The sequence below is a fragment of the Aquarana catesbeiana genome, linkage group LG11 (genome assembly GCF_042186555.1).
Source record: "Aquarana catesbeiana isolate 2022-GZ linkage group LG11, ASM4218655v1, whole genome shotgun sequence".
Taxonomy (NCBI): domain Eukaryota; kingdom Metazoa; phylum Chordata; class Amphibia; order Anura; family Ranidae; genus Aquarana; species Aquarana catesbeiana.
Genome location: NC_133334.1, coordinates 60,667,453 through 60,811,631, shown reverse-complemented (window position 1 = coordinate 60,811,631; position 144,179 = coordinate 60,667,453). Strand labels below are relative to the sequence as shown.

The 144,179-nt window shown below is 46.0% G+C and overlaps 1 protein-coding gene across 1 annotated transcript; it reads right to left on the bottom strand.

Moving 5' to 3' along the window:
- Window positions 1-46,909: 46,909 nt before the first annotated feature.
- Window positions 46,910-121,729, bottom strand: LOC141112067 (solute carrier family 13 member 1-like). The gene is made up of 16 exons (XM_073604478.1): window positions 121,352-121,729; window positions 101,672-101,800; window positions 98,633-98,769; window positions 91,149-91,324; window positions 82,877-82,913; window positions 81,258-81,303; window positions 79,208-79,246; window positions 75,267-75,415; window positions 72,250-72,369; window positions 65,966-66,064; window positions 63,173-63,274; window positions 59,749-59,849; window positions 59,016-59,143; window positions 57,167-57,328; window positions 53,404-53,541; window positions 46,910-51,670 (listed from the first exon to the last, which is right to left on the bottom strand). Exons 1-16 carry the CDS (start codon window positions 121,526-121,528, stop codon window positions 51,530-51,532), a joined length of 1,881 nt encoding a protein of 626 aa, XP_073460579.1. The 5' UTR covers window positions 121,529-121,729; the 3' UTR covers window positions 46,910-51,529.
- Between the last annotated feature and the right edge of the window lie 22,450 nt (window positions 121,730-144,179).

Genomic DNA, 144,179 nt, shown 5'->3' with positions numbered 1-144,179 from the left:
AATCACTTGGGACAAAAAAAATAAATATTCAGTGGGCTCAACATGCCTCTCAGCAATTTCCTTGGGGTGTCTACTTTCCAAAATGGGGTAATTTGTGGGGGTTTTGTACTGCCCTGCCATTTTAGCACCTCAAGAAATGACATAGGCAGTCATAAACTAAAAGCTGTGTAAATTCCAGAAAATGTACCCTAGTTTGTAGACGCTATAACTTTTGCGCAATCCAATAAATATACGCTTATTGACATTTTTTTTACCAAAGACATGTGGCCGAATACATTTTGGCCTAAATGTATGACTAAAATTGAGTTTAATGGATTTTTTTTCATCCTTTGCCGGGCGCGCTGACATCTTGTACGCGGCGCTGCCGGCTATATGTTTTCCATCTGCTGACCTACTGGGGGAGGGGCATGGTTGGCGCTTCAAGCTGTGGGGCCATGGTGGTCTGGCTCCGTGTTTGGTGGCGCCTCCCTCTCTTTCTCCCCTTATTGGACCAGCGCATGACGTTGGGGGCGGTCTTTGCTGCGGCGTTGCCTATATGGGCTCCTTCCTCATTTGGGTCTCACATTCAGGCCAGTACACACCTACCCCACCCGGGATAGACGAGGCATATAGGTATTTTTTCACCCCTCTCCCAGACACTGACAATCAGGTAATTTCACTCACATATTTCATTTCACTTTACACTTTACTTTTGATTACACCCTTTTTGTTTCTTTTCTTACCTCACTGCTTTAATATTTTTCTCTTTGTCACATTTATCACAGAGGTCTTCCACAAAGGTGGTTACCCCCTACAACACCATCACTACACACACCCTTACCCATGTGAGGCGTTGTTCATGTTTGGCTATGCCGGCGGCAGGGCGTCCCCTCAGCTCCCGTTTGGGGCCCTGTATGGCTGGTCTTGGAGGTTCCATGCCCGCACCACCTCTGCAAGGTTACACATGTAAGTGTGTGGGATAATTCAGGCCATGGGGGTTACTTCCATGTCCTGGGTTCACCCTCCCACCCTCTGATTTAGTTCAGAATACCTTCATTTTTCATTTTTTCACATTTTTACAATTTTATTTTGTTTTTTCTATCCATAGACAATTACCAAGGTTTTGCTCCTGATGATAGGCTATAAGGCCTTGAAACGCGTAGAACTAACCTCAACCGATATGTATACATTTCTCTAATACTGTGTATGGCCGTTCCTTGTCTATACTTATTTTTAATTTCATTTTTAATTTGTCTTCCATACCAGTTTTACTCCATTGTTATAATCGATACAGTTATTTTTGTCCAAATAATTATGTCTTATTCTATAATCTGCACCAACCTATTGTTGGAATGTCTATGTATGTACAATACTTGGTTCTGTTGAATTGTAATAAAATATACAGATATTTATATAAAGCAAAATGCATTAAATATTTTGATATGAAAAATTTATGATAATTTGAACCAATTAATAATAGTTATATTCAACCATTTTTTTTGTTGCTCCCGTGTGCCTCGACAAAGTCCCGCCATCTTTCTCTCCTTTTTTATAACAATTAACTGGGATGGAGGTGGGGATATGAACGGCCCCATCTAACCTCATTTAACGTCCCAAAATCCCTGTTTCTAAATCTTTTTCCCATATATATATTTTAGGCACAGGTTGCGTTAAATTATTTATTTTTTTACTATTTTTGTTTGTATTTGCTTTGCAGGTATGGTAAGTCTTACTGTTATACTGTAATGTTACTTTGTTTTATTGTTAACCATCATTTGCTTAGCAGGTACGCCATTCAGTTGCAGCGCGGATTTATTTATCTTGACAGCAACAGCGTTTGCTCCCACGATACATAAAGCCGTGACTCCAGCGCTGTCGGAGGTGATTTCACCACCACAGTTACATACTTCAGCATATATGCCGAAGCATGGGGGCAGCAGAGGGCGGAGGAGCGATTTGCTCCTAACTTTTGCGGGAGGATGCCCCCATCCTTCGGCATATATATATATATATATATATATATATATATATATATACGGTGCATGTATGCCCATCATTAGAAGTGGGTGGATGAAGGGAGGTATTCTAATGGTGGGCATACCCACCGATCAATCTCTTTTTTCGTTCAGCCCACAGGCTGCATGAAAAAAAAAGTTTACAATATATGCCCAACAAGGATCAGCAACGTACTGGTATGTTGCTGGACTTTGAGTGGTTATACCAGAATGATGCCTGCAGGTTTAGGTATCATTCTTTTCAGCCAGTGGTCGGCTTTCATGTAAAAGCAATCCTAACGGCTAATTAGCCTCTAGACTGCTTTTACAAGCAGTGGGAGGGAATGACCCCCCCCACCGTCTTCCATGTTTTTCTCTGGTTCTCCTGTCCCAACAGGGAACCTGAGAATGCAGCCGGTGATTCAGACAGCTGACCATAGAGCTGATCAGAGACCAGAATGGCTCCAAACATCTCTATGGCCTAAGAAACCGGAAGCTACGAGCATTTCATGACTTAGATTTTGCCGGATGTAAACAGCGCCATTGGGAAATTGGGAAAGCATTTTATCACACCGATCTTTGTGTGGTCAGATGCTTTGAAGGCAGAGGAGAGATCTAGGGTCTAATAGACCCCAATTTTTTCAAAAAAGAGTACCTGTCACTACCTATTGCTATCATAGGGGATATTTACATTCCCTGAGATAACAATAAAAATGATTAAAAAAAAAAATGAAAGGAACAGTTTAAACATAATATAAAAAAGAAAAAAAAAAAAAGAAAAAAAAAAAAAAAAAAGCACCCCCGTACCCCCCTGTTCTCGCGCAAATGCGAACGCAAGCGTCGGTCTGGCGTTAAATGTAAACAGCAATTGCACCATGCATGTGAGGTATCACCGCGAAGGTCAGATCGAGGGCAGTAATTTTACAAGTAGACCTCCTCTGTAAATCTAAAGTGGTAACCTGTAAAGGCTTTTAAAGGCTTTTAAAAATGTATTTAGTTTGTCGCCACTGCACGTTTGTGCGCAGTTTTAAAGTATGTCATGTTTGGTATCCATGTACTCGGCCTAAGATCATCTTTTTTATTCTATCTAACATTTGGGCAATATAGTGTGTTTTAGTGCATTAAAATTTTAAAAAGTGTGTTTTTTCCCAAAAAATGCGTTTGAAAAATCGCTGCAAAATACTGTGTGAAAAAAAAAAATGAAACACCCACCATTTTAATCTGTAGGACATTTGCTTTAAAAAAATATATAATGTTTGGGGGTTCAAAGTAATTTTCTTGCAAAAAAAAAATGTTTTCATGTAAACAAAAAGTGTCAGAAAGGGCTTTGTCTTCAAGTGGTTAGAAGAGTGGGTGATGTGTGACATAAGCTTCTAAATGTTGTACATAAAATGCCAGGACAGTTCAAAACCCCCCCAAATGACCCCATTTTGAAAAGTGAACACCCCAAGCTATTTGCTGAGAGGCATGTCGAGTCCATGGAATATTTTATATTGTGACACAAGTTGCGGGAAAAAGACACTTTTTTTTTTTGCATAAAGTTGTCACTAAATGATATATTACTCAAACATGCCATGGGAATATGTGAAATTACACCCCAAAATACATTCTGTTGCTTCTCCTGAGAACGGGGATACCACACGTGTGGGACTTTTTGGGAGCCTAGCCGCGTATGGGACCCCGAAAACCAATCACCGCCTTCAGGCTTTCTAAGGGCGTAAATTTTTGATTTCACTCTTCACTGCCTATCACAGTTTCGGAGGCCATGGAATGCCCAGGTGGCACAACCCCCCCCCCCCCCCCCCAATGACGCTATTTTGGAAAGTAGACACCCCAAGCTATTTGCTGAGAGGTATAGTGAGTATTTTGCAGTCCTCACTTTTTGTCACAAAGTTTTGAAAATTGAAAAAGGAAAACAAAAATGTTTTTCTTGTCTTTCTTCATTTTCAAAAACAAATAAGAGCTGCAAAATACTCACCATGCCTCTCAGCAAATAGCTGGGACATCTGGATGTCATTAGATGTTAGCTCCTTATACACATCCATCCCACATATTTTTGGACTTGCAGCTCTTCGTCATTTTCTGTTCCAGGACCATTATATGAATGACAGACAAGCTGCATTCATTTTGGATTGTACCGAATTTTGTCTTGAACACAATTATTTTGCCTTTGATGATCAATTTTATGTGCACGTTCAAGGCACTGCGATGGGCGCTAATTTTGCTGGGTCTTTGGGAACACAAGTACATATGGAACAATAATCCTTATCTAAGGCATCTTGTGTACTATGGCAGGTATGTAGATGACATTGTTATCATCTGGAATGGTTCCCCTCAGGATACACTAGATTTTGTCAACCACTGCAACAACAATCTCCATGGCCTAAGATTCACTTATGTTTCCGATGCGGAGAAATTGGCATTCTTGGACTTAGAGCTATATCATGACGGTGACATCATACACGCCAGAAATTACTCCAAACCAACTAAACATAGCGTCCCTCGCCATTTTTCCAAATGCCAAAAAGGATCTACTCATGGCCTAAAGGTATGGGTCCTAGAACAAATGCTGAAAAATCTATCTGAAGCAGAGAGGTTTTTCAGGCTGTGTGAACGCGAAACCTTTTGGATATATTCCCTTGATACTTTGTCATCTGGGGGAATTAACAAGACTACGATCTACGATCCTATAATGATTTATTTTGTTTTATTCCCTTCCCCTCTCCCCCTCCCTAATCCTGAGTTTTTCTACCATTGAATAAAATATATCACAGTTACTTAATATCTATGAATAGGATAGTGTTACCAAATATACCCAAGTATATATATACATATGTACGTAACTAAGTCCTTCATAGATTTACATATATCTTCTTTCTTCTTTTCCCTCCCTTTTTACTCCTATCCAATACCAGTTGTTTTTAATGTTCATTGCTCAGTGCTTATATATCTCTCCAAACATGTTTTTACTGAAGACTATGTTATGGTGTGTTTCCGCATACTGATCACACCAGTTTTTGAATCCATCTATCCCTTAATATACCCCATATAGTTTTTATATATTGTCCATCTGTCTCTACAATTTATATGCTTTTAACATAATTCACATATAGTTATTTTTTATCTTCATCAAATTGTCCTATATATAAAAATATATTTCCCCTAGTAGACCCCCATCCTATTTTATTTCTAGAATCCCTTTGCATTTGTCACATGCTATTTATTTACTGTTGGAGTCCTTCTATTTAGACTGTGTTGTTGTACACAATCTCCACTAGATGGCTCTAAGTGTTAGCACATATAAGGCCCCTATGAGCCTTTGTCCTCTATGCTTGAGGAAGGCGCGCGCCTGTATAACACAGTGCGCATGTGCCGAAATGTCGTCGCACTGCCAGTGACGTCACCGCGCCAGAGGCCTGCGTTCCACAGCTCATCCGAGCCAAGCCTTGTTCTCAATCCCTGGGATAGAGCCTACACATCCTGCTGGATGGGACTGTTTTTTCTCTCCTATGGACAGATCCTTCACAAACAGGCTACTAACACTGGGACATCACTACCTGAGGATAATCTGTGCTCTACTTGCCTTTTAGTACATGTAAGTGGACATATTCGTTTTGTATATTAAAGATATCTAACTGATCCTGATCTGGAGGTGTTTTTTTTCTGCTTATTTTTTTTCTGCTTATCTCTTTCATGTCCCTGGAGCCTGCTTCATGCTTCCCTAAAGGCTTGCCCTGGATCACAGACTGCTAGCCTATATACAACGTTTTTTTTGTCCATTTGTTTTTTATACCACACTTTGTCATTTACCCATTACTTTTCCCAGTGGGCTTGTATATTATATCTATTCCCAACCAGCAACAGCGCTACCTACCATTGTTTTTGCTCCAAAAAAATTGCAACACCCACCAGTGGGTGATGTGTGGCATAAGCTTCTAATGTTGGGCATAAATTGCTATGAAAGTACAAACACCCCCCAAATGACCCCTTTTTGGAAAGTAGACACCCCAAGCTAATTGCTGAGAGGCATGTTGAGTCCATGGAATATTTTATTTTTTGCCACGTTTTTGGAAAATGCAATTTTTTTTTTTACACAAAGTTGACAATTAAATTATATATTGCTCCCACACATGCGTGTGACCTTTTGGCAGTCTAGCCGCATACAGGACCCAGAAAACCAATCACTGCCTTCAGGATTTCAAAGGGCGTAAATTGCTAATTTCACTTCTTCAGTACCTATTACTAAGATAGCACAACCCCCCCCCCCCCCCATTACCCTTTTTCAGAAAGTAGACACCCCACGGTATTTACTAAGAGGCATGGTGAGTATTTTGCAGATCTCATTTATTTTGGAAAATTAAGAAAGAAAAGGAGTTTTTTTTTCTTTTTTAAATGTTCAAACCCTTGTGACAAAAAGTGAGATCTGCAAAATACTCAACATGCCCCTTATTAAATTCCTTGGGGTGTCTACTTTCCAAAAAGGGGTCATTTGGGGTTTAGTGCTATCTTGGCATTTCAGGGACTTCGAAACAGTGCTAGGTAGTGAGTAAGTGAAATGAGCAATTTACACCCTTAGAAAGCCTGAAGGTGGCGATTGGTTTTCGGGGTCCTGTACGTGGATAGACTGCAAAAAAGTCTCACATGTGGTATCCCCATACTTAGGAGAAGCAGCATAATGTATTTTGGGGTGTAATTCCGCATATACCCTTGGCACGTGTGAACAATTTAAGTGACAACTTAAAAAAATCAAATATTCAATGGGCTCAACGTGCCTCTCAGCAAATTCCTTGGGGTGTCTATTTTCCAAAAAGGGGTAATTTGTACTGCCCTGCCATTTTAGCACCTCAAGAAATGAGATAGGCAGTGAGAAAGTAAAAGCTGCGTAAATTATATACCAGTATATACCATAGTTTTATAGACGCTATAACTTTTGCACAAACCAATCAATATACGCTTATTTGGATTTTTTTACCAAAGATATGTAGCTGAATACATTTTGGCCTAAATGTATGACAAAATTTGAGTTTATTGGATATTTTTTATAACAAAAAGTAGAAAATATTGTTTTTTTTTCCCAAATTTGCAGTCTTTTTTGTTTATATCGCAAAAAATAAAACTCGCAGTGGTGATCAAATACCACCAAAAGAAAGCTCTGTTTGTGGGAAAAAAGGACATCAACTTTGTTTAGGTACAGCGTTTAGTGACCATGCAATTACCAGTTAAAGTATCGCAGTGCCCAATTGCAAAAAAAATGCTTTAAACAGGAAGGGGGGGGGGGGGGGGTAAAAGCTTCCAGGGGTCAGGTGGTTAAAAACGCTTTAACAAGAAAAGGAGATAAGCAAACAGACGTTCGCTAATCTTCTTCCCCTCTACCCAGTGGCACCCACCATACAGGTTCTGAGTTCACCGATGGGCACAAAGGGCCCAAAACAAATTGTGACAGTGCATGTGAAAGGGGGACAGGCATCTTCTGGGATATGTGGAAGCGATCCGGCAGAAGCAAGTAACAGAGTGCAGATCGCACTCCATTCATGTTTTCTCTAGTCATGGGAAAATGAAACCAGGACCTGAAAGTGACATTTATATGTCGCATCTGAGTCATCAACAGAAGGGGAAGATCAGCAAACAGAAGTTCACTGATCTCCCTCCCAGCTACCCAACGGCACCCACCATTCTGCTCCCAGGCCTGGAATTTTGGAGGAGGAGGAGCCAAGATCACTGACGGGGAACACCAGAAGAGGAGGTTCAGGGCTGCCGTTTGGTTTGCAGAAATGCCAATCAGGAGGCTCCTCTCCCAGTCGATGCCTGTTTAGGAGAAACGTACGTTGGGTGGAGCCAGAGGACCCGACGTCACCACACTCTCAGCTGATCGGCTTCGGCTGTGTTTTTTAATTGCTACGGTGTTTTACCCTGCCAATGCTTTGATGTCAGTTGTCCATTCATGGATTAAAGCATTTTAAACTACTGCACAATAAAGCGCCTCTTTTTCTTTTAAAATATACTATTTCCTGCTACAAGTGGTCTTACTGGAGCAGCTAATGGAGGAGAGCGTTCCTGATTGCTGCCTCTGAAATTTCAACTACCAGGCGTGGAGGGAAGTCTGTCTCTACTCAAAGACCAGCTGTTCCTGACCCCGAGAGGAGTTTGTTCAGGCTCGTATGATCTTTGTGGTGGGGATCCATCAAATCTGGTAAACAGCCCCCTTTTCCTATTTCTGCACTGTCTTAGAAGATCCATAGACGATTTATTGAAGATTTAAAGAGGAATCACACCTCCGGTTTATGGTACCATCATTTTCCATATGAACTATAATTTTTTAATTTCTTTATATTCACATTATTATTTGAGTAGCGCACTGAACTTTTTTCTTTATGGTGTCAGATTAGTGCCAGTAGCGCTAACACCCACGCACGCACCATATACCTCCCTTAGTAGTATAGTGTCTGAACGGATCGATATCTGATCAGATCTATACTAGCGTACACAGTTTAGGGTTCCCAAAAACGCAGTGTTAGCGGGATCAGCCCAGATACCTGCTAGCACCTGCTAGCAGTCAGGCCTCATCCCTGCGAACGCTAACAGTTTTTTTTGCAGTGTTTGAAGCAGTCGCTGACAGTCAGGAGCTTTTTTTTCCTGAGTCTCACTACTGTACCAGTAAATTTAGAGACCAAAATGTCAAATCGAAGGTACAGTAGTGAAGAGGCCTACACGTTTCTGAGCATGACAGATAGTGAAGAGGAAGTCACTCATCTGTCAGATTCAGGCTCAGAATACAAACCTGTAGACAGCAGCGACACCCTGACAGATGGAGTTGTGGTCCCTGCCAAGGTCAGCTGTACCCGACCCCGTTCCTCTGCTGTCATTGAAGTGCAAGAACCGCAGGGCTCTCGTGTGGAGCAGAGAGCCAGTACTAGTGCCGCTCATCCTTCTGGTGAACTGGCAAGCACCAGCGGCCGAGTACATCCTGGTCGTACATCCAGCACTGCAGTAACACTTGGTGACGTGGTGAGTCTCATAAGTGCAGTTTAAGCTGGTGAGGTGGCTAGCATGAGTAGTGTCCCACTGCCACCAAGAAGACAAACACAGGCTGTCGAGCCCATAGTGCCCTTCCTGCTGCATTCGCCAATCCTAATTGGGAGCCCACCACTTCTGCTGCACCCGTACTTCCCCCATTTACTGGCTGTCGCAGACACTGGCTGCAAGGACCTTTTTCTGTCCACATTCACCCTGTTATTTGTTGTTGCTATATTAATCTTTTTTTTGTTACATTTTTGAGAGACTGTTTTCTTGGACTTGTCCAAAGACTATTCTTGGTTGTTAATTCTGAACAATACATGAATACAAAAGAGCTGATCAGATTGACCTGCGGAGATGAACTGTCTGGTCACCTAGGCTGCCTTAAAGCAGAGGTTCACACAAAAATTGAACCTCCACTTTTCGGAACCCTCCCCCCCTCCGGTGTCACATTTGGCACCTTTCAGGGGGGTGCAGATACCTGTCTAAGACAGGTATTTGCACCCACTTCCGGCATAGACTCCCACGGGAGTCTATGCCTCTTCCCGTCCCCACCGTGCTGTCTGCTGGGACACACACGGGTCCCAGAGACAGCGGGGACCAGTTAGGAAGCGCAGCGCGACTCGCGCATGCGCAGTAGGGAACCGGGAAGTGAAGCCGCAGCGATTCGGTCTTGGGTGCCGACATCGCTGGACCCTGGGACAGGTGAGTGTCCTTATTTTAAAAGTCAGCAGCTGCTGTATTTGTAGCTGCTGACTTTTAAAAAAAAAATTTTCGCGGGACTCCCTCTTTAAGTGCTGTGTTAATTAACATGTTAATTATATAATTGTCTTTTAAGTTTTTGCTAGAGGGGAGGCGGGGAGTATCTGAGTCAGCCCTACCTTGTGTTAAAAGTGTATAAAAAGGCTGTATTCTGTCCAATAAAGCATTCAAGATTCAAGAAGCTATTTTCGGCTAGACTTGTATTCAATGCAGCTATAATAATATACGGTATCTCTCTGATGGTCAGACTGGAGGAAGCGGTGTTACTGACGGAAGCACTAAGTGGAGTGTGGGATAGGATCCGTCACACTGGCCAACCCAGAATTCAGGTGGAAAACAGTTGATTTTATGTCACTTGATTTTTATTTGCTGTTTTTTATGGAAGATCCCTATAGATCTGTTGTGGACCAAAGCAATTTGTATGCTGGTCAATTCATCGCCGCTAATCCCCAGTTAACCCTTGACAGAGATTGGAGACCTATTGCGGTCTCCAAATTTAAGACCTTCCTGGGCCTATCCCTCCTCATGGGCATAACTAAAAAGAGTGAGTTGCGGTCATATTGGTCCACTGACCCAATTCACCATATGCCCGTGTTCTCTGCCTCCATGACCAGGACACGATACGAGCAGATCTTGCGGTTCATGCACTTCAATGATAATGAACTCTGTTGTCCTTGGGGTGACCCTGGATTTGATCGGCACTACAAGATTCGGCCCCTTGTAAACCACTTCAACCAATAGTTTGCAGCCTTGTTTACTCCCGATCAAGTTGTCTGCATTGATGAGTGCCTGATTAAGTTTTCTGGCCGCTTGTCTATCAAACAGTATCTTCCCAGCAAGCGTGCCAGATATGGGGTCAAGATGTATAAGCTCTGTGACAGGGCAACAGGCTATACATATAGTTTTATTGTTTACGAGGGAAAAGATAGTCACGTAGAGCCGGAGAACTGCCCAGACTACATAGGGAGCACTGATAAGATTGTGTGGGATTTGGTGTCACCCTTATTTGGAAAGGGGTACCACTTGTACGTGGACAAATATTACACGAGCGTGCCACTTTTTAGTCACCTTTTTGATTATGGAATTGGCGCATGTGGTACCGTGCAATCTAATCGCCGGGGCTTCCCCCAACGGCTTTAAGAATCCCGACTTAGACGGGGGAGAGAGCCTGCTTGAAGTGTAATAATTTGTTAGCAGTGAAGTGGAGGGATTTACGGAATGTTTTTGTTCTGTCCTCCCTTCACGCAGATACGACAGTCCAAATTTCTACGGCAAATGGTGTTGTGGAGAAACCCCTCTGTGTCCATGATTACAACCTTAATATGGGAGGGGTGGACCTCAACGACCCGTTGTTGGCGCCGTACCTAATTGCCCGTAAGGCCAGACACTGGTACAAAAAAGTGTCTGTATATTTATTTCAATTGGCTCTGCTGAACGCTTTTGTGCTATACAGAGCTTTAGGACGGACTGGATCCTTCCTTAAATTCCAGGAAGGGATCGTCGCAGCCCTTCTGTTTCCAGATGGTGCTATGGCCCACCTTCCCAACACACATGCAGTGAGCCGGCTGCATGAGAGGCATTTTCCGTATGTCCTTCCTGGTACCCCTACCCAAAGAACACCCCAAAAGAAGATGTTGTGTCTGCCGAAAACACGGATTTAGGCATGACACCTGCTTTTATTGTCCCTCCTGTCCTGACCAACCTGGTCTCTGCATCGGTGACTGTTTCAAACGCTACCACACACTAGTTGAGTATTAGTGTAGGGTACAGCACTACACAGTCCTAGGCACACGTACACTGGGTCTCGAAAGATGTGATGGCCATCACATTTTGAGAGACCCTAATCTGCAACGTTCAGTTTACAGTTTTTTTTACAGTTTTTATAAAAGTGAAAAAATAAATAAAAATAAAACACACACAAAAACACAAAAAATATAAAATAAAAAAAGTTTTATTTTTCTTCTCTCTATTGTTCTCTCTCTTATGTTCACTCTCTACTATCCGCTTTACTGTTTGCTCACAATTGTTCTATATCTATTGTTCTCTGTTTTATTTTTACTACATTTTATTGTATTTGCTTTGCAGGTATGGTATGTTATACTGTAATGTTTGTTTTATTGTTAACCATCATTTGCTTAGCAGGTACGCCATTCATCTTCATTATGAGTTTATTTATTCTGACAGCAACAGTGTTTGCTCCCACGATACATAAAGCCGTGACTCCAGCGCTGTCGGAGATGATTTCACCACCACAGTTAAAAAAAAGAGCATATATGCCGAAGCATGAGGGCAAGGGTGGAGGAGTGATTTGCTCCTAACATCATTTGCTTTGCAGGTATGGTAAGTCTTACTGTTTTACTGTAATGGTACTTTGTTTTATTGTTTGGTTAGCAGGTACGCCATTCAGCTGCAGCACAGGTTTATTTATCTTGACAGCATCAGTGTTTGCTCCCACGATACGTAAATCAGCGACTCCAGCGCTGTCAAGGGTGATTTTACCACCACAGTTAAAAAAAAAAATGGTGCATGTATGCCCATCAATAGAAGTGGGTGGATGAAGGGCGGTATTCTAATGGTGGGCATACCCACCAATCAATCTCTTTTTTTCGTTCAGCCCACAGGCTGCATGAAAAAAGAACATTACAATGTATGCACAACAAGGACCAGCGACGTTTAGGTTTAGGTATCATCTTGGTATCATTCTTTTCAGCCAGCGGTCGGCTTTCATGTAAAAGCAATCCTAGTGGCTAATTAGCCTCTAGACTGCTTTTACAAGCAGTGGGAGGGAATGTCCCCCCTCCCACAGTCTTCCATGGTTTTCTCTGGTTCTCCTGTCCCAACAGGGAACCCGAGAATGCAGCCGGTGGTTCCGCCAGCTGACCATGGAGCTGATCAGAGACCAGAATGGCTCCAATCATCTCTATGGTCTAAGAAACCGGAAGCTACAAGCATTTCATGACTTAGGTTTCGCCGGATAAAAACAGCGCCATTGGGAAATTGGCAAAGCATTTTATCACACCGATCTTGGTGTGGTCAGATGCTTTGAGGGCAAAGGAGAGATCTAGGGTCTAATAGACCCCAATGTTTTCAAAAAAGAGTACCTGTCACTAACTATTGCTATCATTGGGGATATTCACATTCCCTGAGATAACAATAAAAATGATTTAAAAAAATGAAAGGAACAGTTTAAAAATAAAATAAAAAAGTACAAATAATTAAAAAAAAAAAAAAAGCACACCTGTCCCCCCGTGCTTACGCTCAAAGGTGAACGCAAGCGTCGGTCTGGTGTCATATGTAAACAGCAATTGCACCATGCATGTGAGGTATCACCGCAAAGGTCAGATTGAGAGCAGTAATTTTAGCAGTAGACCTCCTCTGTAAATCTAAAGTGGGTAACCTGTAAAGGCTTTTAAAAATGTATGTAGTTTGTCGCCACTACATGTTTGTGCGCAATTTAAAAGCATGTCGTGTTTGGTACCCATGTACTCGGCATAAGATCATCTTTTTTATTTCATCAAACATTTGGGCAATATAGTTCATTAAAATTTAAAAAAGTGTTTTTTCCCAAAATATTGCGCTTGAAAAATCGCTGCGCAAATACTGTGTGAAAAAAAAAATGCAACACCCACCATTTTAATCTGTAGGGCCTTTGCTTTGAAAAGATATATAATGTTTGTTGTTTCAAAGTAATTTTCTTGCAAAATGTAAACAAGTGTCAGAAAGGTCTTTGTCTTCAAGTGGTTAGAAGAGGGGGTGATGTGTGACATAAGCTTCTAAATGTTGTGCATAAAATGGCAGGACAGTTCAAAACCCCCCCAAATGACCCCTTTTTGGAAAGTATACACCCCAAGCTATTTGCTGATAGGCATGTTGAGTCCATGGAATATTTTATATTTTACCACAAGTTGCACAATTTTTTTTTTGCACTAAGTCTTCACTAAATGATATATTGCTCAACTATGCCATGGGCATATGTGAAATTACACCCCAAAATATATTCTGCTGCTTCTGCTGAGTACGGGGATACCACACATCATTTAGTGACAACTTTCTGTAAAAAAATACATTTTCCCGAAACTTGTGGCAAAATATAAAATATTCCATGGACTCGACATGCCTCTCAGCAAATAGCTTGAAGTGTCTTCTTTCCAAAATGGGGTCATTTGGGGGGGTTTTGTGCTATCTTGACATTTCATGGCCTCCGAAACTGTGATAGGTAGTGAGGAAGTGAAATCACCATTTTACGCCCTTAGAAATCCTGAAGGCGGTGATTGGTTTGGGGGGTCCTGTACATGGCTAGGCTCCCAAAAAAGTCTCTCAAGTTTAGGGAAAATTAATTTTTTTACTGAAAGTTGTCACTAAATGATATATTGCTCAAATATGCCATGGGCATATGTGAAATTGCACCCCAAAATACATTCTGTTGCTTATCCTGAGTACAGGAATACCACGTGTGAGACTTTTTGGCAGTCTAACCGCGTACAGCAGGGGTCGTCAACCCCCGGTCCCCGGCCCACTACCGGGCCATGGCCCTTCTGCAGCCGGGCCGCGGGTGCGGGCAGCCGGCACAATACATGCTGGGCTGTCGGCATGAGAGCGCTGGGTGGATGAAAGAAACGAGCGGGCGGGCAAGCAGAGATGATATCATCTCTCTCCGCCCCCGCATCACCACTCTTCCGCCCTCAAAGCCAGTGCTCTGTCTCAGTGTCGGAGGTGCGGGGGGGAGCAGAGAGATGACATCATGTCATACTGCCCGTCCCGCATCACCGCTCTCCTGCGGCTCCTCACTGTGTGAAAACTCCTCCCTGCTTGTTCAGCGGCGCAGATTGCCTGCCCCCCACCCCCGGACAGCTAATCAGGAATGGCAGAAGGGTGGAGCCACTGACTGACAGCCGAAGGAGTCCCAGGTCCTCCCTCTGCCAGGTGAGACCGGCTGCAGCATGAGGAGGGAGACACCCTGCAACATCCAAAGGGGATCCGACAGAGATGTGACAGGTGAGGTGTGCTGGGACCCCCCATCTGTCTGCCTGACATACCACAAGGGGCGCTCCACTCACTCCGCATCTGGTGACAGGCAACATGGCAGGTGGCAATCCACATCTTGTGGCAGGCAGTGTGGCAGGTGATGTGGCAAGTGACAGTCTGCATCTGGTGACAGGCAACGTGGCAAGTGACAATCCACATTGTGTGGCAGGTGATGTGGCAAGTGACAGTCCGCATCTGGTGACAGTGGCAAGTGACACACTCGGGGCTCCCACTGATTCTACATTATTGTGAGTTGAACTATTTCATTTATTACCACAGTGTAATAATAGAAATAATGTGCTTCAATCACCCTGACACCATATCAAGCATGGTGCCATGATGATTGAAGCGCTAACACCAACCATTGCCCGCGAATCGTGCCCCCCCCCCCCACCCGGTCCTTGGCACAACTTTCTTCCACACAGCCAGTCCCCGGTGCCAAAAAGGTTGGGGACCACTGGCGTACAGGAACCGAAAACCAATCACCACCTTCAGGCTTTCTAAGGGCGTAAATATTTGATTTCACTCCTCACTGCCTATCACAGTTTCGGAGGCCATGAAATGCCCAGATAGCACAAACCCCCCCCCCCCCCCGCAAATGACCCCATTTTGGAAAGTAGACACCCCAAGCTATTTGCTGAGAGGCATGTTGAGTATTTTGCAGATCTCACTTTTTGTCTCAAAGTTTTGAAAATTGAAAAAATAAAACATTTTTGTTTGTTTTTTTGTGACAAAAAAAAATTCAATGGGCTCAACATGCCTCTCAGCAATTTCCTTGGGGTGTCTACTTTCCAAAATGGGGTCATTTGGGGGGGGGGGGGGGAGTTGTACTGCCCTGCTATTTTAGCACCTCAAGGCAGTCATAAACTAAAAGCTGCGTAAATTCCAGAAAATGTACCCTAATTTGTTGACGCTACAAATTTTGCGCAAACCAATAAATATATGCTTATTGACATTTTTTTTTACCAAAGACATGTGGCTGAATACATTTTGGCCTAAATGTATGACTAAAATTGACTTTATTGGATTTTTCTTCTAACAAAGAGTAGAATATATAATTTTTTTTCAAAATTATAGGTCTTTTACCGTTTATATCACAAAAAATAAAAATCGCAGAGGCAATCAAATACCATCAAAAGAAAGCTCTATTTGTGGGAAAAAAAGGACACAAATTTTGTTTGGGTACAACATTGCATGACCGCGCAATTACCAGTTAAAGCAGCGCAGTACCAAATTGTAAAAAGTGATCTGGTCATTAAGCAGCCTAATCTTCCGTGGCTGAAGTGGTTAAAGAGGTCGCCAATTAAACAGAAGATTCTCCTGTATGTAATCTGTTGGCGCTCGTCCCACCCCCCTCCCTGTCCCCTCCAAGGCTGCAGATGGGCATCGATCAGGCTGCACTGATGGCAATGGTAAGGCTGCATTAATGGGCACTGACCCTTATTTTGCTTCACAGTTCTTTATTTATTTATTTTTTTCTTGAAACTTCCCTCTTAAAGTGGGGCACGTGTTATACGCCGACAGGGCTTTTTTTCAGCAGGAACGTGGGGGAACGCAGTTCCAGCACCTCCAACACTGTATGTAATGGTAAGGGGTGCTGGGGTGCGCTGGGAAGTCTATTGATGCTGGCTGCGGGGGGATCAATTGTCATTGGAGGTGATATATTTATCAAGATGGTCTATTGTTGCTGGTGGGGGTATCTATTGTTGCTGAAGTTGGGGCTTATGTTGCTGGGGGGTCAATTGTTACTGGGAGGATTCTACTGTTGGGAAGGGGGTTCATTGTTGCTGACTGCTGGAGGGTCTATTGATGCTGGCTGCAGAGAGATCTGTTGTTGCTGCAGGGGGTCTATTGTTGCTGAGTAGATATTTTGTCGTGGGTGGTCCATTGTTGTTGGGGGGGTCTATTGTTGCTAGCTGCAGGGGATCTATTTTACTGCTTTTCTTGTCATCATTAACAAATTCCACAACCACAAAATTATACTTGGTTCTGTATTCACTAAAAGGGCGGTACTGGGAGGTGGGTGGGGGAATGGAACCAAGCAACAGTGCTCGGAGGTGGGTATGGGCGGAGACAAGGGGTGAGATCCAGCACCTATTCTCTGAGAAAAAAAGCCCTGTACGCCGATAAATACAGTATATCCAAATAACACGCCCGAGCTCATCCTTAGTCCTGAGCAGCGCTCAGGGATTCGTTGGGGGCCACAAAAGATATATATATAGAGAGAGAGAGAGAGATACGGTATATATATATACACATATATATATATATATATATATATATATATATATATATATATATATATATATATATATATATATATATATATGAGAGAGAGAGAGAGAGAGGTCTTGTTGGGCGGTGTATTAGCGCTCGGACGAACACACTTAGACCAAATTTTAATGGTTCAAAGAATGTCAGGCAAAATGGTCAGCCCTCACAATACATGTTCACTTCATTAAATCTAGCCCTCTTTGAAAAAAGTTTGAACACCCCTGTACTACAGTTTACTCCTACACGCAAATAAATGCTGATTGGTAAATTGGATCCTTTCTACTTATACATACATTTCTCCTTTCTCTCAGTATACTGTACATATGTCAAGGGCTGCAGCGCTGCAGAGCATACTTACCAACTGTCACGAATTTCCCGGGACATTCCCGGGATTTAGACCCTTTTCCCGGATTTAGCCATTCCCGGGAAATGTCCCGGGAAATTCTTATTTTACCGATTTTTTTTTTTCGCCTACGCCACCGCCGCTAGAGGTCTGTGGCCGACGGAGACAATGTCTCCACCGGCTGCTATTTTCCTGAAGACCAAATTGCTGTTTAGCAATGGCCGTCATTAGAATTTTAGCTGTGGCATTGCCCACCTCCCGCCCCGCTGCCGTCTGTCTGTAATCTGATGTGGGAAGGGGCAGGGGTGGGCGGCGCCGCAGCTCAATTGCTATTGGCAGCCACCCAGCTATTTTGTCCCATTATCTTTAGTAAGGGCGGCGGAGAGAGGCTCCACTGCAATGCCTGATGTAAGGGGGGGCTCTGCTGCAATGTCTGATGTAAGGGGGGACGCCGCTGGCAATGTCTGATGTAAGGGGGGACGCCGCTGGCAATGTCTGATGTAAGGGGGGACTCTGCTGCAATGCCTGATGTAAGGGGGGACTCCGCTGGCAATGTCTGATGTAAGGGGGGACTCCGCTGGCAATGTCTGATGTAAGGGGGGACTCCGCTGCAATGCCTGATGTAAGGGGGGGCTCCGCTGGCAATGTCTGATGTAAGGGGGGACTCCGCTGGCAATGCCTGATGTAAGGGGGGACTCCGCTGGCAATGTCTGATGTAAGGGAGGACTCCGCTGGGGACACCTGATGACATCTGGTGGCAGGCAACACGCTCAGGGCTTCCACTGATTAAGCATTATGGTGAGTTAAATAATTTCATTCTATATTACAATGTAATAATAGAAATAATGCACTTCAATCATCCAGACGCCATAACAACCATGGTGTCGGGATGATTGAAGCGCTAACACCAAGTGTTTGAGTATCTTTATCTGCTGATTGTTAACCTCCCTGGCGGTTTTCCCGAGTGTGGCTCGGGGTTAAAATTCAGTACCATTAGCGGTAACCCCGAGCCACACTCGGGATCGCATTGCAGGATCCTGGGGCGGCGTTACTTACCTTGTCCCCGGGATCCTGCGATGTCCCCCGCAGTGTCCGAGGGCTCCGTCCTCCTCCGAAGCCTCTCTGTGTGCCAGGCTCTGTTCCCTGCGAGCGGCGTGACGCACGGGGGCGGAGCCTGGCGGCAAATTCAAAAAAATGTCAAAAGCATAACACATACAGTACTGTAATCTTACAGATTACAGTACTGTATGAAATGATTTCACATCCCTTTTGTCCCCAGTGCTTTGTCCCATGCCCTGCATGCAATTTTACATGATATACACTGTTCTTTCTGCCTGGAAACTGGAGATTGTCCATAGCAACCAAAAAGTGTCCCTTTACGTCAAAAGTGGCTTTAGACAAGCTAGAAAACAGCGATAATAAATTAGAACACTTGCAGAATTGAGCGATAGTGAATTGTGGGGAAATTTATTTTATTACTATTTTTTTTTTTTTTTTTAATTATTTATTTTTATTTATTATATTATAATTTATGTTTTTGTGTTTCAAACTTTATCATACCCGGGATATCTACTAGACTCTGGTTTGGACAGATTTAAGTGTGTTATTGTTAAGATTTACAGACCTACAATATAAAACGCCAAATTTCCATGCAAAATAATGGTACCGCTTTCAGCACCTAAAATCCGAAATAATCATACCGCCAGGGAGGTTAAACTTTCTGGAATACACATATTTCTATTGTTGTGTAGGATCTGGGGCTGCTGTCACTCCATCCCTCTTTCTTTCTCTTTCTTTTTCTTTCTCCCTCCATCCCTCATTCATCTCATACCACACCGCTTCCGAGCCATGCCCATTTAAGACACGCCCACTATTCTGCTCAAACCACGCCCATTGTTCGCTTCTTGCGCCACATTTTCTGTTACGGTATGCCCCGCCTACAAAAGAATGCCACGCTCCCAATTATAGCAAGGCTCCGCCTACATACAAAAAAGTGTCCCAAATTTTTTTTTTGCAATGTTGGCAACTATGGCAGAGGGAGATTTCTATATCGGCAGTTTAAAGAAAAAACAAATGAGTATGCCCAGCATGAAAAAAGTGATCTTTTTGATACATTTTTGGTGACAAGCTTAGGGTAAAGGGCCAATCACAGCAGCCCTTTACCACATGATCAGCACAAGTTATCAGGTTTTTTCTTTCCTCACGCTGATAGCGTGAGAAGAGATAAAGTGAGATGATATCTGACTTGTTTTAAGGGGACATTGGCACTGATAATCAGGGCACTGATTATCAGTGTCCTGATTATCAGTGCAGTTCCAACGGTGCCCACCAGTGCTACCAATCAGTGCCCACCAGTTACGCCTCATCAGTGCCCACTAGTGCTGCCAATCAGTGCCCAGCATTGCTGCCAATCAGTACTCATCAGTGCTGCCCATCAGTACTCATCAGTGCCCATCAGTGACGCCTATTAGTGCTGCCTATCAGTGCCACCTATCAGTGCCCTTCAGTGCCACTTATCAGTGCCCATCAGTGCCACTCATCAGTGCCCATCAGTACCACTCATCAGAGCCCATCAGTGCCACTCATCAGTGCCACTCATCAGTGCCACTCATCAGTGCCACTTATCAGTGCCCATCAGTGCCGCCTATCAGTGCAGCTTCATCAGCACACATCAGTGAAGGAGAAAAATTACCTGTTTGCAAAATTTTTTAATTTTTTTCGATTGTTTAGCAAAGAATAAAAAAACCAGGGTCGATTAAATACCACCAAAAGAAAGCTCTATTTCATTGAAAAAAATTATAAAAATTTCAAATGGGTACAGTGTTGCCTGACTGCGCAATTGTAATCCAAAGTGTAACAGCGCTGAAAGCTTAAAATTGGCCTGGGCAGGAAGGGGGTGAAAGTGTCCAGTAGGCAAGTGGTTAAAATGGTTCTGGAGGCAGAAGCCTTCTGTGTTCTGCTCAAGTCCCCCTAATTACTTACCTGAGCCTGATCTTAATCCAGTGTTGTGTCCGAGAGTAGGCACAAGTAAGTAATTAGGGGGGCTGGAGCAGAACACAGAAGGTTTTTGCCATTAGAATCATTTTCCAGCTGGGCATTTTCACCCCCTTCTTGCCCAGGCCAATCACAGCCTGTAGGGAGGGAATGGGGGTGGGGTCACGCTGGGCTTTCTGTGTTAATAGACACAAAGCGGACTCCGTGCCATAAGTGCCCCCATAGAAAGCGGCTTGCTATTGGGGCACACAAAAGGGGAGGAGCCAACTGGCAGGGAACCCGAGAAAAGGAGGATTTGGGCTGCTCTGTGCAAAACCACTGCACAGATCAGGTAAGTATAACATGTTTGCTATTTAAACCACTTGAAGACCAGGGACCCCAAACATATATACCATATATTTTTTTTTTAAGATGATAATGTAGTTATGCCGAGTAAATAAATACACATGTCACACATTAAAATTGCGCATGCTTGTTGAATGGCAACAAACTAAGGTAGAGGCAAAAAAAAAAAAAATCGACATAGGCAACGCTTTAACCGCTTGCCGACCGCCTCACGCCGATATACGTCGGCAGAAGGGCTCGTACAGGTAGAATCACGTACCTGTACGTTGCCCTTCAAGAGGCGGCCTGCGGGCGTGCCCGCGGCAAGCTCCGTGAGTCGGGTCGTGGGTCCCGCAGACTTGATCGCTGCAGGGATACCCGCGATTGTCTCACGGAGAGGAAGAATGGGGAGATGGTAATGGTAACAAGCATCTCCCCGTTCTGCATAGTGACAGTGTCACTGATCTCTGCCCCCTGTGATCGGGAGCAGAGATCAGCGACATGCCACACACAGCCCATCCCCCCCACAGTTAGAAACATTCCCCAGGACACACTTAACCCCTACACTAGTGGTTAACCCCTTCACTGCCAGTGTCATTTACACTGGAATCGATGCATTTGTATAGCACTGATTGCTGTATAAATGACAATGGTCCCAAAAATGTGTCAGAAATGTCCGATGTGTCTGCCACAATGTCGCAGTCACAATAAAAATCACTGATCGCCGCCATTACTAGTAAAAAAAAAATTATTAATAAAAATGCCATAAAACTATTGCGCAAACCAATCAATAAACGCTCATTGCGATTTTTTCTTTTTTATCCAAAATATGTAGAAGAATACGTATCGGCCTAAACTGAGGAAAAAAACATTTTTTATATATTTTTGGGGGATATTTATTATAGCAAAATGTAAAAAATAATGTGTTTTTTTTTTCAAAATTGTCTCTCTTTTTTTGTTTATAGCGCAAAAAATAAAAACCGCAGGGGTAATCAAATACCACCAAAAGAAAGCTCTATTTGTGGGAAAAAAAGGACGTCAATTTTGTTTGGGAGCCATGTCTCACTACCGTGCAATTGTCAGTTAAAGCGACGCAGTGCCGAATCGCAAAAAGTACTCTGGTCAGGAAGGGGTAAATGGGGTAAAAGGGGAAGGGGTAAATTCTTCCGGGGCTGAAGTGGTTAAAAAGGTTTATAAGTTACCAGTTTATAGTTACAAAGGAGGTCTAGCACTAAAATTATTGCTCTCGCTATAATGTTTGCGACGATACCTTGCGCGTGGTGCGAAAACCATTTACATATGCGTGCACAACCTACATATGCGTTCGCCTCTGCGCGTGAGCATAGGGGGGGAGGGGGGCGTTTTAAAACAGTTTATTATAATTTAATTTTAATAAATTATTAATTTTTACACTGTCCCTTTTAATTTTTTTTTAATAACTTTTATTCCTATTACAAGAAATGTAAACATCCCTTGTGACTGAAAAAAAGCATGACAGGTCCTCTTTATGGAGACATCTGGTGTCTTTAAGACCCCAGATCTCTCCTCTACCCTTGACAGCATGGGGTCAAAAAAACAAACAAACATTGATCTCATGCTTTCCAGAAAAAAACGGCAGCATTTACATCTTCCCTAACTGGAAGTGATGAAAATGGTCATCGCTTCCGGTCTCCTAGACCATAGAGGTGATCAGAGATGATTTAGTCTCCGAATACCCCTATTGTAAGCCGGCACAACCGCCGGTCCAGATCCTGGGCTCTCCGCCGGGATGGGAGAGCTCGGAGAGGCACCGGAGGGAGGCGGGAGGACCCCCTTCCGCCACCTGTAGAAGAAATCCAGCGGCTAATTAGCCGCTAGGATTGCTTCTACTTTGTAGAGCATTGGAGGCTCTTAAAAACAATACTGGGGTTATGGCTTACAGTTACAGCCATAACCCCATCATAGGTAAAGGACAGATGTACAGGCCACTAAGTGATCACACCTGGCAATAACAATACAAGGTTAAATGATCAATAAAATGAAAAGCTAAAAGTCCATTATTAGTCCATAGGTGATCTTGAGGACAGGAGTCCAAACACTGGGGCAAGCTTTTACTTCCCAGTGACATCATCATGTAGACATTGCGGACTACACCGCGCTCCAGCGCCATCTTGGAACTACCCCTGATGGCTTACGCATGTCTCCATCCCCGCGGCAGTGGACCCTGGTGGCTCCAAAGCCAAGGCGGCTCCATTGGTCATGACATCCCGGTGACTGATTCTGTATGAGCCTGTTATTCACCTACTAAATGTGAGTGGCAATCTTTGGCTTGTTATCTTTTAAATACATTTTACACAGTCTGCACTTAGAGGCGCTCTTTTTCTCCTCTTTTTTGCTACATAACCCTGTTATAACTACTTGAAGTCAATCACGTACATATACAGTATCTCAAAATTGAGTACACCCCTCACATTTTTGTAAATATTTTATTATATCTTTTCATGTGACAACACTGAAGAAATGACCCTTTGCTACAATGTAAAGTAGTGAGTGTACAGCTTGTATAACAGTGAAAATTTGCTGTCCCCTCAAAATAACTCAACACACAGCCATTAATGTCTAAACCGCTGGCAACAAAAGTGAGTACACCCCTAAGTGAAAATGTCCAAATTGGGCCCAAAGTGTCAATATTTTGTGTGGCCACCATTATTTTCCAGCACTGCCTTAACCCCTTTGGGCATGGAGTTCACCAGAGCTTTACAGGTTGCCACTGGAGTCCTCTTCCACTCCTCCATGACGACATCACAGAGCTGGTGGATGTTAAAGACCTTGCGCTCCTCCACCTTCTGTTTGAGGATGCCCCACAGATGCTCAATAGGGTTTAGGTCTGGAGGCACGCTTGGCCAGTCCATCACCTTTACCATCAACAGGACTGCGAGAGGAGCTGAAACTAGCCGATTACACTCGGCTATGTGTTTGTCGGCGCCGCTCGTTCCTCTCCTCTCGCAATTAGTGGAGATGGGCGGGACTGCAAGGAGAGCCGAAACTAGCCGAGTACACTCGGCTTTGTGTATCTTGCCAGTGCTCGCTTCTCTCCGCTCACAGTCAGCGGAGATCGGCGCCAATTTTAAATAATAAGCGGCTGGGCAATGCTGCAAAGAGACTGGCAAGGCTGCAGAGGCACTGGGCAAGGCTGCAGAGGCACTGGGCAAGGCTACAGAGGCACTGGGCAAGGCTACAGAGGCACTGGGCAAGGCTGCAGAGGCACTGGGCAAGGCTGCAGAGGCACTGGGCAAGGCTGCAAAGGCACTGGGCAAGGCTGCAGAGGCACTGGGCAAGGCTGCAAAGGCACTGGGCAAGGCTGCAGAGGCACTGGGCAAGGCTGCAGAGGCACTGGGCAAGGCTGCAGAGGCACTGGGCAAGGCTGCAGAGGCACTGGGCAAGGCTGCAAAGGCACTGGGCAAGGCTGCAGAGGCACTGGGCAAGGCTGCAGATGGACACTGGGCAAGGCTGCAGATGGACACTGATAACGCTGCATTGATGGGCATTTAAATGTAAGTTTTTTCCTTAAACTTCCCTCCTAAAAGTTTTTTTCTTAAAATTCGCTCCTAAACTTGGGGTGCGTGTTATACGCCGATAAATACGGTATTTACAAAAATGTGAGGGGTATATTCACTTTTGTGAGATAATGTACATGATTGGGCTGCAAGTGGTTAAAAAAAATTAAATTTTCCATTTACAAGCACATTACATCTGAGAGAGGGACCATAGTATGTGTAAGTTGCTGCCCGACGTCCAGATTTAAAAGTCAGCAATAGTGCAATACTTTGTAATGGTGTTTACCGCACAGTTTTTTCTCATGTTTCTCTTTTTTAATAAAGAGTTTGTTTGATAAAAAAAAAAAAAAAAAGTCAGCAACAGTGGTTTTAATATTTTACCCTCACAGGTTCAGAAGTAACAGGCTAGCGTATCCTGATATTAGCTACATGCATATGGGTGCATTTGCTCGTGTAGCATAAAGATACTGTGTATTTCTGGTGTCCTGGATTTCCTAGAGCTGCATACAGTCCCTTTTGGACATGAATGGGTGAAGACAGCTGTATGCTATTTGCATATAGTAGCCCATATGCACAGACGTAATGCACCGAATACAGCGCATGCATTTGATGCATTACATCTATGTGCATGCACTATTTTAGGCAAATAGCTGCGTACAGCCCCCTTCACCCATTCATGTTTATATGGGTCTGTACACAGCTCTAGGATATCCAGGACACCAGAATTATGCAGTGTCTTTATGCTGCATGGGCAAAGGCACCCATTGGGGTGGATTTACTAAAGGTAAACAGATTGTGCACTGGAACAGTAGTTGCATTCATTTTCCCTAGAGCTTAGTGAATGTACTGAAGCTCTGATGATTTCCATCATCCAATCATGTGCAATTTTTTTTTCCTTGCACCTGATTGGGGAAAATGGGTGCAGAGTCCATTTGTCTTATTATGTCTTTACTGATGTTTTGTTTGGATCAACTTAGCAGGGCCATGGTATAGGGTGTGGCATGATGATGGGCAGCGCTTGAAGCCTACAAAGCTCTTAGCTGCAAGCCTGGCCCTCATTCCCCGTATTTAGTGACTTAAGCCAGGCCGAATGTCAGGCAACATTGCCAGTTAAAAAACGTCCGACATTCAGGCCGTGTTTCAGCTGGTCCGACAGAAGCCAGCTGTTTGGCCGGCTTCTGTCGGACTAGCATACTGGAAAATCAGCTACCAAAAGGCTCCCAATCAGCGCTCTCAGCCAATGGCAGAGAGCGCTGACCAGAGTGTTCTGGTTGGGGGGCCCTCCCCCTGTCAGAATACAACAGCTCAACGGGGGGAGATCGATGTACTAAGTAAGGTTGAAGGAAAAAAATTATTAGTGTGTACCAGGCTTAAGGTAAAACAAATGTTATTGCCTAAGCACAATTTTGCAACGCTGACATGTATTAGTAAAATGTCTATTGACGTCCTCCCAAAACCCCGCCTCCCCCTGTGTGCCTCAGAGGCCCGTTTTGTGATCACTGTGTTCTTTGGACACAGCTGATCACAAAGCGAGGTAAAGGGCCAATCACAACGGCCCTTTATCATATGATCAGCTTTGTCCAATCACATATCGCTTATCGGCATTTCCTTTCCTCAGCGCTATCACTGTGTGAGAAAAGAAATCCAATAACCGGCAATCCTAGGACAGTACACATTTACACTGATAATCAGTGCCTCCACATCACTGCAGCCACATCAACCCCCATCACTGCAGCCACATCAGCGCCAATTACTGCAGCCACATCAGCCCCCATCACTGCAGCCACATCAGCCCCCATCACTGCAGCCACATCAGCGCCAATTACTGCAGCCACATCAGCCCCCATCACTGCAGCCACATCAGCGCCAATTACTGCAGCCACATCAGCCCCCATCACTGCAGCCACATCAGCCCCCATCACTGCAGCCACATCAGCGCCAATTACTGCAGCCACATCAACCCCCATCATTGCAGCCACATCAACCCCCATCATTGCAGCCACATCAGCCCCCATCATTGCAGCCACATCAGCCCCCATCACTGCAGCCACATCAGCCCCCATCACTGCAGCCACATCAGCCCTCATCACTGCAGCCACATCAGCCCCCATCACTGCAGCCACATTAGCGCCAATTACTGCAGCCACATCAACCCCCATCACTGCAGCCACATCAGCGCCAATTACTGCAGCCACATCAGCCCCCATCACTGCAGCCACATCAGCGCCAATTACTGCAGCCACATCAGCCCCCATCACTGCAGCCACATCAGCGCCAATTACTGCAGCCACATCAGCCCCCATCACTGCAGCCACATCAGCCCCCATCACTGCAGCCACATCAGCCCCCATCACTGCAGCCACATCAGCGCCAATTACTGCAGCCACATCAACCCCCATCATTGCAGCCACATCAGCCCCCATCATTGCAGCCACATCAGCCCCCATCACTGCAGCCACATCAGCCCCCATCACTGCAGCCACATCAGCCCTCATCACTGCAGCCACATCAGCCCCCATCACTGCAGCCACATTAGCGCCAATTACTGCAGCCACATCAACCCCCATCATTGCAGCCACATTAGCCCCCATCATTGCAGCCACATCAGCCCCCATCACTGCAGCCACATCAGCGCCAATTACTGCAGCCACATTAGCCCCCATCATTGCAGCCACATCAGCCCCCATCACTGCAGCCACATCAGCGCCCATCACTGCAGCCACATCAGCGCCCATCACTGCAGCCACATCAGCGCCCATCACTGCAGCCACATCAGCGCCCATCACTGCAGCCACATCAGCGCCCATCACTGCAGCCACATCAGCCCCCATCACTGCAGCCACATCAGCGCCCATCACTGCAGCCACATCAGCGCCCATCACTGCAGCCACATCAGCGCCCATCACTGCAGCCACATCAGCGCCCATCACTGCAGCCACATCAGCCCCCATCACTGCAGCCACATCAGCGCCCATCACTGCAGCCACATCAGCGCCCATCACTGCAGCCACATCAGCGCCCATCACTGCAGCCACATCAGCCCCCATCACTGCAGGCACATCAGCCCTCATCACTGCAGCCACATCAGCCCCCATCACTGCAGCCACATCAGCCCCCATCACTGCAGGCACATCAGCCCCCATCACTGCAGCCACATCAGCCCTCATCACTGCAGCCACATCAGCGCCCATCACTGCAGCCACATCAGCCCCCTCACTGCAGCCACATCAGCGCCCATCACTGCAGCCACATCAGCCCCCATCGGGGAAGAAAAATTTATTTGCTAAATTGTATAACAAACTAAAAAACAAAGAAAAATGTTTTTATTTTTAAAATGTCAGTATTTTTTTGTTTGTTTAGCAAAAAATAAAAAACCCAGTGGTGATTAAATACCACCAAAAGAAAGCTCTCTTTGTATGAAAAAAAAATCTGTAAATTCCGTATGGGTACAGTGCTGCATTACCAAGCAATTGGCAAAGTGTGACAGCGCTGAAAGCTGAAAATTCTCTGTTGCCATGACTGTGTGATAATGGCAGGAATACAGCTGTATGGTACGTGAGCTCTCTGAGGTGACAGTACAGCACCTTTACACATCACATTACATTACCCGCCACCTCATTGCTCAACACTCCCCCCCCCCCCCCCCCACCCTAAACTACACAACATACCTGGTGGGTGAGTGGGAGGAGCCTGATTTTCCGGTCCAATGTCTTCACTTGATAGCCAATCAGGAAACGGCAGCAAGGCATAATCCCCATGTTCTGTTTTCGGTTTCCAGAGGTGGTGGGCGGGGCTTGTCAGCTGCAGTAAAGAATAGAGGAAGAAGTTAGGCGCTAATGGGGCGCAGGGCGGGTGCTAATAGGATGCAATGTGTAGACAAGTTAGGCGCTAGTGAAACCCAATTTAGGAGTTAATAAGGCGCAGGGCGGGCACAGCATGAGTGCTAATGGGGCACACTGTTAGCTCAGTACAGTCATGCTTTCGCCTCTTGTTCCCCATCCAGGGGGTAAACATAGGTGGCTGAGCCTAGGTTTTACCGCCCCCTGAGTGCACAGCCATAAATGAATATAGCTGGCAGTTTGTGGCACCGCAAGAATTGTACAACCTGCCGCGTTTAGCAGGTGACCCATTCAAGCGCATGGGGCAGTACTGAAACCACTGTGTAAGGGTTCATTCACACATGCTTTGATCTCTGAAGATCCGCATTTGGATTACTCTTCAGAGAGCATTTGACAGATGGTGAGGAGGTATTGCATCCCCTCCTTACCGCCTGTTTTAGCCCCCTGAACCCCTACACCAGCACACTGCAACCACATGCACACGGTTTCGGGGGGGGGGGGGGGGGGTGCTTGCAAAGCGGCCATATTCACTTGAATGGGTTGAACTCAGCAGTCCCTACAACCGCCAAAAGCGTCAGGGGGTAAAATTACTGCTGCGGCCTGAGTATACACCCTCCCGCTGCCTTTAGCGCTAATGGGGGAGCGGTTTGGGGTGGTAAAAAACGCAGCTCAACTATGAGGTTTTACCACCCCTGAACCACTGTGTGAATAAGCCCTAATGCAGGGGGTCGTGGCGTGGTGCTCCGCACTTTTATTGGTTAACACATGTGGTGACGAGGAAATATGGTGCCCCTGAGGCACTCGTCAAATGCCTCTGAAAAGTGATTCACTGTGGATCCCTTCTCAGAGGACGGACACATGTGTAAACAAGGTTTTAAAGCAGGGGTCTCCACACTTTTTAAGCAAAGTGCTAGTTTACTGTCCTTAAAACTCTAGGGGGCCAGACTGTGGCCAGTGGGAGTATAAAAATGTCTTGCTGTCAATAGAAGAAGACAGTGTCCCCAATTTGGTATTAGGGAGAGGAATAGTGTCCTATCATTGGTGTCAGTGGGAATAATAGTGTCCTATCACTGGTGTCAGTGGGTGGAATAATGTCCCATCATCGGTATCAGTGGGGGGAATAGTGTCCCATTGTTGGTGTCAGTGGGGGGAATAGTGTCCCATTGTTGGTGTCAGTGGGGGACAGGGGCGGACTGATAACTCATGGGGCCCCCGGGCAAAAGGAGATTATGGGGCCCCCAGGCAATCAGAGATTATGGGGCCACACAGTATACACACACACAGTATACAATCACACAGTATACACATACATGTACAAACAGTATACACAGACAGATTTATACATACTGTCCCTGGTTTTACTGAGGCTGGCAACCCTGATGGGGCCCCCTAGTGGCCCAGGGCCCTCGGGCAGTGCCCGAGTGGCTCAATGGTCAGTCCGCCCCTGGTGGGGGGGGGAATAGTGTCCCATCACTGGTTTCAGTGGGGGGAATAGTGTCCCATCATCGGTATCAGTCGGGGGAATAGTGACCCATCATCTGTGTCAGTGGGGGGAATAGTGTCCCATCATCGGTATCAGTCGGGGGAATGGTGACCCATCATCGGTGTCAGTAGGGGGGAATAGTGACCCATCATCGGTATCAGTCGGGGGAATAGTGACCCATCATCTGTGTCAGTGGGGGGAATAGTGTCCCATCATCGGTATCAGTCGTGGGAATAGTGACCCATCATCGGTGTCAGTAGGGGGGAATAATGACCCATCACTGGTGTCAGTAGGAGAGAAAGTTCCCCTATCATTGGTGTCAGTGGGAGAAAAAGTGTCCCATCATTGGTGTCAATGGGAAGAAAAAAAGTTTCCCATCATTGATGACAGTGGGAAAATGAGTGCCCTGTTGTTGGTGTCAGTGGCAGGAACTATACCCCACTGAATAATGCCCCAAGGGCCAAATAAAAGCAAGCAAAGGGTGGCATCCGGCCGCCGGGCCACAGTTTGGAGGCCACTGCTTTAGAGAAATCTCTGCAACATCATTCTCACCACGACGAAAATTGAGGAAGTAGGAGCTGGTAATGCAGTGAGGAGGTGATAAATCGCCTCCTCAGTGCCTGTTTTAACCCTATAAAGCCTGAGTCACTGCACCACAACCGCTTGCATTGCATGTGATGGCAGCACAGCCCCCTTCATTCGCATGGGCCACCTTCAGCAACAGTACTGCGTGTTGAACGCAACAGGGGGTATATTTTTTGCCTTTTGAGAAAGGTCAGCAACCAGGAGTTCAAAGCTCTAAAATCTTCTTTATTATATTCTCATTAGGAGTAAAGATCCAACACAAGGAAATATTTGATGTGTTTCACAACTTATAGGCTTTAGTCTCTCCTCCCTCCTTTATCAGGGCTCAACGCTGGACAACAGAACGCATGGAGGAGAGAAAGGGTGCACACGTTAGCGATCCACCCAGGAGATGGCGCAATTTAGATGTGTTAATATTATTAATTCTCTACTTAAAAAAAAAAAGGAATACATAATTATACATAATTAACAATAGCATTATTTAAGACCTCATATTAATGTGAATAACGGAGTTTGTTTTAGAACAAGAGTTTAATAGTACTTTAACAAATGTATTTTTTTATAAATTGCATAGTTAATCATTCAGCAGAACTGCTGGCACATTCATACTATGCAAATGGGAAATTCTCCGAACAAAGTGGAAAGTTATTCATTTATAAAACTTTGGAAAATACCACATTATGGCCACTAGATGGAACTGAGGATCATCGGAAATTTCAGTTTCATCTAGTGGTCACAATGTGGTATTTTCTGATCCACTCTGTTATATGAATGAATAACATTTGGCCTGTAGATGAAATAGGATAACATTTGATTTTGCTCCATTCGCACAGAATGAATGTACCAGCAGTTTTGCTGAATAAATAGCTATGCAGTTTTTTTATATATATAAATACACTCCTAAGTGTCTTCTATCAATTCGATGAATGATTTGCAGGCACATACTGTAAGCTGTGACTGTCACATTCACTACTTTATTATGTCATTATGGAGTTTATATCCCCCTCGTTTAGTAGGCCCTGCTGCAATACTGCTGGTCTCAGCTTTCCAAATCCAACACATCTGTGAAAGGAAAAGGGGGTTCCCTACATAGAGAGGTGAAGAGGTTAAATTTTACTGGCATAAGACTTCTGCTATTGTATATCTGAATAAACCAACCTAACTAGAAAATTCTAGGACTTTATCGGTACCACAACTTCACATGTATTAAATTATTGAATTTTATCGGTACAAATTTAACCAGTTGCCGACCACCCTATAGCAGTTTTCCTGCTACAGGGTGGTAGCTGTGCGCAGGATCACGTGTATATATACGTGATACTGCCCTTCCGGGTAGGTGGGCGCAAATATACGCACCACCGGCGGCTTGCTCCCGCTGTGATTACAATCAATTACAATCAGCGGGTACCACAGACTCGATGTCCGCCAGCACCCACCGATCATCAACCAGAGAGACAGAACTGCGATCTGCCTATGTAAGCAAGGCAGATTGCCGTTCTGACAGGAGGGAAGGCATGGATCCTGTGTCTCTGCAAAGCAGGGACTAGGATCCATCTCTTCCCCTAGTAAAAGCAACACATACAGTACACAAAAACACTGGCAAGGCACACAGTTAACCCTTTGATCGCCCCTAATGTAACCCCTTCGACGAACAGTGTCATTAGTACAGTGACAGTGCGTGTTCTTGGGACTGATCACTGTATTAGTGCCACTGGTTCCCAAAAAGTGTCAAAGGTGTCAGTTAGTGTCCGAATGTCCACCGCAATATCGCAGTCCCGCTATAAGTCGCTGATCGCTGCCATTACTAGTAAGAAAATTTTAAAAATTAAAAATCCCATAGTTTGTAGACGCTATAACTTTTGCGCAAACCAATCAATAAACGCTTATTGGGATTTTTTTTTTTACCAAAATAATGCGGCAGAATTCATATTGGCCTAAATTGATGAAGAAATTAGATTCTTTTAAAATATTTTTATTGGATATGTTTTATAGCAGAATGAAAAAAAATATGTTATGTTTTTCAAAATTGTCATTCTTTTTTTTTTATATAGCACAATAAATAAAAAATGCAGAGGTGATCAAATACCATCACAGAAAGCTCTATTTGTGGGGAAAAAAAGGACATAAATTTTATTTGGGTACAGCGTCGCATGCCCACGGAATTGTCAGTTAAATTAACACAGCGCCGTTATCGCAAAAAATGGCCTGGTCATGTGGTTCATTCAGAATTTTGTCTCTTCACTTTTTAGTCACACATTGTATATACTTGTATGGTCCCGATGGTTTTAATAAGAGCAATAGTGCTCCATTGTTGGTATCAGTGGAATATATAGTGCCATATTGTTGGTGTCAGTGGAAGATATAGTGCCATATTGTTGGTGTCAGTGGAAGACATAGTGCCATATTGTCGGTATCAGTGGGAGGAATAATGCCCCATCATTGGTGTCTGTGGAAGGAATAGTGCCCCACCACTGGTGTCAGTGGGAGGAATGGTGCCCAATTATTTGTGTCAGTTGTGGATGAAATAGTGCCCCAAGGGTCGGATAAAGGCAAGCAATGGGCCACAGTTTGGAGACCACTGACCTAGAGGACTGGCATTAGCAGGTCCCTAAGGAATAGGGTCCACCTGGCTTTGGCCAGGGTAGACCATGGAGTACCTTGCCCCTGTCAGGAGCCTTGTGCCCCAGGGGGTTCAGGGATGCAGTCCCTTCCTCTTTGTAGGTTGGATCTATTCTATTCCCTTGTGCCCTTTTTTTGTGCTGTGATTTCATGGTTCACTTTTTTGTTCACAGGGGTGCACCACAAAGCTCCACAGAAAAAAGAAGAAGCTGTATGCAGTTTGTAAGAAATGGCTCTATAATATTAGGCTATATTTGCACTGCACACTAATGCCCCGTACACACGGTCGGACATTGATCGGACATTCCGACAACAAAATCCTAGGATTTTTTCCGACGGATGTTGGCTCAAACTTGTCTTGCATACACACGGTATCACAAAGTTGTCAGAAAATCCGATCATTCTGAACGCGGTGACGTAAAACACGTACGTCGGGACTATAAACGGGGCAGTAGCCAATAGCTTTCATCTCTTTATTTATTCTGAGCATGCGTGGCACTTTGTGCGTCAGATTTGTGTACACACGATCGGAAATTCCGACAACGGATTTTGTTGTCGGAAAATTTTATAGCCTGCTCTCAAACTTTGTGTGTCGGAAAATCCGATGGAAAATGTGTGATGGAGCCTACACACGGTCGGAATTTCCGACAACAAGGTCCTATCACACATTTTCCGTCGGAAAATCCGACCGTGTGTACGGGGCATTACAGTTCTGGATGTGCAACTGACCAGAGGGGGCGAAAAGCAATGATTTGCATGGCTCCATCCACTTCCCTGAAATTAGTAATAATCCTCTTATTTTTGTGATATGTAAGACCTTACAATGTATATATTGGAAGGATTTCCACTTCCTGTACTGATGACACATTTTGAGTTCAGCTTTAAAGTGTCCAATTTTGTTGAGAAAAATGAAAAAAAAATGCAAGATTTCCAGGTTTGTTAGCAGATCCTTACCTTGTGTTTATTTAAAGAAATTTCTGTCATCATTCTGATACAATCATGAATGGGACGGTCTGTCTGCATTATAACCACCTGGGAAAATATCAGTGCGATAATGAGAAAAGCTGCAGCATTGCATCTCTTTTGCATAGGATCAGCTTTACAGAGTATAGCTAGAGATAAAACTCCTACATGGGATGCCTTACATTTGGTATCAAGCTGCGGTCTTCTGGGAAAAGCAGCAAACAAGAATAAACACTCCTACTTCTAAACTTCTCGGTCTAACTTCCTCTTATGACCTGAAGCATTGGATACAGTCTTCTACTCTGATGGAAACACCCTTAAAGTGGTTGTAAACCCTTTACAACCACTTTAAATTACAGGCAAGCCTATATTTAGGCTAACCTGTAGCTGCACTGGATATCTCCTAAACCTGCACGGTTTAGGAGATAACCCTGTATTTGCATGTGCCGACGTCATCCGCACTTAAGCCAACTGAAGTAAAGGCGCGTATGTGCCATTGCTTCAGTTAGCCTGTGCCGTTTCTGGCGGCTCCCGCGATACCCGGAAGTAAGTCCCCGGGGAGATGTCGGCCGCTGGAGCGGTGAAGAAGGACTGCTGCCTCGATCTCAGGTAAGCCATTCATAATGAGCTAGTATGCTATGTATACTAGCTCATTATACCTTTATCTTGCAGGTTTTTTTTTGGATAGCCTAGAACGGGTTTACAACCACTTTAAACCTTGTATTCTCCTACCTATGCACTCCGTGTAACCTCTCCAACAATCCTTTTCCTCTCTCTGATCACCACCTTATTTGTTTAACTCTCTCCCTGTCTTCCACCGCCTCTCCCTCCAACCGCCTAACAATTACCCATAGAAACCATCACCAACTTTAACCCTTCTCTTCTCTATTCTGCTACTGACCAACTCTGACAAATCTCACCCTGTCCTGCCCCAATCTAGCTACTTCTGTCTACAAAAGATCCCTGTCCTCCGCCCTGGATGAGCTCGCCCCCCTCACGACACACAGATTCAGGCCCCGGCAAACAAATGACATCAGAAGTCTCACTAAACGTAGCCACGCTCTTGAGCATCTGTGGTGTAAGACCGAGTCTAACAAAAGACTTCAACTAATATAAATCTGCCTTCCAAAAATGTAATTCCTGCCTTCTCTACCTTTAACTCTCTACTTTGTCCTCCACTGCCTCCACCCACTAACTCACTCACTGCCCAGGAGATTGCCAATCACTTCAAAAGATAAACACGAAAAGGCCTCAATTTTGGATAACTTTGAATAACAAACTCAAAAAAAGAAAAAGGTACCATCATCCTTGAATGTTTATATAGAATGACTGGAGACAACCCCCTTACAAGTCCCTGGAAAGGCGGACTATCTCGGTACCAATGCACTACGCACAAGATAAGATTGATAAAATTTGTGATGAGATTTCCCCCATGTCCACAGGTACACTCAACACTTCCCTCATTCAACCCTGCTACCATAGACAAGGTTGCTAAACTTTTTTCTAAAGCCCACCTAACCATCTGGACCCTGTTCCCTCTCAAATACTGTGGTCAACCTCTTGCTCTATTCTACACCAACTCAATCTCTTCCTTTCTTCAGGCATCTTCCCCAATTCTCTAAAACATGCACTAGTCACCCCTATAATTAAAAAGCCTTCTTTGGACCCCAACAATCTTAACAACTTATGCCCCATCTCCTTGCTCTCCTTTTCATCCCAACTCCTTGAACGCCTTGTCTACAACCGACTAAGTGACCACCTCATTAAGAATAACCTTCTTGATCCCCTTCAGTCTGGATTTCACCCTCAACGCTCCACAGAAACTGCTCTCCTAAAATTCACAAACAATTTACTAACAGCTTAAACCAATGGACACTATTCTATACTCCATCTTCTGGACCTTTGGCTGCCTTTGATATGGTTGACCACCCCCTCCTCTTCAAAAAACTTTACTTTTATGGTCCCTGTGAACGTACTCTTGGTTGGTTCTCATCCCACCGCACCTTCAGTGTCACAATTCCACTTCCTCCTCTCCTCTTCCTTTCTCCGTCGGGGTCCCCCAAGGTTCTGTTCTTGGACCTCTCCTATTCTCGAACTCCACCCCCTCCCTGGGTCAGCTGATCGACTTCCACGGCTTCCAATACCATTTCTACCCTGACGACACCCAAATTTATCTCTCCACCCCTCAACTCATTCCATCAGTGTCCTCAAGCATCACTAATCTACTGAACGATATATCGGTCTCAATGTCGCATCACTTCCTCAAACTCAATCTATCCAGAAACCGAGCTCATAATTTTTCCTCCCCAGGTGACTCTTCCTCTGACTTCTCAGTCAAGATCAATGGCACAACTATCAACCCATCCCGCATGCCAAGGTTTTAGGTGTAATCCTGGACTCTGAACTCTCCTTTCAGCCCCATCTCCAATCACTGTCCAAAGCTTGCCGCCTCAACCTCTGCAACATATCCAAAATACGCCCTTTCCTAACCAATGACACAACAAAGCTTCTAATCCACTCTCTGATTATCTGTCACCTCGAATATTGCAACTCCCCCCTCATTGGATTACCTCTACATATAAAAGCTGAATTTTAACTACTGGTCAATCTGGGATAATGACACAAAGTCAAAATAGCGGCGCTAAATGTTTGTGCACAAGGAGTATTAAATCTCCTAAAGTGACATGTGATTCACAATTTACAAATGAGAATATAACTGACAAGTGCTAAAATATAATAAATGCTAAAGCACTAAATTGACAAATAGCACTAAACACCCTGTGACAAGTGAAGTGATGATGAAATGAAATGATGTAGCTAGTGAAGCTAAAAAAAAAATAAATACATTTTTTTCCAAAATATAAAAAATAAAGTCCATAAGATATTGAAGAGGATCTATAGTCGATGTGAAGATCTCTTAATACATTCATCACACCAATGTGTCTGTGATTCCACTCCCCTAAAGAAACGCACTCACCGAATTCCAATGCCTACATTCTCATGTTAGGCTAAAGCGCATTTAAACCACATGGATAGGGTTTTAGAGCAAGCATCTGAACTCCAGCCGTGCGTCTCATATAATCTCCACATTTGAATAAAAAAGTGTACCAATAGTGTAATACCGTAAACAAAGCTTTAATGAAAACACTAAACAGCCTTCAAGATTTAAACTCACATCTTACAAGTTAAAAGACAGCAAAAGTGACTAAGGTAAGCCTTTCAAAGCCTCCAGAGCAGCGGATAAAATGGCCACGGCGGACCCAAGGTGTGCAGGCATAAGGTTGAAACTCACCCCTCCCTTGGTCCTGGATCTAAACCTGCTCGTCAACTTGCTGATGTGTCAAGCAACGTCCTGCCTCAATGATGTTGATTGCCATACAGCCACGCCCCCGACATGTTTCGTCACAAGGACTTACTCATGGGATTCATGGGCAGCTTCCACATACTCTGTATCTATCCAGAGGCGCAGTGTCGGTATTTTGAGTAGTGGCGCCTTTTTCTCAATTATACCCACAGGATTACATTACCTCTACATAGGCTATCTCCACTTCAGTCCATTATGAATACTGCACCCAGACTTATCCACCTTACCACCCGCTCATTGTCTGCTACCCCTCTCTGTCAATCCCTTCATTGGCTGTCGCTCACCTAACAAATTAAATTCAAAATAGTAACAATGACTTACAAAGCCATCCACAACTTGGCCCCCAGCTACATCACTAACCTAGTCTCAAAATACCAACCTAATCGTTCTCTTCGTTCTTCCCAAGACCTCCTGCTCTCTAGCTCCCTCATCACCTCCTCCCATGCTTGCCTTCAGGACTTTTGCCGAGCCTCTCCCATCTTATGGAACTCCCTTCCCCAATCTGTTCAGCTATCTCCTACTCTGTCGACTGGTAGGTGATTCCTGAAAACTCATCTCCTCAGAGAAGTCTATCCCACCTCCACTTAACAACTGTTTTTCCACTATCTCCATCAGCTCATCCCCTACAGTTATTCCACCTTTATTGAATTGTATTGTATTGTAATTGTACTGTCTGTCCTCATGTTGTAAAGTGCTGCGCAAACTGTTGGCACTATATAAATCCTGTATAATAATAATAAAATATTTATAATTTGTAACTAATTCAACTACTAAGGTTCACTGAAAATACATTCTTGGCAGTTATAGGTGTTACTACAGCAGGGTGTTATTCTTCTATAATATTGTCCCTACCTGATGGGATTATATAATAGGAATTGAACAAAATGGTAATTTGTTTAGATTTGGTACCAATCGAATTGTTTTATATAGCATGCTTTCAACGTTATTATATTGTCTGCATCGCAGCTCTGCTAATAATATTTATTACATACTTATATAGCGCTGTCAGTTTATACAGTGCTTTACATATGTATGAATTGTACATTCACAGTAGTCCCTGCCTCAAATATACTGTATATTAGTTATATATATGAATTATCCTTTTTTTTTTCTTCGGCCATAAACCATGATGGATATGACAGAAACACACCATAGATTCTGGGAGCGTTATAAATGGCTCGGGAAAAAAATGAATTTTTTGGAAGCTTACATTTGAATATAAAAGATTTGGACCAAAAAATGTGCATTGACTTCACTTCACTTTTTCTGCTTTTAGAAATTGTAAAAATGGTATAGTCCATTCCACCTAGATCACATAGTTCAATTTTGCAAGAGGTCCATACTACATTTAAAATATAAATAAAAACAAAACATTTTTCCCCCATTTTAAGGGAGGGTTATAACCCGTCAGTTTAAATTTTGTAATGTGTCCCATTAGGGCGATTTCCCTTTACTTCCTGTCTCATAGCCAAAACAGGAAGCAAGAAGAAATCCCTTCAAAAGGTGAAATCCCTTCAAAAGGTAAAATCCCTGGTTGTCGCCAGAACCTGCGACCCCACTGAGATTTCCACTCTATTCCGGTTCTGGTGACAACCAAAAGTGTGGGATTTTCTTACACTTTCACTCTCAGTGTTCTCCCAGTGATCTCACAGGGCACAGACAGCAATAAAAACCTAACCTGTAAGGACTCTACTTTTAAACCTTTCTATCCCCGTATTCTGCGTTATAAGAAGTTGAAAACGACTTACCACCAAAACAAGCCATCAAAGGTTTTTAACTTTATTGGTATAAAAGATTAAGTAAAAAGAAGCCTATAACAACCAGTTACTTCCTATATTTTCTGTACTAAATGTAGACACAAATCTGATTGGCAAAGCAAGAAAAAATCTCTCCTGTTGGACTTTGTTGCAGCAAAACATAATAGTATACAAAAGATTCATAAAAAAAAACAATTTTCACTGTGCAAAATTATAAAACATACATGCTAAAATAATTGGATCACTAAAGATTCACATAATTTAGCATTGCCTTGCTGTACATGTGAAAAGGCACAAAGGTACACATATACAAATAACTGTGTAGCGATGAAATTACCAGTCTCCCGCCCTCGAATGCAGGGGGGATTAGGACATATAAATGCACATTGATTACTGGATAGGTGATAATTCAGTCAACAATTTTCCACCGCGTTTCAGTTATATAAAACCTTGCTCAGGGGATATGAGGCAAACATGCATATATGTAGCGGCTTATATGCAAATGGTGTCCCTGCGGTGTAGTCCTGCAGGAGTCCCATGCCTAGAAACAACCTGGCCCCGAATCCCACAGGGAGTCAGAATGACTGATCTAAACAAGGGGAGCCCCCCCCCAATGAAGCCAACACCCCCACTAACACACCCACTGGTCGGGTCAATACGAATTTGAAGGAAAAAACTGTTGCTATACAGAAAGACACTTGGGGTGTCCACAAACTTGGGTCTGCATAATGGAATCAATGTGCATTTATATGTCCTTCTACCCCCTGCATTAGAGGGCAGGAGACTGGTCATTTTATCACTACACAGTTGGTTGTATACGTGTATTCTTTATGCCTTGTTTCACAGTGTACAGCAAGGCAATGCTAAATTATGTGCACCTCTAGTGATCCAATGATTTTAACATGTATGTATTTTTTATCGTTTTGTACAATAACATTTTTATTTTTTTATGAATCTTTTGTATACTATGTTCTGCTACAACAAAATCCCACAGGAGAGATAATTTCTTGCTTTGCAATATTCAGGGACCGAGCAGCTGTGAACTCACACATCACTCTCTTCATCTTTTGGTTCAAATCGGATTGGCTTGTATGGGCAGCACCTGCATTTACTACTATTCATTTATACAAAAGGCTCTTGTAATGTGCAATCATTTTACATTTTATTCATCATCATATCTACTTTAGTTACTTGGTGTGGCACAGCACCATCACATTTACACTTTCAGTTGTGACAACCCATGTAGTGTTGCCAACTGAAGAATCAAATATAACTCCACTTCTATTGAGGAAAAGGTAACATTTTAACCTCCCTGGCGGTATGATTATGTCAGATTTTTGAAGCTCAAAGCGGTACAATTGTTTTGCATGGAAATTTGGCATTTTATATTGTCGGCCTGTAATTCTTAGAAATAACTCACTTAAATCTGTCCAAACAAGAGTCTAGTAGACATCCCGGGTATGATAACGTTTGAAACTCGAAATCATAAATTATAATACCGTATTTATCGGCGTATAATACGCGCCGGCGTATAACACGCACCCCATCAATGCAGCCTTATCAGTGTCCATCTGCAGCCTCATCTGTATCCTTGTCCCTCATTGCAGCCTTGTCTGTGTGCATCTGTAGCATTGTCCCTCATTGCAGCCTTGTCAGTGTCCATCTGTAGCATTGTCCCCCATGCAGCCTTTTCCCCCATTGCAGCCTTGTCCCCCATTGCAGCCATGGGAATGGCCGAAAGTGGCCGAAAGCCGCCGAGAGTGGCCAAAAGCCGCCGAAAGGCTCACAATCGGCGGGGGATCGGCGTATAACATGCACCCACGATTTTCCCCTGATTTTAAGGGGAAAAAAGTGCGTGTTATAGGCCGATAAATATGGTAAATAACTATAAATAATAGTTAATAATAATAATAATAGTAATAAAATGTATTCAATAATGTAATCAAATCAAAAACACTGAAATTTGCTCAGTTGCAGAATTGTCGCTGTCATTACTTTCAGCATTTGATGATGAATTTTCCCACGAATCACTCAATTCTGCAAGTGATTCTAATTTATTATCGCTGTTTTCTAGCTGGTCTAGAACCGCTTTTGACGTAAAAGGGACACTTTTTGGTTGCCATGGACAATTCCAGGCAGAAAGAACAGTATATATATATATATATATATATATATATATATATATATATATATATATTTTAGGGATGTACTGAATGGGTTTTTTGGTGCCGAAACCGATACCGAAAATAAATCTTCCTTGATCCCGAAACCGATACCGAAACAACACCGATACCGAAAGTGACTGTTTTTAAAAATATTTTTATACAGGAGATGGTCAGAGACTGGGGACATGGTACAGGAGATGGTCAGAGACTGCAAAGATGGTACAGGAGATGATCAGAGACTGCAGAGATGGTCAGAGACTGCAGACATAGTACAGGAGATGGTCAGAGACTGCAGACATGGTACAGGAGATGATCAGAGACTGCAGAGATGGTACAGGAGATGGTCAGAGACTGAGGACATGGTACAAGAGATGGTCAGAGACTGCAGACATGGTACAGGAGATGGTCAGAGAGTGCAGACATGGTACAGGAGATGGTCAGAGTGTGCAGACATGGTACAGGAGATGGTCAGACTGCAGACATGGTACAGGAGATGGTAATGGACTGGGGACATGGTACAGGATATGGTCAGAGACTGGGGACATGGTACAGGAGATGGTCAGAGACTGGGGACATGGTCAGAGTGTCAGAGACTGCGGACATGATACAAGAGATCAATGCAGCCTCACCAGTGCCCATTAGATGCAGCCAGCCAGTGTCCCCAGTAGTGCAGCCAGTGTCCCCATTGCAGCCAATGTCTAGAGTAGCGCAGCCGGTGTCCCCGGTAGTGCAGCCTGTGTCCCCGGTAGTGCAGCCTGTGTCCCCGGTAGTGCAGCCAGTGTCCCCATTGCAGCCAATGTCTAGAGTAGTGCAGCCTGTGTCCCCATTGCAGCCAATGTCCCCAGTATTGCAGCCTGTGTCCCCAGTATTGCAGCCTGTGTCCCCGGTGGTGCAGCCTGTGTCCCCGGTAGTGCAGCCAGTGTCCCCAGTATTGCAGCCTGTGTTCCCATTGCAGCCAGTGTCCCCAGTAGTGCAGCCTGTGTCCCCATTGCAGCCAGTGAAGGGAGAGGAGAGCCGCCGCCGCCTGTTTGATTACAGTGCCGGGAACGTCACAGCTTTCCTTCCAATAGCTGTGTGTTCCCCGCTGCGCGCCGTCACATACAGCCCCTCCCCCTTGTCTGGGCATTTTGATAGACAGATCACCCGTCCCATTGGACGGGTGATCTGTCTATCAAAGTGCCATCTTGAGGATTGACCACAAGTTCTCAAGGGGATTAAGGTCTCTGGAGTTTCCTGGCCTTGGACCCAAAATTTTGATGGTTTGTTCCCCAAGGCACTTAGTTATCACTTTTGCCTTATGGCGAGGTGCTCCATCATGCTGGAAAAGGCATTGTTCCTCACCAAACTGTTCTTGGAAGGTTGGGAGAAGTTGCTCTCTGAGGATGTTTTTGTACCATTCTTTATTCATGGCTGTGTTCTTAGGCAAAATTGTGAGTGAGCCCACTCCCTTGACTGAGAAGCAACCCCACACATGAATGGTCTCAGGATGCTGTACTGTTGGCATGACACAGGACTGATGGTAGCTCTCATCTTTTCTTCTCCAGAAAAGTTTTTTTCCGTATACTCCAAACATTAGGTAAGGTGTCCTCAGTCTCCCTGTACCTTTTGCAGAATATAAGTCTATCCCTGATATTTTTCCTGGAGAGAAGGGGCTTCTTTGCTGCCCTTCTTGACACCACACCATCCTCCAAAAGTCTTCGTCTCACTGTGTATACAGATGCACTCACACCTGCCTGCTGCCATTACTGAGCAAGCTCTGCACTGGTGGTTCCCCGATCCCGCAGCTGAATCCACTGTAGGAGATGGTCCTGGCGCTTGCTGGACTTTCTTGGGTGCCCTGAAGCCTTCTTCACAAATGCAGTGGAAGTGTTTTTTATGGGATTAAGTTCATTTTTAATTAACTTAAAGGGACTTTGCAATTAATTCCAATTCATCTGAAGAATCTTCATAACATTCTGGAGTATATGCAAATTGCCATCATAAAAACGGAGGCAGCAGACTTTGTGAAAATTAATATTTGTGTCATTCTCAAAACTTTTGGCCACGGCTGTACTAAAGTTTAGTAACATGTGTGGTCATAGCTCCCCCTATTAGCTGACTGAAAGAAGTGCAGGTTTCAGTCCACATCTGTTTCTGGTTTGCGTTGATGCACATTAAAATCACTTGAGTTTACACGCGTTAACAATTTATATTTTTAACCCATTGCGATGCATTAATGTGCATGTTTTAATGTTTGTATTGATGTTCAGATTTTCTGTTCACAGTACAATGTATGGGGGGGGGGGACAACACAATTACAGTACAGTTCAATACAAAAGGTACAGGAGGGCCCTGCTCGTAGAGCTTACATTCTAAAGGGAGGGTTGGTGGTACAAAAGGTAAAAGCTGCAGAGAATGATTTGATGGGGGTTGTAGACCATAGTAGTAGACAGTAGACAACAAAATACATCATTCTTCTTTTCTAAGGCCTCATTCACACATGCTATAAGATTCAGACATTGGATTTCGATGGCTGGAATTACAGATGATTGTGGAAGGCCGTAGCTGGGAAGCCTGTACAAAGCAATGACAGGCTAACAGGCGCTGTAGCTATCCATGGCTGTTTGCCTGTCTCCACATATCCAGAGGTTACCTGCGGCTAGGGACAGATGCCGGTAATCTTTTCATAGCTGAGGGTAACCAGTGAATATGTGGACACCTTCAGACAGCCACGGACTGCAACCACCTGTGATTCCAGCCAAAAGATCCAATGATATCTGTACCTTAAAATGTGTTACACTGCATTCTAAGGCTGGGTTCACACTAGTGCGAATTGGATGTGGGTTTCACCGCATCCAATTTGCACAGCAGGAGATTGTGACCGGCTCTCTATGGAGCCGGTTCTCTTATCTTCGCAGCCGCTCCAGTGCGATTTGCACAGGAGCCCTGGGCGTCTTTTGGTCCGTTTCAGGTCCGAATTCAGCCAAAAAAACGAGGATGCACCTTACTCCTGCTGTGAGCCGCTGCGTGCTCATATGTGAACCCAGCCTCATGCATTTAAATTAAATGCAGCATGGTCCATTTTCACAAAGTACTCACCAATGCAACATTTGTGTGCGGAGGGTGTGAATCAGGCCTTTTGTAAACCATTTCAATATGCATTTGCATTGAGTGACAGAGCCATATGGACCTGTTGTGAATGAGCCCATTCTATTTAAGTGGAACATTTTCTAAACAATTAGATCACTTGTATGCATGTTTGATCCCTGATTGGATCGTTCATGCAACACACATAATACTGTACAATCTTTGATATCAACCATTGTACAAGATCTCCTGTGTATGGCCACCCTAAATATTAGATTTCCCAAACCATATCAAATACAAAAACCAAAAATGTAGTTTTCTGTTAAAATTGAGACGGACACACAGGTAGTACATGGTTTTTTTAATAAATCTGCAGACTTAATACTTGCAACAAGAGCCTATTCATACTTGTGTGTTGCAGTAGTGTGCAGTAAAATGCTACTAAAGTAAGGGATGTGATGGGAGTTCCATTCACTTTGGTGAGATTTCCTGTTTCCGGGACAGAAAATGAAAGGAAATCTCCCCAATTAGGGTTTTTTTTTTTACCTTTCCTTATGCCATCTATGCTTTTACATACACTATAGGGGAGATTTACTAAAACTGGTGTACACAGACTCTGGTGCAGCGGTGCATAGTAACCAATCAGCTTACAGGTTTTATTGTCAAAGCTTTTTTGAACAAGCTGAAGTTAGAAGATGATTGGTTACCATGAACAACTGTACCAGATTCTGTGTGCACCAGTTTTAATAAATCCCCCCCCCCCCATAGCGTATGTAAAGGCAAAAAATATTATTATTTTTTTTTTATGATGGCTTAAGGAAGAGTTAAAACCTTAATTGTGAAGATTTCCTTTAATTTTCTGTCCTGGAAACAGGAAATCTTAAGTTAGAATCTGGTGCAGTTGTGCACAGTAGCCAACCAGCTCCTGAGTACTCCAGTTTTAGTAAATCTCCCCCTATGGGTTAATTTACTAATGGGAAATAGGCTGTTCACTTTGCATGGAAATTTTCCCTTAGCTTAGTAAATGAGGTAAAACTCTACTGACTCATCTTTCAATAATGTGCAAGTATAAATGCTTGGAACGCTCTCATCCGCATGGAAGAAAACCATCTGGCTTTCAGGAAAAAACTCAAGACCTTCCTGTTCTAGAAGCTGACAACACTAAACGCATTTAGCACCTTGAGGCGATTCAGTTTGCATTTGCAGCGCTTTACAAATCATTCATTCATTCATAAATACTGTTTTTTTTCTATTTTCTTTCACAAAATAGATTTTCACCACATTTACCTTAAAGCGGCGTTCCACCCACAAGTGGAACTTCCGCTTGTTGTACTCCTCCCCCCCTCCGGTGCCACATTCCGGGAGCCTCAGCCGCGGGTACTGTCACCGCCTGGGCTCTCTCCTCCATCCCCGGCCGCCGGGCCAGTAGGAGAGAGGAGCGGAGCCTCGCGCATGCACAGTAGGGTTCCCAGCGTGAAGCCGTAAGGCTACACTGCCGGGTTCCCTTATTCGCAATGGAGGCGGCATGCACCCGACAGTTGATGGAAACATCAGCTGCGGTGCTGACATCGCTGGACCCCAGGACAGGTAAGTGTCCGATTATTAAAAGTCAGCAGCTGCAGTATGAGCAGCTGCTGGCATTTAATTTTTGCAGCGGTGGGTGGACCTCCGCTTTAAGCCAAGGAAAAATTCCCTTGCAAAGTCTGGGGATGCTCTGACAGTGTACTGAACTCTTCCAGGATTCCATACTGCAAGAAAGAGGTTTAAATTTGCCAATTGGGGATAATTTTCTTAGTGCAAATCTCCCCAACGGGGATACAGACAGCTATAAAACCTGACAAGGGAGTGTAACTCCTCAACACTTTATCCAAGGCTACAGATACAATTCAATGGTCAATTCAATGTGAAAGGGATCCATCTATGGGCAGGCTTATTGTACTCGAGTCGATCCATCGATCAACTTGGGTACAACCAGCATTTCCGATTTTTTTAGTATGCGATTATTGCCATCAGCTAGCTATCCTGTTTCCCCGAAAATAAGACCTAGCGTGATTGTCAGTGATGGTTGCAATATAAGCTCTACCCCCCAAAAGAGCCCTACCCTGTTTCCCCGAAAATAAGCTCTACCTTGAAAATAAGACTTACGCTAGGTCTTATTTTGGGGGAAACGGGGTATTTAGCTATAGCCGCTAGCAGTAAGCGCTGTGCTCTCCCAGCAGGGCTCTCCACGCCCCCCCCCCCCGATGGGAGAGCACATTAGCTCCATGGAAGGGAATCCACAATCAACACTGACTGTGTTGATGGGGGAAATCGTCTTTCAAACGCAGGAAAAAAAATAGCACAATCTAGGGCCGGCCAGCTTTAGAACTCTTTACATCTGGACTGTTTACTCTTGGTTTTACCAGTCTTGTAATAAGAATAATGACTCCTTAAAGTGACAATAATCTGTATTCTCCAAATATAATCCATATAACCCTTTCACTTTATGGCCCCACAATCTATTTTTGTTCCTCCATGTAATGTCCTCCTTTTCCCTCTCACATTAATTTGTTTGGAATAAGCAGTTAATGTTAGTTGTGATCATGTGCACTGCTCTATGCACACTACAAATCCCATAGTCCATGTCGGGAGAGAGCAAGGGATGGCGACTACGTTGTTTTATACAGAGGGACCATGAAGAATAAACGTAGCCACCCTCTAACAGGAAGTCTGATTACAGCAGCAAAAAAAAAAAAGGAATTTCAAGGAGGTTGACAGAAATAGAATACAGAATAGATTTTTTGAAAAACCAGAGATTTGACTTTAAAGCAGAGCCCCCTCCCAATCCAAGCATGAAATAATGTGGCTAAAACACAAGCATTAATACAATCACTGCATTTTTTATTCAAAATTATTATTATTATTAAACACTTGGAGTCTATTGTTAGTCTCTCCAGGTTAATAAGATACATCATTTGTAGTAAAAAAAATCCTCCCAAAAACAGAATTGCTTTTGTGCAATCGACCTCTGATAATGCAATTATTTTACCCTACTGTGCAAATAAAAAAATAAGCATTGTCCAGCACATGCCAAAAAGGAACATATAATAGTTCTGCCCATACGGCTGCAGTTCACAGACAGAGCGATTAATGCCAATTCAACAAGAGCATACAAAAGCTTTTAATATCTGTAACAGCTTTGAGTATGCCATGCTCCTGGCTTGTGGAGGGATGTTGTTGTCCCCAGCCGTTACGATCATCAGGTCTCAGTACTGTACTGCTAAGCCATTCCTTACCCCTGCGGTACCAGCTATCAGTGAATCCTGCACTGTACAGCCGCTCGGTACCTGGGAAGGGGGACAAGCACATAAACAAACTTCTACTAGTATCTTTTCTACCATGTTTAGCACCAAAAGTAACTGCACTGTACACTTTGAAGATCACCCGTTCAACAGTCTGAGAATGCTCAATACAATGCTTTTCCTCTAAAGCTACAATTCTTCTTCATTGTTGAAAAAAAAAAGAAAGATTATTAAGGTGGGCTTATACAGATCATGGACAGTAGGGCCCGGGACAAGGGGTGGGTGAGAGGGACAGTTGCCCTGGGCGCAATGATTTACTGGGTGCAGGATCCTCTAAGCTTGCACATCATGAATGAGGGAGGAGGGCGCCATTTGGCATCCTTGTCCTGGGTGCTGGACTTGTCCCAGCACTGCGGACAGTTATTGTACCATACAATTACAGGAAACAGTCATGAGACACAAGCATTGCCAAATTCCTCCTGAGAATTCTAGTTGCATGAATGTCATGTAGATCCTTTGCATTTATAGAGACTCAGTCATTGTCCATTCAGGGAAAAGCCACTTTTTAAATGCAACCCCTTGAGCTACTTGCTACATTACTCAGTTGGAGTTGCCAAAAAATACTCAGGGCTTAGCTGGAACAAGCTGCTGACAAATGCTATGCTAACACTCCAAAAGATCCAACTATACCACAATCATTGAATCCACATACACCTTGTTATATTCTTCAAGTCCCGAGATGAAGAGGGTGGAGTTACAGCCCCAATATGCGTTGGCTTTGCAAACAATCATTGGAATACATTTGTATTTGTACTTGAATACCACAGTGTGGCGCTTCAATTCCAAGGTGACCTTGGAAGCCCTTCATTGGGCAGAAGCTGCCAGGACAATATTTAGACTCTCTATATTCACCACTGACATACAATGGCATTAAAAAATTAAATGTAAAACAAACGTATAAAAAGGAACCAAAGGGTACCAGCACCTCTTATTCACTTCCCCAAATGTTGGGCGCGAAGGCGTTACATCAGCCCTGTGTAAGCTCCAATGTCATCTAACACAGAACCTACACAGGGGTTAGAACTGAACATGAATGGAAAAGTGGTGAAGGAGGATTATAGGTGGGTCAGGAGTGAGTCTTAAAGAGACTGCCGCGTTGCCCTGAATGGGAAAAATGGCCGTGTCTTTATTACTCAAATGACTGACCTGGAACAAGGGTGCATCTGAAGTGTTGACTTTAATGGCCTAATGCTTGCTGCAGGTTAGAGATTCATAAGATGGCCATGATAAGAAACTGCATGACAGCCAGGCAACTGGTGCTTTTGAAGGAGGATGGCAACATATCTCATGTCAGATACTGGATACTCTTCAATCACAACTGGAGAGAACGCCATATAATTGAAATGGCTTATACAAATTTGCCTACAATCTCCTGTACAAATCTAAAGGGGAAAAAAAAGTTCTTCAGCTGTTCTGAGGGCCTGTTTCACTAAGCTTGTCCATGTAAAGCCAATCTATTTCAACAGCATGGATACTTTATATACTAGGTCATTCCATAATAAGGGTTGTTCTAGATGTCCATAGCAACCAGATTTTCCCTTTCATTCTCCCAGAATGCAGTGCACTGTAGAGAGACTAGGTTGCTATGGATGACCAGATCAGTTCTTCTAGTCTAACATGATGAGAGGGCACAAGGGGCTGGATTGAAATAAATGAGAAGAAGTTAGCAACTTTTTAAGATTCCAGACATGTCATCAACCTGCAGAGTTTATAATCCCTTTTCTAAGTAACCCCAACCAGTGATGCAGTTTGAACCTTTACAGGTAAAAGTGAAATTGTTGTTTGGAAAGAATAACTTTGCCCCAGTTAGTCTATTGTCCATTTCAGACAGATCATAGAAGCTCGGTTAGCATGCCATGGCACATGCTTTAGTTCTCCAGCCTCCAAATTCTGAAATAAATGATGGGCAAAGCTGGGAGTTAAGCTAGTCCGCATTTTTCCCTTTTCTAGCCTGGTACACACTAAAGCCGGATACACACGGGCGAAATGTCGGGAGACAACGGACGGTTAAAAAAAAAAAAAAAAATGTCCGACATTCGGCCCGTGTGTATGTCAGTCTGTCGAACAAAAAAAAAAAACTGACAGGTCCAAGCCGCTGTACTAACCATCCAACGTTAGTACAGTGATCTCCCCCGCTGAGCTGTTGTGTGCTGACAGGGGGACGGCCCCCCGCCAGAACACTCTGATCAGCGCTTTCAGCCATTGGCTGAGAGCGCTGATGGGGAGCCTGTTGGCTGCTGGTTTTCCAGCATGCTCGTCCGACAGAAGACGACCAAACGGCTGGCTTCTGTTGGACCGGCTGGCATACACACAGGCCGAATGTCGGCCATTTTTATTTTTTTAACTGGCTGATGTCGGCCAGCATACAGCCTGTGTGTACAGGGCTTAAGAATCCAGATATCCTAGTCACATACAAAAAAATGACACTAGGATAATCTTAAGATTCCAGGGCTATCCTTCCAAATTTCTTTAATACATCTTTCATCGTTCTGACTGCTCTAGTCTGACAAAAAAGGTACAATTTGATTGGTTGATACAAGTAATACCAATTTGTACACCTCTTCACACTGTCTGAACAACAATGTAAAGTCAGTCAAGGAAGAGACAGAAGGTGCCACTGATAAAACTACACGTGATCTATTAAAGGAGGAATACTCCAATTTACCAAAAGGCCTTCTGAATTGGATTCACTTAATTCATTTAAAAACAAATCCTGGACAATGAAAGCACACGTTTTATGGGCCAAATCACTTCAAAGCCCAATTGTAGTCTTATACCTTTTCTTTTCACTTTGTACTCCTGTACTTCTGCATTTTATGGCATGCACTGGAGTACAAATATCCAAAGACCATACTCTTCTTAATAAATTTAGCTTGGAATTGGTTTAAATACTTTTAGTGGAAATGGACTTCCTGCTCTCCTTCTGCAGTGCTCTGTGCTTGCATAGCTGAGCGACAGACACACCCCTCATCACATGATCTTACAAAGACTTCTAATGCAGACCAAACCAGAGGGCGTGTCTGACCAGGTCTGTTAGATTACACAGAGCACTGGGCAGGGTGGTCAAACTCTGGTGCCCACTACCATGTGCACTCATATTTAGACAACCTACTCAACTGCTACAAGGAAAGTGGAAGGAAGACCATAAAAATTTAAGTTAAAGTGCAAGTTCACCTTTACAGAAAAATCTGTAAGGTGAACTTACACAGGTCACGCTCCTCGGTCCCGCTGACCTGGACCGCCGCTATCTCCGGTTATAAGCCCCGGTATATCCGTGTCAGGAGCCCGGGGCTTAGAAATCCGCTCTCCTTCCTCGAGTCTTCTCAATAGCTGACAGGACAGCTATGCGGCTGCTGATTGGTCGGTGCCGCCCTTCATGTGACGGCGCTGACCAATTAGAATGCTCCAAACATCCCTCCTGACGAGGAATGTTTTGGACATTCAGCAGAGAGGATTTCTAAGCCCCGGGCTCCTGGCGCGGATATACCGAGGCTTAGAACCGGAGATAGCGGCGGTCCAGGTCAGTGGGACTGGGTTGGGAGTGGTGAGGAGGGGCACCAATGTATTCAATGTTCTGCGCGAAATCACTTTCCTATTCATTTATTTTATGAGGAGGGGCACCTGTGTAAGTTCACCTTACAGAGTTTTCTGTAAAGGTGAACTTACCCTTTAAGAAAAATGGGCTCAATTCACAAAGCTTTACACAAGGATAAGAAGCTTTAATTTCAGCCATATAACCAGTTTTGAATCTCACAGGACTCAGCTGAGTTTTCTTTTTGGAAATAAGGCTCCTTATACTGGTGTTAAACTGAGCCTCATGCCTGGCTGAATATCTATTTCTAGGACTTCAGTTGGGCTTTAAGAGATTTCCAGACAAGTGACATCACTAAGCCTCATGTCTCGATGATGTTACAAGTCTCCAGCAAACCCTTGTGCTCCTGATGTTTGGCCAACAATGACTTCACAGGGTGGAAACTGGTAGACAGACTTGTCTAAGGAGTGTTTGGGGACTCAGGCAATGGGAACTCGGACAATTTAGTGCCAAAAAAGTCAGTCTGAATTCGCATTGTTCCAGTTAGAAAATGTAGATACAAAAATGTCATTACGGAGATGCTACTGTTGATATATTGTGTGATGCCCAGTCTGGGAAGTTGTCTAGATCAAACATGGGTATTCCCCAAGTATAAAGTCCAAAACATAAGGTCAGCATGCTGATAAGGTTTGTCCCCAGTCCAGCTTTCATCTAAAAAAAAAGAAAACAAAGATAAAGTATTAGAGAAAAGCCAATGTGCACCATGTTCAAATACAATATACACTATATTGTCAAAAGTATTGGGACACCTGCCTTTACATAAGCTTTAATGGCATCCCAGTCTTGGTCCGTAGGGTTCAATATTGAGTTGGCCCTCCCTTTGCAGCTATAACAGCTTCAACTCTTCTGGGAAGGCTGTCCACGAGGTTTAGGAGTGTGTCTATGGGAATGTTTGACCATTTTTCCAGAAGCGCTTTTGTGAGGTCAGGCATTGATGTTGGACGAGAAGGCCTGGCTCGCAGTCTCCGCTCTAAATCATCCCAAAGGTGTTCTATCGGGTTGAGGTCAGGACTCTGTGCAAGCCAGTCAAGTTCCTCCACCCCAAACTCACTCATCCATGTCTTTATGGGCCTTGCTTTGTGGCACTGGTCCAAATAATTTGGTGGAGAGGGATTATGGTGTGGGGTTGTTTTCAGGGGTTGGGTTTGGTCCCTAAGTTCCAGTGAAGGGACATTTTGGACAATTTCACGCTCCCAACTTTGTGGGAACAGTTTGGGGATGGCCCAACCCCTGAAAACAACCCCACACCATAACCCCCCTCCACCAAATTATTTGGACCAGTGCCACAAAGCAAGGTCTGTAAAGACATGGAAGAGTAAATTTGGGGTGGAGGACCTTGACTGGCCTGCACAGAGTCCCGACCTCAACCCAACAGAACACCTTTGTGATGAATTAGAGTGAAGACTACAAGCCAGGCCTTTCTAGTCCACATTAGTGCCTGACCTCACAAATGCGTTTCTGGAAGAATGGTCAAACATTCCCATAGACACACTCCTAAACCTTGTGGACAGCCTTCCCAGAAGAGTTGAAGCTGTTATAGCTGCAAAGGTTGGGCCAACTCAATATTGAACCCTACGGACTAAGACTGGGATGCCATTAACGTTCATGTGCGTGTAAAGGCAATACTTTTGACAATATCGTTTATCAAAAGCTATATTTTAGACAAGATTTGTTTAGCTCCGATTTTGATTCTAAAAACACAAGATACCATGTATATTATGATTTGAATTTTAGTGTTCTTTACGTTATTCTTCCAGATCTGGGCAGTAATCCTGCATGCCACAATGTCTGCGTTTTGCCCCTGTTCAGGAGTTTCCTGTAATAAAGACCAGTCACTGCTCTCTCTGTCTCTTTTTGCAGGGTGACTGGCACTGGTCGTGTTTCCGCACCCTTTTGTAGCTTTCCCCCAACAGCCTGTAGTGGATGGGCTTGCTTAGCCCCTCCCACAGCTCTGCTCTCTGCACAGGCTATATGCAGTACAGTGATTGGGTCACTGCTACTTGGAATTTGGTGTACACAAAGTGGGTTTTACATCATTTATGGCAACTGAGGAACATATATAAAAACTATTTTTTGTGCCGCAAGTACAAATTTAAAAATATAAGAACACAGCCTCTGGCTGGATCTGGAGATTTCTTCCAAGCTGTACCTGCAAAAGCATGTTGTAGCCATCTTTTACAGCTACAGTAGCCTGCCACTAAAAATTGTGGTAACAGTATATATAGATATATTATCCTGTTATCCACTTTTACAAGTGCTATGCACTGTGTAGTGTATAAGTGACCAAAATATGTATTCTCCTTTTTTCCTGAAAACTTTTGTTTGCGTTTGCACCATTTAAAAAAAAAAAAAAATACATAAATGAATTGGTATGATCTACTCACCATGTCTGGCACAGTTAAATGGCCATATGAAAATACAATGGCATTTGGAGGATTGGCAACAGGCAAAAGGAACGCACATGAGGCACTTATTGTAGCTGGTATAATTACTAGAAGGGGGTTCACTCCGATTCCTTCAGCCTTTAATCAAAGGGAAAAAAAAGCACAGATTAATTAAATATTAAACGCTAGGGAGATATTAAAGACACAGATCATGTAATCATTAATAGATCATTAGCACAAACAGTGAAGTGGATTGTGAGAGGGCCAACTAGGTACCACACATCCCTTGATAATGTAAGCATACAAAAAAATTAAAATAGTGGTACTGGGACTTTAAGTTGATTGTAAAGGTCCTTTTTTTTGTTTGTTTTTTTTTAAAATAACAAACATGTTATACTTACCTGCTCTGTGCAAGGGTTTTGCACAGAGCGGCCCCAATCCCCCTTTTCTGGGGTCCCCCGGTGGCACTCCTGGCTCCTCCTCCACATCGAGTGCCCCCCCATGGAGAGCCGCTTTCCATGGGGACACTCGTGCGGGCGCGCTCCCGAGTCCTGCTGCTGCGTCTTTTGACATAGACAGCAGGACTCAGCCCCGCCCCCCATGTCACTGGATTTGATTGAAAGCAGCGGTAGCCAATGGCTCAGTCCATCCAATGAGGACCCAGAGAGCTGCTGGGCTTGTTCTCATTGCTGGAAAGATCGGGTTCAGGCAAGTAAAAAGGGGGGATCTGGGGGGCAGCTGCACCACAGAAGGGTTTTAACCTTAGTGCATTAAGGTGAAAAACCACGAGACTTTAAAACTCCTTTAAGGTGGATACATATCTAAAAACAAGTAGAAAATTCCACATATGTCTATTTCACATATATTTTTTGAACCGGCCGATACCAGCCGATATTCAGCCCATGTGTACGGGGCTTAAAAGATTTTATTCTGCAACAAAAGGCAATGCGTTTTGGGGGCTCAATACTCCCCCTTCATCAGGGCTTGTAGAACAATAACCATAGGATGATGGATACCATCCTGGACTATAGGTTGGAACCCAACTAGGCATATACAAATGAAGGAACGTGAACAAAGATGGCTATATCCAGTCACCAGTCTAGGCCAGGTGCAGAAGGATCTAGGCTCACAAAAAAAAGGGTTGAATGATGCTACACCATTAGCAGAAAAAAATATTGCAGGGGAAATCTCTGTATTGAAAGGGAATATTGCAACAAATGCTGCTTTTTTCATTTGATCTTTTAATGATGTCTTCATGCTTATCTTTTTTATTATTGGCTGAAATTTTGCTTTAAGGTAGGGTATTGTTGCTACTACAAAAATACCAAAACCCCAGCTGTGTAAAAATCATAGCAATCCAGCCTCCATATCTGCATGAGAACAGTTTCTGGCATTGAGATTTACAATACGATAAAATACCAATTACCCTCCAAGACAGTCAGTAACTGCATCCTCTAAATAATGATCTAGTAAAGCTTCTATAAGCTGTACACACACAATAATTATCTCTAGCATGCAAGCACAATTCAACAATACTAACTCAATGGGGAAGGGGTGAGCTTAAAGGGGGCGTCAGAATGTGGCTAAGAAAGTATTAGTAAAAGTGTATAAATATATAATTTAGACAGGAGCCAACTAACCTATCAATGTATCTTGTATGGGCAGATTCATGGAACTCTCTGGGGTGGCTGTGGATTGTGCCTGCATGGTCATTTATACTGTAAAATCTATGTGTAGTCTAAATCAGGGCTTCAAATTTTAAGTCCTGAGCTACTAGCCAGGCCTTAAGGGTTATTCGCCACCAGTTGCCCCATCCAACCCCTACCCTGCCCCACCCCTAATTCCGCCCTCATAAATGATCTCATGAAATGACACTTAATATTTATTTTAACTTAATTCTGCATAAAACATTTAACAACAACTTTATCAGTGCCCATCAGTGCAGTCTCACCTGTGCCCATCAGTGCAGCCTCACCTGCGCCCATCAGTGCAGCTTCACCTGTGCCCATCATTGCAGCCTCACCTGTGCCCAGCCTCACCTGTGCCCATCATAGCAGCCTCACCTGTGCCCACCATTCCAGTGTGACCAGTGCCCATCATTGCAGCCTCACCTGTGCCCATCATAGCAGCCTCACCTGTGCCCAGTGCCCATCATTGCAGCCTCACCTGTGCCCATCATTGCAGCCTCATTTTTGTTATTGAGTATAGACATGCATTAAAGTGTATTTCCACTTTTTCAGCCAATTTGAGATAATCCCTGCTTTATATTTGTAACATTCCCATTCACATGGCATAACTTAAATGAAAATAAAAAAATCTAAAAATTGCTACTTACATTTTCAAACCATTATTAAACCTTCATTTTTTATTTTATTATCATAACAAACATGTCTATACTTATCTGCTCTGTGCAATACATTTGCACAGAGCAGCCCCGATCCTCTTCTTCTGGGGTCCCCCACCGGCGCTCCAGGCCTCTTCTCTTTGGCAGGTGACCCCCCATAGACAGCCACTTTCTGTGGGGCACCCGTGCATGCTCACTCCCGAGCCATCCTGTCTGCTTCTATTGACAGAGAGTGGGTGGCTTGGCACTGCCCCCCGCTTCCATGTCACAGCATTTTATTGACAGCAGTGGGAGCCAATGGGCCCCCGCTGCCATCGATCCGCCCAACGAGAGGGGGAGACAGCGGTGAGAGCCACTGCTCTCGTACACGTTGCTGGATCAGACTGGGCTCAGGTAAGAAGGGGGGGCAGCTGTATCACTGAAGGTTTTTCACCGTAATGCAAAAACCTTAAGGATTTAGAACCACTTTAGGTGTTTTTTACTTTCTTAAAGCGGAGCTCCGTCCAAAAGGGGAAGCTCCACTTGTTGGAACCCCCCCACACACACACACACACACAGTTCCCAGAAGGCAGAACCATTCAGAAAGAGTAGCGTGACTTGCGCATATGTGAAGTTGAAAACTGGCGGTGAAGCCTGAAGGCTTTACTGCCAGTTTCTCTTAGTGAAGATGCTGGCACCTGCACCTGAAGTTCGAGTGTTGACATTGCGGGATCCCAGGACAGGTAAGTGTTCTTTTATTAAAAGTCAGCAGCTACAGTATTTGTAGCTGCTGGCTTTTAATTTTTTTTGCCCCGACTGAAGCTCCTTTTTAAATTGAGGACCCAGTGTCCCCCCTCTGTAATGTTAAAGAGGAAGCTGTGAAGTTAAGGTTTACCATTTTTAACCCTATCTGTACTGTGCTGGCAGTTCCCATTAGAAGTTGTAAACTAGATTTCTACACTGTCTGTCTTAAAGGGTTAAAAATCTCGAGGCTAGGATTCATCACTGTATGTTATTATGAGGAAACTCAATCTGTCCCCACTTTGTCCTTCTGAAATTGTTCAGTTTTTAAAAAAACCTTCTGCCTTTAGAACCACTTTAATAATGGAGGAGCAACCAACCTGAAAATAGAGCGTGGAAGAGAACTTTACAAACTTGTTTGGGCCACTCTTCTGAACTAAAACATTGGCAGTGTATGGGTAAGGGGGCAGGAGATGGAAGGTGCACAGCAGAGATTGCCAATTGTGGGGCAGTATTGATCAGATTCTGCTTCTATCCTTTGATCACTCGTTTCTTCCAATAGCAGCTCAAGGGCCACCCACAGATAGGAGACTGCTTCATATTCAAGTGGATCAGGTGACAATCAGGCAATGGTTATCTCATATCTACAGGTGCACTAAAGATTACATTTTGCACACAGTTTCTGAATTTGTGACATACCAGAGAAGAAAGGATGGGTTGGAATATGGTGATGGTGGCCGGGTTGCTTGCCACTTCTGTAACAGATGTCACCAGTAGACAGACGATCAGTACAATCACCCAGACAGGCAGGCTGCTTAAAGGTTCCATCTTGTGTCCAACCCATGTTGAAAGGCCAGAGACCTGAACCAAGAAAAAAAAAAGATTAACATTGTACCATTCAAACAATTCTGCTATACATTCATTACAAAGAGTTCAATGAAGTGCAAAGTGCAGTAATTCACAGCAGCCAATCAAACTATGCGCCAACAATTTGAATAGAGCAATACTAATATCTAATTGGTTAATACAGCTTACCACTTTATGCTGCCAATGATGGTCTGTATACAGTATAATGGTTATATTTGTACAAAGAAAAATAAGCAAGAGTTAAAGTTAAACTCCAGGCAGATATAAAATACACAAATGAATGAAGCCATACATTCATGAACAATTCATATTGTAATGCCCTGTATAACAGCATTCAGGGAGGGAGATGAATGGGCAGGACTTAGAGCCAATCAGGTGCGCTGTTACATGTAAATATGCTGACAAGAAAAATACTGATAAGAGGTAATAGTAGACAGAGCAGAGAGATGATCTCATCCATCTGCTGCTGCTCCTCTTTCAAGGATCTCTGTTAAGTCAGAATCGCAAAGAGCATTTCTCGGCTTTTGAGAATGCTAGTTCCCTGGCAGTCATGTTGAAGCTTTGGCTTGAGTCCCTTAATCAGAACAAGCATGGAGGTAAAGAACACTTAAAAGCACTTTAATCAGGCGCAAAGCATTTTCTTCAGGCCAGTTATGGCTGCCTCCACAATTCCCTTATTACAATGTCTCTTGTACTGCCTAGTCAACAGACCTTAGCTAGCCATAGATTAGTCCTTGTTTTTTTGTTCAAGCAGGTTAAAGGAAAAAAACAGACCCGATTCCCTCATCCACACATTCAAGGTGAATGGGGAATACTCCCATTGTGTCATTGTATTCTGACAGTGGGGAGGCTTCCCCGACATCAGAATACACTGATCAGCACTGCAGGCTATAGCACAGTGTGATCCAAAAAGCCAAAATTTAGGTGCCGTGTCATTCAGGTAGAGGAGGTAAAGTCCAAGTAGACCGCAGGGACAGGGAGGCAGTACAGGCATGGACAGGGAGCTCGTCCTAGCTCCAAGCTGCAACAATGTCAAGGAAAAAGGATCCATAAGCCGCACATCATGAAGCAGACCCATGTGCATGAAGTGAGATGAATGGCAGCCTCAGCCCGGACTCCAACTAGGCCATGCTCCCAATGCATTTTGTTCCGATCCTTGGAGCTTAATCATGGGGATCCCCATGATTAAGCTCCAAGGGGCAGAGTAGATAGAAGACAAAAAAAAAAACTAAAAAAAACTAGGCACTAAAAAAAGAACAAAAAAAAAAAGGAAAAGAAAAAAAAGGCGTCATCCTCAAGAGTCAACTTACATTTTTTAACCTGCACTACAAGTAAGATGGCTGGAAAGTGTTTTATTTCAACAGCTCTCTCATTTATGTATGTAATAGAGGCAAAAGAGAAATGGGCAAGCAGCTCATCAGTTTATAGTCAGAGAGACATCCCCTGTGATAGAGGAAATTTACTGCAACATCCCCAGCTCAGCTATTTCTAATGTTATGATACAAACTGAATTCTGAGTTACTGACAGTAGGTGGAAGATGGGACATGACTATGGAGGTGCCGTTGTGGTGAAGTTCTTAAAAGGGATATGATAATTGGAAGGTATGAGTAGATGTACAAAGTGGGTTGTATTGACTGTAGAGAAGTGCATATAGCTATTCAATATATGTGAATGACTTACTTCACATCCCTTAGCCAAGGCAAAACCCCCTCCAACCAATATAACGATATGCCAAGGTATACATTCTTCAAACTCCTTCCAGGTGATCATCGATGTGTACTCCCCGGACTGGGAAGGCTTAGACTTTTCTAGAATAAAAAAACAAAACAAGGACATTGTAGATATAAAGGCAAGGTAATGGAACCAAAAATATATTTTAGGTCATTCAAACCAGCAACAACACAAAGCCAGCAGAGAAGGTTTAGCAGGAATGGATGGGGCTGTAACCCACGAATGGGACGCATGTACTATATTGAAACATCAGATGATTAGAAGTCTCTTGTCACTATAGCCAACAGAGGCTATTATAGCAGAGGTATAGACTGGTGCGCACATGAATAAGTCATCTTAAAGTGGTTCTAAAGTCAGAAGGGTTTTTATCTTAATACATTCTATGCATTAAGATAAAAAAACCTTCTGTGTGCAGCAGCCCCCCCCCCAGGATTGGGGCTGCTCTGTGCACAACCACTGCACAAAGCAGGTAAGTATAACATGTTTATTATTTTTAAAGGAAAAAAAAAATGAGACTTTAGTATCACTTGAAGTGGAGTGACAGGCCAATTTGGATAGTACATTTGCATAAAAATGCTAACGATAACCAAGGCCTTAAAACCAAGTCCATCTTGGGAGTGTTGCTTTAAACCAACTTGCATGCAAAGTTTAATAACCCGCAATACAGCTATATACAACTTACCTCTTGATCTACAACGCAGCCAGCTGGGTTTGCGTCCAGGTATAATAAATAACAGAAATCCAAAGAGAATAGCTGAGGTAGCGTCCGACTTATACCCTTTCCTGTTCAAAGAAAGACATAAAATAAAAAGGCATAAAATGTTACATCACTGTAGGAAAATCTCCTGAAGGAGGGGGGAGGGGGATCTGCATACTGACACCATTACAGGAAAGGTTTGTGTTGCCCATAGCATACAGTCAGATTTCAGGATTTCAGACGTCATTATCTAAAGTAGGTTTGAAAACTTAAGGATGGAAAGGAATAATTTGGATTCTATTAGCGAGAAGCAAAAAAAAAAAATTGCTGAGCCAGTAAAGGTTAAATACCCCAGCTTCATTCATAAACTGGTAAAAAGTGGTCTGGCAGTTCCAGCATGGCAGATGAACTTGTATTTTCATTGGTTGCGAGGGCACTGATGAGCGCTCTTGTAGCCCACTGACGTCCTCCGTCTTTCAAACAGAAAGCCAGACCATTAAGCTGTCCTTTTAAAAAGAATTACTGTATTTATCGGCGTATAACACGCACCTTAACTTTAAGAGGGAAGTTTTAGGGAAAAAAAAATAATTTTAAATAAAGGACTTTGAAGCAAAATAAGGGTCAGTGCCCATCAATGCAGCCTCACCAGTGCCCATCAATGCAGCCCGATCCATGCCCACCTGCAGCCTCTAATATGCAAATCATTGCAGCCCATTTTGTGCCCACCTGCAGCCTCTAATATGCCCATAATTGCAGCCCGTTTTGTGCCCATCTGCAGCCTCTAATATGCCCATCATTGCAGCCCTTTTTTGTGCCCATCTACAGCCTCTAATATGCCCATTATTGCAGCCTGTTTAGTGCCCATCTGCAACTTCTAACATGCCCATCATTGCAGCCTGCTTAGTGTCCATCTACAGCCTCACCTTTGCTGATCATTGCAGCCATGCCAGTGCTGGATTACACTGATGCGCGATCTCCTGTGTACCCGGCACTCAGTCACTCATAGTCCCGCCCGGCTCATATGATAGACAGAACAGTGGTCCAATGCCGGGCCAGTGGGGCGGGACTGCGTGTGACTGAGCGCCAGGTACACAAGAGATTTCGGCTCTGTGTAATCCGGCACTGGCGTGGCTGGGAGGCAGCAGGAATCGGCGTATAACACGTACACGCGATATTCCCCTGGTTTTCAGGGGGCAAAAGTGCGTGTTATACGTCGATAAATACAGTACTTGTTTTTGTACTGACATTTTTCTTGATCACCAGCCTAATGGAAATTGTACCACATTATTGCTATACTTCAGAAACCCTGTACAGGGGTACGGGCTGAAAGCTGGAGGACATTTCTGCAGGAGCTCACGTTGCACCCATGATTTACTGATCCCGGGTGCAATGCTTTCCAGAGTCCTGCAGGAAAAACAAATAAATGCATATTTTTTTGCTGCAAAAATATGTTAATTTATTATTTTATCTGTAAAGGTAAATATATCCTTTAAGAAGTGGCAGGGGTAAGGTTTTATTCTGTCACAGTGTGACATTAGAACAGCAGAGGGAGCAATATATGAATGAAGCTGCTTTATTATTAGATTGGACTCTGTCTCATTGCTTCTATTTAGCATTACTTTTCTGAGCAATGGAACCGATATTCCTCTACTCTCTTCCTTTGCAGTATATATGTTCTTTGTCTATTAGTAATTAAATGATTTTTTTTTAGCCTGTATAATCTCTCAAATGGTAATATAAGTTTGTGTATAACCAGGATACAAGCTAAACAGACAGGGGGACATATATCATGCAACTCGGCAACAAATGTAGGGCGCTATTCAGGCTGTTTTTGAGACCCCTGCACATGCAATCCTGGATAGCAAAGAAATCTGCAAAGGCCTGAGGCAGATTAAGAGCTTGTTTACACCATGTGAGATGAGCTGCATTGATCAGCCTAGATCTGTACAAATTCAACACAAGGGCACTTGAAAACAATTGTTTTTATGTGCCTGTTCACACCATAAGGCTCGATTCACACCTATGCATGTTGCTTTTGAGCGTTTTTGGAGGTTTTTTTTTCATGCTTGCCACGTTTTTGAGCAGCGTTTTTGTAGCGTTTTTGCGGCGTTTTTGCCACGATTTGCGTTTTGTTTTTTTTTTTTTACAGTTTTTTTTACAGTCTAAAAAAAAAATTTTAAAAAAATTCAAAAAAAAACAAAAAAAAAAAAAAACGGCAAAAACGCACCAAAAACGCTGCAAAAACGCTGCAAAAATGGTGCACTTGCGTTTTTGATGCTTGTCCATTGAAATCCATTACATGCAAAACGCTGCTTTTTGCATGAAAAAAAGTCCCTGACCCTTTCCAAAAATGCAGAGAAACAAAAAGGCATTGATGTGAACATGTTCCATAGGAACCCATGTTAAAAAATTCCCGTGCATTTCTGCAAAATGCAAAATGCATCAAAAAACGCGCTAGTGTGAATGGAGCCTTACACTGCATTGATAATGCAGATATGCTGCATTTTTACACAACGCATATAACTGCACTGTGTCGCAATGCACTGCAGTGCATAAAGTTGAGTGACTTATTATTTTGTGAAACTTCAATAAAAAAGGTATAAAAAATTTAAAAAAAATTTAAAAAAAGAGAAAATTGTAAACTGCGTGTTGTAACAAAACATTGCACCACCCCTTACCTCCCCTACACAAGGTGCTCCAGCATACAGGTTTTAGTGTGTGGGCTGGTATGAAAGCGATCTTAGCACTGAAGATGAGATAAATTTATAAAGCAAAACAGACATACAATTGAAGCAAAATTAAAGTCTGAAATAAAAAACCTGTAAGCAGGAAGGCTCTTTATTGCAGAATAGACATGCAATGTCTCTTCTTCAATAAAATAAACCTACCTGCTTGCTCACAGCTTTATGTAGGATGCACACTGAACTGCACATGCGTAGCTCCGTTTACATTATGGCACAGTACCCGTTTGCTGGGATTACTTCACTCCTGCACATGAGCACGAGGGAGTTCACCCCACGCCAGCTAATCGAAGTGACCAAAGACCAGAACCCAGGAGAAGCCAGGAAGAAGATGCCGTTGCCAGAAATCAAGCTCATGGGAATTAAACTGCTGAAGCAGATGTAAGTATGGTGGACTTTAGTTCCGCTATAAGAAGTGCTCAGGCACAGGTTTAGTCTGTCGTAGTATTTTATAGCAGCTAAGGTGGGGAATTCATTAATCAGGCTGCAACCTTATGGTAAATCTGTCCTATAATCTGTCTTGCTGCTCCTGTTTAGCTTTGGCCTTGCTGTGTGACATATTTAATAAATGTAGATTATGTAGATAAACATTCATGAGGTGTACACCAAATTAAAGATCAGTGACAGAAATCATAAAAAAATCGTGTTATCCACCTAGCACAACTCACAGTCCAAACAGTGAATCCCAACCTGGGACAAATCCGGGATCCCGGGTGAACCAAGACAAGGCCATTAACAGGAAGATTGTGAGCGTTACAACTTCCTGGTAGCTGCAAGGAAAAAAAATAACATTTATTGCCGGATCTTTAGAATGCAGATGTTCCAAATACACAATACGGCATCTTGATAAGGTAAAATTGGAGAATAACTATGGTCAAACTATAAAATCACACATGCTGTACAGGCTGCCCATGCAAGTTAGACTGGGCTCTCTACTTTTCTGGAACATTTTGTAAATGCCTATCAATCCTTCTGGTAGAACCATTAGATGGGCACTTACTGTGATAGGACAACATCACTCTTGCTTACACAGTACAATCACCATCACCCTTGTTGCTGCTGTAGCTGCTTAAACCTAGAACACATGGGCCAAAAGTTTTGGAGGCATCAGTCAATTCAATAGAAACAGCCAACATTTGGGCCATCTGTACAGCAGCCAGACGTTCAGCCGGCTTCTGTCGAAGGGTCATGACCGAAAAAGGTCTGCAGACCGCCTTCCGATCAGCGCTCTGAGAAGACCGGAGTGTTCTGGGAGGGGGGCAACCATTCCCCTATCAGAACACAATAGCACAGTAGGGGAGATTGCAGTACCAACATCGGATTGTTAGTACAGCTGCTCTGACCTGATTCAACCAGAAAAAAAAACTAGCAGTGTGTACGAGGCTTTGGATGCTGGCATAATTGATATTTCTATTAATGAATAGCCATGCCTGGGCTCTGCCCACAGCTCCATAGATGTCCACAGGAGTTAGAGCTGCACGATTCTGTGAAAAATGAGAATCACTATGTTTTTGCTTAATATAAAGATCACGATTCTCTGCGTAACATCATCTTTCACATTATACAAAAAAATTGGGCTAACTTTACTGTTTAGTTTTTGTTTAAATGCATTGAAGTGTATTTTCTACAAAAAAAATTGACTTTGAAAGACCGCTGCGCAAAAGTGTGACATAAAATATTGCAATGACTGCCATTTTATTCTCTAGGGTCTCTGCTAAAAAAATATATAATGTTTGGGGGTTCTAAGTAATTTTCTAGCAGAAAAGACTGATTTTAACTTGTAAGCAACAAGTGTCAGAAAAAGGCCTGGTCTTTAAGTGGTTAAATTGCCCTCATTTACAGACAAAAGTTCATCCCTTTGATCTCTAAAAGAACTAAATGTTACAATGTTTCTTTTTATCTCCCATAGGGTTGTCCCGATACCACTTTTTCAGGACCGAGTACAAGTACCGATACTTTTTTTCAAGTACTCGCCGATACCGAATACCGATACTTTTTTTTATGTCACGTGACAGTGTTTTTTTTAATTTATTTTTTTAACAGTGCTTTTTTTTTTTGGGGGGGGGGGGTGAACGGTGTATGTGTGTGTGTGTGTGTGTTTTGTTTTGTTTTTTAAATTTACAATTTTTATTTTTTACAATAATTTTTTTTTATTCTTTATTGTTGCAATATGTGTTTTTTTTGTTTTTGTTTTAATCAGCCCTGTTGGGGGGCTTTGGTGAGATATCAGGGGTCTTAACAGACCTCTGATATCTCCCCCTTGAGACAGAGAAAGAGACAGAGGATAGAGATTCCCCAGTCCCTTTCTCTGCAGCCTCAGCTGCACTGAGAATGAATGGAGAGAAGACAGCGGCTCCTCTCCATTCATAAACTGACACATCGTAATCACAGGAGATTACAATGTTTCAGTTATGTGAATGGACAGAGTCAGCTGACTCTATCCATACACAAAGGAAGGAGGAGGAGGACGGCGGAACGGAGGGGGAGAACGGAGGGGGAGAACGGAGGGGGACAGAGAAGGAGGGGGGAACGGAGGGGACAGCGGAGAGGCACAGGGAAGGAAAGGGGAACGGAGGGGGACAGCGGAGAGGCACAGAGGAGGAAAGAGGAACGGAGGGGGACAGCGGAGAGACACAGGGAAGGAGAGAGGAACGGAGGGGGACAGCGGAGAGACACAGGGAAGGAGAGAGGAACGGAGGGGACAGCGGAGGGGGACAGAAAAGGAGAGAAGAACGGAGGGGACAGCGGAGGGGGACAGAAAAGGAGAGAAGAACGGAGGGGGACAGCGGAGGGGGACAGAAAAGGAGAGAAGAACGGAGGGGGACAGCGGAGAGGCACAGAAGAAAGGAGGGGGCATGGAGGATAATGCAGTGACAGTCAGCGGTGAGCGATCACCGCTGTGTCACTAAAGCAGCTGAAAGCCGCTGGGGGAGAAGCTTGTAACTCCCCCATGCGCCGATCACAGCTGACTTCCAGGTATCGGGGGAAGCATCGGGAGCATTTGCCCGAGTACAAGTACTTGGGCAAATGCTCGGTATCGGTGCCGATACCGATACTAGTATCGGTATCAGGACAATCCTAATCTCCCAGCACTAAGCAATGCTGATAAACATTTTGTTGTTTTTTGTTTTTTGACAGATGTGAATGAGCAGAGAAGCTCTGCACTTTTTACATTAATGAATCGTGGAAATGCTGGATTAAGAACGCGAGGGGGGTTGAATCGAGATTGCGATTTTTTTTAACAATTACTCCTGCAGCTCTAACAGGAGCCCTGCTCATTACCCCCTACCCCCCTTCAGCACTGCTTAGCAGGATGCTGGAGAAATCCAGCCTTCCAACTAGAGGATTTACATAGGCTTTTTAAGTTTTCACTCTAAAATTATTTCATCTTCAGCATAATACAGTATCAAAAACGGTATCTGGTTACTTGTATCACTTGTGAGTTGCCATATAAAACATACCTTAAGGGGCCCAGCTTTTCATATTCTTGTCTCAAAATCTTCCTGGAGTCATCTTCCGTAGGAGATTTTGATTTTCGACAGCACTGCATTTCTTTTAGACTGAAAAAACAATATATAGAGAACATGTTTTATATTGACTTCGTATGAACACAAAAAAACAAAAGGTTAATTTTCTTTAGATTTATATGTAAAGGTTTAGCTTGATGTAAACCTTATCAGTGTGTTTAAAAAACATTGTTTTTCAATTTTAATGTATGTAGATGGGGACAGCCAGATGTGATTGTTACATATGCAGTCTCTGCTTACTACTCTACAGGGCTACACAATGGCTGTTCTTTACTGTTCCTTCTCAACTCTATAGTTTTGCAGCCTGCTGAAATACACATAGCAGATGTCTCCACTCAACTGTTGAGGCTAAGTGACTGCAGTGAAATACAGCACACCCTCTAGTGGTTATTCTACAAATGTCTCTCTCTCTCCGTCCCTCTCTCTCGCTATCTCCCTCTTACTCTCCCTTTCCGTCTCTCTCTCCCTTTCCGTCTCTCCCTCTCTCTTTCCGTCTCTCTCTCTCTCTTTCCGTCTCTCTCTCTCCCTTTCCGTCTCTCTCTCTCTCCCTTTCCGTCTCTCTCTCTCTCCCTTTCCGTCTCTCTCTCTCCCTTTCCGTCTCTCTCTCACAAAAGTGAATACACCCCTCACATTTTCGTAAATATTTTATTATATCTTTTCATGTGACAACACTGAAGTAATGACACCTTTCTACAATGTAAAGTAGTGAGTGTACAGCTTGTATAACAGTGTAAATTTGCTGTCCCCTCAAAATAATTCACACAGGTATTAATGTCTAAACTGCTGACAACAAAAGTGAGTACACCCCTAAGTGAAAATGTCCAAATTGGGCCCAAAGTGTCAATATTTTGTGTGTTCACCAATATTTTCCAGCACTGCCTTAACCTTCTTGGGCATGGAGTTCACCAGAGCTTCACAGGTTGTCACTGGAGTCCTCTTCCACTCCTCCATGACAACATCACAGAGCTGGTGGATGTTAGAGACCTTGCGCTCCTCCACCTTCCATTTGAGGATGCCCCACAGATGCTCAATAGGGTTTAGGTCTGGAGACATTCTTGGCCAGTCCATTACCTTTACCCTCAGCTTCTTTAGCAAGGCAGTGGTCATCTTGGAGGTGTGTTTGGGGTCGTTATCATGTTGGAATACTGCCCTGCGGCCCAGTCTCCGAAGGGCTCTGCTTCAGTATGTCACAGTACATGTTGGCATTCATGGTTCCCTCAATGAACTGTAGCTCCCCAGTGCCGGCAGCACCACCATGCTTGACTGTAGGCAAGACACACTTGTCCTTGTACTCCTCACCTGGTTGCCACCACACACGCTTAACACCATCTGAACCAAATAAGTTTATATTGGTCTCATCAGACCACAGGACATGTTTCCAGTCATCCATGTCCTTCGTCTGCTTGTCTTCGGCAAGCTGTTTGCGAGCTTTCTTGTGCATAATCCTTAGAAGAGGCTTCCTTCTGGGATGACAGCCATGCAGACCAATTTGATGCAGTGTGCGGCGTATGGTCTGAGCACTGACAGGTTGACCCCCCACCCCTTCAGCCTCTGCAGCAATGCTGGCAGCACTCATGCATCTATTTCCCAAAGACAACCTCTGGATATGACGCTGAGCACGTGCACTCAACTTCTTTGGTCGACCATGGCGAGGCCTGTTCTGAGTGGAACCTGCCCTGTTAAACCACTGTATGGTTTTAGCCACTGTGCTGCAGCTCAGTTTCAGGGTCTTGACAATCTTCTTATAGCCTAGGCCAGTGATGGCGAACCTATGGCACGCGTACCACAGCTGGCACGCCGAGCCCTCTCTGTGGGCACGCAGCAAGCTGCCAGGATAAGGGGGGGAATCCCCCAGCCAGGCAGTCACTTGTGCAACATTTAGGGGGGTGTAAATGTGTCAGTGCTGTAGGTTATTGCCTCCCCTGGACCCCTACACCTCCGGTAAGGCATTTGGGCATTCCTCTGTGGCATCCTATTCCAGCTCCTCCTGCCCCTAGGACTACTTTGGTACAGCCCGTCCCTCTGGCAAATGTACTGCGACCTGACAGCGGAGGGGGAGGGGCAGTGCTTGGAGCAGATTATGGTCATGGGAGAGGTGCAGTGGCTGCTAGCTGACCTCTCAGCGACTGGGACACCAAGGAGTGGCTGGATGGCGGGGACTCGTGCAATACTGCCTTCCCTGTGCTGGGGAGAGCCCTGATGTGATGGACGATGAGGCCATGGGGAGGTAAGGAGGAGGATGGATCCTCCGATCTACATTGCACTGTGTGTGGGGGGATGGGGGGTGAGTAGTGCAGGAAGTATGTGTCAGGTAGGTCGGTGTATGTGTCAGGTAGGTCAGTGTATGTTGCACAGTGCATTCTGAGCAAAACGCATTCCTGCACCCTGTATTCTGAGCAAAACGCATTCCTGCACCCTGTATTCTGAGCAAAACGCATTCCTGATCCCTGCATTCTGCGCAAAACGCATTCCTGAACCCTGCATTCTGAGCAAAACGCATTCCTGAACCCTGTATTCTGAGCGAATCTGGCAGAATCGTACGTTTTTGGTCCCTTAGGGCTCATTCAGAGGGATTATCAGTCCTATCCTCTGTACAGAGCTGCTGGTAGGTTTAATTTTGTGTTGGCACTTTGAAATAAATAAACTGGTTTTGTGTCGCTGTTTGGGCACTCGGACTCAAAAGGTTTGCCATCACTGGCCTAGGCCATCTTTATCTAGAGCAACAATTCTTTTTTTCAGATCCTCAGAGAGTTCTTTGCCATGAGGTGCCATGTTGAACTTCCAGTAACCAGAATGAGAGAGTGAGAGCGATAACACCAAATTTAACACACCTGCTCCCCATTCACACCTGAGACCTTGTAACACTAACGAGTCACATGACACCTGGGATGGAAAATGGGCCCAATTTGGACATTTTCACTTAGGGGTGTACTCACTTTTGTTGCCAGCAGCAGACATTAATGGCTGTGTGTTGAGTTTTTTTGAGGGGACAGCAAATTTACACTGTTATACAAGCTGTACACTCACTACTTTACATTGTGGCAAAGTGCAAGTTCTTCAGTGTTGTCACATGAAAAAATATGCTAAAATATTTACAAAAACGTGAGGGGTGTACTCACTTTTGTGGGATACTGTGTGTATATATATATATATATATATATATATATATATATATATATATATATATATATATATATATATATATATATATATATAATCAAATAAAAAAATTGATGTATGAGTGTTGCAGGGTGTAAAGAGATAAATTACACCTCCAGGCTACTGATCAGGAGGTCCGCAACCTCAAGTACTGCCTCTTATCTGCATTCTGCAGATGCCTGTAAGGATTTCAGACAACCGATCTGGTAAGAGAAGCATGCAGGGAATGTGTATGTGCCTGGGGCCAGCTTGTTTAAGATGGAGATCTCTCAAATGTTAGCACAGAGGAAAGTCATTTAAATCATGATACGTTATAACACCCGATCTAGAGTTCTCTCCTTCCTAGACTTGTCCCTTTAGGCAAAATGCTTTAAAATTTTCCTTAAAGTGAAATAGAGAAAACAAGAAAAGCCCAGCCTGTAGAGAAAAGCATTAATATCTTGCCAGCCCCTTGGCCAAACTCTACTGCCTTTATACGATAGCCCCCTTTCACACTGACTGACCGATCGGGTCCTCCTGTCAGTTTTTCAGGCGGACCCAATAGGACCATCTATTGCGCTCTACGGAGCGGCAGATGTCAGCAGACGTGTTCGCTGACACCCGCCGGCACATCCAGTCCGCTAAAAACAGACAGATGGGGATTTGTTCTCATCCATCTGGCTGATCGGATTGGATGACAGTCGGATGGAAACAGACAGGTGGTCCATTTACATCCGAATGTCCCACAGAGAACAGCATGCTGTGTCCGTGTCCGATCTGCATAGCGGAGCAGACACGGACCTGTCATCCGCCTACTCAGCAGGGATCAGGAATAACTATTATACTACATTAAGTTGTGGATGAAAGAATGAATAAAAGAATATAGATATGTAGCATATTTTACGTATTTGACACCCATAGCTACTCTTTACAACAAAACTGCCTTCAGTAATAATAATAATAATAATAATATAATAATATTAATAATAATAATATAAAACAAATAAGAAGGGCCAGAAAAAAAAGTGAAAATTCTAGTGCTTTCACATGTGGATGGTCAATGGAGAAGTGCCTCCTTACATTGTCAGTGGACTAGTACCCCTTTACACTAGTGGTCAGTAGAAAAGTGCCCCCTTACAGTGGTGGTCAGTAAGGGGTCTATTTACATTGGTGGTGAGTCACGTATCTTCTGGATTGGATGTTCAATTAATAAGGGTCCCTTGGATCAGTAGGAGAAGAACTCTCTTACGTTGATGATCAGTGGGAAGAAAGCCTCTTGTATTAGCAGTCAGTGGGAAACATGTCCCCTTACAGATAGTATTGTAGCACCTTATAGACCATCAGTGGTGTCAGTTGTAACTTATCTGAGGGACAAAAAATGCTCATTGTTCAACCCCTAGCAAACTCTGGAGGAACCCTGGTTGAGAAAGGCTTATTTAGAGAGTCAAAATGAGCAGCTACCAAAGCCCCAATACGATGCAGACGTAGTACCATGAAAGCACCTTGTATTAAAATGGAAAAATTTGGACTATGTGGTTGTTGGCCAGTCAATCACTTCAGTGATTAAAGGAGAAGTAGGGTCAAAGCTCTTTTGGCTCTACTTGTCCTATGGGTAACAGGAGTGCACTTGGTTCTGCACTCCTGTGACCCGTATTCAGCTGACAGCGGGCTAAACTCTGCTGACCTCACTCAGCCGGTCCAAGCTTTGGAGCAATCCTGACTTGAATGTCCAGATTCCTGGACCGGCGGCTGGCTCAGGCTCTCCGCGGTGATCGCTCAGTACTTGGTCTTAGAGGCAGCGAGGGACAAATGCAGCATTCATCTAAGCGAGTAGGATTGTTTATTTTCTTTTTAAATTCTCTTCGCTTTTAAATCTCCCCACCATAATTTTCACTTGTTCCCTCTGATTCTAGAAAGCCAAATGATGGCTTCACTCCCCTCCGAAGGAGTCTTTACAATGTGAAAAGAAGAAAATAAAATTAGAAATAAAGACACGTGTGAGCACATGAGTGATTCATCCATGTGTACTCCCAAAAATAAAATATCCGCTTTGGGTGAAGTGAGTTTTTTAACCTGTTTTTTTCTCATAACATTATATAATGTGATTGTAAATGATCACCTTGTGAAACAACCCATCCAGTCTAAAATAGAAATAGAAGGAAAACCATTTGTGTATAGATATACAAAAGTAAAAAAAAATAGATATTTATAATGTTTTTTTTTGATAAGTGATCAGATTCCCTCTGTTCTCAGCTACATAAGAGTTGGGGAGGAGAAACTACAGCACACTAGTCTTCTCAGTAAATGGCTCTGTGTGTGTGTGTGTGTGTGTGTGTGTGTGTGTGTGTGTGTGTGTGTGTGTGTGTGTGTGTGTGTGTGTGTGTGTGTGTGTGTGTGTGTGTGTGTCAGGATGAATCTGATCATTGGAGGAGAGAAGGCTGAGTTCCCAACACAGCTAGAGAACTGGCCACAGTGTATTCTACTGCTTAGTTTGGTCAGTTTTTGATAAGCAAGCAGAGGGACTGGCAGGAATGCCAGGCATTTCACACAAAGGAAGAAATACAAAGAGAACAGGAGACTTTCTCATACAAGTACGTGGTACAGCAGGCACATATCAGGAATATGAAATGTTGGGTTTACATACTCTTTAAAGTCTTTAGGGTGGAATGTATTCACAATAAATGAGGCTCATGTTGTTTAAACAGAATGAAAGGGCACTTGTCATGCAAGCAATACGTGGGTTGCCATTTCTTCTGAGTATGCTGGTTGTTGGACTGTCGCTGGCTCTGAGTCACTGACAAAAGTAGCCAGCACTCCTGATCTTCATCTAGGTCATTTAAAGCCGAAGGATCGACACAACAGTCAAGCAAACGAGCATTGGCACTTTCCACATGAGAGGTTTCCAAACCTTCAAAGGTTCAGATCGTGTCCTGCATATTGGTCATCCTATTGCAAAAGTTGGCCAGTTGGTCCAGATCAAAGTCTCATCCAGTTCTCTGAGTTCTGATCACCTTCTACAAAGTATCAGGATAAGAGGACAGGATAAATGATATAGTTCAATAAGCCAATTTTCCCCTTACCTGAAACCCAGGAATAACCAGGTGATCCACATCCAGGTAAATATCAGGATGATGAATGCAATAGGAAATGAGAAGGCGATCCAGGAGCCGAAATTCACAAACTGACAGCCAGGGTAACGACTGCATGAAGAAGGAAAGGACAAGAGACATGAATACATACATTTTCACATCATAGTAGAGCTGGTATTTCATTGTACACCTCATTACACCCCCTACAATAATAAAATAGAGAGGAGCCCAACCGAAATAAAGAGAGGAGGGCTTGATTTTTAAGGGGAAGTGCATTTTGGAAGGCAAATGCACCCCCAACCCATACACCCCTCCCCCCCTCTCATCAAATTCACCAATTGAAGTGCATAATCCAAGTACAAATCCAAGTTCTTGCTGCCTGGCCTGCCCATAGCTGGATAAAAGATTACATCTTCCAGCAGCCTCTGAAACTCTTGCACATAAGGCAGGCCTGGCTCTAGGAGATAAAAGGGCACCCTGTGGGCTTGTGTAGCATATGAAGTGGAGAGAACAACTGTAGGCAGCTGGAAATCACAGGCTGACAATGGCAAATCAAAAGTTTAAAAGTAGAACCATAGGCAAAACTTTTCTTTTTCATTTTGGATAGGGCAAGGGAGGTTAATAACTCCTGTCAGATTTTTTTTCACCATCTGTGTCCCATTGCAGAGATTTCCCTTCACTTCCTGTCCCATAGTAAAACAGGAAGTGAGGGGAAATCCTGGCAAATTAAGGGAATCCCTTGGGGACCCCCCCAGGTCACCAGAACTAGTGTCCACCACTGGAAGATTTCCCCTCTATTGCTTTTCTGGAGACAACCCAAAATTTGGGATTTTCTTTTACTGTCACTTTCAATGCTAATGGTAAACAGGACAAATATAGAGGGTGAATCTCCTTAATGGGGACACAGACAACAATAAAAACCTGACAGGTGTTCTAATCCCTCTCCAATCTATCCAAAACTAAAAAACAATTTGTGCCCTTAGTTACACTTTAAGAATCATGCCGTCTACACAGCCAACTAGAGGACAGAGAGCACAAAGTACAGACGCCAGTGTTGACCTTTGGTGGACACAGGTAATCTACAGGCCCCATAACTAGGTATCATGTGGCGTGCCTTTAGTGTATGTTGCTGGTAGCCAAGCCCTACACCTGATGTAGCTTGCTTTATTTTCCAGCCAGGCAAGACTATTACATGCAGCAAAGATTGCCGCTCCTCTAAAAAGCAATCTGCACTTAGATTGTTTTTCAGAGCCGTTTGACACGCAGGGAGGAGGCTGAATATCGCCTCCTCACCACCTTCTTTAACCCTCAAAATGCTGCACCACAACTGCATGTGGCTGAAGGGTGGTTACAGTGTAGCCCTATTCATTTGAATGGGTTGCATTCAGCAGAACACTACAGAGGATTTCATTCCTGCCCCAGCCACTGCCTTTGCAGCCTAAAGTGGTTGTAAACCCTCACATATATCCAGTGAAGTGGCTGGCCTTCAGGTGATACACAGAGATGAAACAAATCCTTCTATGTAAGTTGTACCCGTTTATCTGCAGTCTTCTCTACATTTGCCGTCAGAAAAAAAGGGGGGGGGGGAGCTGTAGTTACACTCTGTAGAGCTGAGTAAGGAGAGCTCTAAGAGCTGATTGGAGGGAAGGGGAGGTACAGGACAGCCCCTCTTTCACACAGGAACAAAGCTGTCAATCAGCTGGACATCCCGCCCGTCACCTTTTTTCTCTTGGTGTCAGGAAAACTTGTCAGAAGGGATTAATGCAGATAGCAGGAGAACGAAGCAGCAGACAGAAATGACACTTAGGGAGAGATTTACTAAAACTGGAGCATGCAAAATCGGGTGCAGCTCTGCATAGAAACCAACCAGCTTCCAGGTTTTATTGTCAAAGCTTATTTGAACAAGCTGAAGATAGAAGTGGATTGGCTACAGTGCACAGCTACACCAGATTCTCCAGTGTTAGTAAATCTTCCCCTTAGTGCTCTTGATTAAGGCAAGTACACACTATAGAGGGCTATGCTTTGTTCATGTTTTATGTCTGAGGTTTACAACCACTTTAAGGGGGAGCAGTTGGGGAGTGGTAAAAACATGGCTCAACTATGTTTTTTTTACCACCCCCAACTGCCCGTGTAAACAAGCCCTAACTGAACACACTTTGTTCAGACAGGAATGAACCATTCAAATGTAGCAATTAATGCTGATCACAGTTAAGGGTCCTTTCACACATTCACGTCCGTTTTGATGGACTCCGCTTGCTCAGCAGGGATCGATCCTGTGATCCCCGCTGAGCCGATGGATGACAGGTCCGTCTCCACTCACTGTGCAGGGACGGACCTGTCAGAGCTCCGCTCACCTCTATGGGGGATCGGTTGAAAAACAGATCCGCCTGTCCGTTTTCATCTGATCCGCCAGACAGATGGAAAATAGGGTTTCCATTCATCTGGATTTAGCGGAGCGGATCGGATGTCAGCGGACATGTCACAGCTGTCACTCCACAGAGGTACATGGAGCGTCCGTTCAGGTCCACCTGAAAAACTGACAGGGGGACCTGAATGGTCCACATGTGTGAAAGAGCCCTAAACAGATTGCTGACCAAGAAGTACTGCAGTGCATAAGGCACATAGCCATCAAAATCTGCCCATGATGTGCTACTATAGCCAATTAATGAGGCCCATTACTGTTGTGATATTTTCAGGCTTGATGGTTAATTATAATATACAGTATGTGCAGTATCCAGCTCCTCTGTTTTATATTTATAGTATCGTGTGATACACTGTATTCATACATATAAGTAAAAATGATATAACCAATGCGTAATGAATTACTAGTATATTCACTGCTTTTTTTTTAACTAAGGACCATTAGTCCTAGGAGGAGAAAAAACCCAATAAAATCAGTTTCTTTCTATTATACAAGACCAGTCTGGTTGGCTTCCTGTGTCAGACCGGGTAATACACGAGACCTACAGTAATGAGTTCAATGAGTGTCATGTGACCCAATTACTCACGTTTCAAACTGTTCAATAAATATGAGATTGGTGGAAGTCCCTGTAAGCGTGGCCATCCCACCAATGGTTGACGAGTATGCGATGCCCAGAGAGAACGCTTTGCACATCATGTGATCGCGCTTAGTGCGGTAGAAGCGACCGGATTTAGACTGTGGAGACAAACAATGAAAGATACATTTATATTGTATTCAGAGCAAACATTACAGTTTCATAAGATTCCTTATTTTTCCCAACAAAATAATCAATTCAAATAACTTTTGCATAGGTGGGGAATCTTGCAGCGCGACAGATCTTTAAATTATTTAAATATAAATGTATTATTATAGTGCAGTTTCTCTCTTTCTCAACTGGCACTATTCTTTTCTTGCCTTAACCCTTTCGTGTCCAGAAGTCACTGAAGCCTCGATGCCCAAGGCCAGGTTTAGCAGCAACAGCCTACAATAGTAAGCTTGATTATAACTCCTCTAAAAAATCTGCATACCTTCCTGCATACATTTATATTCTTTACAATCCCCACAGAGTCATCTTCCACTGGGAGAAGAGAGGAATATTGGTACTTGCTCGTATGGTGAAGCATGTGACTTATTCCCCTTTCTACAGGTCAGTCATACATGGAGCAAATTTCTTTCCTGCAAAAAGAAATTTGCTTGATTCCCCCATAAACACACAGGGGTTGATTACTAAAGGCAATGAGACTGTGCACTTGCAATTGCTCCAGAGCTTAGTAAATGAGGCAAGCGTTGACTTTACAAAGAATACCCAATCATGTGCAAGGAAAAGAAAAAAAAACAGGATTTTTGCTTGCACATGATTGGATGATGGAAGTCAGCAGAGCTTCTGCTCATTTACTAAATTCTGGAGCAACTGCTCTTGCAGAGTGCAACTACAATTTGCAAAGTGCACTGCATTTCCCTTTAGTAAATAAACCCCACAGTGTTGATGTGGGAATACCTTCTGCTGGGGGAAGCCGTCCCCACCAGGAGAAGACCATGATTATTGCTAAATCACAGGTAAAACCTGGCATGCTGGTTGTACCTAAGTTGATTGATCAACTAGGTAAATTCAGCCTGACATACACAGTTCGAATCTCAGCTGGTTCAGCAGAATTCAAATCATGTACAGTATAGTTTGCCTAACACAGCTATGATGTTGGTGATTGTGATTGGCCCTGTGCTGTCACAGAGAGAGACATCAGCCCTGTGCAAACCCTGGTTGGGCTAGACCAAGAGCTTACACAGAGCTTCCTTTCTCCCTCCTAGTGACAGGGGAGCAAAGAGAAGGGAAATATTCAATTCTGTGGGTAGCCTGACTTTAGGAGCTATGTCAATGGGCTTTTAGACAGGTTTTGCATTTCCATACAAGTCTATGGGAATGCATCCGAACTTGAAGCAAGTCAACTACAGGTCAGAAGGAGGTCAACTGCAAATGTCAATGAATTCTGAAACATCTCAGAAACGTCTCCAACTGATGTCATTCACACAAGCCCCAAGACCATCAACTCAGGACCTGAAAGTAATCTCGAAAATAGTAAGCTCGAAAATAGCATGTAAATTAATAATCCACAGATAACCTGAGGATATAGTATTAAGAAAACTCAGTTTTACTCATGATAATTGGAATTTGTGACACTGGTAGGAAAGTATGGGTACCATGCACCATTGGCACCGTGTTGCTTTACTAACTACCTCTTATTCTTCCCTTTAGTCCCCATAAACACCACCCTGCCCAAACCCCTTCGGTCTTCCCATCCCCTGGTCTCTGTTCCCCCCACCCTTTTTCTCTCTCTCTCTCTTTACTTTTTATCCCCTTCCCAACCCAGGGACCCTTTAGCTTCCCATTGGGAACACTGATTTTAGCCCCTTCCTGTAACAGAACTTACTCTAAGAACAATTATAGAACCAAGGTAGTGAATTGGCTCGACCTGTGGAGTTGGCAACCCAATATGTATAATGTTTTGTATTCATATGTGATGTAGTTCCTCTATTAAAGCAGAGTTCAACCCAAAAGTGGAAGTTCCCCTTTAAGCACTCCTTACCCCCTTACATGCCACATTTGGATGTAAATTTTTTTTGGGTGGGGCAGGTACCTAGTTTTCACAGGTACCTGCTTCCACTTCCGCTCAGGCTGCCTCCTCTCCCCATCCCTTCCCGCAATCTTCTGGGACAAAACGCAGGTCCCAGAAGATTGCCCGCCCATTGAGTAGGTGCAGCGCAACTTGCGCAGTGCGCACCCGGCTGTGAAGCTGCAAGCTGTCACAGCCAGTTGCCCACACTTGCAATGCCGGCATCGTGTTGAGACGAGGGAAAGAGCCAAGGGTTGGGGCGGCCGCATCGCTGGGCCGTGGGACAGGAAAGTGTGTGTTTATTAAAAGTCAGCCGCTACACTTTTTGTAGCAGCTGACTTTTAATAAACTCAAAAACATCTGGAGCTTCACTTTAAGCTTCGTACACACAATAAGAATATTAGATGAATGATCCTCAGCTTTTTTTTTGCATGCTAGTCTCCTATCGAAAACCAATAGGTTACTAAAGTTACAAAAATTCTCATATAACAGAATACAACTTTGAAAGTGATGTAATGTATTGTATTGTAACGTATTCTTTCAGTTACGAGCATGCGTGGTCTTGGTCACATGATTTTTTTTCATACAATTACCATACTAATTACACAAAATTGTTTGTTCTGTTATCGTACCAGAAAAATTTTCGTTTGTCCCTTTAGCTAATTTCACATTAACTGTAATCAGCGCTTAAAAATCTATGTACTAACAATCAGATTATTGGCCAATCTCATCAAAAGCGTTTTTTTTTTTCGGCTGATTTTCTGACCGTGTGTACTAGGTAGAAGGGTCATTTTGTTTGGCTCTTCCCACTTACCACTAAGACGCAACTGACTTTTGCATTTCTTACATAAATTGTACTTTGATAGCCTATGCTAAACTCAATGTAAACCTTGTTTTATATTTGCTTTGTTAAACACCATATGGTTTGACATTGTTTAACCTTTTATACTGTACCCTTTGGATGAGACAATAAAGTCTTTATGGTATTAAAAGCAGGGAGCTGCAAAACACCTTTCAGGAGCTTCCACTGACTACTGGTGGCTCCCTACATCCTGGATGGAGCTGTGGTTGGGATCTCTGTGTAGGGAGAAAGACCCTGCTCCAACCACAGCTACTCCTCTGTCTTCCCAACCTGCTAAGTTTTTAACTAATAAGATAAAGGGCTCCTGAATTGAGTACCCTGCAATTTGAATATATAGTAATGTGCTAAGTTACTCTGTTTTCCTCGATGAATGCTCCTACATGTTATATATGATATTGCCTTACATGGGTTGTGGTCATAGGCTCTAGCATCTGCTAGGGTTATCCTATTTTGATCTGTACTCATTTTGTACCATTTTATGATTTGGAATGTTGCGGTTTTATTTTTGTTATTTTATGCAATAAACGGCATCTGTTAAAAAAAAAAAAGTAACAATCTGATGGTAAGCAGAAAAAAATGGTAACTATTTTATGGTAAATTTATAGTAAATATTTCTGCAAATATATTCTAGCTCGGGTTAGGGGATAAAAGGGAAAATCCACTTTAGAACAGTATGGATGTAAATGTTGAAAGTTACATAGCAAGCTACTTTAGAATTCAATTAGTGCATAAAATGAGAAGACCTCTAGATTATTTTTGTTTGCATTTATATCTGCCTTTCACTGCAACTGGTGAACAAATGCAGAGCTGAAGCTTCAGCTACATAGAGAGAGTCAGCTCTTCAGTCAGCCAGGAGTGACATTTGCACTAAAAGAAAGACTAAAGGCCAACATTTTAATGTTGATGTAATGATGATGTCATGGAAAGAAATGATGATGTCATGGAAAGAAATGATGATGTCATGGAAAGAAATGATGATGTTATGGAAATTATGTAGCATGGGCGGTGGCTAGGTACCTGCTTTGAGTATCGTCTGCTTTCAAAAGCTGGTTCTTCCTGAAAAAGAAAATCAAAATACATTTAAAAAGATATACTAACTGCTACAATTAACTTATTTGCTCCCTTTAAATTCTGTGATCAATACCACTGAAAGCATTTTGTTATATCTGTTTCATAATTGTAAAAAACTAAACACAAAAAAAACACAAAAAAAAAACCAGTTGACCCCACCAGAAATCCAGTGAGCCAATAACACTCTGTGTACTCTGCCTCTCTTATCACTTAGCATTGTTCCAAACTCTATCAGTGGACTACAGCAGTGTTTCTCAACTCCAGTCCTCAAGTTGCCCCAACAGGTCATGTTTTCAGGTTTTCCCTCAGATGAAACAACTGTGGTAATTACTAAGGCAGTGAAACTGATCAAATCACCTGTGCAAAATAATGGAAAGCCTGAAAATATGACCTGTTGGGGCACCTTGAGGACTGAAGTTGAAAAACACTGGACTACAGAACACATCTCCTCTGCGTTTTGGGGAAGAGAAGATGTTCTGTAACCCTGTAATAGAGGGACGTGTTGCCACCTCATGGACACTGTAATAAGCACTTTTTCAGGAACCATTACTGGCAGAATCATCAAATGAAAATAAATTATTTAGACCCCTTTCACACGGAGGCATTTTTCAGGCGATACAGCGCTAAAAATAGCACCTGCATAGCGCCTGAAAAAAGCCTCAGCTGCAAACCCAGTGTGAAAGCCCGAGTGCTTTTACACTGGGGCACTGCGCTGGCAGGACGTCACAAAAAGTCCTACCAGCAGCTTCTTTGCAGCAGTGGAGGAGCGGTGAATACACTGCCCCTGCCCATTGAAATCAATGGGGCAGCGCTGCCATACAAGCGCCGCTGCAATTTTGCTGGCAGATTTAACCCTTTTTCGGACGCTAGCGGCCGAATAGCGCCGCTAAAACGACGGTAAAGCGGCACTAAAAATAGTGCCGCTTTACCGCCGACGCCTGGACGTTTTCAGTGTGAAAGCACTCTTAAAAGCCTGAAAAAAATGAATGCAGCCACCAAATCTAAGGACTTGAGAGGCAGGGGTGATGATGTAAATTCCACTTTGTCCAATCAAAGAACACTTTCAATTATTTGTAAAAATGCAAAGCGTTTCCCGAAATAGCACAAAGCACCTTCTGTGTTCGCTAAGCATCATGTCATTCACTCAGCATTTTTCAATGAATGCAAAGCATTCTCTGATTGGACAAGGTGGAGAATGTGATGTCACCATCCTGCCTCTCTGCCTCATCCAATCAGAGAATGCTTTGCATTTATTGTGAATATGCAAAGTGTTCTCTAAATGGAGTCCATGCCGAGCGGGTGACCTCCTGTGTTCACAATACAAAGGACCTGGAAGCTGGTGGAGATCACTTTAATAGCTTACTGTTGCGATTTCCAGCTTCCACTTGAATCAGCCAGTTACTGAACATACATGCCTACACTGGTCCAAGCTATATTAATGTAACCAAGTAAAAATATCCATACTGGGAATTCATCTTTAAAGGTACAATCGCTGTATATTCCAGCATGTCAGTAATGTATTGCTGCAGAGTTCCAGCAGTCCTCATACATATAAAGACCTAATCAGTTGGTGATTTACCATCACATTTCTTATTTGTATGGATTAGTTAAATTGGTTAATCAAACCAGAAAGCAGCACATAACCATCCGAACTGCATAGAAGATCATTTTATCATAAAATGCACTAATCAATCAATTTTAATCTGTTAAATATTAACTGAATAATCAATCAGCCATGTTTGTTGATCCAAATCCACCCAACTTGATTTGTTACAGTATGTTGGGTATATGACATGTGTAAGTCACGGGCCCCCCTAGAGAAAATATGATAACCTGATGCTGGATAAATCATAGATAGAGGTTGAGACTGGCAAGCCATGAAAACTGACTTCATTATCATACTCTCCCTAATATCTATTGTAGTTATCAAAAATAAAATTGCTTCCGACAAGAACGAATAGGAATGACGGGTAGAGGATGGTGTGCGCCAACAAACCTCATTTTCTTCAGTGCTTGCGGTTCCATTATCCAAAATATTATTGCTGAAAGAAAACCAGAAATGACATTCAGATGTCAATATTTTCACAGAGGACGCGTCTACTTCCCAGCACTACAAAATGATTACAGCCAAAGCTCGCTCTGTCAGTATTCCCTTTCACCGCGCAATTCAGAGAGCGAACACACGCAGACGTCTGTGTACAGAACGGTTTTGTTTCCTCCAAGTTTAGAAACTAAAGCTAAAAGATTAAGAGCGGGGGAAAAGAAGCAGAGACGTCTGTATGTTAGGCCTTGTTTACATGGGCAGATGGGAGGGATGGTAAAATTAGGTGGTTGAGCTGCAGTGTGACCAACACCAAATCGATGTGCCATAAGGTAACACAGCCACTGGCTGTGCTGGAACTCACTGCCGCAGTCATGGAGCAGCAAAATGAATACAACAGGTCATGTTCGGCTTGCAGTACCGCCGCCAAACACGACCCATTCAACTGAATGTGGCCGTACTGCAACTGCAACCGTTTGTGAGGCCAAAGTGCAAGGGAAAAATTAGGGGTTCAATAGACACCTGATGTCAAAAGGACCTGTCACCTGCACAATGCTATCACAAGGGGCTTACTTATTTTTTTTTTTTTTTTTAATTTTCCACACACATGCAAAAATGCTTATGTGGGTTTGTTTTTTGGGTTTTTTTGCTGCGTATTTTCTCAACTCAATTTATTTCTCTTAAGCCAGCCATAGACAAATCGAAATTGGGCAGGCTGGTTGTACTATAGTCGATTCATTGATCTACTTCAGTACAACTAGCCTGTTGCTTTTTTTTTTTTTTTACCTGATTGATACAGGTGGCTATAGCTGCCAGCAGTGATCACTGAATTCTGCCGGTGCTATCCGCCAGCAGAAGACCATAGCGCTGTGGGAGGGATTCCCCCATCAACACTGACTGTATTGATGGGGGAATTGGGCAATTTTCTTTCCTTCAACCCAATATTGAAAAAAGAAAACTGCATAATGTATGGCCTGTCTTATTCTGGTGTGCACGATGATACTGAATATGTGTTGTGCAATCTGAAATTATATACACATGTGCTTCCTAATACAGTATAGGAATATACATCTCACACATACTTGCACAACATTGATGATTCATTTTAGCAAAGAAATATTCAAATTAATGTTTTTCCTAGAATGCCATTAAATGCAAATTTTAAAAGGAGCTGTAAAGGCAGAAGGTTTTTTATCTTAATGCATTCTATGCATTAAGATAAAAAATACCTTCTGTGTGTAGCAGCCTCCCCAGTCCCCCTAGTAGTTGCCTGAGCCCCATCTCTCTCTCCAGTGATATCCACGAGTGTTTTAGCTGTCCGGGACTCTCCTCCTGATTGGCTCCTGCAGCTGTCAATCAAAGTCAGTTAGCGAATCAGGGGAGAGGGGGGCGGGGCTCCGAGTCTGAATGGACACACAGAGCTGTGACTCGGCTCAGGTGCCCCCCATAGCAAGTTACTTGCTGTGGGGGCACTCAACAGGAGGGAGGGGTCAGGATCTCAGAAGAGGGACCCGAGAAGAGAAAGATCTGGGCTGCTCTGTGCAAAACAACTACATAGCGGAGGTAATATTTACCTTTCAGGAAAAGATGCAAGATCAATCTTTGTAGTATCTGTTAAAAAAAATTAAAACAGGAAATATAGATTATATGTACATATTTTTTTTTAAATGGCTCATAATAGCAACACCACCTGCCAAAAGATATTGATCAAACCAAAGCTGGCCGTACAAAAATCAAAAACTTGGCCGGTTCAGCGGGACCTGGTCAAATGTTTATCAGTTTGTGACCGCCCCTGCTAGACAGAAGTCGATCATTTGATCCAATTCTGTTAAAGGGACATGCTGTAAAATTCTGTCGGTCCGCAGCTGCTGATCAGTGTATTCTGACAGCAGAAGGTCCCACGCAGAGATTCCTCCATCCTCCTCAACTGTATGGATAGAGGAAGCTTGCTGGCCGAATGGAAAAAAAAAAAAAAACTAACCTTCTAAGGCCAACCTAAAGCCACACATAGACTTTAGATTAGTATAAAAATTGTGACACAAATAAACACTCACACTTGTGGTTTACCTCCAACTAACCTAACTCCACCCACAACACGTTAAAACCATTAGGGCATCGGGTATTTTTCACTCTTTTGGAAAAAAAAGTTTTAAAAGGATAAGCTCACCTACCGCAATATTATTATTATTATTATACTCATATTCAAGGTGTAACATGTTACGAACGGACCAGCCCCCACACCCTCCGATCTGACAGCTAGCGGGGATTCCCTCCCCCCGGGCTAGCTGTCACAATTATACAACAAAACGTGGCTGAACGGGGCTCTGCCTGCATGGCTGCATCACTCATTCACAGTGTCTCATGAATAGAAAACTACAAGATCTGTGGGTTGGGTTGTAGTTTTCAATGAACTACTATGACGCTGTGGAGTGCTGTGGTAGTTCATTCTCTCTTCCTGTCAGATTGTATCTGCTTGCCCATACGGGATGTACAGGTACACAGATACACTGACAGATTGCAGTAGACCTGCATGGCATAGGTGATCTGCTGATCCCTGGTGTAATGCTTTACAGGCTCCAGAAATAAAAAATAATAAATGCACTTTTTTTTTTAATCTGCATGGATTATTTTTTGTTAAAAGGTGAACTTCTCTGTTAAAGGATAAGAATAAAATCTGATCACTGTAAGCAATCCCAGCAGTGTTATGTGGCTTGTCCAAACCCCTATAATGGTAACTGTTGCTTGACAGCTTGATCAGCATGTCAATGTGGTAAAATAAATATCTGTATAAACATATGAAATCAAAAATTAACCACTTAAGGACCAGCCTCGTTTTGGATTTTAGGTGTTTACATGTTTAAAACAGGTTTTTCTGCTAGAAAATTACTTAGAACCCCCAAACATTATATATGGTTTTTCTTCTAACACCCTAGAGAATAAAATGGCGGTCATTGCAATACTTTTTTTTGCACCGTATTTGCGCAGTGGTCTTAAAAGCGCACTTTTTTTGGAAAAAATTCACTTTTTTGAATAAAAAAATAAGACAACAGTAAAGTTAGCCCAATTTTTTTTTTATATTGTGAAATATAATGTTACGTCAAGTAAATTGATACCCAACATGTCACGCTTGAAAATTGCGCCCGCTCGTGGAATGGTGACAAACTTTTACCCTCAAAAATCTCCATAGGCGACGTTTAAAAAAATTCTACAGGTTGCATATTTTGCGGTACAGAGAAGGTCTAGGGCTAGAATTATTGCTCTCGCTCTACCGGTCGCGGCGATACCTCACATATGTGGTTTGACCACCGTTTTCATATGCGGGCGCTACTCGCGTATGCGTTCGCTTCTGCGCGCGAGCTCGTCGGGACAGGGGGATTTTAAAAATATTTTTTTTTTTTTATTATTTATTTTACAATATTTTATTTATTTTTACACTGTTTTTTTAAAAAAAAATGGTGTCCCTTTTATTCCTATTACAAGGAATGTAAACATCCCTTGTAATAGAAAAAAGCATGGCAGGACCTCTTAAATATGAGATCTGGGGTCAAAAAGACCTCAGGTCTCATATTTACACTAAAATGCAATAAAAAAAATAAAAAAAAAGTCATTTAGAAAAATGACATTTGAAAAAATATGCCTTTAAGAGGCGTGGACGGAAGTGACGTTTTAACGTCGCTTCCGCCCAGCAGTGTCATGGAGATGAGTGAGCGCCATCTTAGCCTCACTCGTCTCCAGACACACCACAGAGCAGGACACGATCGCCTCCGCCGCTACCGACGGCTCCGGTAAGCGGCGGGGGGCACCAGATCGCGGCGGGAGGGGGGGGGCCCTCTCCCGCCACCGATAAAAGTGATCTCGCGGCAAATCCGCCGCAGGGACCACTTTTATCTGAAAGCCGGCCGCCGCACGAAAACGGGGATACCGGGGTTATGGCAGCTAGCTGCTGCCATAACAACGATATCCCCGTTCAAAGTTTGGACGTACATAGTCGTGCGGCGGTCTTGAAGTGGTTAAAAAGATTTTTATGAACTTAATGTTATCATAACAGGTACAGTATTAAAGTGTTACTAAACCCACAACAGTAAAATCAGTCTGTATATGCAGTAAGTCATGCTTGTCATACTCACTGTGGAACCTAAGGGGTTAATCTTCCGCATTGTGTAAAAAGGTTGTTTGATGCTGGCTGCTCTGATCCTCCCCTTCTTCCACAGTCCCCAATCCATCTTGTGAGAAGACAGAGCCTTTAGAGTCACTCTGCACATGCTCAGTTTGGTGTGTATTGCTAGTGAGTAGGGCTGGGGAAAAAATCGATTTAAATCTTGAATTGAGTTGAGAGGTCAAATCGATTCAAAATTTAAGCAAATCGATTTTTTTTTTTCTCACCGCGCCGGTCCTAAGGAGCTGCGGGCAGGATTTTTTAGGCGAGGCCGCGGCTTCGGCCTAGTCTACGGCTTCAGCCTAGTCCGCAAGGCCAGACACCGCGGACTAGGCAGAAGCCGCGGCCTCGCCTAAAAACTCCTGCCCGCAGCTCCTCAGGACCAGAGCAGTGTCCAAAAAAAAAAAAAACTCGATTCGAATTGTGAATCAAGTTTTTTTTAAGAAAATCGCAGATTTTTTTTGGGGGGGGGGGGGGGGGGAGGAGAGAGAATCTCCCAGCCCTACTAGTGAGTTTTTTTTTTCTTGGGAAGGTGCATGTGATCAGCACAGGGCACATCAGCACTGTCCAGACAGAGGGTCGGGGGTCATGCAGCCTCATAGGACAGTCAGAGTAGAATGAAAACTCCTCCTACAAGCTTTAACCAGACACTCATAGAAGTCACAAGACTGCTATATACTGCTGATAAGAAAACCAGAAGACCAGATATAGTGAATGCAGGTTCCTGGGTTTAGTAACACTTTAATCATATACCAGAGTACAACATTTTTTACCATAGTGGACTTTAAGGGTGAGCCTGTTCCTTTTTTTCTACATGAGCAAAGCATGGATTTATTTCAAAACACTGAGCAGACAATTCTAGCACCAGACAGCTGCTGACTTTGTATTCCCCAATTATTAAACAAGGAAGACGTTCCTAAAAATATGGCACTCTAGGGGTATGTGGCAGACAGCATCTCCTCTGCCAATCTACAGTCATATTAATAAATGACTTATTACAGCCTAAGTTTAGTTTAAAAAAAATCAGCACAAGGGACATCACTTCCAATCGCTGTGATGTGCACCTTGTGCTGCTGGCTGGTTCTTTAGATGAAATCTTCCATTCACCGCTCCCCCACTTTTCCCTCGCATGCGACAGGTCCCAATGATTACTGCCACTGGCAGTGATCACACGCCAACAAAACATCAGGCTGGTTATATTGAAGTTGAACAATAGATCAACTTCAGTACAGCCAGCCTGCTCATAGGTGGATCGAAATTCAGCTGGGTCCTGGTGAACTTGCTGGATTTCAATTGGTTTATGGCCAGCCTTATGCCGCGTACACACGAGTGGACTTTTCAACCGGACTGATCCGACGGTCTATCCGACGGACTTTCGGTGGAGTTCCGACGGACTTTCCTAATGAACGGACTTGCCTACATACGAACACACCAAAGTCCGACGGATTCGTACGTGATGACGTACGACCGGACTAAATAAGGAAGTTGATAGCCAGTAGCCAATAGCTGTCCTAGCGTCGGTTTTAGTCCGTCGGACCAGCATACAGACGAGCTGATTTTCTACCGGACTCAAGTCCGTTGGAAAGATTTGAAACATGTTTTATTTCTAGGTCCGTCTGACTTTTGGGGAAAAAAAGTCAGCTGGATCCCACACACGATCGAATTGTCCGACGGAGTCCGGTCTGCCGGACCAAGTCTGCCGCAAAGTCCGCTCGTGTCTACGTGGCATTAGATAGCTGTCCCATGCACAAAAAGTCACCATGAAGAAGATCCCACTCCTGGTGGCAATCCAAATATCTGAATCACTTTAATTCCCTGTGACATTGATGATGAGGACAAATAAAAAAGGTGACACTCTCTAATGGGGATTCAAGCAGCAATAAAATCCCGGCCGTAGTTCTTCTAAAATGAGTAAATGCTCACCGCCAACAAAATGAAAAACTAAAATGAATAATTAAATGAGGCTGCTCCCCTCAGAAAGTAACAAAGTACTCATATAGCAATATGTGGTGAGGTAGGGGGGCGCTCGTGGTAATGTATCTAGTTAGATCAAAACTGGATGACAGTGAATAGTAAATAAATATACAAACATAGCAATAAAAGATCAAATGGGTTAAACAAATAGCATTGAAGCCAATTGTGATACAAATAATAAGTTACTAGAGAGTCCCAAACAAAAAATTCATTATATTCAAGAGATATTTCTTCTGTGTAAAGATATCTTCCAAACAAGTAATTAGTGATTAGAGGCGCTACCTGGTGATGCTTTTCCACGTCACTTCCGGTCCCTCTGGCTGTCCTTCCGCTCGGTGGAACGCACGCCATCCATGGAGGTGGACGAGAGGAACCACGTGCAGCCACCACTTTGAGACAAGCCAGCAGCCCCAGTGCCGGGTCAAGGCACTTTTATATGTAAGCAGCCATTTGGCTATTTCTTTTTTATAACTTTTTAAATAAACAGTATTACACTATGGATGTTTATCATTGTTTCCACATATCCTGCGTATCTCTACGAGGAGGAAGGTTCTTCTACATCTCTCGTCCTATTATAAGCGAGCAGGCATTATCCTGCCAAAGCAACATTTAACTCTCTTTTTAATTAAAGAAGTCAAATTCTTCTGGTAAGCAGATCACTTATCCGGGACACTTTGGGTGTTGTTCTAGTGCTTGGTGAAGGATCATTAATTACTTGTTTGGAAGAAATCTTAAACACAGAAGAAATATCTCTTGAATACAATGAATTTTTCGTTTGGGACTCTCTAGTAACTTATTCTTTGTATCACGATTGGCTTCAATGCTATTTGTTTAACCCATTTGATCTTTTATTGCTAGGTTTGTATATTTATTTACTATTCACGGTCATCCAGTTTTGATATAAAGCGGGGTTCCCATTAAAAAAGAGAAAAAAAAAATTAGAAGTCAGCAGCTACAAATACTGCAGCTGCTGACTTTTAATCGGACACTTACCTGTCCCAGGGTCCAGCGATGCGGGGGATCGAAGCCCCGCTTGTCCCCCCTCCGCTCGGCAGCGCCGGCATTTTAATTGTGGCCGCCCGGCTGTGGCTTCACAGCCAGGCACCCACTGCGCATGCGCGAGACGCGCGCAGTCACTGGCCCCGCAATCATCTGGGACCGGTCACGTGTCCCAGATGATTGACAAAAGGGAGGGTGGAGAGGCGATCCCCCTTCCTGCGCCGAGATAAGTGACCTCCAGGCACCAAAGGAGGCAGACTACGAGGGACCCCCTAGCAACAGGCATTTAGAGGTGAGTAAAAAACAAAAATTTTCTCCAAAGGTTTTTTTTTTTAACTTTTTTTATGCACTTTACTAAATTTTTTTTTTTTTTTTTGGGGGTGTAACTCCACTTTAAATATATATATATTACCAGTAGTTCTTCTAACCCATAATTACTCTATTCATATCTAATAAAATGTTTTGCCTTTAGTTACACTTGAACAATGGCTTGGACTCAAAGCAATTTATTAAGGCGGCCATAAATGGTTCGAATCTCGGCAGGTTCAGCAAGGATCGGCCGAGATTTAAACCATGTAGGGGCAGGCTGAATGTACCAAAATTGATTGATTGGACGACTTGGGTACAACCAGCCTGTCAGAGTTTACATTCTATTGTTGCTAGCGGCTGTTATAGCCGCTAGCAGTAATCACTGGTGTTCACTGGCATGGGGCAGGGGAAGCCGTCGCCGCCAGGAGAACACAATGGCTCCGTGAGAGTGACTCTCCCATCAATTCAGTCAGGGTTGATGGGGGAATCAAGCGATTTTCTTTCCTGCAACCTTTGGTTAGTGGTAGTGTTGTGACACTCGACTGCTAGCGAGACTGCAGTGGGGAGATTGTGAATGGAGTTTGTGATTACATTGCTGCAAGTTGATTCCATATGACAAGCCTGGTATAATATCAAGTCAGCTTGAATATCTCTTTCATTTGAATAAAATGCTTACCACAGGATCTTAGGATGCCAGTGTGCTTTTTGGTTCGTCTTTTTTGTGTGACTGCTGCCCTGAGATTTAAGGCTCATTCACTACAGCGGCCAAATGATACCGCGGCTTCTGGTGTGTGCTGTGGAGGGATCAGTGCCAATGTTTGATAAACGAGGCATCACACAGTTTAATTTCTTTTTTCAACATTATCGAAATGTCACAAAGTGACAGCTCATTCATCTTTGATTACTGCAGCGATGCGTCGCAACATGCCGTGTTAACAAAAAAAGTAGTGCATGTCCTACTTTTCTTTTTTTTAATTGGCACACATCACTGCAGTGAAATGTTGTGAACTGAAATCATAAGACTTTAGGTAGAACTAAAAAGGCCATTTTGGTGAGAGTTAGGGTGAGGCTGTGTTTTCCTGCACAGTTGTTCCATGCATCCCCGTGCAGGCAGTCCATTCATGTCAGTTGTGATGCAGCAGCTGCACGGACACAGCCGCTGCTGACCGCCATGCAGGTGATTGGTCCCAAATGCTGTGTTTGGAGCCACACACCCGCTGTCAAATTGGAACCAGTGGCTGTAGCCATGCAGTCGCTTTGTCCCACCTGACATGAATGCAACTACCTGCACAGGGATGCACAAGCACCTGTGCATCCTGTGTGGGCAACCATGGCCCTTGCAAAGGGTTACACTTGAGTACATTCGAGGAAATGGAGCCTTGTCAGCTTTTTTGCCGTCTGTGTCCCACTGGGGAGATTTCCCTTCACTTCCTGCCCTGTTGCCCAAACAGGAAATGAGAAATCCCTCCGAAGTGAGAGAATCTCCGGTTGTTCCCAATGGAAGATTTCCCCTTTATTCCTGTTCTAGTAACAACCCAAAAATTTGGAATTTTCTTTCACTTCCACTCTTGATGAGAGCAGTAAACAGGACAAATATAAAAGGTGATTCTCCTTAAGGCCCCTTTCACACAGGGAGGACTGCTCAGCAGGGGATCTCTCCGCTGAGCCAGCGGGTGACAGGTCCATGTCCGCTCTGCTCATGTAGAACAGACACAGACATCTCTCCTCTATGGGCTGCCAGATATAAACAGATTGCCTATCCGTTTACAACCAACTGTTATCCAATATGATCCGCTGAATGGAAGGGGAACGGGTCTACATCTGTCTATTTTTGGCAGATCAGATCCAATGTAGGTGGGTGAAAACAAACACATATCCGTTTACACCCGCTGCTTCATAGAGAAGAATGGAGGTTCTGATTGGGTACGCCTGAAAAATGGACAGGTGGGCACAATCGGAACATCCATGTGAAAGGGGCCTTACAGGGCATCGACAGCAGTTCTAATCCCTCTTCACTCTATCTAAAACTTAAAAATAGTTTGGCCTTTAATTATACTTTGAGCCAAACTGCCTTCTCTATGTGTTAGAACTGCACTTTTGGCAAAGCTGCCCAGTGCAGCCCAATGCATATGTTGTGAATGGGTTCCTAAAGTTTGGGCATTAGGTACTCCATCACATTGGATATTGTGGATGATGAGATCAGTAGTTTTGCTAAAATTCTTATAGTTTTTAATATTATTTTATTTAATCAATTTAGCATGCTAGACAATTCCAGCATGGCCCCAGGCATTACTACATACCTACAGGCTATATACTAATCTCTTTTACTAGCAGATGGCTAAACTGCTAACTAATAGGTCACTAAGCTACCCCCTGGGTCACATTTTGTCCTTCAAAAGGTGCCATACCTTCAGTGTCGGGTGCTGGGTTTGGTTTAGTGTTTGTTAATGCTCTCTCCTCCGGTGTAGCACTGTTTAGCTGGTATAACACGGCATCTACGATGGGCATCACCATGGCAGCTGTAGACGTATTACTTAACCACATGGACAAGAGAGACGTGCAGCTCATGAAGCCTAGTAACAGCCTTAGAAACACAAAAAGGAAATGATCAGGATGAAAACATAATCAACATTTGTTCTGAACATGCACAGAAGGCACTCTACAAAGAATAAATTGGATATAAATTTTAAAGTATAGTTGATAGAATTAAACATATATTTATTTGTACTTTCAATAAAATAGATTTTAAACAATAAGAAAACAAGTCATAAATCAAAGACTAATCAACACAAAGGGCACAGTATGGATGCAACCTGTTCACAGGAGACCATCAGGAGAGTGACACACGCTGAATACATCTACGTTTAAATGTCCCCTTGTATACCAATTAGATGAAAGACATTTATTTCTGAGCCTATCCATGTACATATGCTCAGGATAATGCCCAGGATCTCTGGCCAAAATTCTGCGTTTGATGCTGTTTTTAATTATATGGAGTGCGCTGCAAGTGCCTGATTGCTGCAATTAGCTATAGTATCCTATTTACCCCTGAGGAAGGAGTGTCTCTTGTAGACTCCGAAACGCGTTGGGTGAAGGATCGATTGTACTACCGTCTACCTCTACTACTTGCAGTATCAGTTATGGTTGACATGTACACTCCATGATTCATGTTTTACTTATGTATTTTCAATAAATTTTTACCTTTTTTTACTATACCATTTTGTGACTCTATATAAGTGCCGTTAAAGTTCTACCCCAAGGGGAGCCCTCCTTTTCACAGTATGGATGGGGAGGCAGAAGGGCACAGTACGGGGGGGGGCAGGGGGTCAGGAGGGCGCAGCACCGGTTCTGGGATGCAATGGTCAGCTTAGGAAAAAGTGTAAAAGCGTGACTGTCCCAGCAAATCCAGGACAGTTGGCAAGATTATCACGGGGCCCCTTGAACCCTGGCAGTGCCCACGCATTAAAATGGCCCTGCACCCTCTGGACCTCGCTGATAATAGTGGCTATGATGCCCCGACTGCTAGTGTACGCCACAATACAAAGCCCCGGAGTGAGTATCCATCATAATGCTTGCAATGGCAAGCACTCATTTGTCAGGGCAGCCATGTGACTGTGCTTCGTATAGTATGGTGTCCCAGAAAAAGCGCTCCTCATTGGTTAGTGTGGTCACACTGACTAATGAGCCACTGCGAGAAATATAATGGAAACTTGTTCCAGGGCTGTGTATTGCGGTGTATGCGGTGCTGGAAGAGGGATCACGGCCGCTATGTGCAGCGGGGTCCGGAAGGGTGGACAGGATATTTGGGGTCCTTTCACGTTTTAATTTTTCATGAAAAGGTGAACTTACCTTTTAAAGGAAATCTAAGCCAAAAGCTAAGCTTATGGTGTGTTTTCATAGGTCATGTGACTCAAAAATGCTACATGGGTGCGTTTTTGATGTGTTTATAATGTGTTTTCAATGCATTTCAATGTGGAGGTGTGTTTTTGGTGCTATATTTTTTATTGACCAAATATGCACCAAAAGGCAGCAAGCAGGGTTTTTAAGACCGCAATGGAAGAGCAATGGACGACCAGTGTGAAGACATACATAGAATTTAAAGGGATGCATTTCTCATGAGCTTTTCTTGTGCTTTTTTTTTTTTTTTTTTAATGCCAAAGCACTTCAAAAACTGCTCAGTGTGAAAGCAGCCTATTGGCCAAAAAGGTGCCGATAATGGCTGAAAATAAATTAATTTAATTTTTTTTTTTTTAACCGCTCAGTGTCTGCTACCCCTCTCTGCCAATCCCTCCATTGGCTACCACTCACCCAACGAATTAAATTCAAAATACTAACAATAAGTTACAAAGCCATCCACAACTCCGCCCCCAGCTACATCACTAACCTAGTCTCAAAATACCAACCTAATCGCCATCTCCGTTCCTCCCAAGACCTCTTGCTCTCTAGCTCCCTCATCACCTCCTCCCATATCCGCCTCCAGGACTTCTCCCGAGCCTCGCCCATCCTCTGGAATTCCCTACCCCAATCTGTCAGACTGTCTCCAACTTTATCCACTTTTAGGCGATCCCTGAAAACTTTCCTCTTCAGAGAAGCCTATCCTGCCTCCATCTAACAACTGCACTATTTTCTCCATTAGCTCATCCCCCACAGCTATTACCCTTTTGTATCACTTGACCCTCCCTCCTAGATTGTAAGCTCTAACGAGCAGGGCCCTCTGATTCCTCCTGTATTGAATTGTATTGTACTTGTACTGTCTGCCCTAATGTTGTAAAGCGCTGCGTAAACTGTCGGCGCTATATAAATCCTGTATAATAATAATAATAATAATAATTTTCATTTCATGATATTAAATTAAAAAGTCTAACATAATACAATTAAATATTAAAAACTATGTATATATATTTTTTAATATTTAATTGTATTATGTTAGACTTTTTAATTTAATATCATGAATTTAAATGAAAATTAATTTATTTTCAGCCATTATCAGCACCTTTTTGGCCGATAGGCTGCTTTCACACTGAGCAGTTATTTCTTTTCAGTTTCAGCAAAGTGCATCCTTAATTTTTGGTTTGGGTACCGGAATTTTTAATCTGTCATCCCTGGAACTTCCAGTGCACTGAACATAAACCTCGAGGAATCTTATTAGCCTTCGTAGCTATCTCGATGTATTAGAGAAGACGACAAGGGGAGTTGTTCTGTAGTCCTGTCCTAGGTTGACAATGCTACCCCTTCATAGATGCAGAACAGTGAGTAACTGCTGGACACCATGAGACAGGAGGTGTGTCAGGCCCCTTTCACACTGGGAGGGGGTGGCGGTAAAGCGCCGCTATTGTTAGCGGCGCTTTACCATCGGTATTCGGCCACTAGCGGGGGTGGTTTTAACCCCCCGCTAGCAGCCGAGAAAGGGTTAAAAACCACCGCAAAGCGCCTCTCCAGAGGCGCTTTGCCGGCGGTATAGCCGTGCTGTCCCATTGATTTCAATGGGAAGGAGCGGTGTATACACGAAGATGCTGCTAGCAAGACTTTTTTCCCGTCCTGCCAGTGTACCGCTCCAGTGTGAAAGCTCTCGGGGCTTTCACACTGGAGAGACTGCAGCGGCTGTTTCGGGTCGGTTTGCAGGTGCTATTTTTAGCGTAATAACGCCTGCAAATAGCCCCAGTGTGAAATGCCCCTTACTGGCAGGATCACCAGGTGAAAATAAAGGGGGGGAAAAAAGCCAGAAAAAAAAAGAAAACAAATGCATTTAACAGGCAATCAGTAAAATATGCATTGTCTGTTTTTAGGTTTAGATACAATACAATTGTAATGAGCAAACCTTAGCAACTTATCAGAATACATCTTGCATTGGTTTAGCTCCACTTGAGTGAATTTTGATCATTTGTTTTGGAGTACTCTCTGGGCAAACTGCTATATTAACAAATAAATAAATATATATGGAAGCTTTGTAACTTGCCAAAGCATTTGCCCCCCCCCCCCCCGCCGGTGCTCCTGGCTTCTCCCTTCTGTCGAGTGCCCCAATGGCGGGCTTTGTTGTGGGGGCGCTTGTGTGAGCTCGATCCCGGGCCCCACTGTGTGTGATCATTGACACGCGCAGCACGGCTCAGCCCCGCCCCCACTCTCTCCTCACAGTATGTGATTGGCCGCTGCCTCCATGTCCAGTGAGGGAAAAAAAAAAGAAGCATAGAAAGCAGCTGCTCTCGTGCACAGCACTGAATCGGGATCAGACTCAGATAAGTATTTAGGGGGGCTGGGCGGGATCCTGCACACAGAATTTTTTAATATCTTAATGCAGAGAATGGATTAAAGCCGAAAAAACCTTCTACCTTTAAAACCACTTTAAATCATATTGAACAAAGCAATTTCCTGATTACGTTTTTTTCCATTTTTTGGCCTATGTTTCCATTTAAACATTAAACTGCTTACATTTCGATAAAGACTGGAGAAACTAGAGTAGAGTGTTCTGAAACTTTTGACTGGTAGTATCTGAAGAAATATTTAATACAGGGTGCATCAATGACAAATTAGTCTCACAGTATTCGGTTTTATTTTTTGTCACCATACAGGGATATGGGAAAACATTATAGACACTGACACACGTACACCTACACAGGTTGAACTGGATGGACTGTTGTCTTTTTTCAGCCCTACCTAATATGTAACTATGTATTTCTGTCCATCCAGTTTTGAATTGTACACAGCTCTGCCACACAACAAGGCCTTGTCTGGCAGGACATTTTTTTATCTGCTACGGCTAATACCGGCCCTGTCAGCCCCTCTACTAGTCTGTGACTTGATAGTGAAAGGAGAAGACTGATGATCTCATCTGTTATCCTGCTCAGCATGTTCCAGGTTACCACATGAGAACTGCAGCACAACTGAATGACTGATTAAAGGGCGATATCAAGTAAAATTCAGGTACGGCAAGTATGGCATTTTTTACATAGCGTCACTGGTACAGCTTAGACCAATGTAACTATGCATATGCCATACCTCTGAAATCCTTGTGGAAGCTGGAAATCTCTGAAGCAGGCACCGCTACTACAGGGATCTTCCAGTGCTGAGCAGCAGCTCTTCTGCTTACTGAACACAGGAGGGCGCTCACTCAGCACAGGCACCATTCAGAGAACACTTTGCATTTTTCAACGAATGCAAAGTGTTTGCCGATTGGACAAGGTGGAGAGTGTGACATCACCACCCTGCCTCTCCACCTTATCCAATCAGAGAATGCTTTGAATTCAATGAGGAAATGCAAAGTGTTCTGTGAATGGTGCTCATGCTGAATGAGCGACTTCTTCTGTTCACAATGCAACATTGCGGCCGCTTGGCACGGGATCCATAAGCTAGTGGAGAACACTGGAGAGGAGGTGCCTATTACACCGATTTCCAGTTTCCACAGGGATACAACAGGTATGGTATATATATATATATATATATATAAGGGATATGCAGCTGTTGCAGCTGTTGCAAAACTACAAGTCCCATCATGCCTCTGGCTTTGGGTTTCATGCTTGTGGCTGTCAGAGTCTTGCTACGCCTCGTGGGACTTGTAGTTCTGCAACAGCTGGTCCGCTAATTGCATATCCCTGATATATACGGTTACATTGGTTCAGGCTGGATCATGTAATTACATAAAATTGCCATACCTGTAGTTCAGCTTTAAGCTACTTGATTTAGTATTCTTTTTTATGCCAGTAACTGCCTGAAGTTCCACTGTAACAATCAAAGCTATGTACTGAATAAGGCCAATGAGAAAAAAAGTACATAAATCTTTCAATACTTTGAATGAGTCCAGCAATTCCTGAAACTGCAAAGAAGAAAAGTAAAGCAACTGAAACTGTAGGAGGGATAATCTGGAATGCAGGGTTGATTGTGGAGCAGCTTTCTTTTGAACAGTCAGCTTTTTATCTTGCTTCGGCTTGCATGCTTCATTGCAGCAGAACAGTCTATATTTCTAAGCAGATCAATTACACACACACACACACACACACACACACACGGATGTTGCATTTCCCAACAGTTACTGAGCAAACATTTCTATGCAACTGTTTCTCTGTATATGCAGGAAACAAGCTGTCACATCGCCCACATCTGGATCATGACATCACTGTGAAAAAAAAAAAAAGACACCAGGCCCAGTGATGTCTTGGTAATAGCCAAATCACTTTTCCCAGCACTAAATACACCCGTGTAATGCCCAGAAGCATCTGCAATTAAAATGTAGATTGTCATAAAAACAGTCTACATTTATCTACAATCTACAGGGAAATTAAAAGCTTTTCATTTTTGGCTCTCCTGGGAAATGGGTATTATCTAAAGAGCATTAAAATGCCTTATATCATCAAAAGCACAAAACCGTTTATCACTCCCTGTACAATGGTGTAATAGCACTATAGAAAAATCTATTATATTTTACATACTGCTCCTTTCAAAATGCTGACAGATGTTCAAGTGTATCCGCCATATGCATCAAGCAATACGCAGCACAGGAGGCGCCCGGCTGGCCCCCCACGCAGCACAGGAGGCACCCGGATGCCCCCCACGCAGCACAGAAGGCACCCGGATGCCCCCCACGCAGCACAGGAGGCACACGAATGCCCCCCACGCAGCACAGGAGGCACACGAATGCCCCCCACGCAGCACAGGAGGCACACGAATGCCCCCCACGCAGCACAGGAGGCACACGAATGCCCCCCACGCAGCACAGGAGGCACCCGAATGCCCCCCACGCAGCACAGGAGGCACCCGGATGCCCCCCATGCAGCACAGGAGGCACCCAGATGCCCCCCACGCAGCACAGGAGGCACTCGGATGCCCCCCCGCGCAGCACAGGAGGCACCCTAACTGCTCCCCACGCATGTAATGGAGATGAATAGATATGGACATGCTTGTAGTCAATATGAGGAGAGCAGCTTAGATTGACAACCGAGGCTCTCTCCAGTGATACAGTGGTGGAGTGATATGTAGCCACTCAGGCACAGGAAGTGGGTTCTTTGCAAAATTAATAGGTGAAAATAAAACAAAAGAGGCTTGAAAAAAGAAAACAAATGCAGCCACCTCACCAAGGACTAGGAAGCTACAATATTTACAATTTTTGGCATGGATTACTGCAACCATGCGGTTTAGATACACTTTAAATGAAAAGAAACCAGACATTGTTTTTCAAAACAAACATGAAACTAAAGTTTCTTTAATGCAAACTTTGTAAGTTAGGAAAAAAGTAAAGTTCCTAAAATGTAATTTAGTCTTTGTGAAGTTTAGTAGCACTTTTAGCATCCCCGTAATACACATGTACGGCGGTGAATAGAGTGGGCTTTAACATCCACACGTCGCACATTTGTGTCCATGGGCAGCAGAGGCTTCTGTGCTAAGAGTGCATTCCCTGCACAATGGACGGAGCTGTCAACAACAGCTCCAAGCCTCTAGTAATGATCAGGAGCCAGCAAGAACCGGCTCCTGTGACCACATGACCACTCTGACAGCCAATCACAGTAATCGTGTGATCAGGCAGGTTTTCCTACTCCCTGGGTGTTAGAGTCCAGTTATGACAGGACTTAATAGATGATCTTTATAGGGAAAGAAGCAGACGTCGGTAGGGCTGACATTTGTTTCCCCTGGTTAGTGTGGCCTGCAGAGCGCAGACCATTGAGAAGCGCTCACCTGAGAATATGGAAAGTACATTACAAGTACACTTTAGTCTATTTTCAGAGGTAAACTACTACACTGTTCTACTGCCAGCTGTATTCCTGACCTAGGAGATCAAGGATACTATTATTATACAGCATATAGTATTCAGGAGAGAAACCTAGTCCCAGCGTGCAGAGACTAATTGTTGGTTTGATACGAACATGTCAGAGCATGTAGAGAGCACAGCAAGAGCAAGAAATCTTACCATCCAGGCTGGCTGCCCACAGACAAGACCATCCAAAGTGCTATCCGCTTGTGCAGGTTCCACTTTTGGATAGAGGAGGCCAGACAGACGACACCAAACAGAAGCAGATGGATGTCCTTGAAGTATTCTGATGCTACCTGTAATAAAATAACACGTGGTTGGACATCCACCAACATATCAAAAAACACAACCTAATGATACAAAGAACACACACACACGTGTGTGCGCATGAGAGATAGAGATATATATACACACACAGTATCTCACAAAAGTAAGTACACCTCTCACATTTTTGTAAATATTTTATTATATCTTTTCATGTGACAACACTGAAGAAATTACACTTTGCTACAATGTAAAGTAGTGAGTGTACAGCTTGTATAACAGTGTAAATTTGCTGTCCCCTCAAAATAACTCAACACACAGCCATTAATGTCTAAACAGCTGGCAACAAAAGTGAGTACACCCCTAAGTGAAAATGTCCAAATTGGGCCCAAAGTGTCAATATTTTGTGTGGCCACCATTATTTTCCAGCACTGCCTTAACCCTCTTGGGCATGGAGATCACCAGAGCTTCACAGGTTGCCACTGGAGTCCTCTTCCACTCCTCCATGATGACATCACAGAGCTGGTGGATGTTAGAGATCTTGCGCTCCTCCACCTTCCGTTTGAGGATGCCCCACAGATGCTCAATAGGGTTTAGGTCTGGAGACATGCTTGGCCAGTCCATCACCTTTACCCTCAACCTCTTTAGCAAGGCAGTGGTCATCTTGGGAGGTGCGTTTGGGGTCATTATCATGTTGGAGTACTGCCCTGCGGCCCAGTCTTCGAAGGGAGGGGATCATGCTCTGCTTCAGTATGTCACAGTACATGTTGGCATTCATGGTTCCCTCAATGAACTGTAGCTCTCCAGTGCCGGCAGCACTCATGCAGCCCCAGACCAGGACACTCCCACCACCATAATTGACTGTAGGCAAGACACACTTGTCTTTGTACTTCTCACCTGACTGCCACCACACACACTTGACACCATATGAACCCAATACGTTTATCTTGGTCTCATCAGACCACAGGACATGGTTCCAGTAATCCATGCCCTTAGTCTGCTTGTCTTCAGCAAACTGATTGCGGGCTTACTTGTGCATCATCTTTAGAAGAGGCTTCCTTCTGAGACGACATGCAGACCAATTTGATGCAGTGTGCGACGTATGGTCTGAGCACTGACAGGCTGACCCCCCACCCTTTCAACCTCTGCAGCAATGCTGGCAGCACTCATACGTCTATTTCCCAAAGACAACCTCTGGATATGACGCTGAGCACGTGCACTCAACTTCTTTGGTGGACCATGGCGAGGCCTGTTCTGAGTGGAACCTGTCCTGTTAAACCGTTGTATGGTCTTGGCCACCGTGCTGCAGCTCAGCTTCAGGGTCTTGGCAATCTTCTTATAGCCTAGGCCATCTTTATGTAGAGCAACAATTCTTTTTTTTTCAGATCCTCAGAGAGTTCTTTGCCATGAGGTGCTATATTGGACTTCCAGTGACCAGTATGAGAGAGTGAGAGCGATAACACCAAATTTAACACACCTGCTCCCCATTCACACCTGAGACCTTGTAACACGAGTCACATGACACCGGGGAGGGAAAATAGCTAATTAGGCCCAATTTGGACATTTATACTTAGGGGTGTACTCACTTTTGTTGCCAGCGGTTTAGACATTAATGGCTGTGTGTTGAGTTATTTTGAGGGGACAGCAAATTTACACTGTTATACAAGCTATACACTCACTACTTTACATTGTAGCAAAGTGTCATTTCTACAGTGTTGTCACATGAAAAAATATAATAAAATATAATTTACTGATTGCTGACAGAACTTAAGTCGAACTCTGGTGTCCATTAAGCTACATGGTCATAATTAGATGACCTGCACAACTGCTGTAACTGAAAAGTGGATGTAATCCTATGAGAATGGTTGCTTTTAGTGCACTGTCTATCTGACTAAATACCTACTGTATTTCTGTGATTTCAATTGAGCTTTAAGATGTTTTGCTCTCATTTGGGGATGCCTGAAATGCAAGTCTAGTAGTACAACAGCTATACAAAGGGGGATTTACTAAAACTGGAGCACACAGAATCTGGTGCAGCTGTGCATGGTAGCTTCTAGCTTCAGCTTCAGCCCCTTTCATACCAGTGGACCGATCGGGTCCGACTGTCCTTTTTTCAGGCAGACCCAATCCGACCACCTATTGTTCCCTATGGCCGAAGTCAGCAAAATATATGTTCGCTGTCACCCATGGGCATTTATTTATTTATTTATTTATTTCAGGTACTTATATAGCGCTGTCAATTTACGCAGCGCTTTACATATTCATTGTACATTCACATCAGTCCCTACCCTCAAGGAGCTTACAATCTAAGGTCCCTAACTCACATTCATACATACTAGGGACAATTTAGACAGGATCCAATTAACCTACCAGCATGTCATCCGATCCGGTCCGCTAAAAACAGATGGATGGGGATACGTTCACCATCCATCCGGTGGCTCAGATGACAATTGGGTGGAAACGGGCATGTCTGTTTCCATCTGACCATCCCATAGAGAGCAACAGGCTGTTTCCTTGTCCACTCTGCATAGCGGAGCGAACACAGGCCTGTCATCAGCTTGCTCAGCAGGGAGATCCAATGCTGAGCAGGCAGATCCGCTTGGACAGATTTTGCCCTGTGTGCAAGGGGCCTATAGCTTTAACAATAATACCTAGAAGCTGATAGGTTACTATGCACAGCTGCAACAGACTGTGTACACCAGCTTTAGTAGATCGCCCCCAAAGAGCCTTCTCAAGGCAATAAAATCTGGCACAAAGCTCTGCCTGCTACATGTAATAAATATTCCAAATTTTTAAATTACAAAAATTATTATTTAAAGGTATGTTTTAGTACAGGGTATAATGGGTTATTTCAAAAGAGAAATGATAAGTCTCTTTTACAGATAAAGAACAGAACATCATTACAAGCAAAGTAAATACTAAGAATATACTAACCTCGCTTGACTTCATGATACCGAAGAGTGGGAACAAAAATGCCGGGACCAGAGCCGCAGCACCCAGAGGAATGGCCTCTGAGATCCAGTATGTGGCCGTGACCAGTAGTACATAAGCACATGCTGCTTCCTGAAAAACAGAATAATTAAAAAGATTGTTATTAATTGTGTACTTTTATAGTCAGGGGATTGTGTTTTTTTTGGTCCCCATCCATCTTTATTAGAAACCTGGTGACATCTCAATAGCGTACTACTAAAAAGCAGTCTAGCCCTTCCAATCATTTACCCACGTTTGTTGGGCTGCAGAGCTTTTTTTTAAAAAATAAAAAAAATACAAGGTGCGGCACTCAATAGTGGAACCCTCTTACACATATTCTGGGAATGTCCAGCTCTACAAACCTTTTGGCGTACATTTTTAGAGGTCATACACCAAACCACAGGATTTGCCCTGACAGGCAACCCAGACGCGGTACTCCATCTGACTCCTATATCTTGCAAGAGGAACAAAAATACCATGCTGATCCAGCTACTAAATGTTGCAAAGGCAAGCATCCCTAGCGTTTGGAGTATCCCCCCCCCCCCCCCACTCTGAGACAATGGTTTGCCAGATCAAATGATATTCAAGAGATGGAGGAACTTACAGCAGCCTTCAGGGACAAGCTCTATTGGAACCAATTCACATATTCCTCTAGGTACCAACAACTGCTCAGATACACAAGGCCTCGAGCACACAAGCAATGGCCTCTCCTTTGGCCCTACATTTAACTAAGGTGGAACTGTCTGATAAACCTAGGTTGTATTCTTGACCTTAATAATTAAAAAATGTTCCCCATCACCTACCTCCCAACCACTCCTTTCTTCTCCACAAGGGACAGTTCCCCCCTGGGAGGAAAGCCACATCTATAGTCTCTTCCCCACCTATCGAGACCCTACTTCCATCGGACCCAGGGGTGCCCCCCCAGACACTTGCTTTCCCCTCCTCAATGTTGGAAAAACTGGAAAAGTTGGGTGCCATCATGTTCCTCAACATCCCACGGCATTGTACTATGTCCCATAACACTTGTAGTATGATACTCTGGTTACGGGTACCGTATACTCACCTTTACTATAATGTGTATCTGCACTTTGTATGTTGTTTATATTGAATGTTCTCACTTCCTGGAAGGGGGACATTGGGGGTAGATTTGCTAAAACTGGAGAGCGCAAAATCTGGGGCAGCTCTACACAGAAACCAAACAGCTTCCAGGTTTTTTTTTTTTTTTTGTCAAAACCTATATGAACAAGCTGAAGTTAGAAGCTGATTGGCCAAAGGCTACCATGCAGAGCTGCACCAGATTTTGCACTCTCCAGCTTTAGTAAATCAACCCGATTGTATATTTGCTAGATGAGACCCTCTCAAAATAGAGATAGATATATTAAAAAAAAAAAAGTGTGTGTGTATATATATATATATATACACACACACACACACACACAAAAAAAGAATGTGTATGTGTGTATATATATACATACATACATACATACATACATATATACATACACACACGAAATTTTTTTTTTATTTTAACAGTGAGAGACAGAATAACAACAACAAAAATCCAAAAAAAAAAAAACGCATTTCAAAAAAAACAAACAAAATTTGCCACCTTTTTTTTCCCACAAATAGAGCTTTCTTTTGGTGCTATTTGATCATCTCTGCGGTTTTTATTTTTTGCGCTTTACACAAAAAAAGAGCGACAATTTTGAAAAAAAAATAATGTTTTTTACTTTTTGCTATAATAAATATCCCCAAAAATGTTTTTAAAAAACAAATTTCTTCATCAGTTTAGGCCAATATATATTATTCTGCATATTTAAAAAATAAATAAATAAATAAACAAAAAATTAGCAATAAGCGTATATTGATTGCTTTGAGCAAAAGTTATAGCGTCTACAAACTATGGGAAAGATTTATGGCATTATTTTTTATAGTAATGGCAGTGATCTGCGATTTTTAGCGGTATTGTGACATTGCGGTTGACAGATCTTACACTTTTGACACATTTTTGGGACTATTGACATTTATACAGTGATCAGTGCTATAAAAATGCACTGATTACTGTGCAAATGACACTGATAGGGAAGCGATCAAGGGGTTAAATGTGTGTTCCCTCAGAGTGTTCTAACTGTATGGGGATAGGACTGAGTAGTAGAGGAGACATTTCGCTGTTCTTACTTACTAGGAAGAAACAACATGTCTCCTCTCTGACAGCACAGGGATTTGTGTTTAAACACACAAATCCCCGTGCTGGCAATCGTGACCGCCGGCTCTTAAAGGAACCCCGTATATGTACGGGGTTTCGTGCAGCGGTGCCATTGTGCCGCTGTATATGTATGCGAGGCGGTCGGGAACCAGTTAAAGGGAGTGTTCCTAATATCAGCTTGTTACCTATATAGAAGACACCTGTCCACAGAAGCAATCAGATTCCAGTCTCTCCATTATGGACAAGACCAAAGAGCTGTCCAAGGATGTCAGGAACAAGATTGTAGACCTACACGAGGCTGGAATGGGCTACAAGACCATCGCCAAGCAGCTTGGTCAGATGGTGACAACAGTTGGTGCGATTATTTGCAAGTGTAAGAAACATAACTGTCAATCTCGCTCGGACTGGGGCTCCATGCAGGATCTCACCTCGTGGAGTTTCAATGATCATGAGAACGTTGAGGAATCAGCCCAGAACTACACAGGAGAATCTTGTCAATGATCTCAAGGCAGCTGGGACCAGTCACCAAGAAAATAATTGGCAACACACTACGCCATGAAGGACTGAAATGCTGCAGCGCCAGCAAGGTCCCCCTGCTCAAGGATGCACATGTACAGGCCTGTCTGAAGTTTGCTAATGAACATCTGAATGATTCAGAGAAGAAGTGGGTGAAAGAGTTGTGGTCAGATGAGACCAAAATCCAGCTCTTTGGCATCAACTTAACTTGCCGTGTTTGGAGGAGGAGGAATGCTGCCTATGACCCCAAGAACACCATCCCCACCATCAAACATGGAGGTGGAAACATTATGCTTTGGGGGTGTTTTTCTACTAAGGGGACAGGAGGACAACCTCACTGCATCAAGGGGATAATGGACGGGGCCATGTACCGTCAAATCTTGGGTGAGAACCTCCTTCCCTCAGTCAGGGCATTGAAAATAGGTTGTGGAAGGGTATTCCAGCATGACAATGACCCAAAGGTCATTAAGGTCCTGGAATGGCCTAGCCAGTCCCCAGGCCTTAATCTCATAGAAAATATGTGGAGTGAGTTGAAGGTTCGAGTTACGAAATGTCAGCCTTGAAACCTTAATGACTTGGAGAGGATCTGCAAAGAGGAGTGGGACCAAATCTCTCCCGAGATGTGTGCAAACCTGGGACCCAACTACAAGAAACGTCTGACCTCTGTGATTGCCAACAAGGGTTTTGCCACCAAGTACTAAGTCATGTTTTGCGAAGGGGTGAAATACTTTTTCACTCATTAAAATGAAAATCAATTTATAACTTTTTTGAAATGCGTTTTTCTGGATATTTTTTTTTCTGTCTCTCACTGTTAAAATAAATGTACTATGAAAATTATAGACTGATTATTTGTTTGTCAGTGGGCAAACATACAAAATCAGCAGGGGATCAAATACTTTTGTTCCTCACTGTATACGGTATATACACAAAACTTCCAAGACCCCTACTTGTCCTCTGAACTGCTAGGGAAACATTGCCAAATTACTCACTCTCCCATCATTGCCCACTATAGCCTTAGTAGCCGTCTTTTTCTGGGGGGTGCCCTCTCTTGTGACTCCCCCTAGAATACATTTTTATATGCTGTTCTCTGGTTACAGCAATAGTCTCTTACATATATAGAGGAGCGGCGAGGGGAGGACGATCATCACTATCTAGGTAGAATGTGGTGGAAGGTTGGTCGCCTTTTTTGTTTTTGCGGAAACATTGCCAAAGTAGTGATATCACCCCCCTTCATGAAATCTCTCCCTCCCACCTATAATTTACAGACACTCCCACTTTAATGCCGCGTACACACGAGCGGACTTTCCGACTGGACTGGTCCGACGGACCAAATCCAGCGGACAATTCGACTGTGTGTGGTCTGCTTCGGACTTCCCACAGACCGTTTCGGTCTGAAATCCGACGGACTTAGATTTGAAACTTGCTTCAAATCTTTACGTCGTAACTCCACCGGACTCAGTTCCTGACAGAAAGCCCGTTCGTCTGCATGCTGGTCCGACGCACCAGATACGACGCAAGGGCAGGGTACTATATCTCGCGCTCGCTGCAATAGGAAAAACAATTTTTCCTATTGCGGCGAGCGCGGGGCATACCAGGCCCTTAGGTCTGGTATGGATTTTAAGGAGAGCCCCCTACGCCGAAAAAACGGCGTTGGGTCCCCCCAAAATCTATACCAGGCCCCGATCCGAGCACGCAGCCCGGACGGTCAGGAAAGGGGGTGGGGACGAGCGAGTGTCCCCCCCCCTCCCCTCCTGAACCGTACCAGGCTCATAAGGGGGCCCCCAGATCCCGGCCCCCCACCCTATGTGAATGAGTAGGGGTACATCGTACCCCTACCCATTCACCTAGGGAAAAAGTAAGTGTCAATAACAAAAAACACACTACACAGGTTTTTGAAGTACATTATTAGACAGCTCCGGGGGTCTTCTTCCAACTTCGGGGGCCTTCTTCCGACTCCGGGGGTCCCTCCGGCTTCTTCTCCCGGTGTCCGGTTCTTCTCCGCTCTTTCCGGCCTCTTCTCCCGGTGTTCGATCTCTTCTCCCGGTATCCGGTTCTTCTGCCGGCTCCTCCGCTATCTTCTGCCACTCTTTTGCTAGCGGTGGTCCGGACTTCTGCATCGCCTTCTTCCCTCTTCTCTTCTCCGGCTGTAATGCCCTCTGAGTGCTCCGCTATGACTTATATAGGTGGTGACCCCACCCCCTTATGCCGTCACAGTCCCTGGGCATGCTGGGACTGTGACGGCATAAGGGAACGGGGTCAACGTTGAACGGACTTGTCCATGTGTGTGGGCAAGTCCATTCAATCGGAAAGTCTGCCGTAACTCTGTCGGAAGTCCGTCGGGAAGACCGGCGGACCTAGTCTGCCGGAAAGACCAGTCGTGTGTAGACAAGTCCATCCGTTCAGAAAGTCCGTCGGAAGTCCGTCGGAGTTTCTTATGTATAGAATCTGTTGGAGCTCGTCCTGGCCCCCTCCCTGTCCCCTCCGAGGCTGCATTCATGGCAATTGTGAGACTGCAGATGGGCACTGACCCTTATTTTGTGAAGGTGCATGTTATACACTGGTACATCCAAATAACACACCCAAGCTCATCTCTTCACCACACACAGTCACAAAGGCAGGAGAATTCTTGTTGGGCAGTGTATTAGTGCTCGGACGAACACACTTAGACCGAATTTTAATGGATCAAAGAATGTCAGGCAAAATGGTCGGCCCTCACGCATGTTCACTTATTCAAATCTGGCCCTCTTTGAAAAAAGTTTGGACACCCCTGGTCTAGGCCATCTTTATGTAGAACAACAATTTTTTTTTCAGATCCTCAGAGAGTTCTTTGCCATGAGGTACCATGTTGAACTTCCAGTGACCAGCATGAGAGAGTGAGAGTGATAACACCAAATTTAACACACCTACTCCCCATTCACACCTGAGACCTTATAACACTAACGAGTCACATGACATTGGGGAGGGAAAATGGCCAATTTGGACATTTTCACTTAGGGGTGTACTCACTTTTGTTGCCAGCGGTTTAGACATTAATGGCTGTGTTTTGTTATTTTGAGGGGACAGCAAATTGACACTGTTATACAAGCTGTACACTCACTACTTTACATTGTAGCAAAGTGTAATTTCTTCAGTGTTGTCACATGAAAAGATAGAAGAAAATATTTACAAAAAAAATGTGAGGGGTGTACTCACTTTTGTAAGATACTGTACATACTTACACACGATTATGATAAATGGCTGCTTTAGCAAACTAAATGCCCTTCAGTTTTTTGGGGTTTTTTTTAATTCTTTATTTATAAAGTATATTTCAAGGTTTGTACATGCAAATTAAAAAAAAAAAAAGAAGAAAATTAAAGAAAATCAGAAAGTCACAAAAAAAATATGGCAATACTTCAAAATGTACAGGAACAGTAAGTGCACTATATGTTCTCATTAGGAACTATAACCAAATGATGTCTCAGGACAGTCCTCATCTCAGATCCTTCAGGTCTGTGGCCTTTAGCTGTGTTGAGCACTATGATACCACCAGCCTGCAGACTTCCTGGATGACTCTACACGGTTTAAAGATTTTCCGCTTGCCAAATTTAGCACTTCTCCTCTGAGACGTCTTCACTATACGAGTATCAATGGCAGCATTTCAGGAAGGTGTATACACTGGAGGCACAGAAACCCAGAACAGGCCCAGCATTGTGTCCTATGAAGGGCTCTCTGACTTCTACCACAGATAGAGTTTCCTTACACTCTATACGTGCCGTCCATGAAATAAGTCCTGGACATTGCATCAGATCTCCATTCTCCGGACACGTGGCCCCACTTCTCTGTACTTTCACACTTACTGCTGTAGAGTTAGACCTCATTCATATTTGAACTTCTGCAATTCGATTTTCTAAAATACAGGAGAAGTCATCTGGGAAATGTGGACAACTTTTTTTTTTTGAAAAATCTTTTTTATTGAGTTTTCCATTTCATTCAAAACAAAACTAGCCCACGCAGGGGCCAAACATTATTTGCCCACGCAGGGGCAAGTCTCATGTCACAGTAGCATGCCTTAACATTGATACTATGTTCAACTTAATGCAAACAACTAAAACTACTACCCCAAGATGGGGAGAGGCTCCAGCTCAGGGGGGATCTGTGCTCAACTGGTGTTAGCATGATACTTAAATGAAAAATTATCTGGGTTCATTCACTGGAAATATAGTTTTAAGCTAGGTCTTTCTTACTGCTTCACTTGCTGTGGTGTCATCGTCTAGCCAACAATGTCCACTCTTTATCAAACTATTGTGGGCAACCCCTGTTCGAATAGGTGGCCCTGTATAAGGGTAAGCTGGCATTTATCAGGCTTTTCCAAAATCTAGGGGGGGATTGTTTCCAGGTCATTGTGATGGCTTTACAAACGTAATACAGTAGTAAGGATATAAGTATTTTTCGCGCTCTAATCACTGGTGTTTGTTCAACCAACCCCAGCAGACAGTATTTAGGATCATAAGGAACGTAGGTCTTGGTGACCTTCACAATCACCTGAATAACCTCCTGTCAGTAATGCTGAATTGCTGGGCAGCTCCAAAAAAATGTGGAAAAACTCCCCAGGCTGGTGTGAGCAATGCCAACAACAGAGAGTATGCCGCCGGCATTCTATGGAGCCTGTGGGGTGTGTAGTGAGCTTGTACTGGACCAGTTTATCTCTTGCTGAAACTAGATGGGAGAAGGGAAAGTCCCAAATCTCCCTCCAGTCGTCATCATCCAGTTCTGGGATGTCCCCCACCCATTTCCTGCAGAGGGAGGACAATTCGGGACTGGCAGCAACAAGCAGGGACCCATAGAGCTGGGACGTGGGTTTCTCCAAGTCCTTCACCCGAAGGGTAGATTTAGGCTCTGAGTATGATAACTCAACTGGCTGGCCCAGGAACTGACACCTATAGGCATGCGCAATCTGAAGGTACCTAAAATGTGCATTTGTGGGTAAATTAAATTTGGTGCGTAAAATGTGAAAAGGGGTCAGCTCTTTATTTGTGATAATGTGTTCCAGTTTTACTATTTTATATTTAGCCCAGGCCTGCAGATCCGGTATGGTGTTGAACTGCGAAAGGTTAGGGTTCAGCCAGAGTGGGGTGTGAGGAGACCAGGAGTTCGGTTGGGGCGCCCTCAGAGCTTCACTCACCTTCCATGCTTGTATGGTGGTACGCATGGAAGGAGTAAGGTGATGTGGGGTTTTAGTTCCCCTGAACAACAGCCCCTGCAAGGCCTCAATAGGTGGACAACTTTTTAGTCCTCTTGCACACTGCCGCTTGAAAAAGCTCAGTACAGCTTTTCTTTTTTTTTTTTTTACTGAGCTAAAATACAGCCCATTAATTGTAATGTGCCTATGCACACAGGCACGTAAACAAGCGCCGTGCATTCTTTTCTTCAGTAAAATAAATAAATAAAATTATATATATTATACACACACACACACACACACACACATATATCTGCATTCTTGGTCAGTAATTTACGGCTCATGCATACAAATGTGCGCAAATAGCCATTTATATATTGTACAGAACGAGAACGGGAGAATACGTTTTTGCGCATTTGCGCGAAAATACATAAAAAGAAAACGTCTGAAAAGTAGATGCTCAAACAGGAGTATCATGTGCAAGAGGCCTTAAAACGTTAATAAGAATAGGACAGTTTGTATGAAAGCGGAACTACACGGCATCTGGTTAGCATTAGCTAACCAAAAATGCTATTTAATTCATTTTTAATATTTAAAGCAAGCTCCCCCATCCAACCATGACTCCATGCTTTATTTTGCTCAGAAGTCACTTTGAAAACATCTCCCCTAGCATGCGCAAGCGTGTCTGTTGCCATGACGATGCATTTCGCTCGCATGGCTCCAGTGTGGTAACGTTTGCAGACACTGCACTACTTTTACCTTCTTGTATTATGGATAATACACCAAAGTGCTTTTAACTTTCACTTTTCATTGGCTCTGGACTAATCTTAGTTCCCACATCCCATTCATTTGAGCTACTGAGCGCTGCTTGACTTTTTGTCTTCCGGTATTCAGCATTCATTTTACTGTGATCTGACAGCTGCACAGTTTAGCTCTGCCCACATCACTATGGAACGCTGCCCCTTTTTCTCCCCTCCCCCACACAATCACAAACGATTTGGATCCACAGCTCTCAGCGCCTGGAACTTAATGTTGTTATAGGAACTTTTAAGTAATGAAGTCTAACCCTTTATTATACCTCCCTACATATCCCTTTATGAAGCAGCTGAGGGAGAGTGGAGGGAAAACTATAGAACAGGGGTGTCAACTCAATTTCATCACTGGCCGCATCAGCAGTATGGTTGCCAATGCCATCAAAGGGCCAGTTGCATCTGGGTTGCGCAACATTGCAGAGTGCAGGGTTCAGGAGTGCATTACGTAGAGAGTGCAGAGTTTAGGGGCACGCTACTTATAGAATGCAGGTTTCAGGGGTACGCTGCATACAGAGTGCAGAGTTCAGGGGTGCGCTATGTGTGGTTCAGGGGTGCGCTACGTACAGAGTGCAGGGTGCAGGGTTCAGGGGTGTGCTACGTACAGAGTGCAGAGTTCAGGGGTTTCATTATGTAGACGGTGCAGAGTTTAGGGGTGCGCTACATATAGAATGCAGGGTTCAAGGGTACGCTGCATACAGATTGCGGGGTTCAGGAGTGCGTTACATACAAAGTACAGAGTTCAGGGGTGTGCTGTGTACAAAGTGCATAGTTTAGGGGTGAACTACGTACAGAGTTCAGCGGTGTGCTACGTACAGAGTGCAGGGTTCAGGGGTGCGCTATGTACAGAGTGCAGGGTTGCGCTATGTATAGAGTGCAGAGTTTAGGGGTGTGCTGTGTACAGAGTGCAGGGTGTGCAACCCCACCAAAATTTCCTCCCATCATTCTCTCCTACCTTGCCCAGCTCTACTGCCTTGCTGTGCAGCATTTGACCATTCTGGAAGAATGGTCAAACATTCCCATAGACACACTCCTAAACCTTGTAGACGGCCTTCCCAGAAGTGTTGAAGCTGTTAAAGCTGCAAAGGGTGGGCCAACTCAATATTGAACCCTACGGACTAAGACTGGGAAGCCATTCAATTTCATGAGCGTGTAAAGGAAGGTGTCCCAATACTTTTGGTAATATAGTGTATGTGCGTTCGTCCACTTTGTGTAAAAATGAAGTAATGCACACCACTGCTGCAATGAATTAAGTACATTGAAGTGTTCCTCTGTCATTCTGAGGAAAAAAAAGGTAGCAATTGCAATACATTATAACAACGCATTTCACTTCTTTCTACATAACGCATGCATTATATGGAGCTAACACACGGGGGATGGTGTGAATGGGCCCTAACTGAAATTTCGGCTGAGCTGAGCTTGCAGTCTTCTGCCATCATCTGTAGTTCTAGTGGAGGGGAGAGTGGATCGGACCCATTCACCTAACCACCCTTTGAGGTCTATGTCCATTCCTCAGACATGTCCCCGCTCACCACTCCGGTCATCTAACAGATAATTATCCTGTACAGATCATGCCTCTGCCTTAAGTTTTTATAGACTTGTTATACTTTTCAGGTTTTTAATTAGCAAGAAGATCAGCACACAGATTAGTTACTTTATTAACACAGATACCATAGAACCCCGCCGTTCACCATACCCTTCTGTTCATGATCATGTTGCTTGCCATTATTGTCAAAACGTAAAGCAGAGCTAAAGCTGGCTATACATAGATCCAAATTCGTCTGGTTCAGCAAGGACCGGCCCGAGATTTGACCCCTCTATCGGCAGGCTGATTGTACCCAAGTCGATCCATCAATCAACTTGGGTACAACCAGCCTGTTGGATTTTTTAGATGCGATTACTACCAGCAGCTATAGCCGCTAGCAGTGATCATTGTGCTCTGCCAGCTGGGAAGGCTTCATGCAGAATAAAATAGCGCTGTGGGAGGGATTCCCCATCAACACTGACTGCCTGTGGGCTGCTTAAAAAGTAAAAACTTTTGGATTAAGTACAGCAGGCCAAAGACTGTGCAAATTTCTTTCCTGCAGCCACGGGTTGCAGGAAAGAAATTAGCACAATTCCTCTACCAACGTGGACAGTGCTGACAGGGGAATCCCTCCTGCCGGGCCAGTGTCGTCTCTGGGCGGGGGGAAGCCGCCCCCACCGGGAAAAGACAGTAATTATTGCTAACGGCTATCGCAGCCACTTACGATAATCGGGAGAGAATCTGTCAGACTGGCTGTACCCAAGTGGCTTGATCGATCAACTTGGTACATTCAGCCTGCCCATCAATGGTTCGCATCATCTGCTGAGCCAGCTGAGATTCGAACCGTGTATAAACCCTGTCCGTTTTTGGTTTTTTTTTGCCCATCTGTGTCCCCACTGGGATGTTTTCCCTTTGCTTCCTGTCCATAGCCAAAACAGGAAGTGAGAAGAGATCCCTGGTTATCACCAGAGCTAGTGTCCCCACTGGAAGATCTCACCTCTATTTTTGCTTTGGTGACAACTCAAACTTTTGGATTGGAACTTTGGGAGAGTGAATCTCTCTAATGGGGACACAGATAGCAATAAAAAACTGACAGAGGTTCGAATCTCTCAACACTATCTACAAAAAAAAAAAAAGAAAAAAAGAAATAACAGTTTTGTCTTTAAAGAACATCTAAAGTGAAAATGTTTCATTATTTTGGATAGGGTTGGGAAGATCAGCTCTCCGTCTGTCCTTGTGACCACAGATACCTGGGCTAGAAGTGAGGGAAAAACTAAAGCTGGACATACATGAGTCTGTTTTTTCAATCAGTCAGCGGGCGGATCAAAATAATTAACAGATTCCCCCATTGACACAATCGAGGTGGATGGAGGAATCTTCTCCACTGTGTTGTATTCTGAAAGCGAGGACTTTTCTACTGTCAGAATACACCGATCAGTTCTGCAGCAGATCGGCCGCAGCGCTGATCAAAACAAAAATTTTCCAACAAGCCCATTCGCGAAAACTTGATTAGAACAAGAATGGTCATTAATGGATTGAAATTTGGCTGATGCCTACTGAACCGGCATAAATTTGATCCATCTAAGTTGGCACCACAACAGAATTAGAGGCGGAATCTTCCAGCAGCAACCAAGAAGAGATTTCCCTTGTGCCCCGTTCACATCCAGCAACGCTCCGGTGTCAAATTTGTCACTTTTTTTTCCTGCGTTTTTGGAGCAGCATCAGTCATCTGAATGGGCTGTGCTTTGCTGCAAAAAACTTGCAAAAGTAGCACCTATAATTTTTTTTGGAGATGACATTGACGTGTTTTTAAATTTTTTGCCACATTTTTTGGAATTTTGTTGTGCGACAAAATATCCACTTTCTTTAATGTGTTTGGGGTGACATTAAGAATTATGCCACCCAAACGCACGTTTTGCCACGATTTTAGCACCATTCCAATGCGCTGAAGTGTGAACGAGGCCATACTCTGGACACGGATTAAGAGTAGTCCTAAAAGCTGAAGGCTTTTCACTTTCTGTGTTCAGCAGCCGCCGCATGACTTACCTGAGCCCCATCTCAATCCAGCGATGTGCATGAGAGCCATGGCTCTCCCACGTCTCTTCCTTCTCATTGGCTGAGGCAGCAGCAAGAGCCATTGGCTTCCACTACTGTCAATCTCAGCTAGTGAGCCAATGAGGAGAGAGCAGGGCAGAGCTGTGCTCCGTGTGTGATTAGACACACAGTTGATTTACTAAAGGCAAATAGACTGCACTTTGCAAAGTGCATTTGCACTCTGCAAGAGCAGTTGCTCCAGAGCTTGGTAAATGAGCAGAAGCTCTGCTGACTTACATCATCCAAACATATGCAAGAAATTTTTTTTTTTCTTTTCATTTTCCTTGCATGTGATTGGGTATTCTTTTACCTCATTTACTAAGCTCTGGAGAAACTGGCGTCACAGAGGGCAACTGCAACTTTGCAAAGTGCACAGCCTATTTGCCTTTAGTAATTCAAGCGCTGGCGAGGGACCTGAGAAGAGGAGGGGCTGCTCTGTGCAAAACCCTTGCATAGAGGAGGTAACTATAACGTGTTTGTTATATATATAAAAAAAAAAAAAAAAAAACACAAAAAAAACCGCAATAAGCATATATTGATTGGTTTGCGCAACTGTATACAAAATAGGAGGATAGATTTATGGCATTTTTAATATTATTATTATTTTTTTTACTAGTAATGGCAGTGGTCTGCGTCTTTTTAGCAGGACTACGACATTGTGGCAGACAGATCAGATACTTTTTTGGGACCAGTGACACTTACAGCGATCAGTGCTATAAAAATGCACTGATTACTGTATAAATGACACTGGCAGGGAAGGGGTTAACACTAATGGTGATCAAGGGGTTAAATGTTCCCTGTTTCTAACTGTGGAGGGAGGGGACTGACTGGGGAGTACAGAGAGATCGCTGTTCTTAATCACTAGGAACAGATGATCACTCTGTAACTCCCCTGTCAGAACGGGGATCTATTTGTTTACATTGAAAGATCCCCGTTCTGGCTCTCTGTGGAGTGATCGCGGGTGGCCGGTGCACGCCTGCTATAAGCTGTAAAACGGACCGACGTACAGCTACGACGATTCGCGGGAACGAGCCGACCTGCCACAGTAGAATGATGGCGGCTGGTCGGCTAGTGGTTAAATAAGGACATATGTGTTCCAGTGCATTTTTGGTGCGTTTAGGTGCATTCCAGCAAGTTTTTTATGCTTTTTACAGCGTTCCAGTGCAGGAAAAATGCAGAATGTTCAACTTTTTTTTTCTGGAACTTTAACTGCAAGCACTGGTGTGAACTATGCCATTAAAAAAAAACATATAACCTACTTTCTATGCATTTTTGATGCAGAAATAAAACGCACTGGACTGCATGTGGTGTGAACTGGCTCCCTCATTTGAAACATTCAATTTTGGAGTGAGCAGACTGTCCCAAATGAAACCCACACTCATGGTTAGGAAATTGTTCACTCAAGAAAAACTTTCCTTCTCCTCTGAATTCACTGCAATCGAAAACGAACGTCGCTAAGGCACCATTCACACACGCAAGTTCCCGCTCGCGATTTTATGTGGCCAATTTTCATGCGATTCCACGTGTCACCCATAGGGGCAGCTCATTCACTTCAATGGGCTGATCTATGCGTGTTTGTAGCCCAAAAGAAGCTCCTGCTCCTTTTTTTGGGCGACAAGCTTCATGTGCTTTTTTAAAAAGGTATATTTTGCCACAAGTTTTTGTCTTAGCGGCAAAAATCGCACCATGTTTGCGGTGCCATTTAGAGTGAATGGCCCCCAAACAAGCATTGCACGTTTTGCAGCTATTGGGAATTGTGGGCAGAAAGATGCAGATTCTGCCCGCGATTCCACATAACCAAGTGTGAATGAGGCCTCACTTGTAGAAAATCAAATGTTCTATAACTGAAATTCCTCTAGTAGTGTATGGCTAGAAGTTGACTGTACTTTGTCAGAAATGTTTTGTTTTAGGATCGTTCATCTGATATCTAATCAATCGTGGGGCCCACCTGACATTTCATTTGGAGCGCAGTGATGAAAAAATGGGGGCCAATTCACACCAGAACACGATGTCAGAAAGGAGCGTTCTCTGCCCATTTCCTGCATTCAAAACGCACAGCGTTTGCGATCTGCTGCACATTGTTAACCACTTTAGGTTTGCCCCAAAGCAGTTTTACTGCTACAGGACAGAACTTGTGCACCAGATTGTGTGTGTGTATATATATATATATATATATATATATATATATATATATTATATATATATATATATATATATATATATATATATATATATATATATATATATATATATATATATATACACGTGATCTGATACTTCCCAGTAGGGGGCGCCGGCTGCAGGGTAATCGATGTCCTCCAGCATCACGCAGAGAGACAGAACTGTGATCTGCCTATATAAACAAGGCAGATCGCCGTTCTGACAGGAAGGAAGGGATGGAGTTTGTGTCCCTGCAAAGCAGAGAATAAATTCCATTTCTTCCCCTGGTAAAAGCACCTAACACAGTGTAGAAAAACACCAGCTAGGCACACAATTAACCCTTTGATCGCCCCTGATGTTAACCCCTTCCCAGCCAGTGTCAATAGTTCAGTGAAAGTGCATATTTTTAGCACTGATCACTGTATTAGTGTCACTGGTCCCCAAAAAGTGTCAGTTAGTGTCAGAATGTCCGCCGCAATATTGTAGTCCTGTAGCAGAATACATATTGGCCTAAATTTATGAAGAAATTCGATTTTTTCTATTTTTTTTATTGGATAGGATTTATACAGTTGTGCTCATAAGTTTACATCCCCTGGCAAATACCACCAAAAAAAAGCTCTATTTGTGGGGAAAAAAAATGACATACATTTTATTTGGGTACAGCGGTGCACGACCGCGCAATTGTCAGTTAAAGTAACGCAGTGCCGTATTGCAAAACATGGCCTGGTCATAAAGCTTCCGGAGGTCAAGTGGTTAATGGCACCCAAAACGGAGATCACAAATGAACTGCGTTCACAAGCACCAGATCAATTGATACCGCAGTATCATGTAATTTGGTGCGGCGCATTTTTCAAAAGTAATTCATGCACTTTTTGTGCGTTCCACTGCGATTTGCAGCCCATTCAAATAAATGGGCTGCCAAATCGCACAGGAAGGTGGACCTTAGACCCAATGTCTGTTGGGAAATTTACTAGTCTATGACCAGCTTTATGCTCATCTTACCCTGTGAGATTTCTGACTTTACTTGTCAAAATCTTCCCTGCCGACCCTCCTACGTGCTCGGGAATCTCCATTCAGTCCTATGAAGAGCTCACATCCCAATTCTCCATAGGATTAAATGGGGCTTGTGTGACACCAAGAAAACCATGGAGCTGAGATCAGGAAAGGTAAGTACCGGGCCTCCTTCACACCTGAGCTGAGCGTCTTTGGTCTATTTTTGTACAGACATTTTTTTTTGCATATTCAAGCTTGAACATTTTTTATTTTTTAGCCAATCAAAATTTTGTTACTAGGCAGGAAAACATGCATTTTTTTAGGCGTTGCTAATAAAGTCAAATGGGGTGAAAACGCACAACGTAGTTTGGTATTTTCTGACCGACATGCTTTTTTTCCAGCTTAGTGACTCAACCTACCAAAGCCACCGGATCAGCATGACAGCCAGGAAAGTAGCATTGTACGAAGGAGAAGACAGCCAATGTATTCCCAATATTCCTCCCAGCTCAGGATCCCATGAAAACGTGGATACCGGCAGGAGATTAGTCACTGTCTATTTCCATGAATGAGATTCATCATTACAGTCCCTCTCCTCCTACTGTGTGTATAGCAGAGCGGAGGAACCCCCGCCATACATTCCTTTACCTCCTATCAGATCGGGGGAAGGGCCCCTCCATACAGTACACAGCATTCCTTCTATCGCATTCCAATCAGAGCCATACATTGTTACATCTCTAATCAATACACAGGGACTGGGGGGATTCACTGTACATGGACCTGATTGGGACTGCAAATCAGGACAGGGACTGGGAAGGCAAAATTGGAAGAGATAGGGAATAGGAATGGGAGGGGGACAGTGACAGGGAATAGGACTGAGTTAGGGACTGGGAAAGGGATAGGGAACAGTGACATGGACTGGGAAAGGGACAAGGACTAGGAATGAAACTGGGAGAGGGACAAAGAACAGAACAGTGGCAAGGACTGGTACAAGAAAGGGAGAGGGACTGGTAACGGGACAGAGAACGGTACTGGGAAAGGGACAAGGACTGGGAATGAAACTGAGAAAAGGGACAAGAACTGGGAATGGAACTGGGAAAGAGACAAGAACTGGGAATGGAACAAGGACTGGGAATGGAACAAGGACTGGGAAAAGCGCCTGTTACTGGGAAAGGAATGGAACAGTGACAGGGACTGGGAATGGTACTAGGAAAGGGACTGCTACTGGCAAAGGGACAAGAACTGGTACTAGAACTGGGAAAGAGATGGGGACTGGGAATGGTACAGGGAAAAGGATGAGGACTGGGAATGGTGCAGGTACTGGGAAAAGGACAGGGAACAAGTCTGGGTACTGTAAAAGAACCTAGCACTGGAATTGGGAAAAAGAGAGAGTCTGGTACAGGGACAGGGAATAATACTGGAAAAGGGTCAAGAACTGGGAATGGAACTGGGAAAAGGACAGGGAATGGTACTGGGAAAAGGGTCTTGTACTGGAATTGGGAAAAGGGGAGAGTCGGGTACTGGGAAAAGGACTGGGAACGGTACAGGGAAAGAGACAAGGGCTGGCACTAGAACTGGGAAAATGACAGATACTGGGACTAGGAAAAGGAGAGGGAATGGTACTGGGAAAGGGAATGGAACAGGGACTGGGAATGGTACTAGGAAAGGGACTGGTATTGGGAACGAGACAGGGAACAGTACAGTGGCACAGACTGGGAAAGGAACATGGACTGGTACTGGGACACAAAACAGTACTGGGAAAGAGACAGGGAATGGTACTGGTAAAAGGGCCTGGCACTGGAACTGGGAAAAGGAGTGGGACTGGGAATGGTATTGGAAAAGGGTCTTTGTACTGGAATTGGGAAAAGGAGTGAGTCGGTACTGGGAAAAGGACTGGGAAAGAAACAAGGGCTGGCACTAGAACTGGGAAAGAGATAGGGACTGAGAAAGGGACAGGAAAAAGGAAAATAACTGGGAATGGCACAAGTACTATGAAAAGGACAGGGAACGGGAGAGACTGGGAATGACACTGGGAAAGAGACAAAGACCGGTACTGGGAAAAGGATGAGGATTGGGAATGGCACTGGGAAAGAGTCTTGTACTGGAATTGGGAAAAGGAGAAAGTCAGGTACTGGAAAATGGAGAAGAACTGGTACTAGAACTGTGAAAATGACAGATACTGGGAAAGGGAGAGGGAATGGTACTAGGAAAGGGACTGGTACTGGGAAAGGGACAAGAACTGGTACTAGAACTGGGAAAAGGGACAGGTTTACAGTACAGTGGCATGGACTGGAACTAGGACAGAAAACGGTACTGGGAAAGGGACAGATAGTGGTACTGGGAAAAGGGGCCTGGCACTGGAACTGGGAAAACGATGAGGACTGGGAATGGTATTGGAAAAGGGTCTTGTACTGGAATTGGGAAAAGAAGAGGGTCGGGTACTGGGAAAAGGACTGAGAACGGTACAAGGACTGGCATTAGAACTGGGAAAAAGATGGGGACTGGGAATGATACTGGGAAAGTGAAAAGAATGAGGACTAGGAATGGCCCAAGTACTGGAAAAAGGACAGGGAATGGGAGAGACTGGGAATGTCACTAGGAAAGAGAGATAAGGATTGGTACTGGGAAAAGGATGAGGAATGGTACTGGGAAATGGAATGGAACAGTGAAAGGGACTGGGAATGGTACTAGGAAAGGGACAAGAACTGGTACTAGAACTAGGAATGGCACTGGGGAGGGGACAGGGAACAATACAGTGGCATTGACTGGTACTGGGACAGAAAACAGTACTGGGAAAGGGACAGGGATTGCTACTGGGAAAAAGAGAGGCACTGGGAATGGTACTGGAAAATGGAGAAGAACTGGTACTAGAACTGGGAAAGGGACAGGGAAAAGAATGAGGAATGGCCCAAGTACTGGGAAAAGGAGAGGGAATGGGAATGACACTAGGAAAGAGACAAGGACTGGTACTGGGAATGGGGGAAGGAGAGAGCCGGGTACTGGGAACTGTACTGGGGAGGAGGGTGCTGGGAAAAGGATGAGGACTGGGAAAGGGAATTATACAGAGACCCCCCAATCCCGGACTGCAGATACGGATGGCCCTTCCTCCTGTATATGATAAGTGACCCCCCCCCATGTAATTCTCTCCTGTATGTGATAAGTGACCCCCCCATGTAATGCTCTCCTGTATGTGTTTAGTGATCCCCCCATGTAATGCTCTCCTGTATATGATAAGTGACCCCCCCCCATGTAATTCTCTCCTGTATGTGATTAGTGACCCCCCCCCCCATGTAATGCTCTCCTGTATGTGATTAGTGACCCCCCCCCCATGTAATGCTCTCCTGTATATGATTAGTGACCCCCCCATGTAATTCTCTCCTGTATGTGATAAGTGACCCCCCCATGTAATTCTCTCCTGTATGTGATAAGTGACCCCCCCATGTAATTCTCTCCTGTATGTGATTAGTGACCCCCCCATGTAATTCTCTCCTGTATGTGATTAGTGACCCCCCCATGTAATTCTCTCCTGTATGTGATTAGTGACCCCCCCATGTAATTCTCTCCTGTATGTGATAAGTGACCCCCCCATGTAATTCTCTCCTGTATGTGATTAGTGACCCCCCCATGTAATTCTCTCCTGTATGTGATTAGTGACCCCCCCATGTAATTCTCTCCTGTATGTGATAAGTGACCCCCCCATGTAATGCTCTCCTGTATGTGATTAGTGACCCCCCCATGTAATTCTCTCCTGTATGTGATTAGTGACCCCCCCATGTAATTCTCTCCTGTATGTGATTAGTGACCCCCCCATGTATTGGTCTCCTGTATGTGATAAGTGACCCCCCCCCCCATGTAATTCTCTCCTGTATGTGATAAGTGACCCCCCCATGTAATTCTCTCCTGTATGTAATTAGTGACCCCCCATGTAATGCTCTCCTGTATGTAATTAGTGACCCCCCCCCCATGTAATGCTCTCCTGTATATGATTAGTGACCCCCCATGTAATGCTCTCCTGTATGTAATTAGTGACCCCCCCCCATGTAATGCTCTCCTGTATATGATTAGTGACCCCCCATGTAATGCTCTCCTGTATATGATTAGTGACCCCCCCATGTAATGCTCTCCTGTATATGATTAGTGACCCCCCATGTAATGCTCTCCTGTAGCCCCCATTGCTCCCCCTCACCTTGCTCTGCGCCCCTAGCGGTAGGGGTAGGAGTATTATGGGGAGGATGAAGGTGATGATGACGTCCTTCTGCTGCCAGACACAGTGCAGAGCGGAGCCGGCCATGTGAACACACAGCAATCCGGGGATCCAGACGGGCAGTGGGCGCCCCAGAGGTGGGATGTCCGGTCCTGGCATCGGGGAGGGCCGGGATCTCTTCTCCGATCACCTCACCATCCCTCCCCCACCTTCCGATGGGCCGCCGGCGGGTCCAATACACACAACCGGCTCTTCCACAAAGGAGTCCGGACTATGGGGGGAGGGGGCACCGAGACACGTCACCGGAGGAGCCACCAACCAGGAGGGGAGATCACCCTCCATACATGGGGGGGAGGGGGGACTGTGAATGCGGCATTGTGAACTCATCACCCCGCCCCTCCCCCTCATCTCCTCCTCCTCATCTCTGATGCTGGACCAGTCATGTCTGGAGGATCCTCTGTCATCATTATCTATGGGAGATACTGAGCCCTCCGCTTCACTTCTTCATCCATCCCCCCCCCGACACCCCCCCCCCCCCCGACACCAACCCTCTCCCGACCAGGGGTGGACTGACAACCCATGGGGCCACCGGGCAATAGAAGATCATGGGGCCCCCTGTGTCCCCGCCTACACTCAAGCCTTACCTGGACAGGGGGGGGGGGAAGCACACTGGGAGGAGAGAACACAGGGGGACACTGGGGGGGGGGTACACTGGGGGGAGACACAGAGGAACACTGGGGGGGAGGGGGGGTACACTGGGGGAGACACAGAGGAACACTGGGGGGAGACACAGAGGAACACTGGGGGGAGACACTGGGGGGAGACACAGAGGAACACTGGGGGGAGACACAGAGGAACACTGGGGGGGGGAGGGGAGACACTGGGGGGAGACACAGAGGAACACTGGGGGGGGGAGACACTGGGAGGAGACACAGAGGAACACTGGGGGGAGACACAGAGGAACACTGGGGGGAGACACTGGGGGGAGACACAGAGGAACACTGGGGGGAGACACTGGGGGGAGACACAGAGGAACACTGGGGGGGGGAGGGGAGACACTGGGGGGAGACACAGAGGAACACTGGGGGGGGGAGACACTGGGAGGAGACACAGAGGAACACTGGGGGGGGAGACACTGGGGGGAGATACAGAGGAACACTGGGGGGGGTACACTGGGGGGAGACACAGAGGAACACTGGGGGGGGTACACTGGGGGGAGACACAGAGGAACACTGGGGGGAGACACAGAGGAACACTGGGGGGGGGGACACTGGGGGGAGACACAGAGGAACACTGAGGGGGAGACACTGGGGGGAGACACAGAGTAACACTGGGGAGAGCCACAGAGGAACACTGGGGGGGGGAAGACACTGGGGGGAGACACAGAGGAACACTGGGGGGGGAGACACAGAGGAACACTGGGGGGGGTACACTGGGGGGAGACACAGAGGAACACTGGGGGGGGTACACTGGGGGGAGACACAGAGGAACACTGGGGGGGGGGAGACACTGGGGGGAGACACAGAGGAACACTGGGGGGAGACACAGAGGAACAGGGGGGGGGAGACACTGGGGGGAGACACAGAGGAACACTGGGGGGGGACACTGGGGGGAGACACAGAGGAACACTGGGGGGGGGGAGACACTGGGGGGAGACACAGAGGAACACGGGGGGGGGACACTGGGGGGAGACACAGAGGAACACTAGGGGGGGTGCATTGGGGGGAGACACAGAGGAACACTGGAGGGGGAGACACTGGGGGGAGACACAGAGGAACACGGGGGGGGGAGAACACAGGGGGACACTGGGGGGGAGACACAGAGGAACACTGGGGGGGGGGGGACACTGGGGGGAGACACAGAGGAACACTGGGGGGGAAGGGGAGACACTGGGGGGAGACACAGAGGAACACTGGGGGGAGACACAGAGGAACACTGGGGGGGGGAGACACAGAGGAGCACTGGGGGGGGAGACACAGAGGAACACTGGGGGGGGAGACACAGAGGAACACTGGGGGGGGGTACACTGGGGGGAGACACAGAGGAACACTGGGGGGGGGGACACTGGGGGGAGACACAGAGGAACACTGGGGGGGGAGACACTGGGGGGAGACACAGAGGAACACTGGGTGGGGGGAGACACAGAGGAACACTGGGGGGGAGGGGGAGACACAGAGGAACACTGGGAGGGGGGAGACACTGGGGGGAGACACAGAGGAACACTGGGGGGAGACACAGAGGAACACTGGGGGGAGACACAGAGGAACACTGGGGGGGGGGAGACACAGAGGAACACGGGGGGGGACACTGGGGGGAGACACAGAGGAACACTGGGGGGGGGGGAGAACACAGGGGGACACTGGGGGGGAGACACAGAGGAACACTGGGGGGGGAGACACTGGGGGGAGACACAGAGGAACACTGGGGGGAGGGGGAGACACTGGTGGGGACACAGAGGAACACTGGGGGGAGACACAGAGGAACACTGGGGGGAGACACAGAGGAACACTGGGGGGGGGGGGGAGACACTGGGGGGAGACACAGAGGAACACTGGGGGGGTACACTGGGGGAGACACAGAGGAACACGGGGGGGTACACTGGGGGGAGACACAGAGGAACACTGGGGGGGGAGACACTGGGGGGAGACACAGAGGAACACTGGGGGGGGACACACTGGGGGGAGACACAGAGGAACACTGGGGGGGAGGGGGAGACACTGGGGGGAGACACAGAGGAACACTGGGGGGGAGACACAGAGAAACACTGGGGGGGTACACTGGGGGGAGACACAGAGGAACACGGGGGGGTACACTGGGGGGAGACACAGAGGAACACTGGGGGGGGACACTGGGGGGAGACACAGAAGAACACTGGGGGGGGACACTGGGGGGAGACACAGAGGAACACTGGGGGGGAGGGGGAGACACAGAGGAACACTGGGGGGGGGGACACTGGGGGGAGACACAGAGGAACACTGGGGGGAGACACAGAGGAACACTGGGGGGGGTACACTGGGGGGAGACACAGAGGAACACTGGGGGGGAGACACAGAGGAACACTGGGGGGGGAGACACTGGGGGGAGACACAGAGGAACAGGGGGGGGGGGAAACTGGGGGGAGACACAGAGGAACACTGGGGGGGTACACTGGGGGGAGACACAGAGGAACACTGGGGGGGGGAGACACAGAGGAACACGGGGGGGGAGACACAGAGGAACACTGGGGGGGGTACACTGGGGGGGGTACACTGGGGGGAGACACAGAGGAACACTGGGGGGGGGAGACACTGGGGGGGGGGGGAGACACAGAGGAACACTGGGGGGGGGGAGAACACAGGGGGACACTGGGGGGGAGACACAGAGGAACACTGGGGGGGACACTGGGGGGAGACACAGAGGAACACTGGGGGGGGGGAACACAGGGGGACACTGGGGGGGAGACACAGAGGAACACTGGGTGGGGGCACAGGGGCACACTGGGGGGGGACACAGAGGGACACTGGGGGGGGACACTGGGGGGAGGGGGACACTGGGGGGGAGACACAGAGGGACACTGGGGGGGGAGAACACAGGGGGACACTGGAGGGGAGACACTGGGGGGGAGACACAGAGGGACACTGGGGGGGGGGCACTGGAGGGGAGACACGGGGACACTGGGGGGGAGACACAGAGGGACACTGGGGGGGACACTGGGGGGGGAGACACAGGGGGACACTAGGGGGGGAGAGAACACAGGGGGATACTAGGGGGGAAAGAACACAGGGGGACAGTAGGGGGGGTACACTGGGGGGAGAGAACACAGGGGGACACTGGGGGGGAGAGCACACAGGGGGACACTGGGGAGGGGAGAGGACACTGGGGGGGAAGCACACAGGGGGACACTGAGGGGGGGAGAGCACACAGGGGGACCCTGGGGGTGGTGCACACGGGGACACTGGGGGGGACACTGGGGGGGGGGAGACACAGAGGGACACTGGGGGGGGAGACACAGAGGGACACTGGGGGGGGAGAACACAGGGGGACACTTGGGGGGAGACACAGGGGGACACTGGGGAGGAGAGAACACAGTGGGACACTGGGGGGAGAGAACACAGGGGGCACTGGGGGGGAGAGAACACAGGGGGACACTGGGGGGGGAGAGAACACAGGGGGACACTGGGGGGGAGAGAACACAGGGGGACACTGGGGGGGAGAGTACACGGGGGGCACAAGTGGGGGGAGAGAACACAGAGAGACACTGGGGGGGAGACACAGAGGGACACTGGGGGGGGGACACTGGAGGGGGGACACTGGGGGGGAGACACAGGGGAACACTGGGGGGGGGACACTGGAGGGGAGACACTGGGGGGGAGACACAGAGGGACACTGGGGGGGGGAGAACACAGGGGGACACTGGGGGGGGGACACTGGAGGGGAGACACAGGGGGACACTGGGGGGAGGGGCACACTGGAGGGGAGACACAGGGGGACACTGGGGGGAGACACAGAGGGACACTGGGGGGGACACTGGAGGGGAGACACGGGGACACTGGGGAGGGACACAGAGGGACACTGGGGGGGGAGGGACACGGGGGGGCACTGGGGGGGAGACACTAGGGGGGGAGAGAACACAGGGGGACACTAGGGGGGGAGAGATCACAGGGGGACAGTAGGGGGGTACACTGGGGGGGGGGAGAGCACAAAGGGGGACACTGGGGGGGAGAACACAGGGGGACACTGGGGGGAAGAGAACACAGGGGGACAGTAGGGGGGGTACACTGGGGGGGAGAGCACACAGGGGGACACTGGGGAGGGGAGAGGACACTGGGGGGGGAGCACACTAGGGGGTGCACACGGGGACACTGGGGGGGGGACACTGGAGGGGAGACACAGGGGGACACTGGGGGGGAGATACAGAGGGACACTGGGGGGGAGACACAGAGGGACACTGGGGGGGGAGGACACTGGGGGGGAGACACAGGGGGACACTGGGGGGGGAACACAGGGGGACACTGGGGAGGAGCGAACACAGGGGGACACTGGGGGGGAGAGAACACAGGGGGACACTGGGGGGGGAGAGAACACAGGGGGACACTGGGGGGGAGAGTACACGGGGGGCACAAGTGGGGGGGAGAGAACACAGGGGGACACTGGGGGGGAGAGAACAGAGGGGGACACTGGGGGGGGGGAGAACACAGGGAGACACTGGGGAGGAGAGAACACAGGGAGACACTGGGGGGAGAGAACACAGGGGAACAGTAGGGGGGAGCACACAGGGGGACACTGGGGGGGAGAGAACACAGGGTGACACTGGGGAGGGGAGAGAACACTGCGGGGAAGAGCACACAGGGGGACACCGGGGGGGAGCACACAGGGGGACACTGGGGGGGGGGGGAGAACACTGGGGGGAGCAAACAGGGGACTCTGGGGGGTGCACATGGGGACGCGGGGGGGACACTAGGGGGGGAGAGAACACAGGGGGACACTGGGGGGGGAGAGTACACGGGGCACTAGTGGGGGGAGAGAACACAGGGGGACACTGGGGGGGAGACACAGAGGGAAACTGGGGGGGGGGGGACACTGGGGGGGGACACTGGAGGGGAGATACAGGGGGACACTGGAAGGGGGACACTGGGGGGAGACACAGAGGGACACTGGGGGGGGGGACACTGGAGGGGAGACACGGGGACACTGGGGGGGAGAACACAGGGGGACACTGGGGGGAGGGGGACACAGGAGGACACTGGGGGGTAGACACAGAGGGACACTGGGGGGGACACTGGAGGGGGGACACTGGGGGGGGAACAGAGGGACACTGAGGGGGAGACACAGAGGGACACTGGGGGGGAAACACAGGGGGACACTGGAGGGGAGACACAGGGGGACACTGGGGGGGAGAGAACACAGGGGGACACTAGGGGGGGAGAGAACACAGGGGGACAGTAGGGGGGGTACACTGGGGGGGAGAGCACACAGGGGGACACGGGGGGGAGAGGACACTGGGGGGAGAGCACACAGGGGGACACTGGGGGGGAGACACAGGGGGACACTGGGGGGGGGGAGAACACTGGGGAGGAGAGAACACAGGGGGCACTGGAGGGGGGGCAGAGAACACAGAGTGACACTGGGGAGGAGAGAACACAGGGGGGGGAGAACACAGGGGGACACTGGGGGGGGGAGAACACAGGGGGACACTGGGGGAGGGGGAGAGTACACGGGGGGCACAAGTGGGGGGAGAGAACACAGGGGGCACTAGGGGGGGGAAAACAGGGAGACACTGGGGAGGAGAGAACACAGGGGGACAGTAGGGGGGAGCACACAGGGGGACACTGGGGGGGAGAGAACACAGGGTGACACTTGGGAGGGGAGAGAACACTGGGGGGGAGAGCACACAGGGGGACACTGGGGGGGAGCACACAGGGGGACACTGGGGGGGGGGACACTGGGGGAGCAAACGCGGGACACTGGGGGGTGCACACGGGGACACTGGGGGGGGACACTAGGGGGGGAGAGAACACGGGGACACTGGGGGGGAGAGTACACGGGGGCACTAGTGGGGGGAGAGAACACAGGGGGACACTGGGGGGGAGAGAACACAGGGGGACACGGGGGGAGAACAGAGGGAGACACTGGGGAGGAGAGAACACAGGGAGACACTGGGGGGGAGAGAACACAGGGGGACAGTAGGGGGGGACACTGGGGGGGAGAGAACACAGGGGGACACTGGGGGGGAGAGAACACGGGGACACTGGGGGGGAGAGTACACGGGGGCACTAGTGGGGGGAGAGAACACAGGGGGACACTGGGGGGGAGAGAACACAGGGGGACACGGGGGGAGAACAGAGGGAGACACTGGGGAGGAGAGAACACAGGGAGACACTGGGGGGGAGAGAACACAGGGGGACAGTAGGGGGGGACACTGGGGGGGAGAGAACACAGGGGGACACTGGGGGGGAGAGAACACAGGGGGACACTGGGGAGGAGAGAACACAGGGAGACACTGGGGGAGAGAGAACACGGGGACAGTAGGGGGGCACACAGGGGGACACCTGGGGGGGCACACAGGGGGACACTGGGGGTGGAGGGAAGAGAACACTGGGGGGGAGCACACAGGGGGACACTGGAGGGGAGAGCACACAGGGGGACACTGGGGGGGGGGGGGAACACGGGGACACTGGGGATGAGAGAACACAGGGAGACACTGGGGGGGAGAGAACACAGGGGGACAGTAGGGGAGGAACACAGGGGGACACTGGGGGGGGGTAGTGAACACAGGAGGACACTGGGGAGGGGACAGAACACAGGGGGACACTGGGGGGGGAGCACACAGGGGGACACTGGGGGGGGGGGAGAGAACACAGAGGGACACTGGGGGGAAGAGGACACGGGGAGGCAGAGCACACGGGGGAAACTGGGGGGGAGAGAACACAGGGGGACACTGGGGGGAGAGCACACGGGGGACACTATGGGGGGGGATAATACTGGGGGGAGAGAACACAGGGGGACACTGGGGGGGAGCACATGGGGGACACTGGGGGGGAGAGAGGGAGCACACAGGGGGACACTGGAGGGAGAGCACACAGGGGGACATTGGAGGGAGCACACAGGGGGACATTGGAGGGAACACACGGGGACACTGGAGGGAGAGCACGCAGGGGAACATTGGAGGGAGAGCACACAGGGGGACATTGGAGGGAGCATACAGGGGGACATTGGAGGGAGCATACAGGGGGACATTGGAGGGAGCACACAGGGGGACACTGGAGGGAGCACGCAGGGGGACACTGGAGGGAGCACGCAGGGGGACATTGGAGGGAGCACGCAGGGGGACATTGGAGGGAGCACGCAGGGGGACATTGGAGGGAGCACACAGGGGGACACTGGAGGGAGCACACAGGGGGACACTGGAGGGAGCACACAGGGGGACACTGGAGGGAGCACACAGGGGGACACTGGAGGGAGCACGCAGGGGGACATTGGAGGGAGCATGCAGGGGGACATTGGAGGGAGAGCACACAGAGGGACATTGGAGGGAGAGCACACAGGGGGACATTGGAGGGAGCACGCAGGGGGACATTGGAGGGAGCACACAGGGGGACATCCGAGCTAGAGCACACAGGGGGACACTGGAGGGAGAGCACACAGGGGGACATTGGAGGGAGAGCACACAGGGGGAAATTGGAGGGAGCCCACAGGGGGACTCTGGGGGGAGGGGACACTGGGGGGGGGGAGAAGACAGGGGGACACTGGGGGGGGAGAGAACACAGGGGGACATGGGGGGGGGGGAGAGCACAGGGGGACACTGGGGGGGGAGAGAATACAGGGAGACACTGGGGGGAGAACACGGGGACACTGGGGAGGGGAGAGAACACAGGGGGACACTGGGGGGGGGAGAGCACACAGGGGGACACTGGGGGGGAGAGAACACGGGGACACTGGGGAGGGGAGAGAACACGGGGACACTGGGGGGGGGGAGCACACTGGGGGGGGAAGCACACGGGGGACACTAGGGGGGAGAGAACGCAGGGGGGGCACTGGGGGGGGGAGTACACGGGGGACACTAGGGGGGGGAGCACACAGAGGGACACTGGGGGGGGGAGAACACAAGGGGACACTGGGGGGGGGGGGAGAGCACACAGGGGGACACTAGGGGGGAGAGAACACAGAGGGACACTGGGGGGGTGAGAGAACATAAGGGACACTGTGGGGGGAGAGCACACAGGGACACTAGGAGGGGAGAGAACACGGGGGATACTGGGGGGGGAAACACAAGGGGGACACTGGGGGGGGGGGGGGGGCACAGGGAGGGAGAGCACACGGGGGAAATTGGGGGGGAGAGAACACAGGGGGAAACTGGGGGAAGAGCACACGTGGGACACTATGGGGGGGAGAGAATACTGGGGGGGAGAACATGGGGGACACTGGAGGGAGAGAGGGAGCACACAGGGGGACACTGGAGGGAGAGCACACAGGGGAACATTGGAGGGAGAGCACACAGGGGGACATTGGAGGGAGCACACAGGGGGACATTGGAGGGAGCACACATGGGGACACTGGAGGGAGCACACGGGGGACACTGGAGGGAGCACACAGGGGGACACTGGAGGGAGCACACAGGGGGACATTGGAGGGAGAGAACACAGGGGGACATTGGCGGGAGCACACAGGGGGACACTGAAGGGAGCACACAGGGGGACCCTGGAGGGAGAGCACACAGGGGGACAGTGAAGGGAGCACACAGGGGGACACTGGAGGGAGCACACAGGGGGACACTGGAGGGAGCACACAGGGGGACAATAAAGGGAGCACACATGGGGACATTGGAGGGAGAGCACACAGGGGGATACTGGAGGGAGCACACAGGGGGACACTGAAGGGAGCACACGGGGGGACACTGGAGGGAGCACACAGGGGGACATTGGAGGGAGAGAACACAGGGGGACATTGGCGGGAGCACACAGGGGGACACTGGAGGGAGAGCACACAAGGGGACACTGGGGGGAGAGAGGGAGCACACAGGGGGACACTGGAGGGAGAGCACACAGGGGGACATTGGAGGGAGCACACAGGGGGACATTGGAGGGAACACACGGGGACACTGGAGGGAGAGCACGCAGGGGAACATTGGAGGGAGAGCACACAGGGGGACATTGGAGGGAGCATACAGGGGGACATTGGAGGGAGCATACAGGGGGACATTGGAGGGAGCACACAGGGGGACACTGGAGGGAGCACGCAGGGGGACACTGGAGGGAGCACGCAGGGGGACATTGGAGGGAGCACGCAGGGGGACATTGGAGGGAGCACGCAGGGGGACATTGGAGGGAGCACACAGGGGGACACTGGAGGGAGCACACAGGGGGACACTGGAGGGAGCACACAGGGGGACACTGGAGGGAGCACACAGGGGGACACTGGAGGGAGCACGCAGGGGGACATTGGAGGGAGCATGCAGGGGGACATTGGAGGGAGAGCACACAGAGGGACATTGGAGGGAGAGCACGCAGGGGGACATTGGAGGGAGCACACAGGGGGACATCCGAGCGAGAGCACACAGGGGGACACTGGAGGGAGAGCACACAGGGGGACATTGGAGGGAGAGCACACAGGGGGAAATTGGAGGGAGCCCACAGGGGGACTCTGGGGGGAGGGAACACTGGGGGGGGAGAGAAGACAGGGGGACACTGGGGGGGGAGAGAACACAGGGGGACACGGGGGGGGGGAGAGCACAGGGGGACACTGGGGGGGGAGAGAATACAGGGAGACACTGGGGGGAGAACACGGGGACACTGGGGAGGGGAGAGAACACAGGGGGACACTGGGGGGGGGGAGAGCACACAGGGGGACACTGGGGGGGAGAGAACACGGGGACACTGGGGAGGGGAGAGAACACAGGGGGACACTGGGGGGGGGAGAGCACACTGGGGGGAGAGCACACTGGGGGGGGGGGAGCACACGGGGGACACTAGGGGGGAGAGAACGCAGGGGGGGCACTGGGGGGGGAGTACACGGGGGACACTAGGGGGGGGAGCACACAGAGGGACACTGGGGGGGGAGAACACAAGGGGACACTGGGGGGGGGGGAGAGCACACAGGGGGACACTGGGGGGGAGAGAACACAGAGGGACACTGGGGGGGTGAGAGAACATAAGAGACACTGTGGGGGGAGAGCACACAGGGACACTAGGAGGGGAGAGAACACGGGGGATACTGGGGGGGGAAACACAAGGGGGACACTGGGGGGGGGGGGGCACAGGGAGGGAGAGCACACGGGGGAAATTGGGGGGGAGAGAACACAGGGGGAAACTGGGGGAAGAGCACACGTGGGACACTATGGGGGGGAGAGAATACTGGGGGGGGAGAACATGGGGGACACTGGGGGGAGAGACAGGGGGACATTGGAGGGAGAGCACACAGGGGGAAATTGGAGGGAGCACACAGGGGGACACTGGCGGGAGAGCACACAAGGGGACATTGGAGGGAGAGCACACAGGGGGGCACTGGAGGGAGCAAACAGGGGGAAACTGGAGGGAGCACACAGGGGGACACTGGAGGGAGCACACAGGGGGACACTGGAGGGAGCACACAGGGGGACATTGGAGGGAGCACACAGGGGGACATTGGAGGGAGCACACAGGGGGACACTGGAGGGAGCACACAGGGGGAAATTGGGAGGAGCACACAGGGGGACATTGGAGGGAGAGCACACAGGGGGACATTGGAGGGAGCACACAGGGGGACATTGGAGGGAGCACACAGGGGGACATTGGAGGGAGCACACAGGGGGACATTTGGGGGAGCACACAGTGGGACATTTGGGGGAGCACACAGGGGGACATTTGGGGGAGCACACAGGGGGACACTGAAGGGAGCACACAGGGGGACATTGGAGGGAGCACACAGGGGGACACTGGAGGGAGCACACAGGGGGACACTGGGGGGACCAGGAGAAAATCATGGGCCTTCCTGCGGTCATGTTGGGGCCCGGGCCCCATACATCTGTACTCGCCCCCTCCCTCCGATGACGGCCCTGGTGTCTCAGCTCCACTCACCTGATGCCTCTAATAATACCGCTAACGGCGCGCTGCTCCCCGCCGGCCCCTTCTCTCTTCTCGTCCGTCCCAGGTGATGTCACAATACATACAGTACAAGCACCTGGGACGGAAGGGGAGCAGCGCGCTGTTTGCAGTATTATTATCGGCATTATTACAGCCGCTTCAAGTGGCCTCTCATGGGGCTTGGCCCCTAATGGCCTCAGGCGGTGCCCGATGGGTCAGTCCACCCCTGCTCCCAACACCAACCCTCTCCCGACATCAACCCTCTCCCCGACACCATCCCTCTCCCCGAACACCATCCCTCTTCCCGACACCATCCCTCTCCCCCGACACCAACCCTCTCCCCAGACACCATCCCTCTCCCGACACCAACCTTCTCCCTGACACCATCCCTCTCCCCCGACACCATCCCTCACCCCTGACACCATCCCTCACCCCCGACACCATCCCTCTCCCCAGACACCATCTCTCTCCCCCGACACCAACCCTCTCCCCGACACCATCCCTCTCCCCCGACACCAACCCTCTCCCCGACACCATCCCTCTCTCCGACACCATCCCTCTCCCCCGACACCAACCCTCTCCCCAGACACCATCCATCTCCTGACACCAACCTTCTCCCTGACACCATCCCTCTCCCCCGACACCATCCCTCTCCCCCGACACCAACCCTCTCCCCAGACACCATCCCTCTCCTGACACCAACCTTCTCCCTGACACCATCCCTCTCCCCTGACACCATCCCTCTCCCCTGACACCATCCCTCTCCCCTGACACCATCCCTCACCCCCGACACCAACCCTCTCCCCAGACACCATCCCTCTCCCCCGACACACCAACCCTCTCCCCGATACCATCCCTTTCCCCAGACACCATCCCTCCCCCCCCCGACACCAACCCTCTCCCCGGACACCATCCCTCTCCTGACACCAACCTTCTCCCTGACACCATCCCTCTCCCCCGACACCATCCCTCACCCCCGACACCATCCCTCACCCCCGACACCATCCCTCTCCCCCGACACCATCCCTCTCCCCCGACACCATCCCTCACCCCCGACACCATCCCTCTCCCCCGACACCATCCCTCTCCCCAGACACCAACCTTCTCCCCGACACCATCCCTCTCCCCAGACACCATCCCTCTCCCCAGACACCATCCCTCACCCCCGACACCATCCCTCACCCCCGACACCATCCCTCTCCCCAGACACCATCCCTCTCCCCGACACCAACCCTCTCCCCGACACCATCCCTCTCCCCGACACCATCCCTCTCCCCGACACCATCCCTCTCCCCCGACACCAACCCTCTCCCTGACACCAACCTTCTCCCTGACACCATCCCTCTCCCCAGACACCATCCCTCCCCCCGACACCAACCCTCTCCCCGGACACCATCCCTCACCTGACACCAACCTTCTCCCTGACACCATCCCTCTCCCCCAACACCATCCCTCTCCACGGACACCATCCCTCTCCTGACTTCAACCTTCTCCCTGACACCATCCCTCTCCCCTGACACCATCCCTCACCCCCGACACCATCCCTCACCCCCGACACCATCCCTCACCCCCGACACCATCCCTCACCCCCGACACCATCCCTCACCCCCGACACCATCCCTCTCCCCGACACCATCCCCCCGACACCATCCCTCTCCCCCGACACCATCCCTCACCCCCAACACCACAGAGGTTTTTGCAAAAAACAATCATTTTAGACCTGAAGATCATGTAACCCCCCCACCACACACATTACATGCTTTCTGAAAGCAGACACCCCAGAGAATAAAACAGTGGGGGTTCCTATTTGTCACACTTTTCAAAACACAACATTTCTGTAAAAATACACTCAAGTTAATTTCATGCATCATACAGTGAGGGAAAGAAGTATTTGATCCGCTGCTGATTTTGTACATTTGCCCACTGACAAAGAAATGATCAGTCTATAGTTTTAATGGTAGTTTTATTTTATTTTTTTTAACAGTGAGAGACAGAATAACAAAAAAAAAAAATATCCAGAAAAACGCATTTCAGAAAGTTTATAAATCAATTTGCATTTTAATGAGTGAAAAAAGTACTTTACCCCTTCGCAAAACATGACTTAGTACTTGGTGGCAAAACCCTTGTTGGCAATCACAGAGGTCAGACGTTTCTTGTAGTTGGCCCCCAGGTTTGCACACATCTCAGGAGGGATTTTGGTCCCTCTCCTCTTTGTAGATCCTCTCCAAGTCATTAAGGTTTTGAGGCTGACATTTGGTAACTCGAACCTTCACCTCCCTCCACATATTTTCTATTAGATTAAGGTCTGGAGACTGGCTAGGCCACTCCAGGACCTTAACCACATCAATACCAGGCATTTTCCCCTCTTCCTGCCCAGGCCAATTATTGCGTGGTCATGCTACGCTGTACCCAAACAAAATGTTTATCCTTCACTGACAGGCACTGATGGGCACTGATGATGAGGCACTAATATGCAACACTGATAGGTGGCACTGATATGCAGCACTGATGAGAATTGATAGGCAGCACTGATGGGCTCTCATAGGTGCCACTGATGGGCACTGAAAGGCTGCACTGATGGGCACTTATAGGCAGCACTGATAGATGGCTTTGATAGACAGCACTGACGAGGAGGCATTGGCAGACATTACTGATGGGCACTGTGGCACCTCTAATGAGCCCTGATTGGCAACCCTGGTGGTTCTGGGTGGGTATATCTGGTGGTCCTTGGTGGGCATACTCGGGGGAGGCTGCACTGATAATCAATCAGCGCAGACCCCCCGTCGGAAAAAGCAGCCGATTGGCTCTCATCTATTCACATCAGTGCGAGTGGAGGAAAAGCCGATAAATGGCTCTTCCTGTTTACGCTGTAACCAGCTGTGATTGGACACAACTGATCACATGGTAAAGTGCCTACGTCAGAGGCTCTTTGCCGAGATCGGTGATGTGGTGTGTCAGACTGACACACCCCACCAACGATCGGCGCACTGCGCTCCCCCGCGGGCACGCGATCGTGGCTTATCCTGCTGGACGTCATATGACGTCCAGTCAGCATAACTTAAAGTGGAGTTCTTAAAAAAAACGTAAAAAAACATTTGGAGAATTTTTTTTTTTTACTCACCTCTAAATGCCTGTTGCTAGGGGGTCCCTCGTAGTCTTCCTCCTTCGGTGCCTGGTCTCCTGACGTCACTTCCCTCGGCGCAGGAAGGGAGATCGCCTCTCTACCCTCCCTCTTGTCAATCATCTGGGACACGTGACCGGTCCCAGATGATTGCGGGGCCAGTGACGGCATGGCTCGCGCATGCGCAGTGGGTGCCCGGCTGTGAAGCCACAGCCGGGCGCCCACAGTTGAAATGCCGGTGCCGACGAGCGGAGGGGGGGACGAGCGGGGCTTCGATCCCCCGCATCGCTGGACCCTGGGACAGGTAAGTGTCCAATTAGAAGTCAGCAGCTGCAGTATTTGTAGATGCTGACTTTTAATTTTTTTTTTTTTAAATGGGAACCCCACTTTAACCGCTTTCTGGCCATCATTCTGCTATATGGCAGACGGGAAGTGGTTAACGTGCTTTTTCTTGAGCCACTCCTTTGTTGCCTTGGCCATGTGTTTTGGGTCATTGTCATGCTGGAATACCCATCCACAACCCATTTTCAATGCCCTGGCTGAGGGAAGGAGGTTCTCACCTGTCCCCTTAGCAGAAAAACACCCCCAAAGCATAATGTTTCCACCTCAAAGTTTAATGGTGGGGATGGGGTTCTTGGGGTCAAAGACAGCATTCCTCCTTCTCCAAACGCGGCGAGTTACATTTTTTTTAAAGAGCTCGATTTTGGTCTCATCTGACCACAACACTTTCACCCAGTTCTCCTCTGAATCATTCAGATGTTCATTAGCAAACTTCAGACGGGCCTGTACATGTGCTTTCTTGAACAGGGGGACCTTGCGGGCACTGCAGGATTTCAGTCCTTCACAGTGTAGTGTGTTACCAATTGTTTTCTTGGTGACTGTGGTCCCAGCTGCCTTGAGATCATTGATTCTCCTGTGTAGTTCTGAGCTGATTCTTCACCGTTCTCATGATCATTGAAACTCCACAAGGTGAGATTGTGCATGGAGCCCCAGACCGAGGGAGATTGACAGTTATTTTGTGTTTCTTCCATTTGCGAATAATCACAGCAACTGTTGTCACCCTCTCACCAAGCTGCTTGGCGATGGTCTTGTAGCCCAATCCAGCCTTGTGTAGGTCTACAATCTTGTCCCTGACATCCTTGGACAGCTCTTTGGTCTTGGCCATGGTGGAGAAATTGGAATCTGATTGATTGCTTCTGAGGACAGGTGTCTTTTATACAGGCAACAAGCTGAGATTAGGAGCACTACCTTTAAGAGAGTGCTCCTAATCTCAGCTTGTTACCTGTATAGAAGACACCTGGGAGCCAGAAGTCTTGCTGATTTATAGGGGATCAAATATACTTATTTCACTCATTATATTCCAGATCAATTTATAACTTTTTTGAAATGCGTTTTTCTGGATTTTTTGGTTGTTATTCTGTCTCTCACTGTTAAAATAAACCTACTATTAAAATTATAGACTGATCATTTCTTTGTCAGTGGGCAAACGTACAAAATCAGCAGGGGATCAAATACTTTTTCCCTCACTGTAAACAAAATATATCACCCCATTTGATGGTAATATGTAAAAGACGAGGAAAAGAGTAAATAGATACCTAACATGTCAAGTCTTGAAATTCTGTGCACCCGTGAAACAGCAACAAATGTTGGCACCCTATATTTTCTATAGTGGGTGCTTTAACAGCTCCTATAGGTCATCAGTTCAGCTTTTGCTCTGAATAATGACTGTAGAAGTATTGCTCTCACCCCGGCATGCGCAGCGATATGTAACGTGTACTGCAACCAACATTTTCATGCATAGGCACCCCAATGCATAGGCACCCCAATGTGCATTTACATTTGTATGTGGGGGAGGGGGTTCAAAATTTGACAGAGGATTTTAAGTGCTTGGCTGTAGCTTTAATTTTTTACACGTTTTTTTTTTTTTTACTAAAGTTTTGTTTTTCTTTTTTTTGTCACACAGGGAACAAAAGGCCCCCTATGTGATGATTTTTTGGGGACAGGTTCTCATTCACATGTCCTCCAATGAATGAAAAGGAGTGCAAATCGCAGTCCATTCATTTCTTCTCCTGCCATACTGGCCAGGAACACCAGCACCCAGGAGTGACATTTCATACATTGCTTCCTGGTCAGTAACAGGAAGCAGAGACTAAATTTACGGACAGTTTGTAATAAAATGGAACTTTTCTGCTGTCCATAAATGTCTTACAGTGCAAGGAAGAACTCTGTGAACTATGATATAGGAGGGTGGCATGGTGACCAGAAACCCCCTTACATTAGAGTTCCCATTTACACTAGAGTCTGCACAGTTCCCCTTTAAATCAGGGCCTGCAGAGTTCCCCTTTACATCAGGGTCCTCAGAGTTCCCCTTTAAATCAGGGCCTACAGAGTTTTCCTTTACATCAGGGTCCGCAGAGTTCCCCTTTACATCAGGGTCCGCAGAGTTCCCCTTTACACTAGGGTCCACAGAGTTCCCCTTTACACTTGGGTCCACAGTTCCCCTTTTCACTGTAAGGGGGAACCCTGCAGACTCTGTTGTGCAGGGGAACTCTGGGGACTCTAGTGTAAAAGGGAACTCTGCGGGGAGAGTGGACCCTGATGTAAGGGGGGCTCTGATGTGAACAGGGGGTTCATCCTGATTGCTGCACTGTATATGTTGTTTTGTATGTTACTTATTCCTGACCCCTGCACTGTATACATTATGTTGTATGTTACATAGTCGTGACCAAGGTGTTCATTCTCTCAACAGTTGCTGGTTTTAATGAAGTTCTTCTTTAAGGTAGGCTCAGTCAGACAAAACAATATACTTTTTGTGTTTGTAACAAAAAAGTTGAATTGAAAAAAAAAATATCCTTTGTCCTGAGGTTTATTTGTGTCTGTGAGGCTATCGGTTCTGGTACAGTAATTAGGAATATTTTGTGGCTACAAAGACTGTTATATGTGTGCGGTCTGTATAGTGATTGGGACATATTCTGTTTAAAGTGGTAGTAAAGTCTTCTATTTGACTTGTACCTGCATGTAAGCCTATAATAAAGGCTTACCTGTGGGTTCAGTGAATATCTCATAAACTTGCACTATTTATGCAATTTTTTTTTGGCCAGAAGATGGGGGCATTGAGATGCTGACCCCTGCCTCAACCATCTTGGTTAGGAATGACTATTGGGAAGTGTAGTTCTCCGTTCAGCATTCAAAACATTGTGCTAATGGGAGATCAAACTACAATTCCCCCGAAGTCTCGGGGGCAGGAGAAGCCAGAGAAGGGGGGTATATATTAAAAAGCCAAGGAAAGATTGAGGGTTGTTGGAAGGGCAAAGGGTAAGGAGCTGCTGCAGAGAGAGCGAGAGAAAGAACGACTGAGGAGATGGCGGGTCTGCACCATCCAGAGAGCTGCTCACTGCAGCTGCTGATTGCTGGACTGAAACCTGTAGAGTATCTGTATCTGCCTGTTTTCACCAGATCCTACTCTGAGGCCCGTTCATCTGCTACCAGGGGAAACAGAGTACACAGCCCTGTACAGTGATCTGGTCCTCTTGCCATTCAGGTCTGCTTCAGGGACGCTGACGTACTGCTACTGCACCAGTGGGACCACCATTCACCAGGCAACTAAAGGAAGCCACCTGGAATCCTCATCACACTAAAAGAGGGCCCCTCCATTGGCAAAACCTGCTGCAACAGATCCGAGGGTGTTTGTGAGTGGGTCATTAACCCAATATTTCCCTATTTGATGACATTGTGCAGATCCTTTGTGAAGTTTGATCACCTTTTGCCCTACTCAATGTTACACTTGACCACTAGTAAGCACTGCTAATCCTATTTGCTTATATCACTGAACTTCAGCTCATTATCTGACCCCTTCTACTTCAGTGTCCTAAGGAGCCCATTGTCTTCTTAAGACTAGATCACTAGTTGCAAGATTATCCAACACCATTAGGCACATTAACATCTTTAAGGGCCCCAACGTAGCCGGCAGAAGACTAATTTTAAGGACTCTACATTGTTCACTTGAGGGTAGTTACCATTACATTGCCCAGCATGCCCAGGGACTGTGACGTCTTAAGGGGGCGGGGTCACTGCCTATATAAGTCATAGCGGAGCGCTCAGAGAGCATTACAGCCGGAGAGAGCGTCGTGTCAACATCGGAAGAAGAGAAGAGGGAAGAAGATAAGAAGGCAGAAGTCCGGGCCACCACTAGTAAAAGAGCAGCAGAAGATAACGGAGGAGCTGGCAGAAGAACCGGACGCCGGAAGAGGAGGCCGGAGAGACCCCCAAAGTCGGTAGAAGACCCCCGAAGTCGGAAGAAGACCCCCGGAGCTGTCTAATAAAATTACTTTAAAAACCCATCTAGTGTGTTTTTTTATTGACACTTTTTCCCTAGGTGAATGGGTAGGGGTACCATGTACCCCATACTCATTCACATAGGGTGGGGGTCCGGGATTTGGGAGCCCCCTTATTAAAGCCCCCCACCCACAGACCCCAACAACCAACGGCCAGGGTTGTCGGGAAGAGGCCCTTGTCCTCATCAACATGGGGACAAGGTGCTTTGGGGTGGGGGGGCCGCAGGGCTCCCCCTTCCCCAAAGCACCCACCCCCCCCCATGTTGAGGGCATGTGGCCTGGTACGGCTCAGGAGGGGGAGGCGCTCACTCGTCTCCACCCCCTTTCCTGACCGGCCGGGCTGCGTGCTGGGATAGGGGTCTGGTATGGGTTATGGGGGGGACCCCACACCGTTTTTTCGGCGTAGGGGGTTCCCCTTAAAATCCATACCAGACCTAAGGGCCTGGTATGCCCCTCGACGGGGCTTGCAAGGTGTCAATCTCGCCGATAAAAGCGGCGAGATTGACTTCCTTTCTAGTCCCGTCATACCCGAATCACGTTCAAAATGAATGGAGTTGTCCGTGTGTGTGCAAGTCCGTTCATTCGGAAAGTCTGCCGTAACTCCGTCGAGAAGGCCGGCAGACCTAGTCTGCCGGAAAGTCCGGTCGTGTGTAAGCAAGTGCGTCCCTTCAGAAAGTCCGCCGGAAGTCCGTCGAGAAGATCGTCGGACCTAGTTTCCCAGAAAGTCCAGTCGTGTGTACGCTGCATAGGAAGTATGCATGGTATGATGGCACCATTATGTGTACATGCTTGGGGAAGGGAAGTGTATTGTTCCTAACCTCTACATGTATATGAAACACCCGTTGCAAATGTTAGAGTGAGATAGAAATCTGGGCCATAGGCTTCCTGCAAATGTCATTGTGTACAGCCGCATTTACTGCCCCCCCACACCCGTGGTCTAGAAGTTTATGTTAAGTCATCAAACATCAGGATAAGTCAGATCAGATCACATGCATGCTTGGCTAAATCTCTTAAAGATCTGCAACCTAAGATAAATGTACGGGATGTGCTGATATGCCCGTTCACAAACACTTTCCCAGAACAGATGCATACCTTCAAGCTTTCGGAAATGAAAACACCAAAGCTAAGCTGTAACTGCATTTATTTTGTCAATCAGAGAAGGAGCAAATATTTAAGGGGCCATTCACACCACTGCAGTGCATTAGCGCGCACATGTTTTTGCGCAATGCGTTAAGGCAGCCCATTCACTTAATTGGGCTGCCTAACACACCCAAAAAAAATGCATGTACCATTTCTGGTAGTGTACTCCATAGCAACACATCATAGTGTTGTATTGGTGCCTCCTGTGCTGCCCTGCAATGCACATCTGTCCACAAGGTATGTTGGGGTGTCATTTAGAATGACTGGCGGCACATTGCACCAAGTACCATTGTTGTCACAATCCTGTAGTGTACATGGCCCTATAGGAAGCCTGTACTGAGGAAGTACAGAGGCTGCCTGTGCTGATCTCTTTTTGAAAAATACCTGCTTCCTGGCTGTCATGCTGATCCATTTGGTAATTTTGCAATCACTGATCCAGAACAGGGGAGCAGGTTAAGAGGTCTGACTTTCCGCTTCTGCATGATTATTCCAACTCAGTGACTCAGACAGTATTAAAGCGACTGAATCTGTATGACAGCCAAGCATTTTCAGAAGGATGACAATAGCAGCCATATTCTCTCAGTACAGGTAGTGCTTAACCTATTTTGGAAAATACCAGTTGCCTGGCTCTCTGGAGACATGACCTAGAACAAGCATGGAGAAAGTTGGAGAGAAGTCAGAAATCAGAGGTCATTATCTACATACTGGAATTCAAAGATGGTGGTGAGCCATAGCAACCTTTATATATCTCTCACTACAGGTTTTCTTAAATCCCAACTCTGGGCTTTTTTTTTTCCCTTTGCAGTGGGGCTTCGCCTGCACTGCATGGGGCAACTGCTTGTTTTTTTTAAGGGTGAGCACACTGTTTACTCACCTGATCCATTGATCCTCTGGGAAAAAAAGCATTCCCCCACAGTCCAACAGTGGACTGTTCCTGACATCAGCATACTCGGCACCAGTGGCGGCCCATCCATTAGAGGCGCACGGTCGCCGCTTCCCCTATCCATGTGTTCTGCCCCCTATTCTACATCGCATGGATTCCAATGGTTTTTTTTTTTTCTTTTTAAGCATATGATTAGAGCCAGGGGCTCTAAAAGGCTTCAAAAAAGGGTGGGCTTGGGGCACAGAGCACTGCTCCCCGAGCACACCCAGTTGTGTGACAAGAGTGAATTAATATTCGCTATTGTCACACTGATTCTCCTCCCGGGCAATCCCGTGTCTCGATTGGCCGAAAGGAGAAGCGAGCCCATTGGCCTAGGAGGGAGGAGGGTAGGGACAGTATGGCGGCGGGCTCTGGAGCTGCTGGAGAGTTTCACGGCCACGGAGCTACAGATCCCACCCTGCCCAAAGCCCCCCTATGTGGCCTGGTATGGTTCAGGAGCTGCCGGCTGCATGCTCGGATAAGGGTTTTGTATGGCTATTAGGGGGGGACCCAATGTTGTTGTTTTTTTAAATTTTGGAATGGGGTTCCCCTTAAAATCCATACCAGACCCCCTGCTATGGTATGGTTTTTAACATTGTATTGCTGGAAATTTAAATGTCATTTTTATTTCTTTATAAATGTCAGTTATGCTGCAGCAGGTTCTATACATGGTACAGATGCACCACGTTGCAGGCAGACTAGGGAATTTTTTATTTTTATTGTTTCACTTTAGGCATCATCACAAAAAAGATTTTTGCATTGATACGTGTCCCCCAGGGCAGTACACGGGCCCCATACACTTTTTATGGCCAATAACTTGCATATAAGCCTCCAAAATGGGGACTTTTGATTTTTCAAATTCGGGTCTCATAGACCTCAACGGGGTTCGGGTCCAAACTTTTTCGATGTTCAAGAGTTCTTATGCGAACCAAACTGGGACGTGTTCGGCCCATCTCTAGTTATGAATATTTACATTTCTTTCAGCCAATCCGGTAGGAGGTTTATGCTGCTGGTGCATGCTGGGGGAGAATATAAATATCTGGGATAGGCCATGTGTTTGCTCTCTTCCCCTGAGCTGATGCCTAGGGAGGTGCTGCTGGATGAGCTTTGCTGTTAGGCCGAATACCCTGTTTTTTGGCCTAACTTGTGCTGAAGTGGTCCCGAAGCTGTCCTACCTGTCCTTCCAACTTCTCACAAAATTTGGAAAATTTTTGTTCGATAACTGCTGCAGCCATTTGACTACAGGACTGATCAGTGTATTTTGGAGACTGGAGGAGTCCTGCTGTCAGAATAAAATGGCATAGTGGGGAGGATTCCTCCAACTACCGGGAATGTGTGTACAGGGGAATCAATCCATCAATGACCAGCGTAACCGAACCAAATAGACATGTCTTGAAAACTAACCAGGGGCATAATGGAAAGCTAATCAGGCGCAAAGAATAACAGACCAAAATGTACCACAATAAATGTTTTATGCAAATTTTATTAAAAGTGTTTATCTTCAGTTGGAAAATCTTTATAATACTTTCTGTTACAAACTATATCACGAAAGAAAACACAAATGATACATATTTTGTATTTGTTTAATATTCTACAACAAATGAAATTAACAGAACTACATACGGTATATTTTTACTGTCTTTTCTGCCAATGAATTCTGTCCTGCCACTTTGGTGATTCATACACATAACCAGGAGATATGGGGATCGGGAGCTTGGTCCCCAACCAAGCTACCTTAAAGAACAGGGGCAATTGG

Coding starts and splice junctions, on each gene's coding strand:
- LOC141112067 (XM_073604478.1), bottom strand. CDS start 121,528: ATGCCAGGACCGGACATCCCACCTCTGGGGCGCCCACTGCCCGTCTGG. Junction 66,065..72,249: donor TGGTTATTCCTGGGTTTCAG/GTAAGGGGAAAA, acceptor TTGTTTTTTCAG/TCTAAAAGAAATGCAGTGCT. Junction 59,144..59,748: donor GCTGCGTTGTAGATCAAGAG/GTAAGTTGTATA, acceptor TTTTTATTCTAG/AAAAGTCTAAGCCTTCCCAG.